The sequence below is a fragment of the Dioscorea cayenensis genome, chromosome 15 (assembly GCF_009730915.1).
Source record: "Dioscorea cayenensis subsp. rotundata cultivar TDr96_F1 chromosome 15, TDr96_F1_v2_PseudoChromosome.rev07_lg8_w22 25.fasta, whole genome shotgun sequence".
Lineage (NCBI taxonomy): Eukaryota > Viridiplantae > Streptophyta > Magnoliopsida > Dioscoreales > Dioscoreaceae > Dioscorea > Dioscorea cayenensis.
Genome location: NC_052485.1, coordinates 6741242 through 6885420, shown reverse-complemented (window position 1 = coordinate 6885420; position 144179 = coordinate 6741242). Strand labels below are relative to the sequence as shown.

The 144179-nt window shown below is 34.0% G+C and overlaps 8 protein-coding genes and 1 pseudogene across 9 annotated transcripts; 5 read left to right on the top strand and 4 right to left on the bottom strand.

The window, feature by feature from the left end:
* The first annotated feature begins 349 nt into the window (after positions 1–349).
* LOC120276971 lies at positions 350–7141 on the top strand. Its single transcript, XM_039283712.1, has 2 exons — positions 350–3225; positions 6987–7141. Exons 1-2 carry the CDS (start codon positions 2211–2213, stop codon positions 7094–7096), a joined length of 1125 nt encoding a protein of 374 aa, XP_039139646.1. The 5' UTR covers positions 350–2210; the 3' UTR covers positions 7097–7141.
* A 32611-nt stretch (positions 7142–39752) lies between these two features.
* LOC120277485 (VAN3-binding protein-like) lies at positions 39753–42776 on the top strand. The gene is made up of 6 exons (XM_039284347.1): positions 39753–40260; positions 40354–40494; positions 41165–41564; positions 41654–41932; positions 42019–42126; positions 42215–42776. Exons 1-6 carry the CDS (start codon positions 40018–40020, stop codon positions 42421–42423), a joined length of 1380 nt encoding a protein of 459 aa, XP_039140281.1. The 5' UTR covers positions 39753–40017; the 3' UTR covers positions 42424–42776.
* Positions 42777–42854: 78 nt separating this feature from the next.
* LOC120277486 (protein LIFEGUARD 4-like) lies at positions 42855–45688 on the bottom strand. The gene is made up of 4 exons (XM_039284348.1): positions 45307–45688; positions 45050–45163; positions 43233–43390; positions 42855–43152 (listed from the first exon to the last, which is right to left on the bottom strand). The coding sequence occupies exons 1-4, from the start codon at positions 45581–45583 to the stop codon at positions 42946–42948; spliced, it is 756 nt and encodes a 251-aa protein (XP_039140282.1). The 5' UTR covers positions 45584–45688; the 3' UTR covers positions 42855–42945.
* Positions 45689–48015: 2327 nt separating this feature from the next.
* On the bottom strand, positions 48016–51104 carry LOC120277963 (protein LIFEGUARD 2-like). The gene is made up of 4 exons (XM_039284842.1): positions 50742–51104; positions 50517–50630; positions 48589–48746; positions 48016–48481 (listed from the first exon to the last, which is right to left on the bottom strand). Exons 1-4 carry the CDS (start codon positions 50992–50994, stop codon positions 48275–48277), a joined length of 732 nt encoding a protein of 243 aa, XP_039140776.1. The 5' UTR covers positions 50995–51104; the 3' UTR covers positions 48016–48274.
* Positions 51105–80021: 28917 nt separating this feature from the next.
* Positions 80022–86875, top strand: LOC120276921 (ETO1-like protein 1). Of its 2 annotated transcripts, none has more exons than XM_039283661.1 (6): positions 80022–80503; positions 80590–80946; positions 81091–82784; positions 82909–83200; positions 85836–86145; positions 86333–86875. In XM_039283661.1, exons 2-6 carry the CDS (start codon positions 80887–80889, stop codon positions 86551–86553), a joined length of 2577 nt encoding a protein of 858 aa, XP_039139595.1. In that variant the 5' UTR covers positions 80022–80503; positions 80590–80886; the 3' UTR covers positions 86554–86875. The 2 variants fall into 2 exon arrangements, with proteins under 2 accessions (XP_039139595.1, XP_039139594.1); XM_039283660.1 differs by having other exon boundaries at positions 80024–80503; positions 81075–82784.
* Positions 86876–96979: 10104 nt separating this feature from the next.
* LOC120277649 lies at positions 96980–98578 on the bottom strand. The gene is made up of 3 exons (XM_039284506.1): positions 97659–98578; positions 97507–97572; positions 96980–97118 (listed from the first exon to the last, which is right to left on the bottom strand). Exons 1-3 carry the CDS (start codon positions 98576–98578, stop codon positions 96980–96982), a joined length of 1125 nt encoding a protein of 374 aa, XP_039140440.1.
* Positions 98579–101224: 2646 nt separating this feature from the next.
* LOC120278150 (early light-induced protein 1, chloroplastic-like) lies at positions 101225–102646 on the top strand. The gene is made up of 3 exons (XM_039285070.1): positions 101225–101470; positions 101568–101669; positions 102166–102646. Exons 1-3 carry the CDS (start codon positions 101324–101326, stop codon positions 102508–102510), a joined length of 594 nt encoding a protein of 197 aa, XP_039141004.1. The 5' UTR covers positions 101225–101323; the 3' UTR covers positions 102511–102646.
* A 3007-nt stretch (positions 102647–105653) lies between these two features.
* LOC120277648 lies at positions 105654–109764 on the top strand (annotated as a pseudogene).
* A 6795-nt stretch (positions 109765–116559) lies between these two features.
* On the bottom strand, positions 116560–142233 carry LOC120277647 (disease resistance protein RPS2-like). Its single transcript, XM_039284504.1, has 3 exons — positions 139645–142233; positions 116691–116870; positions 116560–116613 (listed from the first exon to the last, which is right to left on the bottom strand). Exons 1-3 carry the CDS (start codon positions 142231–142233, stop codon positions 116560–116562), a joined length of 2823 nt encoding a protein of 940 aa, XP_039140438.1.
* Positions 142234–144179: the final 1946 nt, after the last annotated feature.

Here is a 144179-nt window from a genome sequence, read left to right as displayed (position 1 = left end):
TGATGTAGTTAGTAAACTTGTGTCTACATCAACAAAAAGGCACTATTGGTTGCTCCACAAGTTTAATATTGTGACCACTGCTCGAACTATTTGTTTAAGGGTGTGCACATCAACAAAATGGCACTATTGGTTGCTCCACAAGTCTGATATTGTAACAAGTGCTCAAACTATTTGTTTAAGGGTGTGTGTTAACGCAAGTGAATTTCCTTCTATGCATTTGCAATTAAGTGATAATACTCGTTTAATAATTATTCTGATTCTTTCTTAATAAACAAATAGCCAAAGACAAAAAAGAAAGCAGCCTCATTTAACAACATTTCTAATATAAAAGATTTAATTTGCTCAAAATTTTGAGATATTAATCTGTCTTATTCCCCACGACAAGAGATGAGAGGGTTGTCCACTTAAGAAACCCAGCATAATTAAACAATATGTTTTCTTATTATACAAAGTGTAAAAATATATTATAACATGCATAATATAGAACCTTCACGGAGTGCTCTTGGGCGGAGGTATGGGCGGAGCTTACGGCGGTGTGCCCAGGGATGGCAAGGGTAGAGCCGGAGAAGGTCGGTAACGGCAGGGGGATAGTCGGTTACGGCCTAGAGAGGGGCGTCCTCGTCCTGGTGATGGTGACGAAAGCCTTAGAGTTGGTCGCTATCATCTGGAAGTGAAAACAATCAGACCTCAAGATAGACTGATGAGGTGGGTTCGTCGTCAAGAAGGTGCTAGGGAAGGAAGTGGAGGTTATGTTAGACCAAATGTCTCGTATGTTGAGGCAGCGAGCTCGGGCTCGTCCCCGGAGAATGGTGGTCGTTTGGATCAACCGGTGGTTTCTACCAAGCTTGTAGAGGAAACAGAGAAGTGGGAGACGTTGCCAATAAGGGGAAAGAAGGAAGCTCGTAAACCGGAAAACATCATGATGCCAAACCATCTTTCTCTGACTGGGAGAAAGAGATCCAGGGGCTCACCGGTGTTGGAGAAGAAATGCTTGAAGTGTCTCCGCCATACTCACCGAACTGAGGAGTGTCGTTATCTCCTTACTTGTAGGAGATGTGAAGGTGCGGGGCACTTGGCGGCTTCCTGTCCAATGCCACGACTTGAACTCCATCGTAGAAGAAAAACACGTTCAAGGACGACAGAGCAGCCAACCCAGGTGACGGAAGAAAGGCAAGGAAACCAAGATGGGGGGCAGATTCGACGTTCTGTCATCTCTGCCTCAATAACACCAGCGGTGCTGAAGCTAAGGGATGAGCTTGAAAAACTCCTGGTTGTCTCCATTAACAGAGGATACATCTCCCAAAGTGCCCGTGCCCTCCAAGAGGAATTGGAGATCATGTTCGGTGCAGATAAGGTGGGTTCTCTATCTTGTTTCAGAGGGGATGAATACGTAGTTACAATGGCATCAGAGATTGAGGTGGAGAAGGCTTGCAACATGAGAGAGGTTGAGATCTCATCAAGGTGTGGAAGTTGTTAGGTGGGTTTCACACAATGGTCTGGGGATTTTGGTTCCATTGGTGCAGCTAGAGATACAGGAAGGTGGGTGAATCTTTGGAACTTACCACTACATTGCTGGAGTTGGAGATTGTTGCCGATGTCCTCCGGCCCGTTGGAGAGTTGGTAGCTATCTCCAAAAGTGAGCAGACGAACAAAAGGTATCTTGGTGCTCTTGTTCGGCTAAGGATGAAAGTTGTGATGCCGCACGAGGTTGAACTCAACATAGGTATGAGAAGGTATGTTGTGTTGTTAACCGATGGTAAGGAGCCATAGCCAGTCTTTCGAAGAGATTTACAGAGTTTTGTGGTGACTAAACAAGGTCCGGCGATGAGCATGGTGGAGGCTAATAACTCCCGTGCTCGGAACTCGACCTTCACGCATGAGGTTCCCCCCTCCGTCAAAGGTAAGGAGGTGCAGGAAGAGCCATCCGATAGAGGGAAATCTCGAGGTGTGGTGATGTCTACATGCCATGCTGCGCAAGATCGCCGGGAAGTAAAGGCACCAGAAATCACTTTAGTGGTAGAGGCTAATAACTCCCACAAAACACCCCGAACAGCCGAGCAAGTCTCGCCGGCGATAGTTCCGGTTGTTTTACAAGGTAAGCTCACTAAAGTGGTAGAGGCTAATAACTTCCACAAAACACCGAGAACATCCGAGCAAGTCTCACCGGCGACAGTTCCGTTGTGTCACAAAGTAAGCTTACGGGTTGTCCAATGGTTGCTAGCCGACGGACCATTGGTTCATGCAATGACGAGACAAGAGTCCAAGACGAGGGTATGGCAGGTGTTGTCGATCAGGCATTGGAAGGACAGACTGCACAAACCATGCAGGCAAATCAAGAGGCGCCACATGTTACTACTATTAATTCTATAGGCAATGCTACAAACTCGTTGTTGCATGATTCTCTTCCCACTTTGGTTGAAGATACGGGGGCCCACTTGGATGGCATGAATGGAAAGTTGTCTCATTTGGTGGAGAATGAGAAACTAGTGGCCGTTTCTCTTGATAAGAAAGAAAATTTAAATGAAGTGGGCCCCACAGCCCAATCAATTAATGTGCTTTGTGAGATGGCTAAAGGAAGGGATGAGATGATTTCCATAGCCCAAATTTCAAAAGCCCATGATAGTGATCCAAGACTATTTTGTTCTAAGCCCAGTCACATGATTGATGGCCCAGTATTAATCTCACCAACTCATGTGTTGGATGAGGAAATTGTAATTTCACCGGAGGCTTGTTTTGATGCCACTAAACCTCCCTTGCCAGGACCTTTAATCTCAGGATACTCTTGGCATTTTTCATGTGGGGCATGGTGCTTGATTCCGAAAAATCATTCCTTGCATTCGGACAATAATCACCATATTGGAGATACATCGGATAATTGGGAAGACGAGGAGGTTGGCGACAAAAATTTAGAGGAAGTATTGGGAGGAGATGATTTTGTTCCAAACTCTCAATTAAACCTAGATTTTCCAAGCTCTGATAAAGATGGGTCAGATGATTCCAGTTCAGATTTCGAGGAAAAAATTAGGAGGATGTTCCTAGACTCTAATAGTGGGAAGACAACCACTGAACACACAAAACATGGAAAGACTCCAAGTGAAGGCAAGAGAAGAAGCGAAAGACAAAAGAAGCCGTCTTCAAGATGGACCGAGGAAGCAGGGTACCTAGCACAGCCTCCCAAATCAGCAAGGAAAAAAGGAACAGGGTCAAACACCCTTTCTCCTGAAGGTACGGCCAATGCCCCTCTTTACATTTCTGATTGGTCAAATGCTCAATTAGATAAATTCTGTAATGCATGTGGTGTTGAACTTGTTGACCAAAATGGGCATAAGGTGGCATGTTTTGAACATATTAAAAACTTGGAAAACAGTCGTGTGGCTCCATTTGTGAGCCCAGCTAAGACAACCTAGGTGGTTGTCTCTTTAGGTTTCTCTCTATTGTTATGAATTTGAACATCATTTCGTGGAACGTTAGGGGGCTCGGGAGACCGGCCAAGAAATTTTTAGTCAAGGATTTTTTTGATTTACACTTTGCGGATGTAGTTTGCATCCAAGAATCAAAACTCGAGGATATTAACCAAGCTTGTTGGAGAGCCATTGGCGGCATGAGGTTAGATCAATTTGCTTTTGTGCCTGCCATTGGCTCTTCGGGGGGGATTATAATAGGGTGGAATGGGACACTTAGAAAGGGGAAGGTGCTCTTCACTGGGTCTTTCTGCCTTTCTGTGGAATTAACCAATGTCTCCGATAATTCCCATTGGGTATGCACAACAGTGAACGGACCCAACTATAGACACCTGAAGGAAGTTTTTTGGGAAGAAATAAGATTATGCCAAACTGATTTACCTTGGGTTATTTGTGGCGACTTTAACGCTATTTTTTCAGTCAGTGACAAGAATGGGGGTGTCCCCAATCTAGTAGATATCAACTCCGCTCAGAACCTTCTAAATGACCTCAATCTATGTGAACCACCTTTGGTTGGGAGAAAATTCACCTGGACCAACGGTCAAATCGACCCAACTTGGGTTCGCCTTGATCGTTTTCTTGTTAATCCGGCTTGGATCTCTCTTTTTCCTAGAGTTCATCAAACAAGCCTCCCGAGATTAGGATCTGATCATGTTCCTTTAAGGTTGGAAGCTGGTGTTTTTCTTCCTAAGGTCAAGCGCTTCAGATTCGAGCAGGTGTGGTTCTTGGAAAATAATTTGGGGGAACTTATTCAAGAATGGTGGTTGGAGAATGCTCCGGAAGGTTGCGGGGCTTTCATCCTTGCAAAAAAACTCAAGAGACTCAAAGGAAAACTAAGGGAGTGGGCCAAAGTTAGCTTTGGGTCAATAAAATTGAAAAAGCTCGGAATTCTTAATGAACTGGATGGTTTTGATCTCACAAAGGAGATTAGGAGTCTAACTCTTGAGGAGAATCAAAGACAAAATGAGTTGCTTACTTCTCTTAACACCCTGCTCAAACAAGAGGAGATATACTAGCGTCAAAGATCTAGAGTCAAATGGATCAAAGAAGGAGATGAAAACACTAAATTCTTTCATGCTTTTGCGAATGGAAGGCGCAACAGGAATTACATCCCACGACTTCTAGTTAACAACAATTTGGTAGAAGGATCAAAGGAGTTAGGGCGAACCTTTGCTAATCATTTTCGATCTTATTTTGGATCAAATGATGGGTTCCGCTTCTTATTCTCTTGGAACACGCTCTTAAGAGGAAAACAGAGGGTAGATCTCACACCCCTAGAATTCCCATTCTCAAGAGAAGAGATTAAGCAAGCCACATTCGATCTAGGAGCAGACACAGCCCCGGGACCAGATGGTTTCCAGATTTCTTTCTTCCAAAAATATTGGTCCATCGTAGAAAGTGACATTCTCAATCTTTGTGCTGGATTTTACGATGGAACGGCTAACCTGGAAAGAATCTATTGGGTGAGCATTACGCTAATTCCTAAACTTGATAACCCGGAAAGCCCAAGTGATTTTCGGCCAATTAGTCTTATAAATTTTGTTCTTAAAATCCTCTCCAAAATTTTGGCAAATAGACTAAGCAAGATCATCGACTCCATCATTGATCATTCCCAATCCGCTTTCATCAAAGGAAGATGCATTCTTGACAACATCATGGCGGCGGAAGAGCTCATCTTTAGCCTACAAAAGTGACGCATCAAAGGACATATTGTTAAAGTTGACTTTGCTAAAGCTTTCGACATGGTAAATTGGGAATTTTTAGTGGAACTTATGCATGCTTATGGTTTTGGATCAAAGTGGATTGGGTGGGTCAAAGCAATTCTCCTGTCCTCAAAAGCTAACTTTATTATAAATGGCGAACAGAATGGATATGTTAGATACCTTCGTGGGTTGAGACAGGGAGATCCACTTTCACCCCTTCTCCTTGCCCTAGTTACTGACGTCCTAAGCCTTATGTTCAATCATGCTTTGAACTCATGAATTTTGTATGGAGTACCTATCGGGAATTGGGGCAAAATGTGCAATTTACAATATGCAGATGACCTGCTAATCGTGACAGCAGGCGGTGTTGAGGACTTGAGAATCATTAAACTCATTCTGTTGCTTTTTCAAGGCATGTCTGGGCTAGCGGTCAACTTCCATAAAACATGTTTATTTGAATCCTCCGGTATTCAATTACCCGATGACCATCTAGCAAGGACACTCAACTGTACAAGGGGTACTCTCCCGGTATTTTACCTCGGTGTGCCTATCTCTGGCAAAAGACCTCGTAGGCAAGACTGGGAGATTCTAATTGCAAAAATTCGTTCTAAATTAACTTCTTGGAAATCCAAGCTTTTATCTCTAGGTGGACGACTAACACTCGTCAACTCTGTTCTTTCTGCCGTCCCAACCTATTGGATGTCCATTTTTAGACTTCCCTCTTGGGTTATCAAAGCTATTGATAGGATTAGGAGGGATTTCCTTTGGTCAGGTGCAGATATTGATAAACCTAAGATGCGTTTAGTCAGTTGGAATCGTATCTGCAGACCCAGAGAACATGGGGGTTGGGGAATTCTAAATTTAGATTACTTCAATCTTGCGCTCTTAGGGAAATGGTGGTGGAAATTTACCACCGGAGTACCTTGGTGTGGAAGAGAGATAATTCTTTATAATTATTTCCAAAATTCCCCGCTTTGGAATCTCCATAATCGCCCCCCACAAAGGAGGTCGTTTATCTGGAATGGCCTCTTACAATGTCTTCCTGCCTTTAGAAATTGTATTTCTTCAATTGTACACAATGGGGACTCCACTCTTTTTTGGCTTGATAAATGGGTGGAGAATCGTGCGCCAATGTAACTTTGGCCAGAGCAGTTCATCCTCTCCAATCGCCCCTTTGATACAGTTCAAAATCTGGCTCATTTATTACAATCTCCTTGGTTCGTAGACGGGACTCACTCTACAATTGGGCTCTTAAGTAGCAGTGTCCCAAACACACATGGTTTGAGAGATAGCAAAAAGTGGAGTCTTACGGCAAATGGAAGATACACAGTGAAATCGTTCTACGGTTTTCTTAGACACGAGGGGGTCATGTGTAAGACCACCAATTTGATTTGGAAGAGTCCTTGTCCAAAAAAAATTTGTGTGTTTAGTTGGCTAGCTTGGGACAATAGTATCCTCACTCTAGATAAGCTGGCATCACGAGGATGTAACAGACTCCCCACTGCGACATGTGTTATGTGTAACGCAGGCATTGAAACTGTTGATCACTTATTCTTTTCCTGTCCATTTGCCACGTTTATCTAGAATTCTCTCATTCCAATTTTTCGATTACCATCACCTCCACAGTCGGTTCATGCTCTTTGGGGATCTTGGAGGCCCAAACTCTCTTCTCATGTGAGAGATACGGGGGACCTCATTATCCGTGCTTTAATGTGGAACATTTGGCTAGAAAGAAATGCTCGCATTTTTAGGGATACATACTCTGCATGTAAATCTGTATTATGTAAATGTATTCATATGTTTCTACTTTGGTTGAATGCAGTACCAGATAAAAAGAAGCCAAGATTGGAGGATTCAGCTGTGTCTGCTAAACGCAGCCTGGACTTCCTGAATGACCAGCCAGGATCCAGCGAAGAAGACAAACCTGAGTAGTCAGTGATTTTTTGACCCTAACCTTTGGGTGGGTTAGGGGTCTTGTTTTGTTATTTTGTTTCGACCTTTTTTCTTGTACTTTGTTCTTGCTCCACTTCTAGTGGATATTGTTTGGACTTATTTTCATTTAATGCATATGGTTTATCCACTTTTTTTAAAAAAAAAAAAAAACATGCATAATAAAATATATACGTGATATATAGATTCATTAACTGAGGTTTTTCTTTGTTGACCTCTCTAGCCTTGTTGTCGGGAAGTAATGTGCAAAACATTGCCATGATTAAAATCTCATGAAATATTGTCAATTTTTTTATATTTTATAAATTAGATAAGTTATGTCAAAACATACACATATACAGAACTATTACTTCAACGTGTATGTGTTTTAACCTTTGTAAGTTAAGGTTTGAACTTATTTCTTTAATAGAATATATAAATAGCCATATGCAAAAATCGTTGGTATAACAGCTGAATTATAAAAACAAATTAACACAAGAAATTTTCTTCCAATATAAGATTTTACTGCATTTCAAATTTGAAATTAAATCTAAATCCAAAAACAAAACCCATTAAAGTGACAACCAGTTGAGCCTCAAATATGGAGGCCCACAAAAAAATAAAGCTATTCATCACTAATGGAAGCTTTGCTCAATAAAAGCTAAAGTTCGGCTCTATATCTTGCACTTTCCAATCGGCTCTATATCTTGCACTTTCCAATCAAGATTGAGTTTGGTTTTCGAACTCAAAATTAATTTCGAGCTAAACTCAAACTTATTATAATTTTGTATACATTTATAATATATAATATTTTTATACAAAATATAATATAATTATTTATTTAAAAAAAAAATCAAACTATCAATTAGATTTTAGTTCAAACTAAGTCTACTTGGATTTGGATTTAAATTCTCAGAAATAAATTTGTAATATTCAATGTGGAATTAAATTTTATAAAATAAAAAGTATAGATTTTGGTTTATTTGTATAAGGCCCTTGATCCAATCGAGATTTAGCAAGCTTTTTCAAGCTATATGGGTTTGAGCGTTCCAACTCCAACAAAATCTAGTTAAGTTAGAGCTCTTGGAATTAAAATAAAGCCCAGTTTAAGCAAGCTTTTTCAAGCTAATTTCAAGCTTGAAAAAAAACAAGTAAATCTTTAGCTGAGCCCATTCCAATTAAACTAAACTATTTAATAGCGTTACTGTAGATATCATAAAATTAGGAGCATCATTTCAGGAAAACAAAATTCGTACGGTTTTTGTTTTCAATGAGAAAAGAAATCAATGACAATAACTATATTGTTTCAGCACTCATCCTTTCCTAACCTGAAGATTTGAATACAACAAGTGCTTCACCAACATTAAGGCAATGAAATGGCAAAATTTTTCATATCAAATAAATGCTTATTAATTCTTATCATTGATCTCATTCCATATCCTGGTGTACTACAAAGTGTGAGAAGTGGACGAAACAATGCCTTTAGATTACTTTTTTACCAACCCTTTGCCATGACATGCATATACTTTTATGCTTTTTGCTTTCTTGGATGCTGCAACAGCGCATTGTTCGGTCCTGAACGTAGTAACTATTGTTTGTTGGCTTGGAAGTCTACCTACAAAGACTTCACCTAGCAGAGGCTACAACACTACACTTGAGAAGGTTACCCACTTACCCGTACTCAAGTGTTTTTTTCTCATCTTTTCTAACTATCTCACACTAGCTCTCCTTTGTCTCCTCTCCTCTCCTCTCCTTGAAGATCCAAGATGCAATGGGAAATGTCCGGGAAAGTGTAGGAATGTGCCCTGTTTCTGATATAATTGAATTGATTGATCGAATTGATAGATTTCACTCAATTCGGTTCAATTCTTTTCTTTTTTTTTTTTTTTCATACTTTACTTTAATTTAGTTAGTTCTAAAACTTTTTTTGATTTTTCAATGGGTGTGAACATAAATGATTAGTAACTATACTTTCAAATGAAAAATTAATATGGTCTTATGTTTTTTTGGCAAATTTGAAGCCATATGTTCTACCATGTCATTTAATATTTCGCTACGTTTTTGGTTAAGTGTTCATTGCAAGAAATTGTTGGAGTTTATGGTGAACGCATGTCCATAATTATTTATTTATTTAAAAATTAATTTCAATTAAAATATAATATATTTAAATATAATCGTGTGCTCTAAATTTGAGTATGGTACATCTAGAGTATGGTACTTTAGTGCGTATAGCGTGAGGGTGTGATGGTGTATTTACAACTCATTATGATATCAAAAATTTATTATACATATTCCTTAATTAATATATTAAACTGGAAATGAACAAAAAATCCCTCCAAAGTTAAGGTATTCACAAAAAAACCCCATGACTTTGAGTATTCCCAAAAGATCCTTCCTTTTTCTGACAGGTTATTTTTCAGACCTTTCTGACATAAAGGTGATTGACGTTGACATAAAGGTAACAGATATTAACTGCACTGACTCTCGTTTTTAAGCAAAAATACCAAAATTTAAGCGGAACCCCATAATTTTAAGTGGAAAAGTCAAATTTTAAACGCAAATGTGTTATATGTTAAGTGAAAACTTATGTAGTTAAGCAAAAACACCAAATTTTAAGCGGAAACTAATAATTTTAAGCGGGAAGTACATGTTGTAAAATAGAATAAACTAACAGAGTAAGCTGCATTAATTGAAAAGTACACTGTCAGAATTGAAAAATAAGCTGTCAAAAAAAGGAGGGACTGTCTGGCAAATTCAAATGTCAGAGGATCTGTTTAGGATGTTTTGAAATTTTCAGGAACTAAAAAATAATTTTCCCCATTTAAAATATGATTAATAAAATTATTAGTTTTTCTACCCATTCTTATTGTTTTTTAACAGAATCTCTATGATATTCTATAATAAAGTCACATTTAAGTCATATGTTATAAATTCATTATTATGTATTACATGCCATTTGACACAATATGCACGATCTGGGAAGGTATAACATTTTTCCTTTTTTTTAGCTAGGTTTTAAAAACAAATGAATATAATGAAATGAAAATTTATAAACAATAAAAACTTTTTTTTTATTATTATAATGTGTATAAGGCATCTCACGCATATCCTAAATCATCAACTATTGTTTGAAAGAGAATCAAATTATCAATCTTTTACATAAGAGTTAATCGTACTATCATTCACCTAGATATATCAATGTTTACAAAAAATTTGGTTTCTAAATAAAACAAAGTTATTTTAGTTCATAAAATTAAATATTATATTATTTAAACATAATTAAAATAATCTCATAAAATTTATTAATTTTTCAAAGCCTATTTTGACATCATTATGTGATTTAAGAAACTTTTGATTGAAATTATTTCAATGGAACGAAAAGGAAACATTCAACATAATAAAATAAAATGTAAAAATTTAAAAACATTTACATTCACCATCATAAAAAAAAAAACATTTAATTCTAGTTCCTCATTTTTGTTTTGTATTTTTTTTTTATTTCAATGAACTTTCTCTTTTATATCTTCAAAATAGTTTGACAAAGAAAATCTATTGACCATAACACATTTTTTTTTAAGGAGAATGTAAAGAAATCATTTTTCCAAAAGGGCAAAAGAATTACTTCGTACTTCAATACATCAATTGTTAATTATTTCCCTAGACATTAAAGAAATTATTAAAATATTAATTATTTCTATCCTTAAAACGAAAGGGTGAGATTGATTGCAAGGAGCCCACTGCATTTATACAATGCACGTGCTTTTGCTTGTATTTGAGAAGGGTCCATGAAATGGGCATGAAAAAATTAATTAAAAGATTGCTATATTGTCTCATCTCCATCCTTCATCATTTTAAATTATTATAGATAGCATCTTTATTTTAATATTAATAAAATCCCAAGGAAATCCCAAGATGATTGCCACACTACGTTTAAACTAAGCTCCAAAAGGGTTCAAAAAGCTACCCCTTATTCATCTTTTTGACAACTAGCTTGGTTTTTAGGAGGCAAAAGGATTCACAAAAGCTCTTAGATTTTGATAGAAGTGACTAATAAATATTAAAAACATAATGATATAATAAACTTAGATTATAACATGAATATTTGTCACGGACATATTAAGATATGTTAGGAATGTTCTATGAATTCTTTGAATTTCTATAGTTCAAGAAATAAAAAGGATCAAGTTAAGATGATTTTGTACAAATGCAATCAACCCTGGTGAAGTAATCCCTTGCATTAGTTCTAGTTAAAATAACGATATAGTAACACTGAATTCTGCCAATTATCTCTTAGATGGCACTAATATCTCTTCCAAGCTTATTGGTTTGTGGCTAGAGAATCATGATATATCCAAATACCATTATTTTATTGTGTTTTCTCATCATTCATTTTGTTTTACTCTGTAGCTTCTTTTTATTTTCAAACGATGAAGTAGTTTATTTATTTATTATCATAAAAAATAATATTATTTAAATAATAAATGTTTAATGAACTCATTTGACATCATATAATTTTTCTTTCTTTAACATAATTGGCGTAAAATTGAACACCAGAATGCTAAACACTATTTGTGAAAAAACACATGATCACCATGAATGAGAAGGTAAATGGTCAAATCTCTCTGCCATTAATAATATTCACTGGGTCTCAAATGGGAAAAGTTATATTTTTCACCTCTCAAAAATTGTAAGGTAGAGAAAAATTCTCAGTGTATAAGATTATGAGTCCGTATATATCATAATGCTTGGGTGATGATAAAGTATCGTTCGTTCTCGAATATTATGGCTACATTATATGATAAAGTTTTTAGGGAAGTCGTTAAGCTATTATAATAGTCTTGCACTATATTTACGTACTATGGTCCTTTGCCAAAAATATATATATATATATATATATATATATATATATATATATATATATATATATATATATATATATAATAAATTGAGTGCCAGAATTAGAACAACATAGAGATCATTTTAGATTTGTTCAATTAACCCTTTCTCCACTTGTGACCAAACCTTTCTCGTGTTGACCTGCAAGATTGTGGTAACTAAGCAAAGCATATTTCTTTAAATGAGGATGCATATCTCAGTTTTTAAAAAGAGAGCAATCACTTATATCCCTCTTATCCCCAAGTAATGAAACACACACCACCAATCTTTATATTTAAAAAACATGAAATTAGATCATGTATTCATGTTGTAATAATTACTAGGCCGAAAAAATAAATAAATAAGTTATTAAAAATATATTAAAACAGATTGCTTATTATTTCCAAATATTCTTAATTAATGATTTTTGTCAAAATTTTAACTTGGTAGTTTTGTATGATAGCACCGTAGAAAACCAATGAGTTTTTTAAATAAAAAATTGACAGAAAATTTCATTTCAAATTATTTTAATTATTAAATAAATAAATAAATATTCAATATTAAAACTGTTTGTTAAAAACTTAAAATTAATGATAAATTCTACTTTTAATCAAATGGCTCATAGACTAATAATATTTTATCCCATTGTGAAAATCAAAGTTGAAGGTGAAACATTAAATATTTTGAATTCAAAATTTTAGAAACAGTGATGGTAACGTATATATCCATATTTGGTAAAAAAAAATTACTTATTGTATTATTTTTAAAAACAATTATTAAGTTTTTAATTTTACTTATGATTTTTTTCTCTCCATCTTGAGATAAACTTTCATGCAAGTAATAAAAGGCAGCATTAATGGAAGAGCAAATAGAAAAGCCCCATATGGCAGTGAGATGAAACAAGTCATTCATTCATATATATATCTATATATATATAATAAGTTCACTTGGTCCCATTTAATTTGGGCCATGAGAATGACTTGAGTTAATATTCCTACCTGCAATGCATTCCTCTCAATCCAAGCAAGCTTTCAAGAGCCACCCTAAAAGATCAAATGGAACATTTCTATTAATTACTTTACTATTTAAAAGCATCCTTTTGGTACATTTGTGGGTCATTTTTATTTGAGGAATATGTGTTGTAAATTGCGAGATAATATTATTATTAGTCTTTGTCAATCGTTTTGCATGGCAATTCACAATAAATGCATTTATCAACACACTATTATTATCTAAATTAAAACCTATCAGTATTGACCTACTCGATAAAGTTGTTGCATTTGCCATTTATTTCATAATTATTAAATAATGTGAGACTATTTGCTTATAAAGAATGCCATTTAATTAGTCATGTGACACATAAGGTAGTCAATTTTGAATGTCATTGTTCATAATAGATATTATATATATATATATGGGTAAACATCATCTGCGGACGTTCGTAGGTGAGCATAGTAACTTTAATTGCGCTACAGTGAGACGAAATTTTGGTTTAGGGGTGAGTTGATTGGTTTAGTTTGTATTTAGTTTTTGGGTTTGGGGTTTCTGTAAGTCTAGTAGAAACGGGGTTGGACTGTTAAGATTGTTTCAGTTACTGTGTGCTGAGATTGATTGGATGGTTTAGATTAAAATACTGTGTATCCCATTTTTTACTGTGCTTATAAATAATGCATAGAGATACTGTTGACATAATAGTGCTGAACCGTTCGATTAAAATCGAACGGTTGATACGAAAAAGGTTATAGGAGCAAATATTCATAATGCACAATTCCTCATCTCTCTTAAATTGCAAATATTTATAATTTAAGATATAATATTGGTAGTAGTCTATTATGCATAAAATAACATTTTAAATATGATTATTCAATTAAATTGTAAAATATGCGCAGGTAAAAGCTTATGTTGTTTTTTAATTAAAAAAAATAGACTTAGTTATGATATCATGTTAGATTACATCAATAAACGAAATTTAAAAGATTTAAGTAATAAAATAAAATTTAATTGTGATCTCCCAATGTGGGAGAGTCATGATGTTGGGCTTCTCTTTTGATTATTCTCATCTTACACAACCAATCAAAATTGAATTGGAGAAGTTCAAGATGATTGTTGTTGGGTTGAGCTCTTCTTCTCTCTCCCTCTCTTTATAATCAATATTTATATTTGAGAAACAAATGAAAATAAATAAAATGAGAAAAAGTTGCTAGACTTGAAGGACAAAGCAAATTGGAAGCAATGGCATCCAATCATTCAAGTTATCATGTTACAATGACCATAAACTGATAAAAAGAAATGTTAGGTGGCATGTAACAATATCTATCTTATTAACTCCATATATCCAACATGCATGTTCCTTTCTAGATCAGCTCTTCACTGCTATTTTGCTTCTCTTATACACAAAACCCATGTTTTATGTGTGTGCATTATTATTATTATTATTATTATTATTATTATTATTATTATTATTAGTGCAACCGTACTATTTATTGGCATGATTTGACACCAAGATAAGATGACGTGGCAACCATGGTGACAATGCATAATTGATGACATGGAAAGCATGGTGACATGGCATGGAGACTTGGCTTGCAAGGCAAATCATCTTAAATATGGTGGAGCTATTTTTAATAAGTCTACAACATGGGGCCAAATATCTTGAAAATCTTGGTGGTATTATTCTTGGTAACTTGTTCAACTTGAAGACAATATCATATCAAAACCATACTTAGAGAGATAGGATTGAAGACTAAATATAGTGGAGCTTATTTGAAGAAATATCTATTCATGATATGAATGAAGGAGATAGATTTGAAGAATCCTTGATGATTGAATTGATTGATTGAAGATCTATTATTGGGAAGATTTGAGTACCAAACTTTGGTGAATTGAATATCAAGTTTGGAGAATCTTTGAAGAGCAAAACTTGGAAGGTTGAAGACTAAGTTTGGCAAGTTACATGAAAGACGCACAAGGACGTGTGTCCCTTGCGATGGGACTGCGTGATGAGGAACTAAAGAGGTAGGCTAGTTGCCGGCAGTCGGGATCGGAAGATTTGGCTGCATCGACTCGGACTAAGCATGACCGGGAGGTTGATGGGTCTTGAGGTCATCCGCAACGTAACCAGAACTCAGTCAAGTCAGCAGTCAGGGTCATGTTGCAACTTATGTTATAACAGGAGTTGCAACAACTAATTTCGGAAGGTTCTTAAATTAGTAGCCGCGGAGATTATAAAAGAGATATATGTTATATTTTAGACGTTGAGGCGTCTATATAAGCTACCTTGCTCGTAGATTGTAAGTGTGACCGGAGCTAGAGAGTGTGGGTGCACAAGACAATCTAGAGAGGGTAGTGATCTTTGTTTGTGATAGTTGAGTGACAAGTGTTTGTACTCATGTATTTTCACCTCCTTTAATGGATTGTTTATCTCCGGGTTTAGCCCCCCAGACGTAGGAGAGTAAACGCCGAACTAGGTTACCAACGTCGTGTGTCTCTTTCTTGTTTGGTTTGTGTATGCTTGTATCAGTGTTTGAATGTTCCCTAAAATCCACAGACCACACCGGTGGAACTAACAATTATTATTACTGTTGTTGTTGTTGTTGTTGTTGTTGTTGTTGTTGTTGTTGCTGCTGCTGCTGCCGCCAGAATACAAGAGTGAATTTATTGGGAACTTTGAACTTGTAAAATTTCGAATTTGGAGGTCAAACAAAAGGAGTTGGAGTCTCTTCCTTCTTAAGATACAAAGATTTGTAACAGTGTGGGAAGAGTTCTCCACAAACACTCCAATGGCTAAGTCAATAGAGAATAAATGCTGGTCTTCCTTTTTTGTTTTCCCCCGAAAAGTCCCCCCTCGTTTTAATAAAGGAGACTATTTATAGATGTATGATTAACAGTTACATAAAACTTCACGTGTTCAAAATCGTAGGTGCAAAGGGAGATATTGGGTGTGATGTGAGATGGTGGGGTACTACGTGGTTAGAAGTTTGAATTAGACCACATCAGTTGCTCCCCACTTCTATCTTTAGGTTAGAACCTTAAAGATAGAAGTAGGTCCTTATCTGCTTCAAATTCAAACTTCTTTTAAACTTATCCTACTACTAATAATATTTGAATTTATCCCCAGATAAGATACAACTAATTTAAATTTATCTCTATCTAGATAATATGGTTGGATAAAACTCTAATATATATGAATTTATCTTTATCGTTGGATAAAGATTTATCTGTTGAGTTCAACTCAAATTTGAACTCTCTTCTTTCGACCTCTATATAAGGAAGTCCCCACCCCACTTTTAGAATTACACGGCCTCTATTGGATTAAAGATTTTTGGCATCTCAGCTGAATTAAAGTATTTTCCGGCATTCTTCCCATGATCATCAAAGATTTTTCCACGGCTTTATTTCTCTAAAGTTTGAAGGTATTTTTCCACAGCTTCTTGAGAATGAACATGGTCGTGCTTATCTCGAGTTAGTCTTTTCAAAGACTGGCTCCATTGATGAGCCTTTACCTTAGAGGAGTTTTGATCCCACTGAGGAGGATGTTACTATCTCTTAAAACTCCAGCCTTCACGATGACTTAGATGATCTTATTGGCCCTTGGGAGTTTTTTTGGGAAAAATGGTGTCTCCTCCGAAAGTCATGATGATGAGATCTCAGCTTTGCAAGGTTTGGATGAGCAAATTTTTGATGAGATGCTTTCCCCTGTATGTCATGAACCACCTGTACATCTTGCTCCATAATAATATTTTTTCTTTTGTAATGATTATTTATAGTTTAATTATTTAGGGCTTAGTGATGATGTGTAAACTTTCAATAAAAGTGATTATTTATAGTTTTCTTTTCATAATATTTTGTTGTTACTTCAACTGACTCTTAGCTCGGCATCATCTGTGTGGAAAATATTTGTTATCGACCTCCTTTTGCAGGAATATGTTGACTTTTCTTGCTTATGTGAGCTTTGGTGTTATCTCTTTTGATGTGTAGACCACATATCAGGCTTTTAATATGTGAACTTTCATTCCCCGTAAAATGAATGTTTAAGATATGAACTCTCTATAGAATATGATGTTCTCAAAATTTGTATTTTTATTCCTCCGTAGAATGAAAATCTAAAGTGCGAACCGTTCATCTCTTCCCTTATAGAAGACCAAGTTCTTAAGATGTGTACTTTCATTCCCTAGTAGAATGAAAGTTTAAGGTGCGAACTGTTCATCTCTTCCTTTATAGAAGACCAAGTTCTTAAGATGTGTACTTTCATTTCTTAGTAGAATGAAAGTTTAAGATGCGAACCGTTCATCTCTTCCTTTATAGAAGACCAAGTTCTTAAGATGTGTACTTTCATTCCATAGTAGAATAAAAGTTTAAGGTGCGAACCGTTCATCTCTTCCTTTATAGAAGATCAAGTTCTTAGGATGTGTACTTTCATTCCCTCGTAGAATAAAAGTTTCAGGTGTGAACTGTTCATCTCTTCCTTTATAGAAGATCAGGCTTTTAAGATGTGTACTTTCATTTTCTCATAGAATGAAAGTTTCAGATGTGAACCGTTCATCTCTTCCTTTATAGAAGATCAAGTTCTTAAGAGGTGTACTTTCATTTCCCTATAGAATGAAAGTTTAAGGTGCGAACCATTCATCTCTTCCTTTATAGAAGATCAAGTTCCTAAGAGGTGTGCTTTATTGCTAAGGATTTGAAGTGAGACTACATCATTCTTGTTCTTGAAAACCTGTTAGCATGAAAAATTGAAACACACGATAATTACATGGAAACCCCCAATAAAGGGGAAAAAAACCACGGGACCATAACAACGGTGCCATTTATTTCTATTGATTTATAACATACAATTTACAAAATGTACATGCTCTTAAAATAAAGCTTCAGATGATTGGTGTTCCAAGTCTTTTGAATCTTTTTTCCTTCCAAGGATTCTAGTTTGCATGTTGCTGGACCAATCATTCTTCTCACCCAATAAGGTCCTTCCCAATTTGGGCAAAGCTTCCCTTCTTCTATAAGAGTATTTGTGATTGGCGTTTTTCTCAGCACGAGATCACCTTCAACAATAGGTTGTTCTTTTACTTTTGAGTTGTAGTAACGAGTCATCCTTTGTTGATAAGATGCTAAACGTATACAGTTTTGATCTCTTTCTTCATCTACGAGGTCTAAATTATTTCTAAGTGCTTCCGAGTTGCCTTCTTCATGAAATTCGACCATTCTTGGAGAAGCTACCCCGATTTCTACTGGTATTAAAGCCTCCGTTCCGTAGGTAAGGTTGAAAGATGTTTCTCCTGTTGAAACCTTACTAGTTGTCCTATACGCCTAAAGAATTGACGAAAGCTTTTCAGCCCATGCTCCTTTCGCCTTGTCTAAAAGCATTTTTAGACCTTCCAAGATAGTTTGATAGCTTCTTTTTGCTTGTCCATTAGCTTGGGGGTATGCCACAGAAGCAAAGCTAAGCTAAATATGGATCCTTTCACAAAAGTCCTTAAATGAGTCACAATCATACTACTTTCCTCGATCTGCGATTAATATTCTGGGAAGTCCAAATCGACAGATGATGTCTTTCCACACCATACTTTCTATCTTTTTGCTCGTTATTGTTGCCAATGGTTCTCTTTCTACCCATTTGGTGAAATAATCAGTTGCCACCATTAAGAATTTTCTTCTTCCAGTTGCTTGGGGGAAAGATCCCAATAAATCTAATCCCCATTTAGCAAATGGGGTTGGTTCAATATCACTTCTGAACGTTGAGGTAGGAGCGCTTTCAATAGGTGTGAACCTTTGGCATTTATCACACTTCTTTACCTTCCTTGAAGCATCATCTCTCAGAGTAAGCCAATAAAATCCTGCACTCAAGACTTTGGCTATTAAGGTTCTCTTTCCCATATGTTGTCCACATATCCCTTCATGGACTTCAGCTAACGCATATTCTGCATCTTGTTTATGGAGGCACCTCAAAAACGACATGAAAACCCCTTTCTTGTAGAGCACATCATTTATTAGAGTGAAACAAGCTGCTCTCATCTTTAATTTTTTGGCTTCCAGTGTGTTTGAAGGCAGCTCTCCATCTTTTAAGAACTCCTTAAAGGGTATTCTCTAATCATTCACGTCGTCAATGTTTGCTACGTTCTTCTCTTTAATACTTGGCCTTTAAAGTTCTTGAAGATGTATAATCCTTCTCTTTGTTTTCATGATGAGGCCAATTTGGACAAAGCATATGCATGACTATTTGAATTCGTATTAACTTGTAACAATTGGAATTCTTCAAAATCCTGAGATAAGTTTTTAACCTTGTGAAGGTATTGGTGTGTGATTGGTTCTTTTGCTTCATATTCTCCATGAAACTGTTGAACCACCAGCTGTGAATCACTATGTGCCATCAATCTTTTTACCTATAATTGCTTGACTAAGCTCATTTCTGCAATGAGTGCTTCATATTTTGCAATGTTGTTTGAGCTTGAAAAGCCAAAGCGTAATGAATACTCCAGTATATCTTCTTTAGGAGAGATCAGAACTACCCCAGCTCCGCTCCCCAATGAACTTGATGCTCCATCCACAAACATCTTCCATATGTGTTCATCTGCTTTGTTTAGCTCCTCTTCTCCGGTGCATTCAACTATGAAATCAGCTAAAGCTTGACATTTTATTGCTTGTCTAGGTTCAAAGCAAATATCATACTCTCCTAGTTCAATCTCCCACTTTGTAAGTCTTCTAGAACATTCTAGTCTTTATAATATTTTATGTAAAGGTTGATCTGTTAAGACCACTATAGGATGAGCTTGGAAGTAGGGTCTTAATTTTTTAGAAGCCATCACAAGTGCTAATGCTACCCTTTCAGCAAAAGGGTATTGAGATTTTGCACCTTGAAGTACTTTGCTGATGTAGTACACTGGTTTATCCACTTTTCCTTCCTCCCTCAATAAGACTGCACTTAAAGCCATCTTGCTAACTCCTAAATATACAAATAATGGCTCTTTAGGCTCAGGCCTAGTCAAAAGAAGTATATGCTTCAAGCATTCTTTTAGCTCTTCAAAAGCCTTGTCACATTCTGAATTCCATTCAAAATTCTTCCCACCTCTTAAGGTCTTAAAGAAGGGAAGGCTCCTTTCAGCTGACATGGACAGGAACCTATTTAGGGTTGTGATTCTTGTAGTTAAGCGTTGATCCTCTTTCATAGATGAGAGAGATCTCATATCTGGTATGGCTTGAACCTTCTCTGGGTTAGCTTCAATCCCTCTTTTAGTTATCATGTAACCAAGGAATTTTCCAAATTGAACCCCAAATGTACATTTGTTGGGGGTTAAGCCTCATGTCATATTTCCTTAATACAACAAATACTTGGTTGAGTTTTTCTGTATGAGATTCACCTATCTTGCTCTTGAGGATCATATCATCGACGTAAGCTTCCATAGTGTCACCCAAAAGATGTTTGAATACCTTTTTCACCATTCTTTGATAGGTTGCTCTTGCATTTTTTTAGCCCAAAAGGGATTACTTTGTAACAATATGCCCATTTCTCAGTGATGAAAGCAGTCTTTTTATTGTCTGAGGGATTCATCCTTATCTGATGATATCCCGAGAAAGCGTCCATGAAGCTTAGCAACTCATAGCCTGAGGACTCATCCACTAACTTGTCGATTCTCGGTAAAGGATATGAATCTTTTGGGCATGCTTCATTAAGATTAGTGAAGTCTACGCATACTCTCCATCTCCTATTTGATTTCTTCACCATTACAACATTAGCAAGTCATTCTGGGTACTGCACTTCTTCAATGAAATCGGCTCGAATTAGTTTATCTATCTCTTCTTCTAGAGCACGTTGCTTTTCAGGTGCCATATTCCTTCTTTTCTGCTTTATTGGCTTTATACTCGGGTCCGCATGCAAGTGATGAGAAATCATCTCCAAACTAATGTCTGGCATATCAGCTGGTGTCCACGTGAATATGTCCACGTTCTTTTTTAGGCAAGCAACCACTTCTCTTTTTATTTCTTTGGTCATTCCACTCCTTAAGTAAGTGACCTTATCTAGATCGTCATCTTTTAACCTCACAGGTTCTACTTTTTTCATAGGCTTTGGCTTATCAGCTGAGTCTTCTAAGATTTCTAAGGTTTCATTCCTTAATAATTGTTTCCCTTTGATGGAAGATACATAACAGCTACGAGCTTTCTTTTGATCTCCTCTTACTTGCCCTATTCCTTCTAAGGTCAGAAGCTTCATTAACAAATAGCTTCAAAAGAGCACAGCTCTCATGTCATTAAGCAAAGGCCTTCCTAAGATTGCATTATAAGCTGGTGACACGGACGTAATTACCATAAAATTTGCCATTCTTGTAATGTGGCGCGGTTCCTCACCTAGCGTGATCGGCAATTGGATTAATCCCATGATAGAAACTAATTCTCCTGAGAAGCTAAATAGTGGGGATGATACCTTCTTCAATCTATCATACGATAAATTTATCTTCTCAAAGCAGTTCCAATAGATGAGGTTTACAGAGCTCCCATTATCAATGAGAATTCTCTCTACTGAGAACTTCTTAATAGTAGCGGAAATAACCATTGCATCATCATGGGGTATAACTACATCTCCTTGATCTTCGGCAGTAAAAGTAATAGGTTCTTCATTCTCTTGAGTTTTCATGATGTTGTTAACTTCATAAGCTTGCCTTGCATAAGCCTTCCTTGATGAAGAGGTCTCACCTGCTAAGGTTTCACCCCCAATGATAACATGTATTGCTGGGTGAGATGGCTTGTTGTCTAAAATGGGGGTTTCTCCATCGTCTTGGATTTTTTTTTATCATTCATCCTCTTGTTATCTTCATATCTTTCCTTTTTTGAGTAAGACGGTTTCTCATTTCTCCATACTTCTGAGCAGACAAATCTGTTAAGCTTTCCTTGCCGCACTAGAGATTCAATCTCATTTATCAGTTCTCTGCATCTATCAGTTGAGTGTCCATGGGTTTTGTGAAACTTACAGTATGCATCTGTAAACTTGTCCATTGTCTTGTTCGCCTTAGGAGGAAAGGTAAGGAGTCCAGAGCCTTCTATACTTGCCAGGATGGTAGAACATGGTTGGCTCAATGGTGTAAAGTTCCCAAATTTGTGGTTTGGAACTTGTCTGTATTCATTTCCCCTTCCAGTCATTCTCCCTTAAAAATTTGTTTCATCTCTATCTTTTCTTTTCTTATCTCTATTTCCAGCATTGATGTGCCTCATAACATCCTCTGAAAGGATAAACTTATTAGTCTGATTGAACAGATCTCCAAGAGTGTGGGGTTGATCTAGGGAAAGAGATTTTTGAAAATCTCTTAATCTTGTCCCTTGAAGCATTCCTGATACTGCCACTCTGGCTTGAAGATCCTCTACTTCCAAGGTAGCGGCACAGAATCTTTCAACAAAATCCTTCAGGCTTTCTTTCTCATCTTGTTTAATAGCCAGAAGGTATGAAGCGTCTTCTAGCATTAATGAGGAATGCATCTATAAATTCCTTCCTCAACTGATTGAAATTTGAAATTGATCCTTTCTTTAGATTATTAAACCATATACGTGCATGCTCAATTAAAGTAAGTAGAAATGCTCTGCACATGATTGCGTCCTCCCATCCATGGATTAGCATCACCGCCTCACCCTTTTCAGAATAAGTTGTTAGTTGTGGTATCTTGAATTTTTTGGGTAGGGGATTAACCATGATTTTCTTGACGAAAGGAACCTTGCTTCTTTGTGGTGTTTTCTCAGTAGGAACCAGTTTCTTCTGTTCCAAAACATGTTTAATCATATTTTTTAGATCAACTGTCTCCTTTATGCTGAAGGTAAATTCCTCTGCATCTCTCTCAAATGCTCTTGATTCTCCTTTGTAGGTGCTTTCCACCACCTCTTTGATTTTTCTCCATTTTTTCCGGCTAGTGAATGTTCAACCCTCTCTTAGTTATGAGGATGTGGATCACCTTGCTCTTGTTATTCCATAGCTTGCTTTACCCTAAGATGTAGGTTGAAGGGGAGTGTTTCTTGAGGTAGAGCTTGTTGGACAAAGAGCATTAAATCATCCAACTTTCTGTTGTTTTCATCGAACTTCTTTTTAAGCGCTTCATATTCTCTTAAATGAATCATTGGCATTGTAACTCTCAAGGGCTCAGGTGGAACCTCTAATTGTTCTTGAAGGTTTTCACTTTGAGGAATCATTTCATCTTGAGTCGTAGCCATCTGAGAGCGTGATGTCTGGAACTTCTTTGGTGGCATTAGCGTAGATTGAAGAGATTACACGAAGGTAACCTTATGTGATGGTCTTTTGATCGATTCCCTACAGAAGGCGCCAACTGTTGTTGCTAGAATACAACAATGGACCTTGAACTTGTAGAACTTCAAACTTGGAGGTCGAACAAAAGGAGTTGGAGTCTCTAACTTCTTCAGATGCCCCCAAGGGCGCTTTTAATGAGGGAAGCTATCCCTCCCCCTCGCTTTAATGAGGGAACCTATTTATAGATGTATGATTAACAGTTACGTAAAACTTCACGTGTTCGAGATTGTGGGTGCAAAGGGAGATAGTGGGTGTGATGTGAGATAGTGGGGTACTACGTGGTTAGAAGTTTGAATTAGGCCACATCAATTATTATTATTATTATTATTATTATTATTATTATTGTATTGTTTCATTTTGTTACTAAAAGTAAATAATGTTTTTCAAAATGAATTAAACACATTAATTAAACTTATTGATTAGTATTAAAAAGTTAGTTTCCATGGAGTAATATTATTAGCACAATTTTTAATTTACCGCAATTTCTCTCCTTAAATTACAAAAATACTCCATCTGTTTTTTTTTATTTGTCACAAACCCATGGTCTTTTTTATCTGTTATTTTTTAACATTAAAAAATATTTATTATTTTTTTTCAAAATTACCCTAACATTCTATTCAATTTTCTTCTTGAAATTTAATATGAGAGAGAAATATAAATATATAAATTATAGGTAATTTTGGAAAGATAATTAGTTTTTTATTAAATTATGTGAAATGACCAACTTTTTTTTATATGTGAAATTCAGTTATTCACGACTAATAAAAAGAAATTGAGGGAGTAATATCAAAAAATATGTGCCTTCCCAATAAAAGGATGGTAATTACTTTCTTCCTTCTTATCAAGAAACCAATGAATCAACTCTTTCTTACAATAGTTGAGATCAACTATTTATTTATTTTATAAAAAATAATAAAATAAAACAAAACATTGAATTGCATGTGTATTCAAATCTATAAAATAAAAGTATACATATATATATTAACTTTAAACTATCCATAAAGGAGGTGTTAATTAGGGTTAAGTAAGTAAATATTTATAAATAACTCTATAATAACAAGGAAAAAGCATTAAAAAAAAAAAATAAGGAACTGAGATAAAATAAATAAATAAATAAATAATCGTTGGTTTTCAGTTTGGGACACTGAGCTGAGGGTGAGAATGATGACGAACCAAGCACGCCCACCACGTGCCAAATCCCAACTAAAAACATGGTTTGCCAGGACCAAGGACTGAAACGTAATTAAAAGTACCAGTAGGGGCTTATTCATAAATAATTAAAAATTTTATATAATAATTTTTTGCCTCCGAGATTATTATTATGTATATTACCTTAATCTCTGTGATTGAAATAATAAGTAATAATAAAAAAATGGGACGCTGTGTCGGCTGGGGAAGACAAGAGTTGTGGGTCCCCGTGGTGATACTATTAATTACTGTGATCATTCTGTCATCCTACGTGGTATTAGTGGATCCCAACATCTTCCACCCATTATGCTGCTATATATATAGACTGTGATAGGCTTATTCTAAATTATTTATTTATTTATTTTGTATAGTCAAATATAAATTACAATACTTGTAGTTGGTTTTATTATAATATTCAGAGGCTTGAGCACCGAATGCAGCACATGTTACAGCCGATATTTTAATAGCAATTATTAAAAAAAAAACATTTTTCTATTGAAGTCACGAACTGCCAACCATTAGATAGCCCAATGGTATGACACTAAAATATAAAAAAAAAGGTCATAAGTTCAAATTTTTCCTCCAGCAGTACTGTTTTCTATACTGTTTATATATAGTTCACCCGAGATTCTTATATTATTTTTGAACTATACATATATTATATATCCGGGGCTCTAGTACTGTTTGATATTGTTTATATTCATAAAAAAATAGCACTTGTCACCTATTATTAAAAAAAATCACGAATTTAAATTTTAGTTTATATAAATGAAAAGCATAGATGTTTAAAATCTAACCCTTCAAATATGTCTATCTTGACACGTTAATTATCCATATTTATTAAAAATTATATATATATATATATATATATATATATATATATATATATATATATATATTTAACTTCCTCACTCACTACCGTCAAAGGTGATCAGAGCCCTAATGCAACTCTGGAGCAAAATTGGTTAATTTCTCAATCATTCCAAAACAAAGAGTTACCAATCATTCCAAAACAAAGAGTTCAATATCAGTCAAAACTGATGCTCTAATTCTAGCAATCATTCACTTACAACACTCTTTTATTTATTTATTTTAAAAATATTAATAATTTATCTTTTTTTAAAATATATGATGAAATATATATATATAAGAACACTTTATCTACAAATATTCATAGATTTTGAATCTACAATTTTTCTAGTTTATAAACAATTAAACACCCGCCCAGAATTTAATTTATGACTATTTTAATCACTGAAAATTTTACGAACGCCAACAATTAATGTATCCATTATGTATATACATAATATAGTAATCACGTTTTAAACTATTCGCACCGGATTAAAGCAGATCATATAATACAAAAGCCCCCCACATGTCTTTGACTTGTGTGTTGCACATGTATATATATATATATATATATATATATATATATATATATATATATATATATAATACTTATATATGCATAATACTTTTTTATTAATTGTTTTATATTTTCTTTAGAAAATTCAAAATAATGAGTTGAGATGTATGATGGAGAAGAATCTACCACCGTTCTCTTTTGTTATAATAAATAAGAGCTTTTTCGGTGAATACCCTATAAATTTTCTAAATTTTTAGAGGCGGTAATTGAAATTGAATCTAAAAAAATCTTGAAGAAAAGGTCCTCATGTATTAAAATGTCCCTAAGATGGATGAGATTGAGACCTCTATAGGATGCCAAAACCCATCAAAGCTCTCCCTCAAGACCCCACCAACTTAACAATTCATAAGAGTAGATCCTCAACCCAAAAGATTGCCAAAGCTTTCACCACAAAGGAAACAAGAACACAAACAAAATGATCAAATAGTCCAAAAAACACAACAGATCTCCAGAGTTCAATTCAAACTTGAAGCTAGAACAAAGTTAGGCACACACACCCCCCATGCCCTACCTACATTGAGTGATGCTTCCCTGTTTAACCAAGTCCTTGAGAGCAAGGATTGATATGACAGGGGCACCAACATCATCATGCATGTATATATATATATATATATATAGTTTAATAATAAGAGAAGTGAAAATGTTAATAATAATATAAAGGCAAAATCAAGTCATGAACATTAAAAAGAATAGAATAGAATAGGGATAGGTGTTGTGTTCTTTGAGAGGTGATGTGTGTGTGTGTGTGTGTGTGTGTGTGTGTGTGTGTGTGTGTGTGTGAGAGAGAGAGAGAGAGAGCTTTTCTTCTGAGCCTGTGGGTCTGATATAGTCTCACATGCTGAGTGTCTTGTCATACACTTGATCATTTCCTTTCATGTTTCCAATTCTCTGCCACACTTTGGATTTGGAAGAGCTTCTTGTCTCTCTATTTGTTTGTTTATTTATTTATTATTTTTGGGGGTTGGGGCATTGATCAGCAAAAAGAACCTCACCAGATCTCACTTGATTCCATTGCCAGTGAGTTAGTTTTGAGGGGTCTTTTTGATAAATATCCTGGAATCTTCCATTATTTTATAACGTTTGGATGATCATTTGTTTTCCCTCTTTTATATGATATTTTTTAACCCAAAAAAAAAAAAATACATCACAATTTTTTTAAAAAAATAACACAAAAACTTTACAAGTATGCAAATAATAAAAAAAGTATATAGATACACGGGATGCGAGAATAAAAATAGAAAAAAAATAAAAAACACACTAAAATACAAACAAACCCTGGAGTAAGATAGAATCTCATTCCAGGGAAAAATATAAGAAAACTTAAAAACTAGTCGATGGTGGGAGCTGGGGCTTGGGTCTTCCAATTGTGCTTGTTACCTGTAGATGGTCATGTGAACAGAATAGTTCTCTTAACTACCACAAAAGATGACTCCAGCTTCTGTCTCTTATCAGCTGGTGAAACTGAAACCAAAAGACAAAAGTGAGGCTTATATTCAAAATAATGGAACACAATTTAAGAGTTTTGTGATTGAAAATGCAATCGTTTTTTGACAAGCAAACATTCAAAGTAAGGGCTCTAACTAAAAGATTCCAAAAATCTTGGACTAAAGGCTACAGATGAAAACTCCACATTTCCCAAAGATCCCTTAGTGAGTGCAAGAGACACGGGATCCTAAAGACTTGATTAAAGTGAGGGCCATATAGATGAAGTGAAGTGACCGTGGATGAAAATGTGATCAATTGATTCAAGGTCCACATGACAAAAGACACATTTTCCAATGTGAGAATTTGATTGTCCCAGGTTAGTCAAATCATTTGTAGCTTTCTAATTTATAGGTAGACTATACATCGCTGCTCTCCATCAATTAGAAAACTATAAATGATTTAACCAAGGAAATCACATTCAGAGTTCTACTCCAAAATTTACAATCCTACATACCTCTTGGTAGTGAAAATAGTAAGAGATCAACTATGGCATGGGCCAATTAAGTATTGGAGGATCTGAAAGACTCTAGCAATTCATTAATTGTTCCCCAATGATGAATTAACAACGAGAATTCATAAGGGCAGAGGTATCTTGGTGCTTGTGAGTGTAATGAGATAGCGGAAACAATCAAATGCAAGCTAACTATCTAAGTCCTCATAGATATTTCATCACACACCTTGTGTGCATTTCTTGTAGCAACACCTTGTCATTGCACCTAAGTGTACAAGCTTCCAAATTACAAAATATAGCTTACCAAACAATCAATATCCTAAGAAGCAACCAATATATCAAAGAATGGAAAACCCTTGCGGAAAAAAACACTGGTGGCAGTAAGGCAATGAATCCACTATAGAGAAGAATCAATACAAGGTGGAAGCCAACAACAGTGGGGAGGCTCCAAATCCCCAATCTCTCTCACAAAAGGATAGATATGAGGCACTCAATTTAAATCCTTCTTTCTCTCCCAATCCCTAGCCCTATCCAGAAAACAAAACTCCAAAACTCTCAATTTTGGATTGAAAGATGGGGCTTAAAAATATATTGGGTAAATTACAAGATTAGTCACTAAACTATCCACCAGTTCCTATTTTGGTCACTAAACAAAAAAAAATTCTATTTTGGTCACTAACCTTTTAAATTGCTTCCAATTTGGTCACTGACGCCAACGCCGTTAACGGCGAGCTGACGTGGCTTAGCCATGTCAGCGAACTTAACCATGTCAGCACTGCTCTTTAAAAATGTGTCTTCTTTCTTCTTCCCCTTCCCCTTTCCCTTTTCTTTCTTCTTCTCCTTGCCCTTTTCTTTCTTCTTCTCCTTTCCCGTTTCTTTCTTCTTCCTTGCCCTCAGTCCTGTAATGGGAATTCCCGTGAGATCAACATGTGGTAGATTTGGGTTGCAGTTTCCAGTAATAGCCGAAAGCTATCAGATATTGATCATTGTCTCTTCCTTTATTGTGCAGAGAAAATGATGATTCATCAATGGGGAATCGATGGGCTTATGATAATCCATCTGAATGAAACCTGCAGTATGTAAACAACACCATCTATTTCTAAAAACAACAGAAACCAATGAATGCTTAATCCTTGTTTATTCTGCTTCACAAATTCAATGAACAACTTGCACCTCCTTGAGAACACACACACAAGTACTTAAAAATTAATTTTTGGCCAAACAAAAACAAGAAAAAAAACACAATACATGGAGAATGTCATTAGCAACACAGAATGTCATTATATTTTAATAATACACAGAATTCCAAGATGATACAGAATAACCAACACATAATTCTGCAGATGATACAGAATAACCAACACGGATCTGCATATAAACTGGTAATTTTGCAGATAATACAAAATAAGAAACATAGTCATCTGGTAATAACATAATGACATTCAGAATTCTGCAGATAATCTAATAATTCTGCAGATGATACAAAATAAGTAACATATTAATCTGGTAACAACATCATGACATAATAATATTCAGAATGGTAATACATAGAATTCCGCAAAAGACATTCATTTAAAAAGAACAATGTGCACAGCCTCCCCAGTAGCAATCCTTCTTTTCATGTGTACCCTTGGTTTTTTCTTTCTTGTTTGCTAGAAGAGCCTTGGTAGACAATTGATGCATTTTTCTTTTCTTTTGGGCAAGGAGAAGAAGAAAGAAACGGGAAAGGAGAAGAAGAAAGAAAAGGGAAAGGGGAAGGGGAAGAAGAAAGAAGACACGTTTTTAAATAGCAGTGCTGACGTGGTTAAGTTCGTTGACATGGTTAAGCCACATCAGCTCGCCATTAATGGTGTTGGCGTCAATGACCAAATTGGAAGCAATTTAAAAGGTTAGTGACCAAAATAGAATTTTTTTTTGTTTAGTGACCAAAATAGTAACTGGTGGATAGTTTAGTGACTAATCTTGTAATTTACCCAAAATTATTTTAAAAACCCCCGAAGTTGCTAAATATTACAAATAACTCCTTTTCCATTCTGCTACACATATAAAAAAAAAATAAAGTGAAAGAGGAGTCAGAACATCACAGTGCTTATCCTGATACCTAATTATTATACCAAAAGATTAAAGGTCACAAGAGCACTATGAATGCCTTGCCAAAAGAAAGATTTTCTTTGATCATTCTTATAGTGTAGATTCTATATTGGTAAATTCCTACAGTAGTTGAATTAAACAATTCGATATCCAAAGCAAGTTGGGTCGGTGAGGTTTTTCCATCATCATTGCCCAACAGAACTATATCAAACAACTCAATCTTAGTAATCCCCCAACCTCCTTGGTTGCAAGGTCTGCACATCTTTCTCCAACTTACCAAGCGGCTTGACGAAACATTTGCTTCTCATGAAATTTTATTAATTCGTTCATCTAGCTATTTTGACATCTTTTTGAATTACGACATGTCTAGGCGGAGGAAGGCGCTAAAATAATTAAATAAATTTTTATTTCCCATGGGTCAATTAAGCTTTTCTTTGATGACTTTAAGGTTAAGAAAAATAATATTCCGAATTTAAAGATTATTAGTAATCTTAATTTTTTTTATTAAATTATCATTTTATTGCATGATAAAAATATTTTTTTAAATGACACTGAAGTTCCTTTGTCAACGTTGAAATGGGTTAAATGGTTTTGAAATTCAGTTTTATGATACTTTGTAAATAATTTAAAAACCTAAAAAATTATTTTTCTATATATATATTATCTCGGCTTATCATTTTAGATATACAACCGAAAACATAATTAAATGGATACAAAAAATATTTTGAATAGAGAAACAATTAATTTTTAAGTAATTTTCTTGGTTGAATACTAACCTTTGGTTTTATTTCAATTTGAGCACCAATTTTCAATTTGTATCAAAATAGATACTAATTTTTAATTTGATTGTACCGATATGACATTTGGGGGCTTTTCAGCGAGGATGCAATGACGTGAACACTGAAATGCTTGTGTAGAAGACACCATGTCCGTGGAAGACACAATGTCAAAAAGTTAAGAGTTCGAATCTCTCACAACTCAAAGGTTAGGAGTTGGTGACTAGTATGTATTTATTGAAAAATACGTAACTATGTATTAGTAAGTTTTCATTATCAATTTTAATTTTAAGTTTAATTTATAAGATACAATGAACAATCACTCCAACTGTATTAAAATTCTCAAGTACGTTTTAGTCTCACATCAATGATTAATTAATTCTAGTGATTAATTGATAATATTGTCCAGTTGTTGCAGTCAACAAGAATAATAAGTTTGGTCTATCGAGCTATAAATATTCTTTCATGGGGCTACTGAAAATAACTAATTTTCGTAGAGCTACTTGTTCATTATGATCATTTATTAATGAAAATTGTACCCTTTCAACAATAATCACCAGCAGAGCATTTGATTCATTAACAATTATGATTAATAAATATATTTTAATAACCTATAAATTCATGATTATTAATGAATATGTTGATGAATGACACTATTAATCTGACATGTTTTGATCTGAAAATGTGCTTTCAAATTACTATTCTGAACATTTGAACGTTTGACATGTGATAGAGACAATTCACTATAATTTTCATATTCCTTGTATTATGACTTAACTCTTAAGGTTAAACTATAATAATTTCTTTATTGTATTCTTAAAAGTTTCAGTTGGATAATTAATTTAAGTAGATTCGATGGCCGAGATATGTAAATTTCTTATTTTGTTTGTTAGAGTTATTTTAGATGATGGGGAACAAAATTGGAACATTATTGGATTAATTGGATGCAAAATTAGATTGTAACCTATCTTGATTGTGAGCCAAATTGGGTTGATTAGAAGATTCCTAAATAAATTGATTTGTTTGAGTTTATCTTTAATTAATTAGAAACCTTTAGGGGTTTATTGAGAAAATGACAACATTCGGTGATTGAATGAAGAGAATGAAGATCATGCTTAGTTATGCTGGTGTTTTTAGTGAGTTATAGTTATTAACAATAGTAATTTATATTGTATTTTCATTATATACATTGTAGTGCGAGCATGGTCGTTAGCTAGTCAGCTACTTTCCAGCTCACAATCATAGTTGGTCTAATCTCAAGGATAGTTACCCCTTTTTATAGCTTTTATATTATACATAATGTACTCCACTCTATCTCTCAAAAATATAAGAGGCCACGCATTTAGTTAGACCGGGTATAGCAAATAACAACTACAAACAATTCTTTTATGGTTTCAGAGCTTGGTGATCAAATGGCCACATAAACCAACTCTAGTTCCTCCAATGTTTCAAGCCTCATCTCACCTGCTCCCCAATCTGCTTGCCTCCTACCCACACCCTTATTTAATCACCTTATCAATGTGAAACTCAATAGGGATAATTATCTCCTGTGGAAGGCATTGTCTTGCCTTATCTACGCAGTCAAGGTCTACTTGGCTACGTCGATGGATCTAAGCCCTCTCCAGCCAAGTTTGCTACACATACAAGCAATGATGGTGCAACACAAGTATTGAATCCTGACTACATCACATGGTACCAACAAGACCAATTTGTTTTTAGCGCTTTGCTCTCATATATTTCAGAGGAAACCCTTTCTCATGACATCATCCTATCAACTTCACAAGAGGTATGGAGCTTTCTAGAGAATATGTTTTCTTCCACCTCAAGAGCTCGTATCATGTAAATACGAGTTCAACTTTCCACCCTATAGAAGAAAGAGTTATCTATCACAAATTATTTTCGCAAGGTGAAAGGCCTTATAGATACTCTTGCTTCTATTGGGCATCCTCTGCAACAAGCGGAAATTGTGTCCTTAATGTTGGATGGCCTAGGATCGAAGTATGACCCACTGGTGACAGGTGTCATGACCACGCCCAATTCTATTTTCCTTGAGTGATTTGTATGCTTATCTTTTGAGTTTCGAGATGCGATTGAAGCACCATGACTTAGTGTTTCAAATCGAGGCCAACAACGGCAACAGAGTAGATGTGAGAAGGGACTCTATCAAATTTCAACTTCATCCTCTCCTTAAGCTTTGATTTCAGTTAGATCATTCGAAGAACTTTGGCGTAAGAGGTTAGGACACCCATCTTCCTCAGTTGTTCAAAACATTCTTCAGACAAATAAATTTGTTGTTTCTTCTCCAAATAATTCTAATATTTCTGTGCGTGATGCCTGTCAGCAAGAAAAATCACACCAGCTTTCTTTTTCTTTGTCTACTCGTATATCTTTGAAACCTCTTGAACTTGTTCATTCCGACGTGTGGGGTCCAACTACTCCATCTATCAATGGTTATAAATATTATTGTAGTTTCATAGATGACTATAGCAAGTTCAATTAGATTTATTTCTAAAAGCACAAATCTAAAGTTGAGCAAGTTTTTATTCAATTTCAAAAACAAGCTAAACGAACTCTTAATTCAAAAATCTCGACTGTTCAGACCGATTAGGGAGGGGAATATCAAAAATTGCATGAATTCTTTAACCAAATTGGGATCATGCATAGGGTTTCTTGTTCTGATGCTCATCAGCAAAATGGGTTGGTTGAACGAAAACACGGCCACATAGTAGAATCAAGACTATCCCTTCTAGCTCACTCTTCCATACATTTTAGGTTTTAGGATGAAGCCTTTCACATGCCTTGTTTTCAGACCAATCGCATGCCTAGGAGTACAAATCATAATCAAGTTCCCTTAACTAGACTCTTTCGCTCAACTCCTAACTACACCAACCCTAAACTCTACAAAACCCTAAAAAACCCCAAACCCCAAACCCCTAAACCCCTAACCCCTAAACCCTAAAACCCTAAACACTAACCCCCAAACCCTAAACCCCTAAACCCCATACCCCATACCCTAAAACCCTAAACCCTCAAACCCATAAAATCCAAACCCCAAACCCTAAACCCATAAACCCCAAACCCCAATCCCCAAACCCCAAACCCTAAACCCATAAACCCTAAACCCTAAACCTAAGGCCTTACAAAAACTGCAAGCTAGATTTCAGGAGTTCTCAATATGTGTTCATTGGCTACAGTGGCATATATGAGGGGTATAAGTGCCTTCATTGGGAAACTGGTAGAGTGCATTGGCTATAGTGGCATATATCCCATGACGTGGTTTTTGATGAGCATCGATTTCCTTTTGAAAAGGCCATTTCTAGTCCTGCTCATCCTGATCAAATTATACCCCCAATACACAATCCTTCTAGTTCTATCAAATAATTCCACTTCAATTTCTGAACTCAACATGGCAATGGATGATAATCAATAGTGCACTGACAAAACAATGTCTTTGAGCAATTCCTCCAGTACATGTCTTGAATTATCAACAACTTCTTAAGATCTTGTTGAGTTATTTGAGCAAATTACACCAAAGATTGCGCTAACTAAAAAAAATTCCTCCTCACTGACACTCCATGAGAACAAGACTGCAAGACAACACACTTTCGCCCAAAGAATTTCCTAATGGGACTCTTCGCTATTGGCCTGGTCGAAGAGCACTCTCTGTTGTCATTGAACAACCAAATCACCTGAAAGATTTGGCAAATCCAAACTAGCGAGCAACAATGGATGATGAATTTTGCACCACTTCAAAGGAATGGAACATGGAGATACAAGGCATGTTTCGTGGCAAAGGGCTTCAAACAATGGTATGGCATTAACTATTTTGATACATATAGTCCTGTTGTCAAACTGACAACAGTGAGACTCATTTTGTCAATTGCTATATCACGTGGTTGGAGTTTGTGTCAAATAGGTTTCCAAAATGCATTTCTTCATGGCACTCTTAATGAAGAAGTTTATATGAAGCATCCACCGTGATATGAAGATAAGAGATTTCCCCATCACATCTGCAAGCTTGACAAAGCGCTTTATAGGCTTAAACAAGATCCAAGAGGTTGGCACTCTAGCTTGAGCAACAAGTTGCAAGAGCTTGGCTTTATTCCTTCAAAGGCTGATACCTCTCTCTTTGTCTTCAACTATTCTGGAGTAACAATTTATATACTCGTCTATGTTGATGACATGATAGTTGTTAGTTCATCTGTCAAAGCTACTAAGTATCTGATCGAAAAACTCACTAGAGCTTTTGTTATCAAAGAGGCCACTACAACTAAGCATGGATTACTGCTTACACAGAAGAGATATACTTCTGATCTTCTAGCACGAGCCAAACTGGAGGGATGCAAAGAAATTTGTACACCAATAGCTACCAGTAATAAACTGTCCAAGACACTTGGCTCAATATTGCCTGAGGATGAAGCATTTCAATGTAGGAGCATTGTGGGAGGTCTCCAGTATCTAACCATCACAAGACCTAGTATTGTATTTTTAGTGAACAAAGTTTGTCAATTCCTCCATTATCCAACTAATGGTCTCCCCGTCCCACGGGGATCCCCCCCGCTCCCCGCGGGGAACCCCATTCCCCATGCCCTGCGGGGATTCCCATTCCCCGTGCCCCACGGGGATTCCCCAAAAATATATATTATATATTTTTAATATATTTATTAAAGATTATTTCAACATTAACATAATATTATATATATAATCAATAAATATTTATTTGTTAATATTTTTAGTTATTATTATGGAACTCACAATTATTTCATACAACTTATTAACTATTTAAATTTATATATTTCATTAAAACATATTTATTTAATAAAATCTTAAATTATTTTAATAAAATCATTATATAATATATTTACAAAATTAAAATTCAAACTTCTAATTTTTCAAATTTCTAATATTCATAAAAACTAATTATTTATCTTTAAAATAACCCCGATATTGTAACTCACATGTTATGTTTTTGGACAGTAGGGGGATCCCGAAGGGGGCGATTTTTTCCCCGTGGGGAATTTTAACCGGGAAATCCTCGGCCCGTGGAGAGCGGGGATGGGGACGGGGATCCCATTCCCCGCCCCGCCACGCCCCACTGACATTCCTAAAAAAAAACACTACAAATGATTTGGTCACAAATCCGAAACATCTTTATGGACTTCTAATATGATATATTTATTTTAATTATTTAAATATGTATATATATATATATATATGATCGGTAATCTAAGGACGTCTATAGTAGCCGTCGGATGATAATCGGACGGCTATGATCATAATAAACAGTGCAAAACACGTTCTACAATGTTGTACAGTAATCATGAACAATAAAAAGGTGTAAAATTTTTATATAAATAAACAACCATTGTATAGTGATCCAACGGCTGTAAAAGGGACGTCCTTAGAGAATAGTAATCTAGGGGTGTCCCTAGATTACCATTTCTCATATATATATATATTTTTTATAGTGTGTTAGTAAATAGGCAAGGGCGGAGCTACATATAGAATTGTGGAGTTAAACCACCCCACAAAAATTTTAAAAATGTTTATTATATATATATATATATATGTAAAAATTGTTAAATTGACCTTTTAAATGAAATAATTGGGTCAATATGCAATATTGAAAGAACTTTTTATAAAAAACATGTGAGTTATTATATAAATATTAAAAGATTAAAAGCACATGTATTTGAAGACCAATATTTTTGGTTTTATGTTTTGTTTTTATATAATAATTTTAGAAAATGTAAAACTAAAACCATCTTAGTGTTAGTTTTTTTTATTAAATTTAAAAATTAAATACTTAAGAAGGTAATGTTTTTTTCCTTTTGACCTTTCAAGTTATACTTAAAGAATTTGATTAAGCTATAAAGACCAGTTTCAAATTTCTATTATTTGAGATAATTTTTTAAATATTACTTTTTAAAGAAATTTCTTATGTTTTATTTTGTTATTTGTATTTTTTATATTTTTTAACCATAATTGTATATGTATATATGATATTTTTTTTTTTTTTTGCATTATAGGTAATAATATTATATCTATATGTTGGCCCCACTTAATAAATTGTCTGGCTCTATCACTGTAAATATGTATACTTATACTTATACCCATACAAATACAATTTTGTGGGCATTTATCCATATCCATATCCAAACCCCAACTCAAACCCAAACCCAAACCAGTCAATCATGTGTTTACTCTACCATCACGGGTACTTTTGGATGATACCCCATTAGTTATGAGTTCGATTACCATCCTTAGTAATTTGTAAGTTTAAAAAAAATTAAGAATTCACACCGTTGAACCGGACTAACACTAACAAATAAAATATATATTTTGGAGTAACTTGACTAATACAATTAATATGACACAATTAATTAAATTGATTAGGAACACAAAATCAAGTGCAAATATACAAATATATATAATTTTATTATTGTGTACAAAATTACAAGTATATATTTTTCCAATTTATTATTAAATTGAAAATTATAATGCATATCTAAAAAATCATGACAATTATACATCATTTTAATATCTATATATTTTAATAAATATCTTAAAATTCTATTGTCATATATCCAGATCATGTATTAAATAGGTTCGGGGGATCATGACATAAATTGGTAGATATAATTCGAGATGAATAATTACACTAAACACAAATTTTATTTAGTTTGTAATAAGTATTTGAATTATATCATAAATGACGATTTTTTTTTGACAAAATATTCTTCAAATATCTAATTTTGTGTATATTCCTCAGTAAAAACTAAAATATAAATATTCCATAGACACTATTAAAATATACGGTATTTGCTTGAATACCTTAAAAAAAATTACTTAGTTATGTGTATATTTTTCAATAAAATAAAATTCCATATATTCCTTTGTAACTTATATATAAATTTTGTTATGTTTTTTCCTTGAAAATAATTTATTTTAAAATTAATATTTATATGAAAAAATAAACAAGTTTAATTTCTTTTAATATAGTAAGTTAAAAAAAATTCCCAGAAAGCACAAGTTTTTTTTTTTTGAATAAGTCAGAAAATAAACATTTTTTTGTAAAAACATGAGAACATATATAACATATGTGCAAGTGTCTCGTCCTAAATAAAATAAGTGAATATTCATTAGTGACAAATGACAATGGGTTAAGTTGTTTTGGGGGTTAAAAAGGATGAGTTATGTTAAGTTAAGAATGTTCAAGTGTGACGTGACTGCAACCTAACCAAACTAGACCCATGGACCACGGTCCCCCTACTTCCCTCACTCGGTCAACATGTCCTTTTTACCATTATGTTCATGATACAACTATCAATCATAATTAACTATAAATCAATTTCTCCCTAATCAATATTGCCCTATAATAGTCACCCTCATTGTTTAAATGTACATTATCCATTACTTCATATATAATTATATATATATATATAATTAGGTTGACAGTCTTATTTGTTTTGGAGTAACAGAGATTCAATTTTGCTTATTTTACAGTAGTTTTATTTATTCGAAATCTTAAAGAAGCAACCATTTTGCAAGAGAAAGATTGTAATTTTTTCAATTTCCAGGTGAGAGGTTGAAGGATCACTTAACTCTTGCAATATTTGTTGAGAATGATTTATATATTATATTTATAAAAAAATTTAAAAATAAATTTATATATATTTTTTTTTTACAAAATATGGATAAGTCATTACAAACACACATAAACATAGAGTTAATATCTCAATTTATTTGTATTCTCATTTTTGTCACCTAAACATTTTACACAGTGAACTTGATGTTAATTGATCAAGAGATCATTGGCCTCTTAAAAAGTGAATGATAATTTTTATGAATTTTTATTTTATGCGATAGCCATTTTGGGTTTTCATCTTCAAATGTTTTATCATATAATTTTGTTACGTTGCGTTTTTACTTTTAATCAGGCTATCAATAATAAATACTAACAACATCTACATCAAATATATAACCAATAATTTAAAAACCGGATCAGATCAGTCAGTTCAATCGGAAAATTGGCCGGTCAACCGGTCCAATTAGGGATATTAACCACTAAAAAACCGGACCGATTAATTTATTAATTTAAATTATTTATTTAATTAATTTATTTTATAATTAAAAACTTAAATAAAATTAATATACTCATTAACTCAGTTCAAATTTTAAATAGGCAAAAAAGTCAAAAAAAATTAAAGCAAGATGCACAAAGATATTAATATATTATAATTTATTATTATTAATTTATTATAATTAACTTATAATTTTACACTAATCAATAATTAAATCATTAAATTTAAAGTGTTAAACTAAATATTTGAACGGTTTGGTTTTTATTTTTTAATCATTATTGTTGTTGTTATATACTTGTATACTTATATTTTATTTTATTTTTTATTTTTTAATATTTGTTGTATATTTGTATTTTGAAAATTTTAATTTTATGTAAAGTTGAAACTTTGTGATTTTATAAAGGTAATTTAACTTTGTAATATGTAATTTTGTACCTTTTTATTAATTTTTTTTATTTTTGAAATTATTATTTATTTATTTTTAATGTTTTTTAATTTTTAAATATTTATTTATTTAAAAAAATTAAATCCGGTTGAACCGAACCAGTTGCCTAACCGGTTCGACAACCGGTCCGATTATTAAAACATTGTATATAACCCAAATAAATAAAATAACATTCCATTTTATATAAAAAAATCCAAAAATTTAAAAACATATAAACTTTTTTGCTTCAAGGGATATACTGAATAAGAATTTTATTTTACTATTTTTAAAATATTTAAAATTTAATATTTCTTGCGAGAGTGCACGTGGCAAGACAAGCACCCTTGGCATCAACCTTGACAGGAAAAAAAAAACCCAACAAATATAAATAGTTGACAACCAACAACAAAATCAATTTAAGAATGAGTCCCTCAAAAATCACACCCTTTTCCTTAACTCCCACTTCTCCATCCTTTCATAACATCCCCCTTATAACCCTCCTTCCTCCATCCCCTACTCCAAAACTCCAAGGGCATTTCAGTACTTATCTACTCCAAACATTTATTATAGTGCTAGAGAAGAACATGATGAAAGAGTTATATGGTGTAGGTACAGTGACCAGAGACAGAGAGAGAGAAAGAGAGAGTGAGTCCCCAGAAGAACAGGTCTTATCATCACCACCTTCACCATCTCCAGCTCCAGGTCCAGGTCCTCTTCCCCTTCTGACATTCCAAACCTATCAATACTCATCTTGCAAACTTCTCCTTTCTATAAAAACCCCCACCCTTTTAACTTTTTTAAGCAAACTCCCACCACCACCAACACAACCTCTGTGTCCCCTCAGCCATGGATGACCAACCTACAGAACTCCCCAAAGATCCAATGGAGTTCCTCTCAAGATCATGGAGTGTCTCTGCTTTAGAAGTCTCTAAATCCCTCACTACTCCTCACCATCATAATCATCATCATCCTTGTCCCATCCCTGAAGACCCTTTCACTGAATCTGATGACCTTCTTTCCAACAACTCCTTCACTTTCGCCACCTCTTCTACTTCCCAACTTGTACTTGAGCGCATCATGTCTCAATCGGTATTATTCTGATTATTATCATTATCATTATTGTTATTATTATGCAAAAATTATATAATTTGGAAGCTTAATTCTTTACTGTTGATGTGGCAGGAGGTGTCACCGTTGGCTTCAGGGAGATTGTCACATAGCAGTGGACCACTGAACGGAGGTGGCGGTGGTGGTGGCGGACAGAACAGTGGGTCGCTCACTGATAGCCCGCCGGTGTCACCGTCGGACATGGACGATGTTAAGGTTTTAGTATTTTTCTATCTCTCTCTCTATTTTTTTTTTTTTGTTTTTCTTCAAAAAGACTAAGTTTGTTTTCTCTCAGTATTAATTACTGTTTGGTTTTGGAAGCTGGAGCGCTGAAGACAAAGCGACCAAGTTCTCAGCCTTTCCTGAAAGCTCCACCCACCTCTCAATCTCTCTTCTCTAGAGTGAGAGAGAGAGAGAGAGAGTGAAAAAGAATAAAATAAAGATTTAAAGAAATAAAGAAAGAGAGAGTCATGTCTTTCTCTTCTCCCTATACAAACTCTTCTTTTTTTTATTTTTTTCCAGAAATACCACTCTTTCTTTCTAAATTACACCTCTATGTTTTTTATTTTTGATGATTTTCCCAAAACACCCTCGTTGATGAGTCCAGGATGAGTCTCTCTTTTGTCTTTAGTGGTCCCAATTGAGTCAAAGTGAGAGGACATTCTAGGAACAAAAGTAAAAATATACTGAGTGTCTTTTGGGAAATGAAGTTTTCCTTTATTTTTTTGTCTGCTTCTTTCTCTGTTTAGTTACACTATTTTGGTTTTTCTTGCGAGATAATGAACTAAAAGAAACTTTGATTCTTAACCAAAAGCGGGGCTCTTGCCTGTCAAGGGTATTTTCGTCTTTTTGAAGCAGTTCTCACCCATGATATTCTTCTGCGCAGTACGGCAAAGGCAGTGTCGCCGGCTCCGGCGCCGGGCCGGCGAAGCCGGTGTACAGAGGAAAAACGGTGGGCCGCTGGCTAAAAGACCGGCGGGAGAAGAAGAAAGAGGAGACACGCGCGCACAACGCGCAGCTACACGCCGCCGTGTCGGTAGCCGGCGTGGCCGCGGCCGTAGCCGCAATTGCAGCCGCCACCGCCGCATCCGGGCCGGGGAAAGACGAGCGTGCGTCAAGGACCAACATGGCGGTAGCATCGGCGGCGACATTAGTGGCGGCTCAGTGCGTTGAGGCGGCTGAGTCATTGGGTGCTGAACGTGATCATCTCGCCGCCGTTGTTGGTTCCGCCGTCAATGTTCGTACGGCCGGCGATGTCGTCACTCTGACAGCAGCCGCTGCTACTGGTATTTATACATGTCTTTATGTATGTTAAAATTTGAGTCATTTGAGTTGTTTTGGTAGTGATGATGAAGTGTTTGGTTTTGAGTGTTAGCGTTGAGAGGGGCGGCGACGTTGAAGGCCAGGGCGTTGAAGGAGGTGTGGAACATAGCGGCGGTGATTCCGGTGGAGAGGGGAGGTGGTGGTGGTGTTGGTGTTAATGGTGCCTATGTTGAGGAGAAGAAGAAGAAGAAGAAGAATTCTAGTGATGCTGGTGTTGATGAGGATGATGAGAGTTTGAGTGGAGAGGTGTTTGCTGATGAGAATTTTCTTGGTCTTTGTAGCCAAGAGTTGCTTGCAAGAGGCACTGAACTTCTCAAAAGGACTCGCAAAGGTTTGATTTTTTTTTTAATTTGTTTTTTTTTTTTTAATTATTTAATTTAATTTTTATTTTTTGATGAATTGTTTGTGGAATTGCAGGGGATTTACACTGGAAGGTTGTGTCTGTTTACATTAATAGAATGGGGCAGGTGATGGTGAAGATGAAGAGTAAGCATGTTGCAGGGACTATTACAAAGAAGAAGAAGAGTGAGTAGTAGGGATTTGTTTTGTTTATGATGATCTTGCATTACGTGTGTGTTTGTTGTATAATTAAGGAATGTAATGTTTGGTGTAGGTGTGGTTGTGGATGTGTGCAAGAACATCCCAGCGTGGGCGGGACGGCATTTGCTGGAAGGTGGGGAGCAGCGGCGGTACTTTGGGTTAAGGACCGGAGAAGGGAGGGTGGTTGAATTTGAGTGTAGGAGCCAAAGGGAGTATGAGATGTGGACACAGGGTGTGTGTCGGTTGCTGAATATCGTCGGTGATAAGAAAAGCCTCGGTTGATGCTCGGCGAAGCTTCGCCTTCGCCGACATTGTGGGAACAATGGCTAGCTGGAGAGGATGAAGAGTTGAGAGGGATTGCTAGCTGGAGAATTAAAGAGGTGAGATGAAACATGTCCCTACTTGAATCAATACTGAATACTGGTAAGAGTTTGACAGGAATGTTGGTGGGGGATGTTTGTGTGAGATCTGTGCTAGTGTGGGGTTCCTATCCCTCTGTCTTTCTTTCTCTCTCTCTCTCACATTGTAAAGTAGAAAAAGATTAAAAAGATGATTGAAGAATCAAAAGCAGTTTCTGTGATGAATTTGTTTTGTGGCTTGTGAATGTATATCTTATCTGTATCCGGATTGATTCATGTCTCTTTCATTGGTCCTTCCTAGGAAAGAATCTTTGACTGAGGTTTGTGTGCAGAAATGAAATTGCAGAACTGATCTGATGATGTTAGAACTTAGAAGATGTTTTTAACCATCTATAAAATCTGATGATATACATTAGATTAACAGGTTAAACTTTTCTAAACATACTTATGAATCCATGCCGCTGAAGATGCTGAGGATGGATGTAAAGAGGTTGATGATGTCTAGATACAAAGCAATGGCAGCAGAGATATACTGGTCGTAGGTATATCGCTTGATCAAGTTATCCGTATCGTAGAGGATAAAGCCGGAAAATATGATTGAACCCAGGAATCCGTATATTGTCTGACCAATCTTTCCCAACGGGAAGAAAATCTGCAAGGTAAGAAGCATATCAAGAAGAGTGTTGGCAGTATAAAATTTGGAGCTAAAATTGTACTGTAGAGGTTAATTACCTGGATTGCCCAGTATATGAGTAGTATTAGTATTGCAGCAGTCAAGAATGGCCCAAGGAAGTTGAAATCATAACCTCTCTTTGCAGCCCAAAAAGTGTATAATGTGATTGCTACTACTACTGCTATTGTTAGCACTGCAGCTTCAAGAACCACTTTCCCTGTTGTGAAAAGAATCAGTTACAAATAACAGAGAAAATGGATTTTTTTTCAGTGTCCATCAAAAAGCATGAAAAATAACCTCAAATGATTTTACAGTAATGAAACATGGAAGTATCACATTCAAAAATGTTTACAAAGGAAAGCTGAGTTCAGGTCTTCAGCATAGACAAACATTGTGAATGCTGGTTCTTTTACTGAACTTTGTCGGGCTTATAAGCTGTGTTCAGTGAAGCTTCTGATCTTACCTCCTGGTTAACCAGAAATAAAAGGTTTCTGACTTCAATCTTATTCACATGATGAATCCAAAACTGCTGACATGCTCATGTGTCAATTCTGAATGATTGGCTATGAGAGATGTTTTCAATGGATAACTAACTAAAACATCAGTAATATAATCAAGATGTTGCTTACATAGAACCTAGCATGTTTACCCCCAGATGTGCTTTTTACCAGCATTTCAATATGGCCTATGATATCTAAATATAAAACCTTGTTCAGAAACATGCATGATAACAAGATATACATAATCCAATTAGGAAATGAAAGATGATTTCAATATGGTCAAGTGAAAATTTGATCCTGCAGTAACACACAATAGGACACAGGAAATTCTTAAACTTTTTATTGCCTATAACATGTGGAAACACAACCATGTGTCTCTGTTGCTTCATAAGCAATAGCAAGATCACCATTGTTTATTTGATGTTGCTTGTTGTTGCATATTGATTGTACCTAAAGTTAAGCAAAAAAAAACCAATCCGTATTGAATGACGTGATAGTAGTAAATTGCTGCGGTTTTAGCAGCATCATCTAGTTATTTAGTAAGACCAGCAAAGCATTTTGTGCATTTCCCTGCTATTAGAACATGAAATCGAGAACAATGTGTAAAATGAACCAAATTTAATATTAATAGTAGTGGTAGCAATTTCAGGATTGTGCTCAAAAGAGGTCATGTGACTCATGCCTTCTCCGGTTAAACATGTGTGCACCCATGAAATCCGGAAATAGCACATACGCTGCATAACAGCAAACATTTTGAGAGCTGCATTTGATATATATATATATATATATATATATATTTATACACTGGTCATTTCAAAATTGGTGACTCATATAATAATAAAATATAAATTCATAATTCTTCAATTTGGGTTAGTTCATGTAACATAAATTTGAATTGTTTAAGTAAAATGTTTTGAACCTGAATCCTTCTCTATACCACCAAAAAAAAAGATGGTATAGACCAATCTTTTATAATACTTCCAGTACCTTGATCCCAAACTTTTACTAATCTCAAAGCAATCTGTTTTATTGACATGCTCTCAATAGCCGTTAATATCTCCTCTCGTTATTTTTGTCCTTTATTATGAGGTGACTTTTATAATCTCAATAAAATATTAATTTTTAACTTATACTATTATATTGTTCTAAATATAAATTAATTTTATAAACATTGAAAATTTTTAAATATAAAAATCAAACAAAAAAAAATTAGCATTTAGAGGTGCATCTGTGAAATTATTAATCTCACATTTTTCCATTATTGGATATTAATAAAGAATAACAACTGTTAATAAGAATTCTTAATTTTAAAAAGATCCAAACGAAATGACAAAAAAAACTTTGAAAAAAAAAATTTGTATTGTTATAGTATTTACCGCTCTTGGTCGCGCATGCCAATCCAATGCTGCAAGCCATGAAAATGGTGAACAATCCAAGCAAAAAAACATTGATCGGATGACGCTCTTGGAAATAAAACATCGGAAACATAGCTGCAAAATAAATTTAAATATAAAAAATAAATAAAATTCAAATAAAATAAATCTAAAAAACAATCCTGAATCCAAATAAAAATTAGATAAAAAAAGGGAAAAAAAAGAAGAGGAAAACCATCAAAAAGGGATCAAGAACTCACTGATTAAAGGCGCGATGATGATGAGGATGAGAACAGCCCAGCTAACAGGGGTGCCGGCGAAGAGGAAGACAGAGATCGGGCGAACGAAAATGAAAGCGGAGGCAACGGCGACAGTGAGAAGGAGCTGGATCAAAATGATGGAGTAGACCTTACGGATAAAAGCCCAGCGAAAAGAGGGGTTTTCGGCCATGTTAGGGTACAATGCGGCAGCGGCGGGGGTATGGCCGGTCTCTATGTCTCCTTCCTTTCCTCCATTGCATTGATTTTGCTTCCCCATTTCGGATTTAGGGTTTCAAAGGGGGCAAAGAGAGGATTGAACGAGATGGAGGAGTTGTGGAGGAGAAGGGGATGGAGGTTGAGGAAAACAGAGAGAAAAAAGAACGCGGGGTTTCTATTTTGGTGATTCTGTTGGCCTGGGCTTTATTTATTGTGGAAATTTGTTCAACTGCCCCCTTATAAAAATAGATAATTTCATTAACGCTTCTGAAAAAAATCACACACACACATATATATATAGGTCCACCCTTTTGCCAATGTTCCTAGAGTTTGGTTCGACGGACTTCTGCTTTTCAGACATTAAATTTGAATCAAACGTTTACAAATTATCCATCCGTATAAACTGTAAAAATAATAGTAAATATACATATTACTATCTTACATTGTAATAAACAGTAAAAATAAAATAAACAATATTATGAATAATGATACATAAAAAATAAGATACATAATATTTTAATTTAGATTATACGATCGTCACTGAAATAATAACTGAGATTTACACCCTCGCACTAACCCGTTTAGATGTAAGATAAAGGTTTGGACATTGTTCCCTATGTTACTTGGATACCTGTGAATTAGTTTTATGTCTATCTCTCTAATTTTTTTTCTCTAATTTGGAGAGATTTGTGAAAGTCAGCACTTGATGAATCCCATATATATATATATATATATATTTATTTATTTATTTATTTGATGAATCCTATATATATGTATATATTTATACAAACTCAAAATTCTCGAAAATACTAGCGTGATATATACGTTGAGGTAAGTAGTATTGTATATATTTGTTGTTTTTACAAAAGCAACCTCATATATGAGGATATTTATAATCTATATATATATATATGCATATTTACCAAATTGGGTTGACTGGAGACATGGACAGACATTCCCGCCAAAATTGTGGATAGCCGTTAATAAATGTTATTTTTGGGTATATTAATTTTTTTAAAAAAAATTTGGGGAGTGTTTAAATTGAAGGATTAAAGGTAAATTAGACTAAAATATCAAGAAGACTTAATCCGCTCCTTTATTCCTTTTAGATAGAACGGAGGCGTTAGAAGGATTATAGAGTGGATTTGGATGAACTTAATTTGGTTTTTATTTTTTTATTTTTTCAAATTTAATATCTTTCATTCCACGTAACATTGAGTAAAAAAAATTTATAATTATGATTTATGATTACGATTATCATTATCATTATATTAATTTTAATATATTTAATTATATTATTAATATATTTATTATTGAATATTTTTTATTTACATATTATTGACTATATATATATATATATATATATATATATATATATATATATATATATATATATATATATATATAATGGGAAAATTTTTAAGGTACAAATCACCTCTTAATGCTCTTATCCAAACACCTCCTTGGAAAGTTTTTAACAAAATTTTTAGGATTAAAGAGAATCAAAAGCTCAAGCCACCCCTTGATCCTCTATCCAAACACCTCTTTATGGTTCGTTTGACATTTGAGATTTTAAGTGACAACCCAAAACAACTTATATTATTACTATTTATTTGATTTACAAATAAAGTGAAAATACAATGCAAATGATTGATTAAGTATAGTATAATTAGTTAATTTTTTTAAACCACTTAAAGCACGGTATAAAAGTCCACCCATATTACCTCTGTTTAAAATTAAAAATTATACGAAAGAGATTTAGTTTCACAATATTAAAACGAACTTTCTTTCTATTTTTAACATAATGATCACGAAAGCAGACCATGCCAATATTACACGGATATCCATCGGCTACAACATATACACACCAAAAAACTTATAAAGTATCCTTTAGTCCCTTAATTGATGCAATTAGATTTTTATTTTTTTAGATGAAGTTGAGATTTATTATTTAAGTTCTTTATTCTAGAGTAATCACATTATTTATTTATTTATCTATTTGTTTATTTTTTTTATCAGGATTTGTTTAATTTTTTTATAAAGATTTCAACAGAAGTCTGTTGATTGTGAATTAAAAGTCTTTTAAAATTGTATTTTGTTTGCATCGGTTTTCAAAAAATCACAAGATTTTCATAAAATATTGTGATGAACAGTCTTATATTGTAAAACAAAATATAGAATAGTAAAAAAAACTTACAGTAAATTTACCAATTCTTGTTTTATACTTTTATAAATTAAACACTTACAAAAATAATAATTATCCAATAAACATTAAACATTAAATAAACATTAAAAATTAAATATTACATAGACATTAAACATTAAACATTAAATATTAAATAGCACAAGCACTTAGTTATACCATACTTCAACCATTTATACCATGTTACTTGCAGTAGTACAAATTAAGAGATTGATACCATGATTTGTTTAGCATACACACTCCAAGGATATATAAGAATATAAGATTATACATTGATATACATTAAAATAGAAAACTAAAATTTGTGACCATGCAAGGTACATTGACGTGAAATTATATTGAATTCATCTAATGTAGACAACCAACTGCAAAGAATACCATATGCTTGAGAAAGATGCAAATGAAAAATGTTCACATTTCTTACCACTTCCATCTACCTTAATTTCTTCAATTTTTACAGTTCAATCAAGAGGAACAGATACATTTGATTTAACTATATGCATTAAAGTCCGAGATACTTATCACGATCTGAATATGGACTTTGTTTGCTTAATCATTAGCTGCTCTTAATAGGGTGAGCAGGGAGAGGAAGAGATTGATAACATCTAGATATAATGCAACTGCAGCCCAGATGTACTCATCATACGTGTAACGTTTGATCAAATTGTCAGTATCATAGACGATGTAACCACAGAAGATAATGGCGGCCAAACCTCCATAGATCATGACCGATATCTTGCCAAGTGGGAAGAAAATCTGCAAGATAAAAATTGAAATAATGAAAACAAAATTTACAAATGGACACATTAGTATAAAAGTGAAGAAAACAATGCGCAGCATACAAAGTAGAAATAGCTATTTACCTGAATAAGAGCAAAAACCATTAATACCAAGACGGAAGCAAAAAGGAAAGGACCCAAAAAGTTGAAGTCCTGCCCTCTCTTTACCGCCCAGAAAGTGTAAAGGGTGAGACCAATGACCACTACTGCTGTAAGAATAGCTGCTTCCAGGATCACCTTCCCTGTTTCCAATTAAAGATTATAAATTATATTGTTAATGTTGCACTGTGCCACTGTCCATGGATGACAGAAAAATAGATATCTTCATGCAGATTTATGCTGGGTGGCACTAAATCTACTGCAACATACATGGATGATAGAAAATGTAGATATGTTCATGAAATTGAAGCTTCATCAAGTTTTCTTATTAAAAACTATTGTTTTTCAAAAGAAAAAGCAGAAACTAAAACAATTAGTCTCCAGGTATGTTGCTAGTCCTAGCCACCAGAATAGTAGTTAGAACCTGCAGTGAAATGTAGTATTGCTGTGGCAAATTCAATTTTACACTGATTATCACAACTGATGAACGTTAATTTCACAACACAAGAAATCAGAAGAACCTCTTCAAGATGAATAGAATAAAATTCCTATTTACAATTTACAGATACCATTAAAAAAATTCAAAAAAAGGATAAACAAAAGAGAAGAATTTTGTACTAGTTGACAATTAGCATAATATTGCCAGGTTCCATGTATATAATGTCATAAATGGAATCATTTTTGTCAGTGTAGGCAAGGAAAAATTGAACATTATCAAGTGAAGTAAGAAACAGAGTTAACAATTGATTAAGGTTAAACTTTAAAATCAAGAATCAGGAGCAAATGATGGCTATCAATAAACAACCTTCACCAATCAGCAAGGCAGACTGGGATTAGTAATAATTCTCGTTAATATAAAAAGAACCAAAAAAGCATCCAGCATCTCAATTGAAAAGCAATTGGCTTAACAAATTTTATTTTCTGGTCACATTGTATACTGCCAACACATGTCCAAGTGACAATTAGAGTTCCAGTACAACACTGATTTAATAAATTTCTGACATAATACCACTATCTAACACAATACCTGAAGAAAAGAAAAGGACTTAATGATTTGCTACTCATCAGAGCCAGCAAATGGTGCCCAATTTGTGACAATCTATCTTACAATCGCAGCTTCAATCTGAAGGACTACAAGACCTCTAAACAATCAAAGAACTTCACAAAATTATAATGATCTGCCTGACAAAATCCACCCCGATTTCAAAGAGTTCTACTAAGCATTTCAATTCGCCTTCAAGTGCCAATACATTACTGATGAAGCAATTATAGCTACTAAGAGCATACTAAAATTTTCCTAACAACATGATTCTAGGCAAATACTATATGCCAAGCTGCTAAGTAACTTGTAAACAATATTATAATTACTTTTAGTCAACCTACCAAGCCCCAGGTTAGACTGCATCAACTGTTGATGCCTAATCACATTGAATAAAAAAAAAACCTTCTTTCCTGAATTCGTATTGCTTTTGTTAACCTTCTCCCTATGTTAATTAATTTCTAGTCAAGGCTGCATTCGTGTTTGGGACTTAAAAAAGTATTATTGGGGAGGTTCCCTTCTACACTAAGTTGAGAATAAATACAGTCAATCATCAAGACAGGCACAAAGATAAGAATCTTGACAAACTGTGAATGATGCATATACAACATTTCTTTATCGCTTTGTCCTTTCTTAAATTTATTTCCTTTTCCATCCACGCCAGCATCTGCAGACCAGCTTCCATTATTGACTTCAATTTCCAAATTGTCATGTTCACAGAACTTAACCAATAACAATTGGTTTCCCTAAATTCACAAATATTGAAAATATGGTCCTAAATATACTCATGAAAAGATCTCTCCCAATTTAATTGCAACATTTTGCAAAAATTAGTAAACAAAAACAAAGAATTTAATAGAACTTCAGAACTTACCACTAGTAAAAGCGCATGTCATCCCAACAGCAAAACTTATCGACACCGTGAACAATCCAAGAAGCAAGAAATTCACCGGATGCTTCTGATGATAGTAGTAAAGAGGACACAGCACTGGAAGAAGAAGAAGAAGAAGAGAGAAAAAAACACAAAAAAAATTTCTTAGTAAACATCAAAATCCCTAAAAAAGAAGCCAAGAATTGAAAGCAAATCGAAAAAACACACAGATAAATGGGAATATAATGAGGAAAATATAGAGCCCCAAGCCAGCGGTGGAAGAGACGAAGAAGTGGGAGATAGGGCGAACGGTGACGACGACGGCGGCCACGGCGACGGTGAGGAGCAATTGGGTTGCGAGGATGAAGTAAATCTTTCGGATGAAGGCCCATCGTAGATCCGGGCTCTCCAGCATCATCGGATACAGCGGCCGGGGGCCGGACTCCAGGTCCCCGTCCTTCCCGAATGATGGCCGCCACATCTTTGAGCCTGGTGATCAGCGCCGAAGGTATCTAGGGTTCGAGATCTCAGGGAGAAGCGAGAGGAAGACGACGGAGAAACTAGGGTTAGGGTTTGAGAACGATGGCGTTTGACGGGGGAAGGGTAGAAGAAACGACCATGTACACGTGTCAAAATAATGAATAGCCACGTGTTCCTTTAATCCCAAAGGGCGGATATCTTATCGGGTGTGAGTCAGCGAACATTTTGATGATGACACGTGTCAATGGAATACTCCGGTGGGCCCAATCGTTATGTCCAATAATGTGATGACACGTGTATTGGGAACGCGCTTTTTCATGGAAGTTGAGATGAATTTGGTGTTATGGGATACACAGTGGATCGGGACCAGCTTGGGACCGGGTATATACTTTGCCTCGAAGGAAAGCTAATAAATAATAATAGGAAGAATGTACGGGCGTATGTGAAAATTAAAAACGAATTCTTTATTAGTGATTTGAGATCCGAATCGAACAAGCACTTGGAATTATTATGAAGTAAAGCATTGGAGCCTTCAAAATGAATTATTAAAAGATATGGGACCCAAATTAACAAAAAAATAAAAAATAAAATCTTAGACGCTGAGTTATTCTTTAATCAAGGATACATTTTTCAGACGTGGATCGCCTTACACACACTACTCACAGCCCAACCAAAAAAAAAATCTTTATTCTGGGCTGGCCTCGTTCCCCTACTCCCAATCTTCCACACTTGTTCCTCCATGGCAAATTGACCATCAAAGATGGTGCCTCCACCTGGTTTGATCCTTGGGTAAATAGCCATGACCTTAAAAGATCGTTTGGTTCGTGGTAATGTAGAAAGATTATCATGTGTTACGTGATAATCTGAAAATATTATCACGTTTGACATTGCATTGGTGGTAATCTAGATGGCAATATCATATTACCAACTTATAAATATTATCAAAAAAATGATAATCCTATTACCACCATGGTAATTTTATAACTTTTTATATTTTAACAAATTGATTATTATAACAACCAAACACGGTAATAAGAGTTTACAACCATAGTTATATTAAATTACAGCAATATTCCCAACCATATAACATTCTCACTCATATTAGTAATCGCGTGGTAATATGTCATTACCACGAACCAAACGACTCCTAAAGATATTGAGCAACTCTTTTCAATGACTGCATGTGGAGACCACTTTTATTTAATTCTAGCCATTTATTTAAATTTATATATCCTTAGTTCTTATCCTTAACGGTTATCAAATTTCAGTCTCAACCTATCTCCACAGCCCACGGTCTCTTATCTTTAAAAAAAAACACCCAATCTTCCTTTTTTTTCCTCCATGGTAGTGCTGACGACAAGAACGAGTGTATCTTCTTATTGAGGGTTGTTCTATTTCTACATTTAATGTAGGACCTTAGAGTTTTGTGCAGAATCTTAATTATTATTATTGATGCTGGTTGGCTCCGTGAGATTTTTTTTTTCTTTTTAAAACCCTAAGGTCCGTTTGATACGCACGATTTCAAGAACAGGACAAGACAACTTCTATTGTTGTGTTTGATTTACAAATATGGTCGAAGTACAGTGCAAACTACCCAATCGGTACAAGCGAAGTACAGGACAACTAATGACAAAATTGTCCCTATTTAAAATTAAAATTTACACTACTCATTACAAAAGTGATAACATGATTTATTTAATTTAATTTATTTATTTATTTATCTATTTAAAAATTTATATATATTAATGAAAGTTTGTTTGTTTTGGATTAAATATTTTTAAAATTATATTAATTTTTAAATTTGTTGTTATGTTGTTAGGCATTGTAAAATTTGATAAGATTTTTATAAAATATTATTGTATATTTTTTATTATAAAACAAATATAGAATAGTAAAAATGTATTACTGTAATTTATTATTTTGTGTTCGTACTTATGCAAATCAAACATTAATTAGCACAAAAAAAATTTTGTACTGTTTGTACTCAACTGCTTGTGATGTTCTCCTTAATGAATCAAATGGACCCTAAAATTTATTTCTATTTGCGACATCTTTAAACCTTAGATTTAACCCTTGAGTTTTTAGGGTTTGTTTCCAATTTGTAATTTAAAAAAAAATTGTTTCACTTTTGATGTGTGCATCTAAGTATACTCTTAGGATTTTTAACAATGATTTTTTTTATACATTTAACTACATGTCAAGGATGATGTTTTTTTACATGATATATTTGATATAATGCGATGTATGGTTGATTGAGATGCAATCTTTCGCCATAAAAAAAGAATTGTTAGCTGATTTAATTTGATATATTTCAATTTTTTTATTTTTGATGATAGCAGAAACCAATGGTGGAACTAGAAATGAAATTTAGGGGTGCTGAATTCAAATTTAAAAAATTTAATAAAATTTTGGTTTAGGTATAAAGAACCTATCATATCTACATAATTAGCAAATAACTCAGCCAATAGTTAAACATTAAATCAATAAATATTACAATTAAAAAATAACTTAGCACAAATTCATAATCTAAATTCATTTATGTAACAATTATTTAATGAATAATCTACTAATAATCAATTTTTATAACAATTAATCATAACAAATATCTAACAATTTTCACAACAATTTTCATAACAAATAATCAAATAAATATTTAACAAATATCCAACAATTATTTCACAAATATCAAATATTTTTAGACAAAAGATAATAACACAAATAAAAAAAAAAAAACATAATAAGTCTCTCAGAGATAAAATATGCGATTATTTTTAAGAGATTTTGATATAGCAATTGAAATTTGTTTATTTGGATTTTATTTTTATTTATAATTAATTTTTTTACATTAATATTCTAAAAAATTGATAATTATATATGCATTGATAAATTCAAAAATATTTATCTAAATATAAAATTTTAAAACAAAAATATTTGAAGATCCATGTTTGGTTAGCCATATAATTTATTATTGTCACCCAATATCAATTTTATTTAATATAACAATTTTATTGCTTTTATTTAATTTATTTTAAATAAATATCACTTTCCATGTGAATTATAATTATTAATATTTTAATTATATATATATATATATATATATATGTACATGGGAAAGCGAGTGCTTGAGCACACCCTTGCCCTCCCTCTCTAGATCGGCCTATAACAGAAAACCCTCTCCAATTTTAGGAGTTTTAGAGGCAAAATTTGAAGGAGAGTAAAATATGAAAGTTGTAGATTTTGATGTTACTTAAGTACTTGCAAAATTTTAAATTTTATACATCTGTAATTTATGAGATACATCCCTATTAGTATAATTGTCTTGGATGATATTTTTATGCAGAATTTGGACGATTTATGGTCATTTCTGATGATCATGGAGATTTCATTGGGTAATATGAAAAATAGGAAAGTTGTTCATTTTTGAGTTATCTGATAGTCAGTAAAATTCCATTACTTTCAAAGTTGTAGGTTGAGAGATATGCATGTTTGAAAGGTATATGTCTGAATTATAAGTTTGTAAGAATAGCTCGAGAATCAAATGAATATAATTTGAGTAGTATTCCAAATAATGTGAATTTCGGATATCTCATAGTCTTAGGTGTCTACTTTTTTTAGAATGTTAAAATTTGTGATTTCAAATAGTATATGTAAAGTTATGAGGGGTTTAGTGCTTAATGGTCGTGATTTAATTGTTCATATGCTCTTTAGAGTGGATAATTGCTATTGTAGCCTCGCAAGAATCAATATTTGAGAGTCTAGATTAATAACTTGAACTTTTTTCCATCTGTACCCTTCTAAAAATCTCATTTTATAATACTATTGCTTATTAGCCTCTTAAGCTTTAAAGCATCATCAGATATTGTTTTGAAATTAATAAAATCTCTTCCCAACTATAGTGCATGCCTATAGCCTTGATTTCGTGTAAGTTTTGGGAGTATTTTTAGGCGTTAATCAGGTCAGTATACACATATAAATTACATTAAATATACATAACATGAAAATTTTGGATTTCCGGACTTTTGAAAGTTCGGAAAGAAAAGAAATTATGCAATTATTACAATTATAATTGATACCCTTGGATATTTGATATATAATTATTTAAACATTATTTATTTATTTATTTCATGTAAAAAAATTTACGCATAATGATGTAGCTTTTAATGGATTATTTTCTTTTTGATTTATTTAATTATGTATTATTTGAATACATTGTTAAATATTCTGTTTTGAAATAATTGAATATATTTTATTGAAAATGGGATCACTTGTCAAACATTTTGAACTAGAAAATATTTTGACACAGTACTCATAATCCTCATATTAACTTTGCAATAGCCTTGTCATTGAGGATAAACATTGACCATGTCAACGTGTATTGTGATCTAGAAATTATATAGATTCTCACCACTTTCCGTCAGTGAAGAATAACGGTTTCTGATAATTTTGGCTAGGGTCACCGACAATAAAATTATGATCTCTGATAATTTTAGCTCCGGTCACCAAGGATAAAAATATGACCTCTGATAATTTTGGCTCGGGTCATCAAGAGTAAATATATGAACTATGTCATTTTGTTTTGACAATAGTTGTTTGGGAACCTATATCCTCAGTATTTGACTCTGTATTTGTTTTGAAATAATTCTGATTTCTGATGTTTGATTTTGTTGTATTTTGATTTTTTTTCAATGATCCTTATATTTTTAGTGTGTGCTTACTGAGATGTCAAACTCATAATTGTTGTTGATATTTCTTTTCAGATCAAGAGTTGAGTTGAGTGATGAATAGTTTAGCAGGGATCGTTGAGCAATGGCTGAATAATTAGCATGTAATAAGTCCCGTTTATTATGGGCCTAGGTTTTACTTGAATAAGTTTGTATTGTTTTTACAAAACACTTAGTCTGATTCTATCGATGTTAAACTCTGTTCTTAGGTTCCTAAATTTTGCTTCCATGTTAAATATTGCGATTCTTGAGAACATGTTTGATGCCTTGCATGCTTATATGGTTTCAGCCTTGTAGGTGTGTGGCCATTTATCGGCGCTCCGGATCCAGTAAGCCGGGTTCGAGGTGTGACACTACACATCGCCTGGATCTCCATCAAATGCTTTTCTGAAAGCTTTCCCCCTCCTCTATATATTGGTCTTCTTTCGAAATGCTTCTCTTACCGGTCTCTCATGTCATCCTTACCGACTTTATCTAGCAACCAAATGATGTGAGATTTTAGTACCTTGAAAGTAGCATAACCTTCTCAGTGTGTTTATGTTACCACTTCCTCTTGGATAGTGGCCTTCTTTGTCCCCCGAGCCCTATTTTCTGGAAGTCCGAGTGTCAACGTAAGATAACCCACTTATGCTGGCTATCCTGGAATAACAAAATTCTCATAGTTGGTAACCTTGCAAAATGAGGTTGTAACCAATGTGCTACTAATACCTGTGTCCTCTGCCACCATACAATAGAGACCAAGGATAACATATTCCTCCACTGCAGCTTCTCAGAACATATTTGGTCATTCTTTCGACAAAATTGTGAACTGCATAAGTTCCCACAATCCATTACCAATATTTGGATTGTCTAGCTCTTTACCCTATAAGCTCGTCAGAGGACGTTATGGGATCTCTTATTAAAAGCAATGCTCTGAAATATTTGATTTGAGAGGAACATAAGAATCTTTCGACAGTGTGCTTGACCCTTTTCCTATTATTTTTAAGCCTACTCACATGCTTCTCTTTTGGATTTTTGCAGCTCACAGCCCTCAAGCTCTAGTATATCCCAAGTGACTTAGTCCACACACCAAGACGATCCTTAGACTTCCTCGCCAGTATAGTAGCAGATCCCATCCTTCCTGATCAATAAGCAACTTTTCTAACAGAGGAGTCGACCTTTGCTACCACATTAAAGACAATGTTGACTCTCATGAAGCATCGTGTTCTCTCATTGTTTTCTACTTTCTTTGTGCCTTCTTGTATTAGAGTTCTTCACCCTTGGTTATAAATTCTTTGTGTTTTTTTTTTTCATAATTTTGTTATCTGTTCATTATATTGTTTTTGTCCGTTTGTTTTCTTTTAGTTTTCAATAAACTACTGATTTATCATCTAATTAGAAGGATGCATGGATTATTCACATATGAAGGGCATATAATTGTTTTTACAAAAAAAATCATTTTTATTTTTTTAAAAGTTGTTTTAAAAATCATCCAAAAAGAATAAAATAATTACTTAAAAAGATAAACATCTAAGATGCAAAATTAAATGTAAAAATATTAACAATTTATATTATTAAAAAGAAGTTTAAAATTTGGCTTACTAATTATACCACAATGGATGGTTACAAGTGGGAATGACATTTATAAAATGAATTATTGAAATATATATTATTAATTCTGATTTTTTTTAAAAAAAAAATATTATACAGGTAGCTTTTATTTATCGAAATGAATAGATTGCACATTAATTGCGGATTGCGCAGGTGTGACAAAAAAATAGTAAACATATTACCATTTTTTTTTATTGAAAAGATAACATATTCATCGTTTTTAATTTAAAAATCTTAAAAATAATAAACATGTTACCGTTCTGCATTCACAAACTTTCAAATGGGTCAATATATTTACTTATAATATATGTATATTCTTTGGCATTCTAACATCATGTAAATTGATACATCATATTTTATACATAATACCAATCTAACTAAATTGATATAAATGATATATCAGTATATAAATTATAAATAAATGTCCGATCAATTTTATTGCGTAACACTACCATTTAGAAAATGTGTTGGGTTGATATAAATTCTTAAGTGAAAAAGAATGAAAAAAATAAAAGAATGGGAAGAAGAAGAATGAGGAAGAAAAACTTGGCAATGATCAGATAAAAATGACAAGTATTTTACAACTACCTACAAAAGAAACTTGTGTTGGTCAACACTTAGCAATAATCTGACATGTGACCCGTTTGAACATAGGAGGTTGGGTTGTATTGAAAAGCGTAAATATATTACTGTCTCAAATCATTTAGGGCAAAATGGTAGTATGCACAATGTTTTATCTTTATACATTTGTGAATAAAAGCTAAATATACATTTATATATATATATATATATATATATTATAACCTTAATGCTACCACGCAGAGAAGAGAAGAGCTCAGGAGCCGGACGGGTGAGCGGCGCATGAGTGTTGTGTAAAAGTAGATCTAGTTTATCGCATCCCAACTCTAGCCAAGTATGTGGCAACTGCTGGGACAACTAGGGGAGGGTTATACTTTTTTTTTTTTTGACAAAGTCGATAAGCGACAAAGCAAAGGATAAGCGAGTACGGAGGTGCACCAGTTACGGTGGCTTGAATGACCTCCTGAGGATAATCCCCCCGCCATACAACCCTGGAGGGGAGAACGAGAGGTAATCCTCACATAGAACTCCCACAGGGGACCCTAAATATGAATTATAAGCTGAGAGGTTCGAACTCGAGACCTCTCACTTACAACCATGGGTAGTTACCATTGGGCTAGTCCAAGGTTCCTGGTTATACTTCTCCCTACACCCGAGCCGCACAACAAGACTCAATATTCCTGATTTCACAATTTCACCAAGATGATCATAAACTCCACTAAATATAAATCAAGGTTCCCATACACTAGGGATATAAAATACAAAGAGCATCATAAAAATACAAAATTATGGTTTTCTATACACTGAAAATACATGGAGTACGAATACAATGATAAAACATAAGAATAAGGTCTAGTGGATTAATGTTTTCAACATGCTAAAATATAAACTGACCCGGACATAGGAGGAGAAAATCACTCTCGAATTGCCCAACACAACCAACTTCTACGTTGCAACTTGAGAGAGAGGTGAATAACAGGTGTTACCCAGTTAGTAGTAATAACATAGACTTAACATAATATTAAAGCATTCCATAATAATAACAAATTCCTTAAATGTAGTTAAGGACATAAAATAATAATCTCAGTGATTTATAAATACTATTGCTTTCAAAAATAGTCATTTTTAATAATAATTATTATAATACCCAAAAGCTCAAGAAATTAATAGTTTAACAATGAGTTATTAGTGAAACACACAAATAAAGTTTTTGACACACTAAAAGAAATCAACCAAATCATAGGTTGGCTCAAATTATTCCCAACATAATGGTAGCCGCGGTAAGATACATGGCCACCAAAGTGTTTTAAATTTTCAAAATTCAGAACATTACTTTTCTTAGTGTTGGCCACTGAGATCCCCATGTGGTTACCTCTAGTCTCTCACTTGAATGAAGGTATCACCCTCCTAAACCCTGTCAATGGTTACACACACCTCTTGACTAGGAGTAAAAGCATAGGGCCAACCATGCCATGCCGCCTTCTATTAGGTCGAACCATAGTCCCCCCACTATAGTATCAGACTGAATTCTGAGGTCAAGCCGTGGCCCATGGTCTCCATCAAAGTCAAACACATACATAAGCATCTCAATTTCAACTTACATCTCAAGAAACCATCATTTAACATTTTTTGACTCAAAAAACATACTCTCAAGATCAATACTATAAATCACCATATAATGGCTAAACAATGGAACATTAAACCACATTTACTTTTGAGTATAAACACATATTCATATTAACATGTCTCTTTCATTATAAACAAGAATAGATATTCAAGATTTTAATAAGATCTATCCATAGTTTTCAAGTGCTCAAAATATGTTCAAACATTCTAATAAATCCATCTTTGGTAATAATACAATTTGGTATGAGAAATAAAGTGTAAAACATGTAAAGAAATACTATACTATTACTAGAGCCATGCAAATACGTACAATTCAACAACTCACAGCAATGGGTAAAATTGTCTTGAAGATTCATAGGATCCATGAAGTGATGAATACGAGAATGAAAAGCTAAATGCATGAATGTGTGAAGTTTATATGCTCTACATTCTAACATTATGGTTATAAGGCAAAACGATACCATTTTAGACCCTAAAAGGCCTTAAACTCAAGTAAAACTAATCCCAATGAAGTTCAAACATGAAGAGTTTCATTTTGGACCAAAGAAGTAAAAGAAATTAGGGTAAAATTTTGGTGTTGCAGTAACCACCGAAGTGCTACAGTGAATCCGTCCAAAACAAAGGACATTCTTTTTTATGTACAAAAAATCAAGGCAAAACATTAACAAGAACAGGCGCTCCATTTTTAGCCCAAACTATTCACAATTTAAGGAGATTCGTGAAATTCTAACCCTAGGGTTTCAAAGGAGGAAAAACGACAAATTAAACTAGCATTCAAAGGAAAAGCTAAAGTTAGACCTTCTACCATATTCGGGAACAAATGAGAAGGAGTTGTTGGGTATCGATTTATCGAGCTCGGCAGTCGAAGAATTGAAGATGAAGAAGAAATAAAGAAAGTCACTGCTGAGAAAGAAAGAAAGAAAGGAAGGAAGGAAAGAGAAATAGCAGGTGAAATGGTTTTTTTTTTTAAAAAAATGATATGACAAAAATTACCATTTTGCCCCTCCACTTAAAAAAGAATATAGAATGGTCCAAATGATCAAATTGCTCCTGTTTTAGTTGAATTTTGCATGAAAAGCACTATACCAACATGCAAAAATGTCATTAATGCTAAATAATTGTTTTACCCTTAATGTGTGCACAAATGGCTAATTAACAAGGCCCGAAGTCCAAATTAAGATCAAGTACAACATAGTTTCTCTCAAAACAGTTTTGCACAATGAATAAGGCAAGAAATCAATATATGAATGGCAATGGGGTGAGGCAGGGGTTAGACGAGGCATATTTGGCATGACTTTCCTGCATGAATAGTACTTTTTTTGTTACCATAACAGCCCCACCCCACCCATACCACTTATCCTCAATACCATGTCATGGATTTTCCAATCCTCTCCTATATACATATACACACTACACTAATTACTACTATAACAATATATAATAACATCTACAACAATATATTAATGACTTAAATTAAATCTAAAGTACTAAACGAGGCAGGGCAAGGCGGATTCAGTTATTCACCATACCCGCCTCACCTTGCTTCCTCCAAACAAAATTCTTGCCCCGCCCCCGCTTTCCAAGGAAAAAAATGACCCAATCAAGGTAGATCGAGATGAAAACCACAAGGTAAGGTGGGTTTTGCCATCCCTAAATCTACATAAAGAGGTGAAAACTTTTCTCATTACCCAATTTGGGACTAAATCTTTCCTATACAACTCACAAGAACTAGGTTTGGTGTTCAAAAGATGGCTTAGGCTGGCCCATATCTAACATGACCCCAATGAAATAACACCCAATAATGGTACCTCTTACCCTTCTCACTCTAATGGAGGCTTAGATAAATAATTTATCCCTAGCAAGAGATGGAACCATAAAATATTTTTAGAGGGGTCAAAAAAATTTTGGTGGCTAAGTAAAAAAGTGAAGGAGATAAACAATAGATTTTTACCAATATTTTCCTAAATTTATTTTTTTGTACTGTATATATTAATTTATAAAAAAGCATTGTTAAGAACAATAAATTTTTACAAATTTTTTTCTTCTGAAAATATTATTTATTTTTTTTGGATTACATACATTAATTTGTAAAAATAATAATAATAATAATTAAAAAAAAAACCCATACAAAGAAAAAACCCATAATTGCCCCCCTTAGCTCCTTCCCTGCCCTTAGCAATTATTTCTGGGTATCACTAATAACTTGTATTTGCCTAATGTTATTGTCTGGCCCATCTTCACCCTCATGGAATTTGTTGTTGGAACTAAACCAACCTAGCAAAAGCTAAGTTAACCTAGTATCTAATGTACAACCAAACCTAAGGATTTTCTCTTCCTAGTGTTATGAATAGTCCTACATCACATATCATTTCTATCCTTTGCTTTTTAAATTATCAAGTATTATTTCTCTCCTATGAACAGTAACACTAACAGTAACCATTCAACATTGGAGTTAGTAGTTCTTAGAAAAGTATTATGAACCATGCAAAGTGGGATGAACAATATTATTAACGATTACAAAGTAGAAAGTGGGGTGTACAGTACTCTCATCTCAATCGTTTGATCATGATTTCACCAGTAAAACCAACCAACCACCCCACTAACCCATTTTCAACCCAGTACAATACTCGGGTACTGTTTCTCATCACTGTTGTTCAACCTCTCTCTTCTCCCTAGTCTCTATTTCTCTCTTCTCTTTTATCTTCCTTACTTTTTCCTTTTTGTGGGCGCCTTGTGAACGTTCGCAGAGAACATATCGCATATATATATATATATATATATATATATATATATACTAGGTTATATATCTCCTCTATCCATTATTTTCTTCTTCATTGAAACACTAAGTAGTTAGCCATATCCTTTATTTTATTTTCCCTATTCCTTCTTTTTTTTCTCCCATTCTTCTTGCACACTCATGGAACTTCATGTTAAGACATGCTAGACAGGAAAGCTACATCAGTTGGGTTAGTTGTACCCTAATCACCGGAGGGACACAGGAAAAACCTTACAGAATGGAGGTGAAATTGGTATTAGGGTAGTGTTTAACATGTTTAACATATCTAATTCCGCTTTAGAAATTCTAACTTGTTTAATTGTTTTAATTAATTTTAATTGCATGATGTTAGAGTTGAGGCTTCAAATTTGCCATCTTTGACACACATTGCCCAAGACGTGGCACTGATGACAAGACAAAGTAATGTGGCAACTTAAGATGACATGGTACTTGATGACAAGATATGATGACATTTCAATGGAGAAGTATCATCTTGAAGACCAAGAGCTATCTTTGGCAAGATTGAGAAGTCTAAACTTAGATGAGTCGAAGATCAAGTTTGATAAAATATTTGAAGATTATTTGAGGATCATTAAAGAACCGTCTTTGGTATGAAGATGGCCTGCCATGTGAGGTGTGACCCTTGAGAGAATACAGCAGATAGGATGTGATGAGGCGAGATAGTTATTGGCAGGTTAAGATCGGGGATTTGATTACATCGACTTAGATTAACATAGCTAGGGGTTGGAGGCATCTTGAGGTTGCGTTACAACGAAAGTTAGAACTTAGTCAAGGTTAGTAGTCAAGCCACGCTGCAAGCACTGTTACAAAAAGAGTTGCAACAACTAAATTTGGAAGGTGTCCAGGTTAATAACTACAGAGATTCTAAAAGAGAAATGTGTTATCTTTGGGACAAGGAGACGTTTATATAAGAGACCTTGCTCTAAAGATTTAGAATAAGCCATCGGAGAAAGACCCAAATGTGTGGATGAAAGCATGAGCATCGGTCTATATAGTGAGGGTTGTTGTATATTTTTGTGAGGATGAGTGTTAGTACTGCACTCATGTTTATTCCCCTTTTTTAGTGAATTTTTATCTCCGGGTGTAACCCTCTTTTACCCCATGTTTTGGTTTAAAAGGGGAATGAGAGGGGAGAGTGAGGGGCGTAAGGAGGAGACGAGAATGGATGGTTTGAAAAAAAAATTATATTTGGTTCAATGGAAGAGTGTGGAGGGATCATCCTTTTTTTTATCATTATTAGGAGTCAGGAAGAGTGAGGAGAGGTGTGACATAAATTTTATCAATTTTCTCTTTTATATAAAATTGATTATAATAATTTTTTTTATACATATCTAGAATTATTTTGTACAAATTTTTTAATATTAATATTAGTAATAATATTATGTGTATAATATTATTAATATTAATACTATAATCACTCTATTTTTATAATTTTTATATTATTATTAATCTTAAATTAAGACATTAAAAAAATTAAGAGTAAACAGGAATTATATGAGAGATGAAAATATATTTTAAAAGGATATTATGGTAATTTTTCAAATTGATGAAGGGCAATTTGGTCTTTTCATAGGGATATAAAGATTTTAAATTTTTGTTGAATAATCCCATCTCTCTAAAAGACCTAGAGGATTTGAAGGTGTAGGATGTGAGGGGCTTCACCCCTCCAACTCCTCTTTCTTATCCCCCAACCAAATAATTATCGCTCCCCTCACTCCTTGTTACCTTTCCGTAACCCCACAACCAAAAACACTTGACAGAACTAACTCATGCTATAAACAATTGTATTTGCTTAAATTTATAGTTTTCTCTTATATTTAATTCTTATATTTAATTCTAATATCTGTTGTATTTTTGCTTGTTAATTTGTTTGTAATTATTTTTCTAATTTAAAACAGTTGTGATTTATGCACTATTATACTGTGTGTCTATATATATTATGAATGGAAAATTGATATAATATATTAAAAGTAATCAATTTATTCTTAATTTGCCATTTGCAAAAACTACACAATATCTTAATATAAAAAAGATTAAATAATTTAGTTTTCATCATGTACATGGTCCAATTATGGAGTAAATAGTCATCATATGGGCTTAGGAATTAGGTTTAGAGGCTTTAGAGACTGGGCACACTAATACAAGTTAACATATTTATAATGGGCTTCCCTTGGGCTAAAACTCGTTCGATTAACCCAACTGAAATCAGTTATATTTTTATTGTGGGATTTAGTTTATTCCCCCCATCACGTTTCTAGAGAACATCAATTCTATTCACTAGGAATTAAAAAGGCAAACTAAATTTTTACCTGACTACTGATATTTATGGAAATTATATTTTCAAAGTAATAATTTTTTTAATGAAATGCGGATGAAGCAGTTCAGAGACGTGTATAAATGTGGAGTTAATCCATCAATACATCTGTACTCTCACTCTATGTGAGCTCAGAGATGTGTATAAATGTGGAATTAATCCATCAATACATTTGTACTTTCACTCTATGTGAGCTGATGTTTAAACTCGCATTTTCAGCAAAACATAAAAATTTTACACAAAAAACCCAATGCCAATAGACTAAGAGATAGTTGGCAACATAAACTTCTCAATTGGTTCCATTATTTTTTTTTTTTAAATCACCAAAGATAATATACCTCCATCATTAAGTTTGAAAACATGTTAATTAATTATATAAATAAAAAAATCAAAAACAGGTCTGATAAAAGTAGAAAATTTATATGTTAATGCAAATAATTTTTTTTATAATTTAAAATTATTTATATGTCTATTTGATTATGTAAAATAGCAGTACTAATTTGGTTATTCTTGCTTAAACTAATGGGTGAATCTTGATATTAGCTTAATCCACTCATTTGAGTATGATAATCTACAAATCAAAGACAAGTAATGATGTTACCAATTCCTTGTCGAAACCTTTTAGTATATTATAAACTAGAATTTTTTATTATTAATTTAAATTATAATTAACTATTTTAATTAATAAAACTAAGTCAAAATTATTAAGATAATTTGAAATAAAATTTCTTCAAGAACAAATTGAAATTTCAAAAACTCGACAATCAAACAATAATTGGGAAATGCTACAAAAAATAGTTGGGCTGTAGACAAAAATGGTTTGATTGGCCTCGGAAAATATATGTTTTTGTCTTGATATAATTCATTTCTTGGCTACACACTAGCTACCATTTCCAACCATACCATATCCATGGGCTTCATCTTCACATATGTATATATATATATATATATATATATATATATATATATATATATATATATACATATATGAAAATTATGCAAAATCATTTTTAAAAGGTTCACATGAATTTAAAAAATTAGAAAAATGCATCAAATTTGGTGTTTCGAGTATAAATTTTATCATATAATGTATAACTTGCTCTATCCCTCAATTTTTTTTTGGGTATAATATCATTTTTATTAGTAAAAAAAATCAACCATCTCATTCCACATAAGAGATTACTGATGTAGAATTAAAGTAATTTTTTTTTACAAACTATAAAGAGTGTCAAAGGGACAAATAAATACAGTAGTGCATCAATAACGGTAACTTAACGACCCCATAAAGATTTGTCATGTGGGGTGGGCTAACAACGGGGCAATTAGAGATTGCCACATGCGCTCAATATGATATATGTCATGGACCATAACCCCACAATGATGAATCCCCCTGTCTTACAACCCTAAAGGGGTGGAGAACATGGCTTCTCTTACAAGGGACTCGATGAACAGTGGGAGAATAGTACCGATACAATATTTCTACAATGTATATACTGTGAACATGCACAATATTATGACACGAGATTTGATTTTGCACAACTTACCCACCATTCAAAGTAACTTCTACTAGGCTAACTAATGATTGTCAGTGAAGCAATTTTTGAAAAAAGTTCTTTTTTATTTAATATTATCATTTTAACAAGCTAAATATTTTGTATGAACTCGATCAAGATACCAGAATTAGTATAAAATATGGTATTCATGTGACAAGGAGCAGTGGGTTATCTACTTTTAATTAAGAAGAAAGTTATGGTTACAAACCTAGACTAATCCTAAGACTAAATATTGTTGAAGGCTTGGTTTAGTTTGAAGTTGCACCAAAAGTAGTTATTTATTTACCAGCCATTTTGAACAACTAGAAGGGTCTTTTTTTTTCTTTTTGAGAAAATTGATCAACTAGAAGTTGGCAAAGCATCCAAATCCAAAGCCAGGCTGTTGCATATGAAGTGTTTTATAAAGTTTATATATATATATATATATATATATATATATATATATAAACAACCAACATATGATATGGCACCAAATCCACAAACCCTTCTACTTAGATTTTGATGCCTTACCAATTCATCAATCACTTGATCAAGTCACTAGTACCATTATCTTATTTCTATAATCATTAGTTCCGATTTTAACTTTATATGTACTATCAACAAAACTTTGTTTTTCAAATCAAAATATTCAACTACTTTCAACTCTCTTTTGTCTCTCTCAATATATAAAGAAATTTGGATCAACCATAATTATTATATTACTTAAATAATTTTCAAAAAAATAAATAATAAGTAAAACAAAGTTTGCACACCCTATGAAGTTGGGTGATTGCTAATATACTATCGTAAAAGTAATATTTGTTTATATATCTTAATAATTTAATATTGACTTATGAAATTTATACAAATATAGATGAACGTTTTATTTATTTATTTTGTATAATGGAGATAAATCACATATCATGGATGTGTACAAGTGCAGAGTTAATCGATCAATGCATATGTGCTTTCATTCTACTTGAGACCTGCTGCTGCAAATAAATCAAAATGTCATCACAATACTTTTACATACTTTCATTTTTTATTTTTTCGGGGTTTTCATAATGAATGGTAATTTATTATTATTTTTAAATTTCTAGTTAATTTTTGGTTAAAAGAGCAAATAAAAATGATTTATAAAAGTATACAAGTAATTTTTTATTTTGTTAGGTATGCAAGAAAAAGTCTCAAAAATATAAAGTGGATTAAATTAATATAAATTTTGCATTAAAACAGATAACTAACACAATTCAGTCATTGCAGTCCACGTTTTATTATTATTATTATTATTATTATTTGGGATATAAAATTTTAAGTTTTAAATAACTTAATTTTTTTAGCAAACCTATACCATGTGTTCTCCTAATTATAAAATAAATTATTTAATCATAATTTTAGTTTTCATTGTTCCCCCAAACCCTAATCGTTTCTAATCAACACTAACAACCCAATCACATCATTTAATTATATTAAATTGTCAAAAAAACTTAGGTGAGACATGGACCAAAAACTCTAACTAATCTACACTAATCATCCATTGAAACAATGCACCTACCTTACTAACTCACCATCCTTAAATCGAAGTGTGATTAATAGTGCCCATACTAACTACTTGTTTATTCATGTTCCTACATTCAAGATAATGACCAATAATGATATTCATGTTCATGTATTCAAGATAATGACTCATTAATGAGCTCTTAACCTCTCATTAGCCAAATTGAATTGATTTTTTTGGCTTCTTCAAGGTGGCCAACTCTTACCTAATTATTACCAACAGAGAGAGATATATATATTGCCATTCTAACTAATGTCAAAAAGATGTGATTTATATACCATTATTAGATTTTGAAGCACTTTGAATTTGAAGATATAAAGATATAAAGAAATGAGCATGCTTATATAAATCAATGATATGACAAAACCTTTTTTTGGTCAACTACTCCTTTGTTCGATTTAGATATCAACGGAGCTGCTTCATGAACTTGAAACCACATAGTTTAATAAGTGGTTTAAGATGAGTTATTAATTATTAAATTATGGATTTTATTGTTTAAATAAAAAATTCAGGTGTATCTAATTATTATTTTTATTATGGTGGTTTCTTATTTAGTTTTTGACTTAATCACAGCTATGTCTAGGGCTACAATTTTGGAGTTATTCAACTGGAGATGTACTTGATAAATTCTAATATGTGTATTTTATTTTACACTCAAGCACATGTATATATATATATATATATATATATATATATATATATATATAGATACTTATTATTATTATTATTATTATTATTATTATTATTATTATTATTATTATTATTATTATTTTATTTTAGTTTATTTTATTTTATTTTATTTTATTTTTTGCATGCCAATGATGAATTGCTTACGTATATAACTTCTACACCAAAAGTCAACTAAAAGAATTTATGAAAAAACTATGGTTTATTCTTTTCTTTATTCACTTTGGAAAACGAAAGAATTAAAAGAAAATAGAAAAATTTAATATATATTTACATAAAATTTATAAATTAATTTTATAGATGAATAAAAGAATTTTATAAAAGTATGTAAACAAATATAATTCTTATAAAAATATATTAGTAATTATCCAATTTTATTTTAGTTTCGGACATGCAAACAATTTTATCTTTCTCATTTTGTTAATTTCTTGTATTGAAATGTTGGTATCATTAAATCAAAGATATTAAAATTAAAGAGATTATGATATATATATATATATATATATATATATATATATATATATATATATATATATATATATATATATATATGAGAGTGAGCCTAGCTAAAAACATGTCTTTCATAATATAGATTTAGTTTTTTATTTATTGTAAATTCTGCTTACCTTAATATTTATTTATTATTCATTATTTTAAAATTTTCAATATGACATATAATTGGAAATATAAAATCATTTTTACATATTATTTCCAACCGACTGGGAAGCTTAGGTTGACATGACCTATCCATGATGCCACGATAATGCTACATCAATGTCTTTCGATATAACAAAAAAAAAAATATTCTTAGTATTCTTAGTTTCTCAACGTAATTTATGAGGTATGAATGATGTCAATATTAATTTAAATTTTATTTTTATTAATTTTGGATAAAATTTATTTAGATTTAAATTTGGATGAACTAATGGAGTTGATCCATTCATCAATGAAAATAAGGAGCTCTTGTTCTTGTGAGTATGATGTAGGTTAGAAATATTGTGGTGGTTTTTAGATATTGAGATTAATTTATTAAGATCTTTCCAAAAATGGGATATGTGTATATATATATATATATATATATTAGTTCTGCCGGTGTGGTTTGTGAGTTTTAAAAAACACTCAAGCACTCATAGAAATCTCACACAAACCAACAAAGAAAAAAACACACAATGTTGGTAACCTAGTTCGGCGTCCACTCTCCTACGTCTGGGGGCCAAGCCCGGAGATAAACAATCCACTAAAAGAGATGAAAATACATGAATACAAACACTTGTCACTCAACACTCAAAAACAAAGATCACTACTCTTACTAGATTGTCTTGTGCACCCACTCTCTCTAGCTCCGGTTGCACACCCAATCTCAGAGCAGGGTTCTTATATAGACGTCTCAACGTCCCAAATATAGCACATACCTCTTTTAGAATCTCCACGGCTACTAATTTAAAAACCTTCAGAAATTAGCTGTTGTAACTCCTGTTGTAACATTAGTTGCAACATAGCACTGACTGCTGACTTGACTGAGTTCTGGTTACATTGCAAACGACCTCAAGACCCATCAACCTCCTGGTCATGTTTAGTCCGAGTCGATGCAGCCAAATCTCCCGATCCCGACTGCCTGCAACTAGCCTTTCTCCTCAGTTTCTCATCACGCAGTCCACTCGCAAGGGGGCGCACGTCCTTGTGCGTCTTCATGGAACTTTCCAAACTTGATCTTCAATTCACTCAAGTTTGGTCTTCAAATATTCCCAAAAATAGATTTTCAATAAATCAACTCAATCATGCCAACAATAGGCATGTCTTCAAATCTTGTCCTTAATAATTCTCAATCATCCTCATTAAGGTCTCTTCAAATCATACCGTTAATAGTTCTTCAATCATACCATTGATAAGTATTATTTCAATTAAGCTCCATTTATATTTAGTTTTCAATTAAATCACCTAAATATGGTTTTGATATGATCTTGTCTTTAAGTTGTAACACATTACCAAAACTAGCTCCACCAAGATCTTCAAGATATTTTGCCTTGCAAGTCAAGACTTCTTGTCATGTCACTATGCCTTACCATGGCATCATTTATGCCACGTCACACATGTTACCACGTCATCTTGACTATGTGCCAAATCATGCCAATAATAGTGCGGATGCACTAACAATAGATATACATTTTGCATATTATTTACATAGTAAAAATGCCATGTGTCGATCTTGTATCATATTAAATTTTTCACTAGACTACACCATGAAATAATAACCAAAGTCATTCACAAATTAAAAAAAAACTGATATTCAATCCATTACATTAAACGTTTTAAATACTAGTTTTCAAATAATAATATTATCCATGATGTAAATTCTTTTAATAGTACTTTCATTAAAATTTGAGATTTTGAATATATTTTTAACAAATTTAAACAAGTCACATAGTAGAGGCACGCACATGCGAAAAACACGAACACAAGTTTTACAACATCTGTATGTGCCCATACTTTGCCCGAGATAAAGTTCGAATCCATTTTCTCAATGAAACACAAATATTCTATATATGCATAAACTTAATGTTAATAAATTAAACGTTCATCAACAATAGACTCTTTAATACTATAATAACTAGATTAACAAACGTATTTTAAAATAATAATAATAATAATAATAATGAATGAATGAATGAATGAATGAATAGAAAGATTGGTTGGGATGTGATAATGAAAAGAAAGGGTCTAAAGAGAGTGTATGAATGAGGTGGTAGACAAGATGGTACTGTAAAAGATCATGCGAGGGAGCATTACCTAATTCCAAGATATGACCTCCATTGATCAATGCACGCTTTGCCCCTCTCACCACATGTAGTCATGTATATACTCTTAACTCTATTCAAACAACTTGTTCTTTTCCTTCTTGTCGTTTAATGCTCTTTAAGTTTAACCCCACTATTTGTTTGTCTCATGGACATTTGTTATCCAATTAATTTCACTGTTTTTTTTATTAATGTAATTTCTATTTGAATGTTTTTAAATTAAAAATGGCAAGTATTTTTTTTATATGTAAAATTTGATTTCTTGAGTGTTTCATTGTGCTGGAAATAATAATCAAACATAAAATTATATTTCAAAATTTTTATGATGAATGTGAACAAACATGAGCAAAGATAAATAGACAATTATAGGTTAAATGACCTTACAAAATGTCCAGGTATATTTATAATATTATTATATAATGTGTATATATAGATATATTAGGAAAATTATTAAATTGATCCCATTAAATGAGAATACTAAACTTTTATGAGAAGCATGTGAGTCATTATGGAAGTAGTAAAAGTTTAAAATGGCCAATATTTTAAACGCATTTTTTTTTTTTGGCAGTGTTTTTATTTTTTTTATTAGCTTTAAAAAACCTAAAACTAGAACTACTTGTCTTCACTTTTAATATTTTCCATTTACTTTTCTAATACTTTGTCCAATTAAATAAAAGAGCCACCGTAGCAGCTCATGTTTTTTTAATTTAAAAATTAAACTCTTAAAGGACGAGAATTTTTCTCTTCACCTTCCAAGATATATTAAAGCATTTGATTAAGCTCTAAGAGCAGTTTTAATTTTTAGTCACACGCGATAATTTCTTAAATATAATTTTTTTTCAAATTTTTGTTATTTGTATTTTTTTCTATTGTTTAATCCATAATTGTTATATATATATATATATATATATATATATATATATATATATATATATATATATATAATGATATTATACTTATATGCCATTGTAAGGCGTGTGCACAAATACAAAGTTACCACTTTAATATATTTGTGCCTCTAATTTTGTAAGAGCTATAGTTTAAATTTACCTCATCAATAGTACATAAATACTTTACACAGAAGAGCTAGTGCTAATAGTCCAAAAATTCGTTAGCATATGTCAAAATTTTCCCTCGTAAAAATAGACATTTTATTTTTTTATCCATTTATTTAATAAAAACAAATATCTTTTTACCTGAATCTTGCTATTATTATTATTATTATTATTATTATTATTATTATTATTATTCGTACTGGGTCATGATTAATCTTTAATTTTTTAACAAATAAAACTTATACTTTTTAATTTACTGCAAAATATGCCTTTTGGTCCCATTACCATCAACTATTTTAACTTGTGGGTATAAGCTTTTGTCAAAAAATAATTTCTTTTAAATTTTATAAAAATGCTTGAATAAATTTAAGGGAAAATTATTTTTTACCCCCTAACAGTTTCAAAACTTTCCAGACAGCCCTTTTGAGTTTTGAATTTGCCATACAACCCTTCTTTTTATTTCACTTCAATTTTTTTATCACTACGGCTCATTTTATCTAGTTCATTTAATTAAATTCCATCTTTACCCTTGGCAATAGTGGGAAACAACGCATCATCTTTTTAAAAATTGTACTTTTAACCATCAAATCACCCAGTTTTTTTTTTTCTCTTCTTTTCAAATATTTTTTGAAAGATCTTGAGCCTCACCACGCATCTCTAGTGTGGGCTTCGACCATTTTCGTCGCCGCCTTCTGTTGCTATGGATTCTTCGGGTTCACCTTCTAGATTGACGGCGGAGTCGGGTGGGAAAAACTCGGCTTTAGCTTGGCCTTGAAGAGGAAGAGGTCGACAAGGATTGATATACTAATAGGGGATGTGCTGTGCTTTGGAGAACCGAACAAATCTGATTGGTGGAAGAAGGATGAGGAGGGTGAGAGGTATTAGGTGTTTTGTAAAAGAGGGAGGAAGAGGCTTGAGATGGAAGACCGATTTAGGGCTTATGTCGATCCCCTTGGAGATTCTGAATTGGTACATCATGTGTGTGTGTTTTTTTAATTCCTATTCATTCGATTTATGTCTATTTTTTGTATAGATAAACTTGAAATTGTTGGAATGTTTATCATGGGGCAGATTGTTGGGAGCGCGTTAGGTTAAACACAAACTTGAATAATTAAACGGAAACAAGGTAATTTAAACAAAAATAACTACTGTTAAACAGAAACCAAGGTTATTAAACCGAAACGTGTTAACTTAAACGGAAACCCAGATTGATAAACGGAAAGTAGACAACTTAAACAAAGAAACTATTGTTAGATGTAAAAAATGTATTCATAAATTGAAACCAAAACTATTAAACACAAACTAGTAAACTTAATCAGATACGCATTAACATATAATGTAAAACTATTGAAACCCAACAAATTAAAAGTAAAACATTTAACAATGTGCTTCAACATAATCAGATAAATATAAACAAGTAAACTTAAACTGTAACCGAGACTATTACACTGAAACGTGTTAACTTTAACGGTAACCAAGATTAATAAACAAAAACAAGATAACTTAAACAAAAACAACTATTGTTAAACGTAAAATGTTAAAATTTATCTTTATATGTAATGTACTTCTTCAACTTCTAATAACTCATATTCAAATTCACATTTTATTAAATCATATGTTAAATAAAGATTAATTGAGAATTAGAGAGGATTTGAGGGGCAATATGCAAATGAGCATTTAATCGTTCGCTTTGCAAAGCTCGGAGGCGAAAAGCTGCATCATTTCTGTTAGTTCCTCCGGTGTGGTTTGTGGGTATTAAGTAACACTTAAGCACTCATAGAAGTCTCACACAAACCAAAAAAAAAACACACAAACAAACACAAGGAGACACACAACGTTGGTAACCCGGCTCAGGCCCACTCGCCTACATCCGGGGGCCAAGCCCGGAGATAAACAATCCACTAAAAGAGGTAAAAAAATAGATGAGTACAAACACTTGTCACTCACACTCTCAACAATAAAGATCACTACCCTCTCTAGATTGTTTGGTGCTCACACACTCTCCTCAAAGAGTCACTCAAGAGTCACACCTTACAATCTACGAGCAAGGTAACTTATATAGACGCCTCAACGTCCCAAATATAGCACATACCTCTTTTTAGAATCTCCACGGCTACTAATTTAAAAACTCGCTGAAATTAGTCATTGCAACTCCCCTGTTGTAACATAAGTTGCAACATGGCCCTCGATCAGCGACTTGACCGAGTTACGCTTACGTTGCGGACGACCTCAAGACCCATCAACCTCCCGGTCATGCTTAGTCCGAGTCGATGCAGCCAAATCTCCCGATCCCGACTGCCGACAACTAGCCTACCTCCTCAGTTTCTCATCACGCAGTCCCCTCGCAAGGGGCGCACGTCCTTGTGCGTCTTTCATGAAACTTGCCAAACTTAGTCTTCAATCCACCTAAATTTGGTCTTCAAAGATTCTCCAAACTTGATCTTCAATTCACCCAAGTTTGGTCCTCAAATCTTGCCGTTAATAGACTTCAATGATTCTCATCAAGGATTCTTCAAATCATATCTTCATTCACACCATGAATAGATCTTTTTTTAATTAAGCTCCACCATATTTAGTCTTCAATCAAATCACCTAAATATGGTCTTGATATGATCTTGTCTTCAAGTTGTAATGCATTGCCACATATAACTTCACCAAGATCTTTAAGATAGCTTCACCATGATCTTCAAGATATTTTGGCTCCATGTTAGAGACTTACTAAAAATAGCTCCATCAAGATCTTCAAGATGTTTGCCTTGCACTCCAAGTCTCCTTGCCATGTCACCATGCTTGCCACATCATCAATTATGCTTTGTCACCTTGGTTGCCATGTCACTTGGTCTAGGTGTCAAATCATGCCAATAAATAGTGCGGTTGCACTAACAATTTCATTCGGCCGCCTATTCAACTCGGAGTCGGAGAGATTGATCCATATATCCATGAAAATGTGGCCCTTTTACGTTCCGATTCCCTAAAGTTCTTGTTCTTATTTTTTTCTATTTTGTTTAGTTGATTTGGTGATGGTTTTGGTATTTGACTTTGAAGATCGAATCTTTTTTTGATCATTTTATTGATTTGTTAGTAATTTTGGTTGTTTGATTTTGGCTAGAATCGATTTGAATGGGTGTTGTTGCTTGCCATGTAATTGTTTTTATGTGATCTATGTTGCAATGGATGAGTGCGTTAGCTTAAATACAAACCTGGATTGATAAATGGAAACAAGGTAATTTAAAAAAAAAAACTATTGTTAAACAGAAACCAAGACTATTAAACGGAAACGTGTTAGCTTAATTAGAAACCAGGATTGATAAGCGAAAACAAGATAACTTAAATAAAAATAACTATTGTTAAACGTAAAAAGCGTATAATCAGATACGCATTAACATATAATGTAAAACTATAACACAAATTCTCAATGATTTATTCTAAGCCCAGTGACCCATCAACATTGAACAAGGACTTGAAGTCAGAATCTATCGAAGGTGGTCTTTCTTCCATTCCCGTTGTTGGAGCCTGGACTTGAATAGGAAATCATAGTTTCTAAAGCAAGAAGGAAAATCGGAAACTAGAAAAAGAAAGAAGCTTACCAACATGAGAAGGAAGTTAAGTTGATAGCGGAGGTCCAAGGTCAGTATTGAAAGCCAAAGAATGCATCCAAGACTCGGTAAGAAGGAGAAAAGAAATGAGCGGAGAGTAAAGTTCAACTCTTTGTGTTCGAGGAATGACAACAAAGGTCCTAAGGAAGCTTGCTTCCAGTAACTATTTTCTTCATAATACAATATCCTTGGGGATTAAACTCTTGGCAAACAAGGGAAAGAAGTGCATGTCCTCTCTTGCAAGTAGATGAAAGACCGAAGGGGAGAAAAAAGTTTCGCCAATAAAGATGAATACCCAAAAAAAAAACTTGTTTATCTTCTAGTTTTTCCTTCTCAAGTGCCAAAGTGGTTACATAATGGGCATGATGGTCATTTCGTACCATATGGTAGTTTTCCACAACTTCCCATGCAAGGGTAATATCATCTATGAAAATTTTAATTGATTCTATTTCTATTCATTAGATGCAGGATGGGTTGAAAAATCAGTTGGGAAAAAAAGAGGGGTTTTTTGAGGATACTAAAAGTTGGGAGGGGTAATTGTCCATAAAAGAAGTTGTCAAGGGGTTTTTGGCAATTACCACTAAATTTAACTTATTTCATGTTTGGGTTAAGGAAAAAAAACCAAATATTTTTTTTTACAGAGGTTTGAACTTTGGAGTGCTTCCACCATGCTTTTGCTACTCTTTTTAGATATTTATATGAAAATATAAAAACAATTATTTTTTAATAAATAAATTATTTAAACAGCGTCTAAATTCAAAACCCAAAATAAAATCATAAATGAAAAATTAATTATTCTTAAAAAATATTAAACATAATACTATGTGTTATGTTATTTAACCACTTTCACATTAAAAAGATGATAACTTTTTTCTTTGTTAAATGAGAAGTTAAACAATAATTCTTATTTTTTCACAACATTAATTGAGGCTGATGGTTTATCCATTTTATTAAATTATATATATATATATATATATATATATATATATATATATATATATATATAATTTAACAATATATTATAAAATTATAGGCTTTAGATATAATGTTATTTTTTCCTTAAATAAAAAATATTAATTAAATAAATTATGTTACTTATTGTCTTATACTCATTAAATTTGTGACTATTTTCAAATCATCATCTCATTACAAGGAATCAACTACAGAAAATTTCTAGCAATTTAAATAATTCAACTTCCCAACTATATACATCATTAATTGGTTATCAGTTCCAATTAATTTATGATTTAGACACATCATAACATCATCTACCAACATAACAAAAAATCATTGAAGTTGATATTTCATCTTTATGAGACAAACATCACAGTTTCTACATATCTTTCATAAAGTTTCAATCCACTCTTTTATATTTACAATATTTCTCTAAATAACTAGAATTTTGATTCCACAAAAAAAAAAGAATTCTTTTTCATAGTCTTATTCCACCTCAATTTGCATCCATGCTCATATTTCTAGTAAACGAAGAAGAAAATTACCATTATATTTAATTATTATATTTTCCACAAATTTTAATTTTAATTAAATTTAATTATATATTTCTCCTTTTGCCTACTACAGTCTAATAGTCAAAAAAGATCTTGTTAGATGATACTATCACAACTACTAAATGTAGCCCTTTACATCTCAACCATTATATCCAATGGCCCATCCTCAATCTCAAAGTTGATTGAAGATTTTTGAGATTTGGTTTAATAGAGTGACTCTAAAAAGTTGATTGAATATTTATCACTTTTAGTTGTTCGTTCCTTTCATTGTACTTAAATTTGTTAATAAATTTGAGCGGTTTATCTATTTTTTAACTACCATAATGAATTGTTCCTATAAAAAAAATGTACATTTCTTTTACAATTGATCCCTACATGAATGGCTATGATAAGAGTAAAATCATTTTAAACTTATTTATGAAAGTTTAGGGTTAATTGTCGTTTGATATTTTGAAAAACTAAACATTGATTAAATAAAATTAAATACTTATGTCTGCCTTTTAATTGTTGATTTGCAAATCTTCTATTTTGAATAAACCCTTTTAATGGGTACTTGTACCATGTGCATACTTGAATCATTTATTGTGACATCTCAACTGTTTGATGATGAGATGTTTTTTCTTAAATGTTTTATTTATTTATTTTATGACTTTATATGTGTGATTATTATCTTGCAAATTCCTTCTATTTGATATCTAAAGTTAAAATGTTAATGAGTAAAATGTCCATTTAAAAAAAAATACATGCATAAATAGTTTTTATTTAAAAGCTTTTATGAATTACATAGCCTAACAAAATAATAATGATATTAAACTAATTGTTTTCTCAAATAATTAAAATATAGCATTATCCTTGCCTCACAAAACATTTTGAAGATGAGTACATGTGAAGTTTCTGAAAATATACTTTTTCCTTTATTTTCATTCTAAGTTGCTTTTTCTCATAGGTCAACATTAAAAATCAGTTACATTTCCAATTTAATCAATCCTATGTTTATATAATAATTAACTAATTCACATGAGATCAAAAATAAATAAATATAAATGTACACTTTTTTATTCAAACTTTTTTAATATAATAGTTTAATTAGGACTAATTTTAGGCATGATTATTCCTCCTTTTAAAATCTTTTTATTTGACTCACTAAATTTACATAAATTTTGACTATCCTAAACAAAATCACTATTAAATCTCAAATTTTTAGAGTTATATATCATTATCATAAACAAAATCTTGAAGTACACACATGAATATTCATTGTTTTAGTTCACTTTATAAATTAATAATTTCAATTTGATGCGTTTTATCTATTTTTATTGAAAATAATCCGTGTCTATTAACTTAATTAAAGAAAGGCTAAGTAAATATTACAAGGTTTTGGATTATTATCAAACATTTATTTTATTTATTTAACTAAAAAATATCATTGATTCTAATCTACACCAATTGGTTCAATAAATGTGATTACTTATTACTTTATTTAATAAACCATTATACTTTGTAATTTAATTAAAATGTCACACAAACATTAAACTAAATACTTTTCTATACTTTAGTAATAATCAAACCAAATATTATCTCATGTTAACATTATTTTAGGCTCAAAATTAAATTAATTTTTTTAAGCAAATAGTCGACAAATGCCTCCATTTAAAGGAAGTCAGTAGATATAGAACTGATTCAATGTCAATCAACCAACAGATACTTGGTAAAATAAAAATTCAAGAACATAATTATAGAATAATTTTAAAAAAAGAAAAATAGTAGAATTATTGAAATTTTGAAAAATTTGTTTGACTCTTTAGTAACCAAATTAACGGCGTACAAAAGGTCAGCCCAAGTGAGAAGCTTTGTTCATTTGGTGTATGTCGCCATCTCCATTGACACCTCTTACAACCCACTCTCTGTTTTTTTTTACTCAAATTAATTAATATGGGAACAAAAGCCCGAACTCCTTTTTACCTAATATTCCTAAAACATATCTATCCTACTCCTTAAAAAATAAACCGACCTTTTATATATATGATTTAAATAAGTTACCTTCAATTACGTAATTTACAATCAATTAGTTTTATAAATAATATATCAATTCCATCAATTTTAATGGGAAAAAGGTATTGAAAATTGTTTGAGTATTTATTAAATGGAAAGGGGTGAATAATTGAGATGCCATTTTAATTAGGCCAAGTTATTTACTAATATCTGCATATTTTTATTTTGATTAATTATTTATTAAAGATTTTTTTGGTAAGTCCCTCAACTGTATCAGAGCTTTTCACAAATGATTATTTATTTATTTATTTTTTTTATATTAAATGACAAACACCCCTATTTAAAATTTAAATTGGGTATAAATATAGAGTGCACTTACAACTCAACAATGTCTTACTTTTGTCTTTCTTAGGTTTTAATTTCAGAATTTTTTCGAAATAAAAATTTTATGCAAAGATCCAAATACCGATTGACAAAGCACAAATTAATTTCAATAAAAAAAACTTAAAAGTTAAAACTATATATATAGATATATTTATGTATATATTTATTTATTTAAAGTTAAAAAAAAGGAGCATGTGATGAAGAATAATGTTTCCCTTTTCAATATCTGCATATCGTTCCCGTTTTCTAAAAAAAAAAGTGTTTTTTTTTAAATTTTTTTTTAATCCAAAATTTTAATTCTAAATTTCCATAACTTCCCATCAGCTAAAAACCTGAGAGCCGCACCCAAGAGCAGAAGCAGCAGCTCTCCTTCTCTTTTTTTTTTCTTTCTCTGGGATTCTCTCTCCAAATCATTGAAGCAGAGAAAGAAAAAACGTTTCTTTACTTGATCGTCAGATCAGATCAGGGATTTAGTGAGGTTTTGATCTCTGTTGAGTGGTTCGTCGCTGTTTCTCTTCTGATCTCTTAAATGTGGGGCTGAAGAAAAGGGTGATGTGGGCTTGTGGGGTTGTGCCCTCTCTGTTTGCTTCTGGTCTTGAGATTTTCAGCTCTATCTCCCGGAAATCTCATCTGGTCTTTTGGATTGCACGCTGAAAAGGACCACTCTCTCATCAAACAGCCATCTTTGGTTTTCTTCCACGGTTGTTGTTGATTCTGCTGTTCCAGAGCCTTGGGTTGAGGAAAGGTGGCATCTTTGTTGTTCTCTTCTGTGAAAGGTCCTGCCTTTCCCTTTGTTTTTGAGCTTATTCCCTTTCTTTACGAAATTCTGAGTTTTGGTTGGTTTTCTTTTGAATTTCTTTAGTGTTTTGAGAGGAAGAGCTAGCGTGGTCATTCGCTGCTTTTAATCCTGGTCTGGGCTTTGGGAGGAAAAGCTATTTATTGGGTGTTGTGGTTTCCTGTCATAAAGGAGTCTCCTTTCTTTGCTTTTTTGGGTTAGGTTTTGTAGATCTTTGTATCTCTCCATTTGAGCTATAGGAGGGACACCCAAATTGGAGATTGTGGAGATTCGAGAGTTCTTGTCTTTGTTTAATTCTATGAGGAACATCTTTCAGTCTGATTCTTGCAAAGAGACCCAGCTCCATGCGCTTAATCCTCAGTCATGGCTACAGGTGGAAAGAGGAAAGCTCTCCAAGGTCGCTTCTCACGCCTCTTCATCCATGTAAGTTCTTCCTTTATTTTTTTCTTTTCTTTTTTTCTTTTTGGTCTTGTCAATCAAATCTAGTTCATATCATTCCTTCGAATGAATTCTGAGATGCATTGGCTTTGTTTTGAATGTCATTCACATAGTGAATCACTTATTAAGGTAGTGGAACCTGCGGTGCTTCCGCTGTATAAGCCTATTGATTATGTGGAGGTTTTAGCTCAGATCCATGAAGAGCTGGAGACAGGACTGCTCAGTGAAAGGTCCAATTTGTATTTGCTCCAGTTCCAGGTCTTTCGGGGTCTTGGGGAGTCCAAATTGTTGCAGAGGAGCCTTCATTCTGCTTGGCAGAGTGCGACCACTGTTTATGAGGAACTTGTTTTTGGAGCTTGGTTGAAATATGAGAAGCAAGGAGAGGAGCTTATATCGGATCTCCTTGCTTCTTGTGGCAAGTGCTCACAAGAATTCTGGCGGATAGATATTGCTTCCCGCTTTCCCATTCAGACTGTGGAAGTTGTAGGTACATATAATTCTAACTTATCAAATGGCTCAGCTACTGTCTTCTTCCAAATCGGAAGAGAAAAGATTTCTTGTGACAGGCAGAAGATTGCCTCTTTGTCAATTCCATTCCACACAATGCTCAATGGCTGCTTCACCGAGTCACTCCGTGAGGTTATTGATTTATCTGAGAATGGGATATCACCTAATAGTATGAGAGCAGTTAGTGATTTCAGTTATACAGGTCAATTATGTGATTTATCTTTGGATGTCTTATTGGAAATCTTGATATTTGCAAACAAATTTTGCTGTGAAAAGCTTAAAGATGCCTGTGACCGAAAGCTGGCATCTTTGGTTTCTTCAAGGCAAGATGCTATAGAGCTTATGGACTGTGCATTAGAAGAAAATTCACCTGTTCTGGCAGTCTCCTGTTTACAGGTGTTCTTAAGGGAACTTCCTGAATGTTTGAATGATGAACTAGTGGTTAAGATCTTTTCTAATGCTACTAAGCAGCAGAGGTTGATCATGGTTGGTCAAGCCTCATTCTCACTCTACTGTTTGCTAAGTGAAGTTGCCATGAGCATAGATCCTAGATCAGACGTGACAGCATGCTTTTTAGAGAAATTAGTAGAGTCAGCAATAACTGATAGGCAGAAGCAGATTGCTTATCATCAGCTGGGATGTGTGAGGCTTTTGAGAAAGGAATACAGTGAAGCTGAGTGCCATTTTAATGCTGCATTTACCACTGGCCATGTATATTCTGTTTCTGGATTGGCCAGAGTGGCTCGTTTCAAGGGCAATAAGCGTCAATCTTATGAAAAGCTCAGCTCAGTGATATTATCCTATCAACCCCTTGGGTGGATGTATCAGGAGAGATCATTGTATGCTGATGGAGATAGCAGGTGGGAAGATCTTGATAAGGCAACGGAATTGGACCCGACTCTGATTTACCCTTACATGTATAGAGCAGCATCACTCATGAGAAAGGATGATGTGAAACTTGCTCTAGCCGAGATAAACCGTGTTCTGGGTTTTAAGCTGGCTTTAGAATGTCTAGAACTCCGGTTTTGTTTTTACCTATTACTGGAAGATTATAAGTCCGCACTTTGTGATGTCCAAGCAATTCTTACCTTGTCTCCTGAGTATCGAATGTTTGAAGGGCGTGTAGCAGCTTCTCAATTGCGTACGCTTGTACGGGAGCATGTAGAACAGTGGACAACTGCTGACTGTTGGCTGCAATTGTATGATCGGTGGTCCTCAGTTGATGATATTGGTTCGCTTTCAGTTATTTATCAGATGCTCGAGTCTGATGCTGCCAAAGGGGTGCTGTACTTCAGACAATCTTTGCTTCTTCTCAGGTAATAGACATTTACTTGTCTGCTGCTGATGCAATTCCAGTTATTTTAACTTTCTGGTTTATTTATCATTTTTACATGTGAGAAGTACCAGATAAACAAGTCTTGGTTCCTTTTATGTAATCAGATTAAACTGCCCTGAAGCCGCAATGCGCAGTCTGCAACTCGCACGCCAACATGCAGGAAGTGAGAATGAACGTCTTGTATATGAGGGTTGGATTCTGTATGATACAGGTCACTGTGAGGAAGGTTTACGGAAAGCTGAGGAATCAATCACTCTTCAGAGGTCATTTGAGGCATTCTTTTTGAAAGCCTATGCCTTAGCAGATTCAGGGCCGGATCCCTCTTGCTCGGCGACTGTTGTTTCGCTTCTTCAGGAAGCATTACAGTGCCCTTCTGACAGGCTTCGAAAGGGTCAGGTATGATAATCAGTTCCCTATCCTTCCATTGTTCAGCATATGTGTGGTTTTGTTATGGGTAGGAAAGCACCAAGAATTGTCTTGTCATACTGAAATATTTTCTGTGAGGGTGTAAAACCACACCAGGAGGTCAAATATAATTATATATAAAATGATTGATGCAATGATATTATATTTGTGGGTGAGATTTCTGTGGTTTATCAGGATCAAGGTATTTGCCTAATGCAAAAGTTAAGCAGGTTGCAGGATAAAAGTAGAGATTATGTAAAATGCCAAATGACTAATTTATTAGGGTAAAATACCTAAATAGTCACTTAATTATTCGGATATTTCTATTTGAGTTACTAAATTATAAAAAGTTTCTATTCGGTCACCCAATGTAAGAATTGTAGTTATTTTAGTCTCTAACACCAATGCTGTTAACAATGGGTTGACGTGGTGGTTCATGCCACCCATTTCACCCATTTTGCGCCAAGCTGACATGGTCATGTTGAGTGACATGGCATTCCTTGTAACATCATTAGCTACATGGAAGTGTTGGTGGGAAAAATGATGATTTTGGTAGCCATGTGGCTGTGTTAATGTGGTAAAAAAAATAGGTGACATGTACCGCCATGTCAGCATGTTGTTAATGGTGTCATGCATTAGTGACCCAATTGACCATAATTCTAAAGTTAGGTGACCCCAATTGAAATTTTTTATAATTCGGTGACCCTAATAGTAATACCTCACTAATTGGGTTACTATCTAAATATTTTGCCCAATTTATTATGCACGCATGTGGGCAACCATTATGCTATTTCCTGATAATAAGTCATTGAAATATCTGGACCAAGTTATGTCTATTTACTTTGATGCTCTGAAATGAAACTCAGGGCAAAAGATGAAGTTTGGGTCTATAAACCAAATGAAGATACATCCTATATATCCTCAATAATATGCTAGCTTTGGTCAATTCCATTGCCCTTTGGATCACCACAATCTTTCATGAGACAATTCACAAATTTTTAATGTGTACCATGTGAAATTGAAGTTTGGTGCAAACTTCAATTTCAACCAAGAAGTTGACTATGACTTTATGATGCAAAACGCAAAAACCTTATAAAGGGCGTCATGGCTAATTCATGCTTTATTAGTTTTAAAGCTCAAGTTGGCATTTCTCCTGTATACTTTTATGGTGAAATGTAGATTTTCATTTTCCCCAGGATATTCCATTGCATTTGAGTGATCTTGCTCTTATGTTGTTAATTTTCTTTTATTACTTAGTGTCATATAGAGCCAAGAGAAGTAATTCTTGGAACATCAGATTAGCCGAGGATATTAGATTTGAGAGATAATGAAGGTATGCTAGAAGTTAATAATAAATCACCCATCATCTAAGCTGTTTTTAACAGGATATTGTAGTGATAGATGGAGCTTATCAATGACTTTAGTTCATGGTTGAATTTTTAATTATTAAATACAAAATACCTGTTTTAGATGTCATTGGAATTTGGAGTCTTTGGTTTTTGGTATTTTTAAAGGATTGCTTTATTTGATTAATAAGGTTTGTTGGTAGACATGTGACAGTTGCTTTTCCTTGTCTCATTATATTTATATAAGAGAAATACTACTAACCCCCACATGCTTGCTCTTTGTTTTCTTTTGTTTCTTCTTCATCCATTCCTTTTGGTGTTGGTTGCACTTTAATTGTTGTGTTAAATCACTTGACAACACAACCCAACCATAAAAAGAATAAGAATATCGGAATTTGTTTTATTGGATTCATATGGTTAGTGACATGCACTTTCACTGAAAGTGTCCTCTTATCTTACCTTTTAATCTGGATTTCGTCCACTCATTTGTCTCCAATCAAAGCATCTTTCTTTGCGGTTGGATTTCAACAATGAGCTCATTCATCACCCACCAGCTGCAACCTTTTTATCTTCTTCCACATTTGTTTCTCCCAACCACTATGTGGGCCATATCGATATGTTATCCGCCTATCTCATCTCAAATCCGATTGGTTTTTGGATGCATCTATAATCTCATTGTTAGCCATTCTTGTGTCTTTCCACAGGAGTACCTTTAGTGCCTCACAGTGAAACGATATCATCTGCAAGGAACTGGTTCAAGTATGTAGTTGAAAACAAAAGTATTCTCATTATTTAGTGCGCTGATTTCCTAGTTTTATTGGTACTCGTAGCAGCATATCTTTCTAAATAATTTCTTGGAGGGACTCACCAGACATGTTTATTTCTCAAGTTTGTTTTAGTAAAAGGCATATGGAATACAGTTTTTGGAGTAATAATCAGAAAATTACCTTGCAGAAAGGTTCGACCTTTATCAAAATTATCTTCTTGACCTTGTATATCATGAGACAGTTTATATGTTATTATTTAGTGTTGAAGATTCGGAAGTTATTTAAGGCACTCTATCAACTTGCAGTTATACGAGTTCATGGCTGTAGTTCTTTAACAGTGCATGATTTTTTTAATAAATTTTACAAGCAAGGCAAATGTTTGTGCCTTTTCATGTTAATCAAAAGTATTTAAGGACTCAATGAGCCACTCTTTCCTGATGAACACAAACATTTAATTTGCTAATCACAACTAACGAGCACTGATATTTTGTTTTGCTGAAACTCAAATTGCAGGCTCTAAACAACCTTGGTAGCGTATATGTTGACTGTGGGAAGCTGGAGTTGGCAGCTGACTGTTACATTAGTGCCCTCAAAATTCGGCATACTCGAGCTCATCAGGGGCTCGCCCGGGTCCATTTCCTAAAGAATGAGAGGAACGCAGCGTATGAGGAAATGACGAAATTAATAGAGAAAGCCAGGAACAACGCATCAGCATATGAGAAGAGATCTGAATATTGTGATCGTGACCTATCGAAAGAAGACTTGCAGATGGTGACCCAATTAGATCCTCTACGAGTCTACCCTTATCGTTACCGTGCTGCAGGTATGACTCTCCTTTGAGCTTTTGCTTTTTTCTGTACTCTGATGAGTCTTTTATTTTCCACCGGTTATTTAAACAAGGAAATCAAACAGATGAGTCGGTATGAATATTTATCTTTATTTCTCTTCGACAACAAGAATTATTTGAACGTTCTGGGATATATCTGACATCCGAGTGTGCTTGATTTCAGTGTTGATGGATAGCCACAAGGAGAAAGAGGCGATAGCCGAGTTAACCAGAGCCATTGCATTTAAAGCTGACTTACACCTCTTGCACCTTCGAGCCGCCTTCCATGAGCACATTGGAGATGTCTCAAGTGCTCTCAGAGACTGCCGGGCCGCCCTCTCCCTAGACCCGAACCACCAAGAGATGCTGGAGCTCCACCGGCGCGTCTACAGCCAAGAACCATGATTGGAAACCATGGTTTCATGTTGTATGCTACACAACCAGATCCATGCAGCTGCCTTCATTTAGACTGTCTTGGTTCTGTATTCTTTCATGTTTATCTCCCTTTTTTTTATTTTTACTTTTCTTCATTGTAATTTATGTCTTAAATTTACAGTCCAGTTCTTAGTGTATGGTTCAATCAATCATCAAAGTCATGTTTAGAAATTTTGATTGTGAAGAAAATGAAATTGGCAAGGTAAATTGCTTGATGGAAGTCATGGAACTTTGTTGAACAAGACTATTGATTGAGTCCATCCTTCCATGGAAAAGATTACCTATTTTGACATGTTCATGAGTGTGCTCAAATGGAATGTCATTAGAAAAAAGTATTGCTTGCTCATTTAAGTTGAATTTTACAATGTGTCTGTAACTTTAAACAATGAAATTATGTCACAAAAGAAAAAAAAAAAAAATCAAATAATACATGGTTTTTTTTAGATTTTTAATGCACTGGTTTTTCAAGAATTGCGGGCTCTAAATCAGGGAAATCAGGGGAAATCAGGGTTTATGATTAGATATTGAGAGTTTTATCAAAATAGAAACAATTTATTTTAGTGACTTAAATCTCGATCATTTAATCAGTACTAAGTTGTTTGTAGACAACAAGTTAACTGGCCCAAATAAAGTTAACTTCAAATTTGTTTTCAGTTAACCATTTGATGTTAAGTACAATATAGATTTTTTTTAGGGTAAAACTATTCACCGGATGGGTTAATAAAATGAAGCTGAAAAAGGTTTAGAATAAAATAAATTTAATTTCGAAATTTGAAAGACAAGGGCGTTATGGGAAGGTGAAGTGGAGACAATGTAATGATTACCCATGACTTTCTACCTAGGTAGTCCGGACCGGACCTTTGAACCGGAGGAGGCCAAGGTTCAAGGGTCAAGAGGTCCAACCACGGTCGAACCGGGTCGAACCGGATTTAATAAATAAAAATATAAAATAAAATATATTAAATATTATATTAATTTTTAAATCAAATACACAACCTATATTAATTTTTAAATACAACCTATCAAACAAAAGTTACAAAACAAGTCTTGATTCCAATCATTCCACATTCAAAACACAACATTTAACAACATTTAATTAAACTAAATCCATATAAAAAGTATAAAACACTAAATAAAAATTAATCTCATCAAGTTTTTTTCTCAAACACTAAAATCAAATCCATAAAATTAAATCCATAGCTCATAACTCTCAACAAAAGATACATTTAGATAATACTATGCAATAAGCATGGTAAGAAAATTCAAAAATCGATAGTTTACATACACAAAAAGTTTTTCACATTGAAATAAAAATCACATAGGGCCATGGCCATGGCCCATTGGCTTTTTTTAATTCATTGTTGAAACCGGATGAACCCGGTCCGGTTCATCCGGTTCAACAATGATTTCCTCCGCCTCGGGTTTTTATAGAGTCGAACCGAACCGCCTAATGCTCGGAGTCTGATTCAACCGGGTTGGACCGGTCGGTCCAACCCGGTTCTGACTACCTAGCTTTCTACTGAATGGAGTTTGAAATCATTTGCTTATTTATTTATTTATTTATTTATTAAATAGGTGACAGAAGCCCTCATTTACCTGTTTATGTTATTTGCACCGAATAATAATTGATTTTCTCATAATTTAATTATTATATAAAATGAATAGCATATATTTACACGATAAGGAGCACATATATGTTAATATTTAATTTCTAGTAATTTAATTACTTTTGATTAATGTAGATAATATTTTAAAATATTTAAAAGTTAAATATATAAATTATTGAATCAATGTGATAATTGATTATATATATATATATATATATATATATATATATATATTGCATAAAGCAGATAAACCACTGATTTATTAAACGAGGTAAAGAACAAACAGAGCAAAACCACAAGGAAACAACAATTGGAGGTGAGAAACAGTCACCATGGGAAAGACTGAAAAGCCAAAAATAGCAGAGATGAAGCATTTGAAGAAGCGAAGTCCATCCTCTGGTATGCGAGATCTCCAACAGCTAAACGACGGAGCCGGTCAGCGTTTGGAATCTCTGGCCGGTCCAGGTTGACAGAAGGAGAGAACTGCTCCAGGGATAAGGAATGATCTGGATTGCCGGCAGAGATCGAACTTCTTGCGCTCATGAAGTTGAGAGCGCTTGATCCTCTGGGTGGCTTCTGGGTTGGATGCAACTTCTCTTGGATCCTTAGGATTTTTTTTCTTTGTGGATTGGGGAGGTTGTTGAACAAACCCAGCATCTTCATTCCAACGGGCTGAAGGTTTCTTTGGTCTATCACTTTTTCTTATTTTCCTTGGAGCATTAGAGAGTGATAGAGGGTTTGGAGACTGAGTTTCCACGGGGAACAGGATAATATTATTTTTCTCAGAAGTTGCTTCTTCTGTTTCGCTGTCCTCTTTATGTGAACCTAAGAGGAGATTAGTTGACTGGTCAACATAGTGAGCAGCGGGAGGTTGTTCAGGCTCCTGAATAGCAAAATTCTCCTCACCAAGAAATTGTTCATCATCTACTAGCTCGCGTGCAAAGTAATCTTCCTCTTCTCCCCAGTCAACAAGCTCTTCATCAGATGGATCTTCCAAGGGAATATCCTGAGTGGATGGCTCTTGAGAATAGAATTTCTTAATGTTAATGCTTGGAATTAGAGTCCATCCTTCATGAATAAAGATCCATTTATAACCTTCGGGAATTGCAATTGTTAGAGGAATTAATTGCAATGATTTGGTAAAATCTCATTGTTTGTTGATATAGTTGAAGTAATTGCAATTGTCGGAGGAATTAATTGCAATGATTTGGTAAAATCTCATTGTTTGTTGAAATAGTTGAAGTAATATTTTAAAGATTCTCCATACAAGCGGGAAGAAGCATAGGGCCTGTAATAGAAAGAGCATGATTAGCTACCAGCTTAGAAGAATTTGGTTGCTCAAGATTTGAGGTAATTGAATCAATTTTAGTAGAAGCAATGTTGGGATGCTTATATCAAGTCAAGATCACTTTAAATGGAGACGAATTTGAGCTTTTAGTGGGATTCTCATCCCTAGGCGGGATCAAATATTTAACTGTTTGGATAGTGGGATATTGTATTCCATGGATGGGGGATATCTATGGATGAAATATCCATGTTTAACTGTTTGGTTGGAGGGATTTAATAGTAAGGATAAAAATTGTTTGGTGTTTAGTTATAGAGATAAAGATATGTCAAATGGATATCCATTTTTGAATGTTTGGTTGGATGGATATGGGAGTGGTATGATAACCCTATCTATAAGGAGGTGAAGTTACCCCTCTATTTAATTAATAATTTTTTAAAATATCTTCAAATTATTTATTTAAATTTAATTAGTGGATGATAAGAGAAATTTATTTTTTTAAATATTTTAGGTAAGTATTTGATTTAAATAACAGATATTAATAGATACATTTTTTTATTTATTTAGCATGAAATATTTTTAATGGATTATTAATGAATAACATAGCAATTTATTATTTAACTTGATTTTTCGAATTGAATTTAATTAGTTTAAAATATTTAGATAAACATTTCAACTGTAATAATTGATAAACAATTAAATCATAATGTAAATGTTCATAATGTACATGTTGTGTCATCACCATTTAACAAGCGGTCAAGATAATTCTCTCTATACAAGACTCTACGGGAATTGGTTGCACGGTATACGCTGCGCTTACTTATATGTGTCACTATAATTCCCATAATTGTGGTTGTAATTGCTGTGACCTCTCGTAATTTCCGTGAGGTTTTTCTTTTATTCCTTTCCATGAAAAATCACCTACTTGATAAAAAAACAATAAACAATTGAAGTGGAAAGGAAAATAATGTTCATAAAACCCATTCATGACTCCCATTCCTTCTAGTAGGAACCAAGCTGATGAACAAGATCCAATTACGGTTCAAAACAAAAACACATTCCTAAATACTAGCAATACTTACTCTATGTTTTTTGCTTGCCAAATTGGTTTCAGGAACTTCAATCATGTCAATATAACAAAGAAGATTATGCTGGGTTGCCATTTGATTTTTTTGGTGGATATATTGGTTTCATTGGGTAGGGAAATGATAGAAATTCTCATGATTATGTAAATGATCAAGTATGGCATGCCAAACTAGCTTTGGAATGCAAGAAGGGAAATGATAAAAATTCTCATGAAAATATTTTTGGCAAGAAAGTAATGATTTTCAGAAAAATTAGCTTAATTACTGTGAATGAAATAATGGATGTGATGAGGATCCAAAAAAATTATATATATATATATATATATATATATATATAAGATGCAGTAATTAAGACAATATCAAATCTCAAAGATCATCATCATGCCACTAATCCATGTTAAGATGATTTTGCTACTTCCATCTTCTGAAACATTTCTAAGAACATAGCAACACAAAAATAAGACGAGATTAGATCCATCAAGGCATCAACTGAAACATTTCTAAGAACATACTTCCATCTTCTGAAACATTTCTAAGAACATAGCAACATTTCTGAAACATTTCTAATAGAGAAACTGATAATGATCCATTAAAGCATCAACCAAAATTTGAATGCATAGCAATTAATAAGTGATCAGGATTAGATCCAATTAAAAAACGTTACATTATGGGTATCCACAGAACTAGTTGAAAAGATAAAATGTTTCCCAATTAAAAACAAACAAGATGAGATTTTATTATTTTATTATTATTATTTTTTGAATGAAAAAGAAGAAGAAGAAGAAGAAGAAGAAGAAGAAGAAGAAGAAGAAGGAGAAGACTTGTAAAGGAATTGATGGATTTTGGGATGGTTAGGACCAACGAGGCGCTGTTGGATCCTGAGAGAAGAACGACAGTTCATTCACTGCCGCCGCCGCTCGAGATTTTGGAGCTTTGAGAGTCAGTGAGTCGATGAGTTTATCACGATGTGGTATGGGATGGAGATGGATGGGAGAGGGATGAACAATGGATGGGAGAAGGATGAAAGAGGAATATATCACGGGATGAGCAGCGTCTTATCGATTTGGAGGGACACCACTCATCCAGTTTTCATGGATGGGGGCCATTGACACAACATGCATGGTGCCTAATGATTTTAAGATCTTAAATTTAAATATTGAAAGTAGTTTTATTTAGTATTTTGTAATTATCTTAGATTTATTAGTTAGTTTATTATCAAGTAATTTGTAACTATTTTAGTTTTATTTACTATTTTGTCTTTAGTTTAGGTCTCTATAAATATTGTTTTAGGGTTTTGTGGAAGGGGATCGATAAGTTGAAAATTGATTTTCTTCTTTACTCTTCTTTAAGTGTGAGTTCTTGGATTAGAACTGGGTATTCGTTGCGTCAGGTGGTCAGGAGGCTAGAGCCCCTATGGGGAATGAAGCGTTGAAACGATTGGAGTGACGTTTGGAGCAACGGATGGATCTCAGATTCTGGTGTTTTGATAAGCGCTTTGAAGAAATTGTAGATCGTCTGGATGCTCTACAAATTGATGCATACAAAAGACAGAATGACAATAGAAGAATAGGGGTGGAGTTGGCCTGTGGTGTTCCTATTAACAGACGTCGTCCTGCCCCTATTCATAGACAATATATGTATGATGAAGATTCAGAGGAAGAAAACAATTTTGGACCAAATTGGTTAGGATGTCATCGACCATATGAAGGCCATAGGGCGAGAAATAATTATTGGTGCGTTGAAAGGGATGTTGGAGATTTCAGATTAAGGGTGGATATCCTGTCTTTCAACGGAAGCTTGGCCGTGGAAGAATTTTTGGATTGGATTACAGGTGACTACATGGAGACCCTTCCAGAGAAACGAGTTCTATTGGTAGCATGCCGTTTGAAATGGGGAGCATTTGCATGGTGGGAACGAATTCAATCCAGGTGATAATGGGAAGGTAAAGGTCTTGTACAAACTTGGTACAGAATGAAATATTCATTGAAGAGGGAGTTTCTGCCCCCAGATTTTGAGCATATTTTGTTTCAGCAATACCATCTTTGTTAATAGGATAGTCGGTCTGTCCATGAATACACTATTGAATTCATGAGACTAGTTGAGAGAAACAACCTTCTTAAGTCAGAAGGGTAGCAGGTTGAAAGGTATTTGGAGGGGTTGAGGCCAGCACTCAGAGACAGAATCGGTGTACAAGTTATTTGAACCTTATCTGAGGCGAAGAATATAGCCCTAAAGGTAGAGTTAATGCAACAAGAGCTAGGTTAGAGGAACTGTGAAGATTACAAAGCCATAGAGTCCATAGAAGAGTTTGAAGATTGTAGCAATAAGAACAACAACCAATATAGACAAGTAGAGACGGTAGATAAAGAAGGGAAGGATAAAGAGGTAAGAAGAATAGAAAATCCATATGCTAAACCTACTATGGGGAAGTGTTTCAAATGTAATCAACCAGGACACAAATTAAATGAATGTCCCTTGAGGAAGACTGTGAATATTGTAGAGAAGAATAAAGAGATTATTTGTGAGCCAGATGGTGATGAAGAAGAAGAATTTGAAGCAGAAGAGAGGTAAGTTCATCTTTTAAGGCGCATAATGTCAACTACCAAAAGCCATCAATTGATTAAAAATAAGGTGTTTAATACTATTATTGATAATGGAAATTGTGAAAAAGTTGATTGGAAAAATGCTGATGAAATAAATAAGACCAATGAGAAGGATTTCTCGGAGCATCTCAAAGAATCCAAGCTAAGAATGTGGTTATTTTTGAAGAGGAAAAGGAAGAAAGCTACTAAATGGGAAGAATTCAAGAACAAGAAATTTAAATTTTGGAATGGGGATGGTTTGCTGAAATATTCAATTACAAGCTTAATTGCCCAGATTAAAACTCGAGGTCGAGTTTCTCGCGAGTGCGGTGAATGACGCAGCATGGTGCCTAATGATTTTAAGATTTTGAATTTAAATATTCAAAGTAGTTTTATTTAGTATTTTGTAAATATCTTAGATTTATTAGTTAGTTTATTATCCAGTAATTTGTAACTATTTTAGTTTTATTTACTATTTTGTCCTTAGTTTAGATCTGTATAAATATTGTTTTAGGGTTTTGTGGAAGGGGATCGATGAGTTGAAAATTGATTTTCTTGTTTACTCTTATTTGAGTGTGAGTTCTTGGATTAGAAGTAGGTATTCGTTGCGTCAGCCATCCCCATCCAGGTTCATCAGGGAAACTAATTAAACAACCAGATGGGCTTGTAGCCCTAGATATCCCATCCCCATCCCAGGATACCTAGGCTGCGAGCCTCATTGGTTTGGACCAATTTAGTGTTGAAATCTTAAATGTTTGAAATCAATAAAGAAGCATTAATTAATGATGATTCATCTCGATGAGCAATCAATGGATCAGATCTCCGGGTGGAGCCGATGTCTGCATGGCGCCAAATCCATAGTCAGAGACCTTATCTCGAGGCGCGAGAGTGGTTGTTGAGTGATCCACTACCATTTCATTGCTGTTGGTGAATAGTGCATCCCCTTCCTCGTATCTTCCGCCAGAAAGCTGAGGAATCTGGGGGACCACTTCCGTTCACTGATTGCTGAAGTTCCGATTTTTCTCAGTTAGTGGCCGACCTCCAAGCGAACCTGTTATCTCCGAAAAACTGTAATGAGAGCTCCGTCGATCCTCTATCTCTCACTCGGTTGGACAAGACCAGTGCCATGCTCCACGGTCTTGCCAAGAGGCTCGAAGGAAGGAGGTCCAATAATATAAGCTTTACCTTTAGCATCTTGAGGGATTTGATGAGTATTGCGAAGCTATGGATCTAAGAGAGGTTGCACCCGAGAAATATTAGAATCCTCAGTCGGAGAAGAAGAAGACCCAGCTTTGTTCTTCAGAGATTTTGCTTGCTGTTTCACGTCTTGCACAATCCTGGATCTTAGCACTGGAATACCATCATCTTCCATATGAAGTTTGAATCTTCCAACTCCCATGTCGATGATCATCTCCATGGAAAGACTGTTGAAGTTTTTAACCTCACAAGAGCTCGCAGATGCTCCAGTGATATATCCTCCTTCTTTTGTACGTAAATAAGTTCTCCGAGTGGCTGGAAAACTTCGATGAAGCTATCCCAATTCCAACAATGGAGTGGGAGGTTAGACATCCTCACCCAATTATAGTTCGTGGGAACCAAACTCCGGCGACAAATGGGTTAAACCAATCGTATAATGACCTAGGCTGGTGTTTAAAGTTAAAGGGCTCATCTTCACCACTGCAATTGCAACTCTCGCCCACACTATGGACAGGATGAAATCATTCTCATACGATGTTAGGTTTTTGCATTGATCTGAGTGGATTTGTTGAGGAATAACTGCAAGCAAAGATCTAACGCTTGCCTTTCCGGTGAGAACGCGAATGATGATCATTCATTTGAGATCCTCTTTAGATTGAATGATGGCTTCTGAAATTGGAAGATAGACTCTGAGGGAGGAGATTGAAGAACATGGTAGATGAGAAGAGACATGAAAAGAGGTTTGGGTTTTGATCTCTCCGAGGAAGAAAACTTTTTTGATCTTATTTTATTTTGTTTTTGAGTAGGTGGGAGAGATCGAAAAGGACATCACGTGGCAAATACCCTAAGCCGGAGCACTGTCGGCAGGTTAGCAGGTGCCGGCATTCGTCTGCTTTGTGACTGTGCCGTAAACATCTTTTGCAGACGTCGTTGATATCTGGTGACTGGCAACGTTTCAGCCAGCGGGTTAAACCCATCTACAGTAATCATCGCTTGAGAGGGTGGAGTGGGCTCTGAAGGTGGGCTGCGAGCCATCTTCGTGAGTTCTTGTTTAACCATGAAAAACTTGAGCTTTCCACAAATATTAAAGTTATTATCAAAATTTTTAAAATAAAAAATATTATTATAATAAAATATTTTTTTTACTGTTGTTAGAGTTATTTAATCTCATCAATACCTGCTTTTTTTTTTTTTTATAAATATCATACCTTTTATTTTTAATTACTTAAATAAGTAAATTTTAAAATATTTACGCAATTAGGCAAAACGGTAACAAAGTCACCGTTTTGCATAGTTGAGCTTAAAAAAGTTTAAATGTGTTACCATTGTTTGTGCAATACGGTAACACATTTACCCTTTTTTTATTTTTTATTTTTATATCTATTGTATATATATATATATATATATATATAATGGAAATGAACAAAAAGTTCCTCCAAAGTTCAGGTATTCACAGAAAGACCTTTCTAGTTTGAATATTCACAGATCATCCCTCCTTTTCCGTACATATGAATATTTGCTCCTTGCGGTTGCTAACTCCGTGATTTTTGAGGAGAAAAGACCGAAATGCCCCGCCAGTTACATCAATGATGTGTTCTCTCTCCACATTGGGAAGTTACAGGTTAAGCGGCCATGAATCCCGAGAGGGAAGTCTTGGTTCCTATGCGCGCCTTCTCTCAGTTGCCCCTTCACATTTTGAGACTTGCCCCTTCAGATGCTGAGACTTACACACATTAAAGCCCTATGTTCAACTGAAGGTATAGAGAAGAAGTTTGCTAGAGCTTTCCCGGGTCTTCATTGTTGTTTCCTTGACACCATCTCCATACTCTTGAATCAGAGAACATGAAGGTATTAATGGAAGGTTGTAGGGTTGTTTACATCACTGTTTTGGGTTTCTAGGGTTTTGTAATTGAAGGTTTTTAATTTTTGTTTGTTGTGTATGATCCAGGCTTAAATTTGGAAAGTTGTCGTTCTATCTCGAATGATAGATGATGTTTATAAACGTTTGGTTTTAGTTTTAGCTTTGTCTTTTTTTGCCCGTGTTGTTTACCCCTTAAATTAATAGGTTTTCATTTAAATAAATGTGTTTCCACTTATAATTTCTAGTTTCCGCTTAAAACTTATTGATAGTTCGTTAATCCTTTCGTCTTGGTGAAGGTATTGGACATATGGTAACCGACTTTGTAAACGGTAGGTGTTATTTGGTCTATATAGTGGAAACGATTGCTGAGTTAAGACAAAACATGAGTTCTAGAAATTTGTAAATCATCCGGAGTACTCCTTTCGCATCGTTAATGGAAATTGAGTCTGTACTACAAGAGAGGAGATTGCTCGATGCTCTGTTGCAGAGATACGATGATCGCTCCCAAAAATTTAAAATTGGTGAGAGCTTGTTGATGTTTAGGCCTGAAGATGTATCCATTATTCTTGGTCTCAGATGTGATGGGGACGCAGTGGTTATCAAAAAGAAAAAGCCACATTCAGAATTTGAAGAAAAATATTTCTCAAAAACCTATGAAAGACATAGGGAAGCTATAAAAAAAAACTCTTAGCACATTAGTCCGGAAGAGGGGAGAAGAAGAAAACTTTGTGAAGATATTGTTGGTATTCATCATGGGGACCATGCTTTTCCTAAACTCATCATGTTTTGTTCCCAATTGGCTTGTAGACTATGTAGACGATCTTCCCACAATGCAGCACTATGCATGGGCGCAAGCCACACATAAGTGGCTCATGAATGACGTCCCGCAAATGGCCACCAGAGTTCAAGCAAGATGCTCTGGTGAGAAGACAAACACTTAAACTTAAGCGAAATCATTGAAACTTAATCGGAAACATTATAATTTAATTGTAAACGATGTAACTTAAGCGGGAAAACTTAAAATTAAGCGGTAACAATTAAAATTAAGTGAAAACATTAAAACTTAATCGGGAAAATTATAATTTAATCGTAAACGATTGAAGTTAAGCGGAAACAATTAACATTAAGGGAAATCATTGAACTTAATCTGGAACAAATAAATTTTAAGCGGGAAAAAATAAATTTAAGCGAAATTGTGTGTACTTTATCTAGTCTATCATGTTTGTGACAGGGAGATGGCGTGCCTCTTTTATCCATGCATTAAACGACTCCACCACGTTTGAGTACATCTTCCCCCATCTCTCACCTTTGAACATGTAGTTCGGCCAGTGCGCCAGATCGGATTTCTGCATCAACCATTAATGTGCTTTCGCTGATGTGTTTAACAGATTGGCAATAGTGTCATCGAATTCTTTTTCAGCACATGAAAATGCAATTCTCGATAATATATACCAGTACCTTTCTTTCAATGACTTGCCAAGTCTGACATTTGCTTTCATGAAGTTTGCTTCCAAGTGGCGCAAACAATATGCATGCGGTGAGGAAGGGAATATCTTCGCGACAGCATTGATAAGGCCCTTGGACCTATCAGATATAAATGTAATAAGTTTCACATATTCGTCATCATTGTATATAGTATCTCCAAGCTTTGACAAGAACCACGTCCAGTTCTCATCCGTTTCATTATCTACGATTTCAAATGCCACATGAAAAAAATCATCGTTCCCATCTTTTCCCGTTGCACCTAACAAAGTTCCCCCGTATTTACCGAGCAAGTGAGTTCCATCCAGGTATAGCAATGGCCTACATCCTGTCTTGTAACCAATGATACATGCTTTGAAGGTAAAAAACGCACGTTTGAAACGGGGACCGTCATTCTCTACGATAGCAACGTTACCAGGGTTTGTCACTAACACTTTCTTCGCGTACCACATCAATAAATCATAGCTCGCCACCTCACTCCCATGGAGAACATCCTTGGCGACCTCTTTCCCTAGCCAAGCTTGTTTATGGGATAAATAGACACCATGGTCTCGCAACATATCACGCTGAATGTCAATAGCCCTATACAGGGGACGGTCCTTCAGCTTTTGTATGACATGTGCACTCACCCACTTTTTTGATGCCTTGGGATGTGAGGACGTGCCAATACCGCCACCACATGTGTGTGTGGGATACAACGTCTTGATCCTAAATGTCTGGTGATTACCTTCCATGAACGTGTGGATATGCCATTCACAACCTTCAGCAGCGCACTTCACAGTCACTCTCTGCTTGTCATTCTTGATGAATGTAAAGTTAAAATTGCGTTTGATAGAAAAATTCCTAAGTGCATCCTTAAAATGTTCACTGTCAGAAAACTGATCACCGACTTCCATTGAAACAATCTCATGATCTTCTGATGAAGGCCGGATGGATAGAACCCCCGCAGGTTGTTAATGGGGTGGAAATGTGCCCCTGTTGAGTGATATACTCTCCGAAAATGAATCATTGTAGTGTACAAATCGGATAAGTTCAAGTGAAATCATGGCACTTTTATGCGCAATCAAACAACTTTAAACGAAATCGGATAAATTTAAGTTAAATCGGACAAGTTTAAGCGAAATCAGAAAATTTTACGCGAATCAAAGAAGTTTAAGCGAACTCGAAAATTTTTAAGCGAAATCGGATAAGATTAAGCGAAAACATAAATTATTACTCGTAAACGGGGAAATTTAAGCGGAAATATATAATGTTCACAAAAAAGAAGGGTTTTGTTGAATTAAAAATTAAAAATAATAATAAAAAAAATTAAAATAATGGTTGGATATGAGCGGGACCGAACCCCGTGACTCTCGCATCTAAAGCGAGTGCTCTTCCATTTAAGTAGAGTTTAAGCGATATCGGTTAATGTTAAGCGAAAACAGAAATTTTTAAGTAGAAACAGACAAATATAAGTTGAAATAGATAATGGTAAATGATAACTCCATAAATTAACCGGAAAGTGCATACAATAAGTGACAACTCTATATACTATACGAGAAATATTATTTATGAATAAGGACATAATGCAGAAGAATGAAATAAAATGACTACACATCAAGCAAGGAAAGGATATTTACGATGGGAGTGAAGAACACAATGGCTTGTACGTGTACAACATTTGCATCTGCATCAACAATAAGGTCAACGGCAGCGCTGTTTAGTATTTGATATATTTGGCACATACACTTGAAGTCAATTTCAGAATCAATGGGACAAATAGTTCGGGTTGCATCGGATGTGACAAACTTCACTTTCACAATAGCAATGTCAAGCCCCCATCTTTGACATATCTCATCTAGAATTGACTCCCAAGGAGTTAACACTGAACTGGAGGACTCGACCCTCCCATCTATACCTAGCAACTGCGCAAAAGGTATCTATTGGCTGCTTGCATGAAGAAAGCATGGTCAACAATTGCATGACCACAAAAAATAAAACCAAAATGAGTGTGGAGAAGCTCACATGAATTGTCTTTCAAGTGAAGAAATATTCAAAGTACAAGAGTGCAAAATAAAACCAAAACAATGGGGAAGAGACAAATATATCTATCCTGCGTAGATGGAAACAAAAAAACCAACAAAAAGGATGATGGAAGAAGAAAGCAGCTTGGGTTAAAGAAGCATATAAAGTTAAAATTGACAACCGTACTATTTTCCAAAAAGTTGAATATTGCATGAAGTTAACTAACGGAGTTACACCAGGTGACCAAGCCGTCAGTAAAATAAAAAAAGAGGGACTGTCTGTCAAATTCAAATGTCAGAGGGACTTTCCGAAAAGTTTTGAAACTTTTAGGGACTAAAAAATAATTTTTCCTAAAATAATATATATTCTGAAAGGAAAAAGCCTCATAGATCCTCAATTGAACCTCCTCCTCCTTCAAAGAACCTCAATATGACCACCAAATAATACAAAATACTTGTATACACTATGATCTTAATCTCTAAATCAACTTCTCTTTGTTTCTTGAAATGTGCACCATTGTGATTCAATGTTTCTTCCCACCTGACTTGGTCTGCCATTGATCTCTAGCACTAAGCAGCAACATTCATGGAGACTAGTTCATAGAGAAGAGCTGGTAATTCTTCTAGTGTGTTTTTCAGGATTTCCTAGCTTTGCAAGCTGAGATCAATGGGAGTGTTTTCATTCACTGAAAGCAGGAAACCAACACATTAAGCCATTGGAAGAGACTTTGGGCGAGTTTGTGCTATTTTCTAAACTTTTCTCCAGTATTTTTGATTTGAAGTGTGCTTATATTGAACTTCAGCAAGCTCACATCTCTTATGAGCTTTGAAAACAATAAAGGCTGCTGATGAAGTTCTTGTGTCTCAGTTGGAGTTGGATTGCAGGAATGTAGAAATGATGAAGTTTGTTGAGAATGGTGTTTGTTGTGTTTATAAAGCATTAACGGCAGGTATTTTCTCTAATGTCTTTGGATTGTCATATAAATTTGTTCATGGTTTTGCAAAGCTTGTTATTATATATATATATATATGATGGATATAAATTTTTTTTTTTAAAAAAAAACGGTAAATGTGTTACTTTTTTTAGTTCAACTATGTAAAACGGTGACTGTCACTGTTTTGCCTAATTGTGTAAATATTTTAAAATTTATTTATTTAAGTAATTAAAAATAAAATGTATAATATTTATTTAAAAAAAAGCTACACATACTTATCTTTAAAAAAGCTTAAAGTATATTAAATATAAATACAGTAGCTACATGACAAAAGAACCCAGAGGTCACAAAGTCACGTGCATGCTCAATCATTCAAGTCCAAGGAAACAGTGACGAGGTTTCCCAAACGTTCTGGAACTCTCCACACATCCTCCGGTGAGCTCGATGTCCACGTTATGGCCCCAGCCCATGCGATTCCAACGCCATCCACGTCACAACAATCTTGTGTCCCTCTCTCGTCGCTGACGTGGCCTCTTCTTCTCCACCAATCACAACCCCATCTCACCTAACTCCTCTATAAATTCCAACCCCGGCCACATTAATTAATTCATACTCTCATTCTCATATTACAGAAAAGCTCAAACCCATCTATCTGTTCCCTGCTTTCTTGCTCTCTAGAGTTTGCTTCTTATCAAGTGTGAGAATGGCCACATCAGCAACAGTGCAGTCCTACATGGCCATTTTTAGGCCACAAGTTGGTGCAAAGAACCACTTGGCAACACTGTCTTCTCTTCACCTGCTTCCATGTCAGCGTGTTGCTGGTGCCACTCTTGTCCGATGCCAAGCAGAAGTGAGCAAAATATTAAATAAAAAAAAAAGCAAAATATCATTGCAGTAGTTATTTACGTTATTTTACTTATTTTATTTATTTATTATTTATTTTTTAGCCGGAGAAGCCTGCGGTGGAGACAGAAACCCCAACGCCACAAACTGTGCTTAAAACTGCAACGCCAACAGCAACATCACCTACACCAAAGCCAACGGCCAAGGTGAATCGTGTCCCACCACCTATTCAAGGATGATAAATTTGTTAATTTTCAAATAAGTCAACTTAAACTTTGTTAATTTTTATTTGGAATATATATATATATATATATATATATATATATACACGTTGGTTCTTGAAAACCACATATTTAAAATTAGTTCAAACAAAATACTAAAACTCTATTAATTTTTTTTTTTTTGATAATATTTTTATATATAAAAATTTAAATCAAAACCACGTATTTAACAATTTAAATTTCTATTAGTTGAACAAATTTTAACAATGAATTGTACGTTAGTTAATATTAAAATAATTTATAAAATTACCAAGAATACAATATTATCCAATATTAAATTTGGGGTAGGAGAAGTTTCTTTTTCCATCTTCCCCTTTAAACAACTTGAACGCTTCAAAAATTCCACAAAGAGAAAAAGGAACAGCTATCATAAACCAACTTTAATTTATATGAAAAGAAGTTAACAAGAAAAGAGTGGCAGGTGAGCACAAAATTCTCAGACGTGTTGGCATTCAGTGGGCCGGCGCCGGAGAGGATCAACGGACGGCTGGCAATGATCGGGTTTGTGTCGGCGTTGGCGGTGGAGGCAGCAAGAGGCCAAGACCTGGTAGAGCAGCTGATGAACGGAGGCTTACCATGGTTCCTTGGCACTGCTGTACTGTTCTCTGTTGCATCCTTGGTTCCACTCTTCAAGGGTGTCACCGTGCAGTCCAGGTCCGGCGATCTAATGTCCTCTGACGCCGAGCTCTGGAACGGCCGGTTGGCCATGCTCGGCCTGGTCGCACTGGCTTTCACTGAATATTTGAAAGGTGGTCCTCTTGTTTGAGTTCTTGCACTTGAGAGAGACTTTTATGTTTGTCTCTGTGTAATTGTGCGTGCTTTGTAAAATGTATTGTTTTGTTGCGTTATAATGTAATAGTTATTTTGGGGAATTTTCATCTGCATAAAAAGTTAATACTGTATTTTAAAGTTTTTTAAAATCTTTGAAATTTAAAACGGGGAAGTTCCTGATTTGTTTTTAATTATATGCTATTTTCATTTGTTTTTGTTTTTTTACTTTTAAAAAGTATTGTTTTATTTTTAAAAGGTATTTGGTCATAATTGATAGACAGATTATGACGTTCTCATTTTTATTGAAATTAATTATAAGTTAATTAATGATAAAAATCAAAAGAATGGTGGAAATTTAAAATGAGAAGATTTTTTTTTTTTTGATAAAGTGGATAAATCATAAATACATTAATAAAAAAATCAAGAGTTTACAAAACTAGTAAAAACAGATAAACTAGAAGCTTATAAAATCAATAAAAACAGACAAACAAAAACACAAAAGAAGAATTTGTTATTTACTTTTTTTATTTTGAATCGATGTATTTATACAAATTACATAAACAATTTTTATAAAAAATTAAATAGCAAATTTTATTCAAATTTAATTTAAGGGGATATACTTAAACTATATCTTATTTTAAACTTATACTTACTTTTATGATTATGCTATCTCATGTAATGATGGTAATTCATTATGTTTTCTAATGCTCCTCCATGATCTCTCCATTTGCCACCAAAAGTATAATTTGAAATTTTATTTTTTTAATATTTGTTAGTGTTTCTGATATGTATTTTGATAAATTGTATTATTTGTCACACATGATAAATTGTTCTGCTAGAAGAGTACTAGATTACAAATAGGTATAATACCCAAATTGGTTCCTTTATTTTTCTCTTTTTCCTTTCGGTCTTTCTACTCAGAAATGCTCCTGACTAATTCCTCTACTTTTGAAAATGTGCCCACTTAGAGAGAAATGCTCTCAACTGGTCTCTCTACTTTTGAAAATGGGACTAAGTGGAGGGACAAAGTGGACCTATTTTTAAAAGTGGAAGAACTACTTGGGAGCATTTCTCTCTAAATGGACACATTTTCACAAAAAGAGAGATTAGTCGGGAGCATTTTCGAGTAAAGGGACTAAAAGGGAAGAGAAAAAAAAATAGAGGGACCAATTAAGGTATTATACCTTAAAAATAAGGTAAATTTAAATCAAAGGCTAATTTAGGTAATTGTTGGGAAGAGCTAAACTTGGTAAATTGATGAACCCAAGGGTCGGATACACATCCCAAAAAACCGGCCTGATGGTGAGGGTTAGCCCAACCCGGAGAAGAATTCTAAATTAGCATAGGGTTATTGAACTAAACTTCGTAGATTGATGTACACGGGTCGGATCCACATCCCCATAAGACCGGTCTGATGGTGAGGGTCAGCCCAACTCTTATATACATATGAAAACTTCTTTTCCTAGCCGATGTGGGACTAATTTTGGATTGTCACTATTCATTCTTGAACCGATAACCATCTTTTGACTAACCTAGCCTTCTCTGTCCATTGTGACTAACAAGGGGTAGTACAGAAATATTCACTTGTCCCCAAGGTCTTCCATGAATTCTTGATATACGTACATTTTCTTTTTATTATCAATGGATAGATCTCTTTACAAAAATCACTATTTATATACCTGGTATTAGTCATAATTTACAAGAATATTATGTAGTATTAGTAAGAGGAGGAAAGGCCTCAAGGAACTTGACCACAGCCCATGGACAGCTCATTAGGCCATGCCTAGCAGGGGCCCATGTCCCCCTATCCACATCATACTAGCTCTGAAAAGCACCAATGATGCACACAAAGATCATTAGCCCAACCCTTATATACATATGATAACTCCATTTTCATGCTGATGTGGGGCTAATTTTGGGCTTCCCCTGTTATATCTTGCAACATACATTGCAATTAAATTTAAAAAATCATTGGTAATGCTATTCTTGGAAGGTGCTTTAGTTGGCAGATCAAGACCAAGTTTAGATGATTGAAGAATTTATTAAAGACCGGTGCAGTTAATTGAAGATTTGATTGAAAGCCATTTTTAAATGCATGATTGGAGATCGAATTTGGCTAATTGAAAATTGATTGATGAAGATTACATGAGAAGTCAAGTATGGAAAAGCCCCTAGTATGGGTGTGTGTGAAGACCCAAAAGGGTTCTTGTTGGCATGATGTGAAGTTCAACTAGTTGCTCATATTGGTCGAGATAAGGAGGATTGAACGGTATGCGACTCAAACTCAATTGGAAGAATTGGAGGTGCTCGAAGATCAAATTGTAACCAGGTTGTAATTGAGTGGGTGTTAGCAGGTGGTTCAAGTTGTAACTCAGTTGTAATAGAGTGCATATTTTTAATTAGATTTTTGGTTTGTTTCCTAAATTTAGTTTTTTTTTCATGTTAAATTGATTTTTGTTTTTAGTTTTTGGTAGGATTAGTATCATTGCCTCTTACTAAATGTGTTTATTGATTTTATGAATTAAGAATAAATTTGGTAGTGAAATTAATGTAAGTATATCCATGTGTAAATGTTTTAAATCTATTTACTTTTGATTCATTTATTTATTTTTTAAATTAATTTGTATTTTGTTTAGGAAATGAATCATGCAATTATTGTTGAGGTGTTTATAATTCGGAGATCTTCACTGTTGTACTATCCGTATATTTTGAAACATTTAAATTGTATAATTATATTAGGAGAAACATAACAACTTTAGTTATTTTGATATTTGATATCTGCCATTCAACACTATGAATTTTCATTTTTTTACACATAGAAATTTTATTTTTGATTATTTTACTTTCCAAAACATGAAGTATGTTAGGAAATTAATCTTCCGTATCTTCCATATTAAGAATAGAAGATTTGTATATACTATTGTAATCACTAATTTATAGTTAACAGCCTGATTTGTTGCTAATCAGTTACTGATTTGTAGGGATGCACAGATCTTTCTCTGTATATATATGTTCATCTTTATCAATGATAATATACAATTCATTCTTCTCTTTTTCATGGTATTAGAGAGAGACTAAGATCCTGACTCATCATCGCTGCACCTTAATCTTTCGTGTAGCATCTTTTTTTCAATCATCATGGCCGGTGAAGATTTGCCTCCACCATCTTCTCATCCTGCTTATCCTGTCAAGAAAAGTGGCACTTTTGAAATTTCTGCAGATTCCTTAAAGGCAGATTTCTCAAATCCTTATTTCACTCACCACTCAGACAATCCAGGTATGATTCTAGTCTCCAAATCCTTGAATGGGGACAATTACTCTGGTTGGAAACGGGCTATGACGCTGGCCTTAAACTCCAAAAACAAACTCGGGTTCATTAATGGTTATATCAAAGCTCCTTTAGAAGAAATTAATCCTGAAGGCTATGCTGTTTGGTCTCGGTGCAATGACCTGGTCTATTCTTGGATCATCAATACTCTTGATCCAGAAATTGTAGACAGTGTGATATATTATCCCACTGCTCATGAAGTTTGGGAGGATCTTCGTGAGCGATTCTCTCAAAGCAACGCACCTCGAATCTTTGAGATTCAACGAGATATAGCTTCTCTTCGACAAGAACAACTCTCTATCTCTGCTTACTATACCAAACTGAAGAGCTTATGGGATAAATTGGCCACATATTCAGATGCTTCATATGGAACACAAGCAGATCAACAAAAACTGATGCAATTCTTGATGGGTTTGAATGAAACTTATAATGCAATTAGAGGTCAAATCCTCTTGATGAATCCTTTGCCCTCAATCCGACAAGCTTACTCACTAGTCACCCAAGAAGAAAAAGGCAGCATCCCTCGCTCGGTGATCTCACTCGGCGATTCAAGTACTAGCACCGCAGCTATGGCAGCAATTCACAGCAAGACGACTCCTTCTACAACAATAAAAACTGAGCAACAATTACAAAGTTTTAATGGATCTCCTCCTCAAGCACGGGAATTCATAGGACGCCAAGATAAAGATCGACGTCATGGTTCCGGAAGAGGTCGCCCTATATGCAAATATTGTGGAGATTTGGGCCATTGGGCCCAAAAGTGTTTTAAGCTACATGGATATCCACCAGGCCACCCAAAATCAAAGAAGAATTTTAGCCAAAATTCAAATAGGGATATTCATTCGGCTAACCATGTTTCTGAGGCATCAAGCCAGCATGAAGGTAGGCCTGCAGTTGCTTTGTCTGAAGCCCAACTCAAACAGCTTTTGTCACTTCTCAATAATCAAGGTGAAGGCTCTAGTTCTAAAGTGAATGCAGTAACAAAGTCAGGTTTGTCCACTGTCACTTCCCACAATTGGATTATTGATAGTGGGGCGACAAACCACATTACTTCTTCATCTAAGTTATTGCACACATATACAAATTGCTCATTATCACCAGTATTATTGCCTAGCGGAGAAAGGGCAAATATTGTTGTGAAAGGATCTTTGCCTCTAAATTCTGTATATTATCTGCATGATGTGTTATCTGTGCCTACATTCAAAGTCAACTTGATGTCCGTGGGTCAGTTGACTAGAGGCTTGAATTGTTCCGTGACGTTCTTTCCTTATTGGTGTATTTTGCAGGATCTGGCTACGAGGAGGACGATTGGTTTGGGTAAACAATGTGACGGATTGTATTATTTGATGGCACTAGCAACAGATATCTCCTCATCCTCAAACCGATCAGTCTACAATCTCACCATCTCACCCACCGACCTCTGGCATAATCGGCTTGGCCATGTCTCACCATCTCGTCTGAGGTTCCTTGCCAAGAACTTTTTAAATTTTTCTGTTGAGTCAAATAATGCTTGTCCTATTTGTCCTTTGGCTAAGCAAAGTCGTCTACCTTTCAATACCAGTATTATTTCTTCTATAAAACCTTTTGAGCTTATTCATTGTGACATTTGGGGGTCGTTATCGCCACCCTTCTTTTCTCGGTGCTTATTACTTTCTTACCATTGTTGATGATTATACACGCTTTTACATGGATTTTTCTTGATGCGGCACAAAGATGAAGCACAATCTCTTTTAAAACGGTTTTTCAGTTATGTTCTCACTCAATTTGATTCTCGCATCAAAACTTTTCGAAGTGACAATGGTGGAGAATTTCTCTCACTTCGTTCTTTTTTTAATGATCACGGTGTCATCTTTCAACATTCTTGTGTTTACACACCTCAACAAAATGGGGTTGTAGAACGCAAACATCGTCACATATTACAAGTTGCTCGAGCTTTGAAATTCCAATCCCAACTCCCTACTCAATTCTGGGGAGAATGTGTTTTAACTGCTATCCATATCATCAATCGACTCCCTTCTCCTATTCTCTCTTTCAAAACTCCGTTTGAACTTCTTTACTCAAGGTCACCTTCTTTTTCTCATCTCCGTGTTTTTGGGTGTCTAGCCTATGCTACTAATGTCCATCCTTCCCATAAGTTTGACCATCGCTCTTTTCCTTCAATTTTCGTCGGCTATCCTGTCGGCCAAAAAGCTTACAAACTGTTTAATTTATCAACCAAAAAGTTTTTCATTAGCCGTGATGTCATATTCCATGAATCCATTTTTCCTTATAAGTTGACCAAGACCAATTCTACTATCACACCTTCCACTAATAATTCTGGCCCAATTCCTTTGGTGGCCGACGACACCATTGACCCAGCTTTCGAGTCCAATCCCTGCACATCATTCTTTTGTTGCTCAAATTAGTCAACAAACAGAACCCAGTGGTTATTATGAGGCTGTAGTTCATCCTGAGTGGCAGGTGGCCATGCAATCTGAATTGGAGGCTCTCCGAGTCAATGGCACCTGGACTTTGATGCCTCTTCCTTCCGGCAAGAAACCCATTGGCTGTCGTTGGGTCTACAAAATCAAGCACAAATCTGATGGTTCCATTGACAAATACAAAGCACGATTAGTGGCCAAGGGTTTTACACAATTGGAGGGTGTGGATTATCAAGACACTTTCTCTCCTACTGCGAAACTTGTTTCAGTCCGCTGCTTGCTTGCTCTCGCCGCTACTCATGGTTGGTCTCTTCACCAACTCGATGTCAATAATGCCTTCCTCCATGGTGATCTTCATGAAGAAATTTATGTCTCCACCGCCGGGGCTTCGAAGACAGGGGGAGGAACATTTATTTTGTCGGCTCCATAAATCTCTCTATGGTCTGAAACAGGCCTCACGCCAATGGTTCTCAAAATTCTCAGAGGCTATTCGATCATTTGGATATGTGCAATCCAAAGCCGACTATTCTTTGTTCACTAAAAGAGAAGGCAAGTCTTTCACTGCTATTCTAATTTATGTTGATGATATTCTGATTACTGGAAATGATCCAATTAGCATTGCTATAATTAAGAAATCTCTGCATGACCATTTCCGCGTCAAAGATCTTGGTGAATTAAAATACTTTCTTGGCATTGAAACTTCCTCATCTAGGAATGGAATCTTTGCTTCCCAACGCAAATATGCTCTAGAGATTATTAAGGATACAGGATTATTGGGTGCATCCCCTGTTGATACTCCTATGGAGCGAGGTCTGAAATTATCTGATAATAGTGACTTGCTTAAAGATCCAGGCCAATATAGAAGATTAGTTGGGAGGTTGATATACCTTACTGTCACAAGACCAGATATCATGTATTCTGTTCATATTCTTAGCAGATTTATGCATCAACCTAGGAATCTCCATATGGAGGCAGCCCTTCGAGTTGTTCGTTACTTAAAAGGCGCACCTGGTCAAGGCTTATTCTTCGCTTCAAAGAGTGATCTTAAACTTCGAGCTTATTGTGACTCGGATTGGGCAGGTTGCCTGATGACTAGGAGATCAACCACAGGATATTGTGTCTTTCTTGGCCCTTCATTGATTTCATGGAAATCAAAACGTCAGAAAACTGTCTCACTTTCTTGATGAAGCGAATCACCGTGCAATGGCGGGGAGCTTCTTTCGTGAGTTATCTTGGGTTCGGTATTTGCTCAGAGATTTGGGAATCCTACAACAAGAACTTCTTTGAATTGTATTGTGACAATAGAGCGACGATTACATATTGCAGTGAATCCGAGTATTTCATGAACGTACAAGGCACATTGAAATGGATTGTCATTATATAAGAGATAAAAATTCAAGATGGCTCCATAACAACAAAGTTTGTAAGATCGCGACATCAATTGGCGGATGTTCTAACCAAACCTACGGGAAAAAGAGATCTTTATTCCTATGGTTCGTAAGTTGGGAGTACAAGATATCCACCGTCCAACTTGAGGAGGGTGTTAGGAAATTAATCTTCCGTATCTTCCATATTAAGAATAGAAGATTTGTATATACTATTGTAATCACTAATTTATAGTTAACAGCCTGATTTGTTGCTAATCAGTTACTGATTTGTAGGGATGCACAGATCTTTCTCTGTATATATGTGTTCATCTTTATCAATGATAATATACAATACATTCTTCTCTTTTTCAAAGTATGCTCCAATGCCATTGTTGAAAGTTTAATATTGATCACATTGATATAAATATCTGAAAATAAAATTTGTTCTGTACCAAGCCGTTGATGAAACATCAGTAGATCTAACATTCTGAACAGAGCCATAAAGGTAAATGAAAATATTAATTTATTGTTTAGCAATAGTAATAATAAATTCGGGGATATATATATATATATATATATATATATATATAGAAAATTTGTCAAATGTGTTTGGATTTATCATGTTTGTGCACATTTTGTTTCCTATAAATTTTGATATTTGTTTATGAACTCATCACTTATGTCAAAAGAGACTTTGAGATATTTATTTGTTTGTGAACTTGTATTTGTTTAGATATTTTGAATATAGAATCACCCATGATTCAAGTTTTGGTAGTATTTACGGGGGTTATAAAATTTTATTCAAAATATTTTCAAATCAGGAGTGGCAATAATACCTAGCTAATTTGGGGGTTTAATATTAGCTTATGTGTAGTTTTCAAAATTTTATATTTTGTTTTAGAGTTCGAGTTTATTTTGAGTAGTGTTGGAGTATTGAGAGACATATAGCTCTTATTTGCTATTTTGATGAGTGGATCTTTAATTTGTTTGTCTGTTGAAGGAAATCAAAGCTTATTTGTTGTTGGGGTAAGAGGAATTGGGTCATGTGGATTATAAGCTCTGATATTACATGTCGTGTTTATGGAGGGGAAGAAAGTGGGGAGATAACAAGTAATTTTTTTTAACCACACAATAAGGAGATAGTTAATTGTTGACAGGACGAAAATCTGGCAGAATATTTGTTGACCGGAAGAAAATCAAGCAGAATATTTGTAGATAGTAGTTAGTTTTTAAATTTAGTTAGGAGTTTTTTTTTTAAATTTTATTGTATATTATTCTCTCCTAACTTAATGGAGAAAATCTATGGGTTGATTCCCTCATGACCACAAATGTTTGAGTTTTATAAAGCTATGGCCATAAAACTTTTTTTTGTAACACAAAAGCGACTTAACTTTCTCAGGTTGCACATGTTGGCATAATGGTCTGTTTTAAGGTGGTTTCTGATGAGTTAGCTAATGTGGTGCTAACATGGCACCGGAACTATCTTAAAATAGGCTATTATGGCCACATGTCCAACCGCAGAAAAGTTAAGTGGCTTTTGTGTTACAAGAAAAAGTTTTATGCCCACAGTGCTATAAAGTGAAAACATTTGTGGTCATGAGGGGAATGAGCTCGGAAATTTATATATCTTGCCCTATAAAAAGGGAACCTTGTAAACCTATGAAAATATAGAAAACCTTTATTCTCCTATCTTTCACACATGGTATGAGAGACTCCCTAAGAAACCCTGATAATTTATCCTCAAGCTCAGCTTGTGTTTTTAGTCTCTATTTTTTCCCCTTCCTTTGAGGGTTTTATAAACTCTCAAATCTACCATTTGTTTTTTGGGTTATTGATTGTTGTTGATCAGCCATGTCTAAAGTAAACTCTGATTCTTCACCATCCTTTATAACCTAGCAAAAAACCTCAATGCATTGACTCCCACACTATCCGTATTACTAACATTCATCTAAATGGCAGTAACTACTTTTGGTGCCCTTAATCAATAAAGATACACATCCGTGGTACATGTAAAATTGAGTTTTTGATTGGAGAAAAAAAGGATCTAGCACCTGAAGATCCTTCATATGCAACATGCGATGCTAAAAATCAATAGTAAAGACGTGGCTTGTGGATTCAATGGAAGAAGATATTAGTTCCAATTACATGTGCTATTCCATGGCCAAGGAATTATGGGACAACATAAGCTATATGTGGTGTCTTTGTGTGTGTGTGTGTGTGCGTAGACTCTAACTGTGGTTTAAGCTTGTTGGTTTGTGCTCAGGAGGTTAGAACAAGTTTGGTTGGTGTGTTCGAGTCATTGTGAGCTTAAGCGATTGAGTGTGCGGTTGCTCACCTTCTCGGCTTAAGCCATAGGCCGGGCCACGTGCCCATGGTTATTGGTGGCGGTGGGGCGGCCTGAGCTCTCAAGTTGGGCACATGGAGTTCTAGGGAAGCCCCTAGTGGGTTGCGCGCAGGTGTAGTGAGCTCACAGAGAGCGCCTAGGTGCTGCGCTGCGGGCTGCACGAGGGCACGTAGTGCCCACAAGGCATTCCTAAGAGCGGCCTTGTGAGAGGTGTGCATTATTGTAGGGTTGTATGTCTTTGTGACCTTGGGCTTTATTCTTGAGTTGCTTTGTTTAATTCTTTTTGTTGTTGTTGTTGTGTGTGGGTGTGTTGGTTGGTTAGGTGTTGAGAGCTTGGCAGAGGAGTAGCGCGCCCGAGGTTTTTAGGCCTAAGTTGTGAATGAGATTCATGATTGCACAATTCTTTTAGGATGTGACTTGATTATTCATATTGCCTGATTAAAAATGATTTGTGGATTTTATTGTATTAAATCGATGCTTCGATTTGTTTTAAAAAGGGATTTCTATATTATTAAATTATCTTTGAAACTCTTGAATTTGAGTTAAAATTATTTATAAGATTTTGGTTATGATTTAAAAGAAATCCTTCAGTTTGCCATATTAAACCGTTGATTTAATCAGTTTAGAAAGGTTTCCATGCCTTCCATTTTATATATGAGACTCTTGATGTTTGTTGAAAAGGCTTATGTTTACATTGGTATATTGGATTTGAATGACACTTGAAACTTGTGTATATGTTATTTTGTGACATTGAATTATGCTAAATTGATAATAATTCCTAATGTATGATTATTATCCCTATCAAGAACCATGTGTTATGGCTTATATGGATGGTATTGTAACCCACCTGTTGTAGCAGTGGGTCCCAATGGACCAGCCTTTAGAGGTGGCATGGAGGACTTGTTTCTTTTCTCTTCAGGTGGGTTGGAGAATCCCTACTTTTGATAATACACCAGGATTCTAGATTCACCATATGGAACCGGTGGGTTAACGTTAAGGACATGAGGACCTTGAAGGCTCTGAACTTAGCTGTAGCCACAACTATAGTTTAGAGGGTTTTCTAGACCATGAATCCAAGGATCGAGATGTAAAATTGTTATTAGAGAACTCATGCTTCTTATGTTGTACTTTCCTTTCATTGATTCCTTGTTTACTTTTCTGAAATGTTTCTTCATATTCTTGGAAAGAATAAATTTTATTACAAGTTCACAATTTGATGTTTTGTAAAGTTGTATTATTCTTAACGATGAGTTGAGAAGTGAAACCCTGCTTTGAGGCAAAGGTACCATTTATAATAGTTTTTGGATTTCATGCATAATTATATATATATATATATATATATATATATATATATATATATATATATATGTGTGTGTGTGTGTGTGTGTGTTATATGTGCTATACTAATTATTGTATCTTCAAAATTTATGTATTTATTTAAAAGCTTGATTGTTGATGTTCTCCAACTCGATTTGTTATTTTTTTTGGAGTTGTCCTAACCCAATCATTAGGTGATTTAGGTTACTCACCCTCTCTCTCCCTTCCAGGCTCTAGCAACTAGTAGCATGGCAATGAGATGGAGTACTGGATATTGTCTGATATCCTATTTTTATTTGTTTCTATTATCCCATATATTTCTTTGAATATGTTGCATTGTTTAAGAACATGTATCCACTAGGGTGTTTGAAACTCCTTATGCATGATTTCTTTGTTGTTTGTTTTTCTTTGAAACCTAGTACACTTGTGACTGGTATACTTCTTGAAGTCTATTATGAGGTTTTGATATTTGTTGCTTCCTCTATGTTAGTGTTGTACTACATTCCTTGTGTACTATATATTCTTGTAAATCGTGTTTAGAAATGTGTAATTCCAGGGATCTCGCTAGCCTTGCGGCAACTCAAGGGTCGATTGGTGTGAGTGTCACTTCTCGGATTGTCAGGTCCATGGGCCTGTAGGTCGAGGCGTGATACCAGATGTATTTAGATTTGGGGAACCAATCCTAAATTTATGAATTAACTCTAAAACCTGGTGAAATTCGACAAGGAGATGATCTTGTACTAGATATCTCAACTCATTGAAGAAGTTATGGGAAGATTTTGATTTGTTTAACAACTATAAGATGCAAACCACTATAAACATATGATGGAAGCATATCGTATTCACAAATTTCTTGTTGGATTAAACATGGAATTTGATGAAGTCCAAGGATGGATTATTGGCAGGACCCCTCTTCCTTCACTTAGTGAAGTATTTGCTGAAGTTTGTCATGAAGAAATCCTCAGGCATGTTATTTTATGGAATAAAACTTGAACAAGGTAGGTTAAAAGTCCAACACTTATTGTAGATGCTATTGCCAATAGAGCAACAAACTTCTTATGGAGATTAGCGAACAAGCAGCGGGTATGGTGCAATCATTGTAGCAAACCACGCCACACCTGAGAGACATGCTGGAAAATCAATAATAAGCCAACAAACTGGAAAAGTAGGTTTGGTGATTGAAACAACTGAGGAATTCCTTCTTAAAATGAAGCTAACATGAACCTCTTCATTAAGAAGTAGAAGATTACCTTTTGAAGCTATTGAAATCCAATCTGGAGCCTGGTATTTAAAGTGTCTCTATTGCTCAAATAGATAGTACCTGTATATTCACTCTCTTGTAGTTCAAATTTTGTTCCATGGGTAATAGATTCTGAAGCTTCCGATCATATGACGAGCTTATTTAATCTTTTCAACTCTTTTTCTCTATGTTCTAGTCTTGAAAATTAAGAGTTGCAGACGGTAGTTTCCACCAATTGCAGGGAAAGGTTCTATAAAATTATCAGATTTTTTTATTCTAAAATTTGTTCTTCATGTCCCTAAATTAACATGTAACCTTTTGTTCGTAAGTAAACTTACCTAAGAATCTATTTCTCATGCAATCTTTGTGATTCTCATAGTGAATTTCAGGACCAGAACTCGAGAAAGATGATTGGCAGTGCTAAGATGATAGATGGACCTTAGTAGTGTTTGTTTAAATTCTATTTATGAGTAAATAAGGCTTTGGCATTTTAGAATAGGACATTCTAGTTTTTTTTATATCTAAAACATTTGTTCCCTACTTTATTCAAAAGTTTGGTTTGCTCCTCATTTTATTGTTAGAGTTGTTGTCTATCCTAAAGCCATCACACTACTTACTCTCCTAAACCTTATACTTCTTCCAAATCATTCTTTTTAATACATAGTGATGTTTGGGGATGTTGGTGAAAATGGTGCTTTGTTACTTTCATAGATGACGATACTAGATTGTGTTGGGTGTATTTAATGAATAAAAAATATGAGGTTGGAAAACTATTTAAGGATTTTCACACAATGGTAGAAACTCAATTTCAAACTAAAATTAGCATTTCTCACACTGATAATGGAACTGAGTATTTTAAAGGGATTTTTGGACATTTTTTAAAGGAAAAAGGGATCCACTATCAATCCACTTGTGGGGTTAATTTTTCAGGAAGTCACCAAACTTTGATTTATTATCACTTTGGTCATCCAACTTCAAAATGTATCAAAGTGGTCACTCAAATTTTAATTCATATCACCGGGAAGTCACCCATGGCTTTCCAGCCCAAATTAGTCTACGTGGCCGCCGAAAAAACTGAGGTGGTTTTTTTTAATCCACATCATCATGCTCACATGGCCTATCCATGTCATTATATTAAGATTTCTTGAATTTCACTGGACACTTGATTGCCACATCAGCATCTTTCCCCTTTTTTCCTTCTTCTTCATCTTGTGGGTTCTTTTCTCCGTATTCTTCGACTCCTTCTTCTCGCCATTGTTTGCCTTCTTCTGCTAGACATTGTCTACAAGAGTTTCAGCGTGGACTATCTGTAACGGTGATTGGGAGGAAAGGAAACACCACGTGTTGAAGCTTCTTCTTTTTCTCCTCCAACAAAGAGACATGCCCTAGGACCCAGTGGAAGATAGTTTTGCTTTTTTGTTGACTGATGTCTTCAAAATTTGATTGTCAATATGGAGTTGATTTTATTTTTTTTCGGTTGATTATAATTAATGGTAGTAATTGTGAGTATACAGGATTGTGATATTCTGGGTTGATATATTTATTTGAGTTGATTGTAATATTTATTTTCGAATGCCGCAATTCATGTCATTTGAGCATCCAATACCGTGAGTACTACTTATCAATGGTAGTAAATTTAAAGTGATTGAAAGATAATGTAAATTTCTGCATAACATAGAACACTGATTGAAAAAATCCATAAAATAGATTAATTTTCATTCACATGTGTAGTTTACACTGTCAATGGTAGTAAATTTCATTCACATGTGTAGTTTAAATTTCTGCATAACCAACCCTGGAAACTCCTTAACTAACTACATAACTGCATTTACAATGTCTTCCATAATAAATTTCACATATTCTGGAGATCGGAAGATTACAACAATCAGAATGAAAAACCACAAAATAGATTAATTTCATTCATATAACTGCATAACTGCATTTACATTGTTTTCCATAATGATATTTGCATTTATAAAATATGTTTTCAGTTTTAGATGAGTGCATCACAAAACTTCATAACCGCATTTACAAAATTTCATAACTGCATTTAGATGAATGCATCTCATTGCTTACAAAGATCTGCAGCCAAACATGACAAAATACAAAATTTCTTAAAAACGAAATTCTGCATAGTTGTCACTTCCTTGTATGTTTACCAACTCCATTACTGGTACCACCTGGGGGAACCCATTTCCTCTTCCTATTAATGAGACCTCCTTCTTTGGATCTGTCTTCATTGTCTTTATGTCTTCCTTAATGAGATCTCCTTCTTTAAACCCTTTCTCTGCTTCCTTTCGATCACCGTTAAAGATAGTCCACTCCACGCTACGCTGAACCTGTCCAGAAAATGGGCGGCAAGCAGAATAAAGTGAACAATGGCAGCAAGAAGAAGAAGAACAACATGGAGAAGAAGAAAGAAGAAGAACAAGAAAGGGGAAAGGTGTTGATGTTCTCGCCACATGTCTTAATCCCATCTTTGGCGGCCAGGTAAGCGTGATGATGTGGATTAAAAAGCCACCTCAGTTTTTTCGGCTGCCACGTAGACTACTTTGGGCCGGAAAGGCACGGGTGACTTCCTAGTGATATAAATTAGAATTTGAGTGACCACTTTGATACATTTTGAAGTTGGATGACCGAAGTGATAATAAGTCAAAGTTTGGTGACTTCCTAAAAAATTAACCCCCACTTGTGTATATACTCCACAACAAAATAGAATTACTAAAAGAAAAAAATAGGCATTTACTTGAAGTTGCTTATGCTATGATTTTTTCAATGAACATTCCAAAATACTTTTGGGGATAGACAATTTTACTGCATCCTACTTAATCAAGAGAATGCCTACAAGAGTCTTACAGTATAACATACCATTAGTATATTTGAAAACCTTCTTTCCTTTATCAAGGATGTATTCAGATTTGCCTCCAAAGATTTTTAATTGTATTGTTTTTATCTTTTTTTCCTAACAATGCTCATTCTAAACTAGATCCACGAGCTAAAAAATGCATTTTCATAGGCCATGCACCTAATAAAAGGGAATACAAATGCTATAATCCCCAACTATAAATGTTTATGTGAGAATGGATGTCTTATTTTTTTAAATTAAACCTTACTTTCACAAAAATTTTCTTCAAGAGGAGACTAAGGAAATGGAAGGAATTTTTTGGAGCAACGCACCTACACCATTACCAAATATGATTTTATCCATTAATGAAAGGGAAAAATGTGGTGAAATTAATGGAAAGAAAGAAAATCTTGGTCATGAAATGGCAGACATTATTGTATCTAAAACAAGGGGAGAGTCACTACAACAAGGACAAAATGATCCCACTACTACGTTTCAATTTTTACTCCTAGAAGACTCCATCAAAAGGGTCGAAGTCAGTCTATCCACCTTGGAATTGATCAATCTCAGCCCTTGAATCAAGAACTTTAAATTTTATAGATAACCTTACTCCTAATCCCTCAATTGATCTTGATATTCCTATAGCAATTAGAAAAAGGAACCTAAGATTGCACAAAGAATCCAAAATACCTAATTGCTAAATACATGTCATATACAAAACTATCTCATACCCATAAGTCTTTTGTTTACCAAATTTTTGTGTGTCTATCTATGAGACATTCAGGAAGCCTTTGATGATCCGGATTGGAAAGCAGCAATGATAGAAGAGATGAATACTCTTTGGAGAAGTGGCACGTGGGGAGTTGTGAATTTACCAAAGGAGAAAAAGATAGTTGGTTGCAAGTGGATGTTTATAGTAAAATAAAAGGTAGATGGGAGCATAGGAAGGTATAAGGCAAGGCTTGTAGCAAAAGGGTTCACCCAAATATATGGGACTGATTACCAAGAGGCCTTTGCACCTGTAGCCAAGATTAACTCAATCAAGGATTTTGTTATCCTTTGTGGTAAATCATAACAAACCATTATACCAATTGGATGTAAAAATGCATTCCTTAATAGAGACATAGATGAGGAAGTTTTATGAATCTACCACCCAATTTTTAGGAAGAAATGGGGGCAAACAAAATATGTAGATTAAGAAAGTCACTATACGGTCTCAAATTGTTATAACCCAGTTTTTTGGCCCATTACTATAGCAGCCAGTTCATGTAGCAAATGTTACTATAGAAGCATGTTACTGTAGTAGCCCAAGAATTTGTTTAAGACTTCAACCTTTTGTCTCCTCCAACTCCATCTCACATCCATAAGTTGCAAACCCTAGCTCTATGATCTTTCTCTACCCTTGGCTGTTGATGGTTATATGTAAGTGAATCTTAGGTCTTTTTTAAATTTTTTTTATGCAATTGTTGATTTTAACCCTAGATTTGGTCTCCATTTTTTTTTTCCTCTTTTGGTTTCTTCCTATATCCTTTGAAGGAGGAGGAAGGAAGAGATTTTAGGTGAGTGGACTAACCGAATCTTTTTTGATTTATTTTGATTCTTGTATATTATATTTGCATGATTTGGTGTTGATTTGGCATGTTATTGTTGGAAACTTGGCATTGTTTTGTCATATATATCATACTTAATGCTAACTTGGTTCATAAAAATTTAAGACCTTGGGAGTTATATGTATTGTGAATTTTGCAAGTGAAGGATAATGTGTGAAAGAGTCATATTCATGAGTTATGTTAGAGTCCATGAGATGGAATTTGGGTTGATGCACACAAGATGTTTGATAAATTGACTCTAAGTGTTGAATGCAAGTATTTATGACATAATTGTGAGAATTGTTTGATTTAATTTCATTATTATTTTGCTTCAATGGTGTTGATGAACCTACTATTTAGTTTGCATGTGTACACTTTGTATGAAGGAATGATAAGTTTGAATTTCTTGCTTATCGCTATAAATTGAATTGAATTTTCTAAGTATGTTTGATTGATCTCATGTGTGGGGTATAATATGCATATATTATGGAATTGGCTTGAAATCAAGAGGTAAGAAAATGTGTTTATATCCATGTCATGGATTGTGTTAAATTATTAGAATGGAAGAATTTTGGGAAGATGAGATTTTATATTGTATATGTTGTATGTGGGCATAGGATTGGGTATGTTGATTGAGAGGTTTGTTGGATGCCCACAAAGCGCTCAGTGAAATGCCATTGTGGTTTTAGTACAAGTATTTGATAAGATTTTTGTAGAGATTGATCGAAGTTAGAGATGGTGGAGATTTCTTTTATATGTCGATAACGATGCTAATGATCGCATGTGAGGAGTGTGTGTATGCTTATTTATGGATGTAAACTATAAGTATTTGTGCATATTGGCAAGTGAAATTTGATTATGTGAGGGATTTATGTTTATGTAATTCTTTGGTTTGGAAATGGGAGAGATTGTGAATGTTTTTATGATATGTTGGGCTTATGTGAAGGAGATAGAGAGAGGGGGGAGAGATGTATGCTCATAATAAAATGTAAGGCATTAATATAAACTTATGTGAAGAAATGCAAGAGCATAAATGTTCAAGAATGAAAATGGTAATATGAGTTGATATTGAATCTAGAGAATGGAGTGTTATGAATCTAGAATTGAAGAAATTTTAGCGATGAGGTGACATGATAATTATGTTTGGCAAAGAATTGAAAAGATGGTGATTTTGCCTTAGTGTTATTGCATCTTTGATATTGGAGGTAATTTTGATTAATGTTAAATTAGAATTGTGTTAAATGTATTATATAGCTTACAATGGTTGATGTTGCATGGTGTTTCAAAGTTAATTTAATAATGGAGGGGGAAACTAGGTTTATGTCTTTGAATTGAGAACTTATCTTAAATTGACAATATTGATAAGATGCAATGTTGCAAAAATTGAAGTGGTGGAAAAACCATGGGTGTGGGTTGGATATGTAATTATAGCCATTGCCAATGTAATACCCTCAATACAGAATTGGTGAGCATGCTAGTGTATGGAAATATGAGAGAGGCATGATTGATGGTATATGTATGTTTGTGAGAAATTAAGGGTTAATGTATTGTGACTATCACTATAGCACACATGGCCGATTTAATTATGTGTTGGTGTTTATGGTCTTGGTATTGAGGTTAAATGTGAGCTGCTTTTTATGATTGGAGTTGATGGAAGGACTTTGATGTTCTAGCCTTAATATGCTTATGTTGTTATGGAATGATGGAATTACTCCCATTAGTCTTTTTGTTTGCTTAATGTGGCTATCATGTTCTTTAAATGTAATAACTTATTATCATAAATTATATACTCAGCATTTTATTTTATTCTTTACCCAGATTACTGCATTATCATTATTGGTTATACTTAAAATTGTTGGTTTTTCTCCACTAAAGTGGGATTCTGAAATTTTGAAATTCTGTTTATTTGAATATTTGAGAAAAATTTGTGAAGATTCTAAATTTTCAACAAGAAGGTTTGTTTGAATGTTTTAGTCTCCAAATGAACTGTATTCAACCCTGTCAGTAAGGGTTAAATACTAACCTTATTGATAAGAATTACTAGAAAATTGAGATTGTAGTTTCGTACCATATCCATTCAGTGGTAAATGACCATTTGATACCATGTCTGTTTGGTAATAATAAACAACCATCTATTATCTATAGTAAATTTGGGACATTTCTATTTGAAATCTTGTCCAGAAGTTTCTATATTTCGAAGATTGGTATTTTTGGATATCATATTTGGTTAATGGCGATATTGAGAAGTGTTTGCAAAGTTGTGCATTGGAAACTTATGTTTATGTATTCATACTTGTACATGGTTTCTTGCGTTATGTTTACTTGTGGTTTTTACCGATGTTTTGGAAAGGTTTGATTAAGATTCTTCTATATCTGAAAGTGTTCGAAAGTTTTCCACCTATTTTCACCCCACTCACTGAGTAATTGAATTACTTAGCCTCTCTTCTTCTATCTTTTCAGAAACTGGACTCTAAAGTTATTGTGCTCAAGTCTAGTGATGTTCACCCAGTGCTAGGATGGATCCCCTAGGGTTGTTGCTTTATTGGATTTTTTTGAAAATACTCATTCTTTTATATTATTGTATAATATTAAGTTGTAAAATACTTTTGTAACTTCATTGGTTTATTTTTTATCTTCTTTGAATCAAATTCTGATGCCTTGCAGGCTTATGGGATTCATGCCCTGCAGGTCTGTGGCCATTTGTCAGCCACTAGGTCTGACAGGGTTGGGTTCGGGCATGACACAAATGATCCTCTAAAGGTTGGTTTAAAAGATTTTGAAAAGCTGTGAACATTTGCGGTTATTATTCAAGCCAAGCAGACCACACTATGTTTTACAAATATTGTAATGAAGGGAAAGTTGCTATCTAATTATTTATATGGATGATATAGTTTTGACTGGTGATCACAAAAAGGAGCTGGAAAAACTTAAAGGAAGGTTGGCAACAAATTTTAAGACCAAGGACTTGGGAAAGTTAAAGTACTTTAGGTATATTTGTGAATCGACGTAAGTATACCCTCAATCTACTTGATAAAACATGACTTCTTGGTTGTAAACCCACTGAGACATCAATTGAACCCAATCTTAAACTACAACCATCAAAAGCCAAGGAAGTTGTTGATAAAGAACAATACCAAAGACCAATGTTTTAAAAACTGGACTGGACTAGACCAATCAGTTCAACAGGTTGAACCATGAACCAGCTGTCAGTCCTGTCTAATCACTCACTTAAAACCAGCTTTTTGTTGAACCACAATTGAACTGTGACTAAATCGAGAACCGGTGAACCAATTGGACTTGACCAGGGTAATAGTGGTAGGTTTAAAAAAAAATTGAATATCCAATCATGAATCATCCAGGCATCCACTTCTTCTTTTGTTGTTGGTTGCCCTCTTCCAAATGGGAGTTGAACCTTTCAAATCAAAATCCTAAGGGTCATGTAAATCTTCTTTATTAAAAAAAATATTGGTGAGTTCAAGTATTTGAAGCTTCATATCTTGAGGTATTCCATGATTTCCATATATAGCACTTTATCTTTAATTCTTCTCTAGAATATTTTTTTTCAATTTTATTTGGTTCATCCATTCATGTTGTGTCTTGAACTTCATATACCTCTCAAATTTGTTGTAGAGGGCCTAGAGGTTGAAAATCAGTGCCACAATCTCACTCCATTTCCTCATAACAATCAATTGTTAAACCAAGGTTGAGGTGTAAATTTTATTTTAGACCAACTTTTATTACAGAAATGTTCTGTATCTAGATCTTTGTCCTTGAAAAATTGAGGTCTAAGTGTGTTAAGCATTTTTTTTACATACAACTCCTTTGGGCTGGACTCTATTCGATGCAAGCATTTGCTCGTTGGTCATTTATACTTTATAGTAATTCTAGGGTATAATACCCGAATTGGTCCCTCTACTTTTCTCTCTCTTTTTTTTTGGCCCATTTACTCAGAAATGCTCCCAACTAGTCCCTCTACTCTTGAAAATGGACACACTTAGCCCCTTTACTCTTAGTCTCTTCCCAACTAGCCCCTCTATTCTTGAAAATATAGGGACTAGTTGGGTCATTTTTAAGCGTAGAGGGACTAAGTAGGGCCATTTTCAAGAGTAGAGGGACTAGTTGGAAGCATTTTTGAGCAGAGGGACCAAAAGAAAAGAGAGATAAAAGTAGAGGGAAGAATTCTGGTATTGCACCTAATCCTAGTGATCTTTTTATTTTCTTATTTCTAATGTCATAGATTGACAGCATAAACAAGTATGTTTTTCATTTTCAAGCATGTAATTACTTGAAGATCTCATTTTTGTTTGTTTTTCTATTTTAACGTTTATTTTTAAATGTTTTTTATTTGTCTTGTTTAATTTAACTAAATTAGATTTTGGAAGCTAAAATTTTGGAATGGAGGAAACTCATGGCAGCACAACACCATCATTAATTTCAACATCACCTAGTCAAAATCTGATCTAGCATGTTCGTATATTAGTGAAACATAAAGTAATGATGGAGAAAAAAAATGTTCATTTGTAATTTTTGTGCTAAAATACTGAAAGATGGAGGCATTCATAGAATGAAAATACATCTTACGGCCAAAAGGGTGAAGTAGGGCCATGTAAGAAAGTTTCTTCAGATGTCTGTTACAGATTGCAAGAAAGTTTAAGGGAATTTCAAGAACAAAAAATGGCTAATGAACGAGAAACAATAAATCTATTTGGAGATAATGTGCAATCATTTGAAGGTGACATGGCTAGAGGCCAAATTACTAAAATTCTTCAAGATAGTGAACCTAGTGATCTATCAAGTAAAAAGAGAAAAACTGGAATTGCATATTTTTTCCTTAGAGGTAGCAAACTTGGATCACAACCCACTATTAAGGTAGCATTGCAAAGCAAAGAATGGCGGCACGAAGTGGATTTGACTACTGGTTGGTTTTTCTATGATGCTTATATCTTGATAAATGTTACAAATTCATTTTATTTCCAACCAATGATAGATGCTATAACTTGTATAGGATTGGGATACAAAGGTCCTACCTATCATTCTTTGAGAGCGAACTTGCTACAAGTGTCAAAAAAAGAACTACAATTGCTTGTTGATACTTATCGGAGTAGTTGGGAAGATTGTGGATGCACAATAATGGAGATGGTTGGAAAGATATTCATTAAACATCTTTGATTAATTTTCTTGTATATTCTCCAAAAGGAATACCTTTCATCAAATCAGTTGATGCATTAGACATGATTTCTGATGCTCCAACCCTTGTAGTTTATTTGCTGAGATTGTTGGTTGGAAAAATGTGGTTCATGTTGTCACCAATAACGTAGATAATTACAACGGGTTGGAAAGATTGCTTAACGAAAATATTCTAGTATTTTGTGGTCACCATGTGCAACTCATTGTTTAAATTTGATGTTGAAGGATATTGCTAAATGCCACACATAGAAAGTTTAGCTCAGCGTGCTTCTTCTATTACAGGTTTTGTGTATAACCACAAATGGACATTGAGTTGGTTAAGAAACATAGAAGGTTGGACAGAGATTCTTCGACCTGGTGACACTCGTTTTGCCACGACTTTCCATTGCTTTGCAAAGTCTTCAAGATCATAAGTGCAATTTGAAAGCTATGGTTACTTCTAGAGATTTTGGTAGTTGGAGTGGATCTAAGACAAAAAAAAACAAAAGAAGTTCAAAATATTATTTTAGATAATCAATTTTGGAATGATTGCTTGATAATGGTCAAAATTGTGTCTCCACTTGTATGATTACTATGCATTGTGGATTCTGATGAAAGAAGTTCTTTGGGTTATGTTCATGAGGGAATGATGAGAGCAAATAAGGCTATAAAAGATATATTCAAATATCTAAGGAGATTGCACTAGCCTTATATCTTAATTTTGGAAGAAAGATGGGAGTGTCAATTACGTCAAGATATTCATCCTGCTGCATTTTGGTTAAATCCAACTTTTTAGTATGATAAAGACAAGGTTTGCCACTCATCAAATGTTATGGATGGGTTTATTACTATAATCAATAACTCTCACATATCTCCAAGCCATAACAAAATGATAGCTGAATCTTCTACTTTTGGAAGCAATTAGGTAGCTTTGGAAATACTTTAACCCAATATTCTAACAACCAAGACCAGGTACAATAATAAGTTAATAAATTGTATTTTTTAATTATTTAATTTGATATTTTCATAATTTTATTAATAACATGATTTTTTTTAACTTAGATGAATGGTGGAGGTTCTTCGGGCATAATGCTCCTAACTTCTATTAGAATTCTTAGTCAAACGGCTTCCTTTTCCTGTTGTGAAAGAAATTGGAGTGTGTTCAAAAGAATACACACAAAATGTAGGAATAGGTTGGAGCATGAAAGGTTAAGCTATCTTGTTTATATGCATTATAATCTTCTTTTGAAAAATAGGAATGCAACTAACTTGTATCCATTTATTTAATTAATGTGATACCTTAATATGAATATTGATTAAATCTTTTTATTTGTAGAAAATTCAATAGGAGCAAATCTCTAGATCCTATAGATTATGAGTGTATTGATAAAATTGATTCTTGGGTTGTCGAGAGTGAGCCTCCACGGGAACCCAAACTTAATCTTGACGAGTTGGAAAGTATGGTCACTCAAGAAGAAGAAGAAAGACAAGAACAAAGAGGAGGATAACAAAATGAAGGTGGCCATAATAATATTGATGGTAAGTAGTAAATAATTACTATGATTATAAGTAAAAGTTTATATAGTTCTTCGAATATTAATTACTTACAAATAATATGTCTTTTGATAGATTCACCAAATTATCACGGTGAGGATGCTCTAGTAGTTGAAGATGGAATTAATTTTTCATCCTTTGATATCAACCAAGGAAAAAAGGAAGATTAAAAATTTAAGTCTCAACAGTGATAAATTTTTGCCAAAACATCTAAAAAAGAAATACTATATTTTAAAGTTCCAACTTTCAAGATTTTTTTGAATTTATGAATTTGTGGCAATGTGGCATGGTCCCATTGATTTAGGTATTGAAATTTAAATGAGTTTATTCACATTTTCTACTTAGTCAATTACCTCATTTTTTGATTTTTAATTCTTTGTTGAAACTAATAACTCTTATTACCTTTCAAGTGGGTAATGAACATCATCTTTGTAACATAAAAAGCTAAGTTTAGTATTAAAAACTAATATTCATATGTTGATCTTATATTTCTTGTGAATGTGAATTTATATAGCTAATGTAGGATATTATGTTTATTTCAGACTGAAATGCAGCTATAGTCGAGATAAGCAAAAGCCTTTATCAAGGACTTGCTATTGTCATCCATTAGCAAATATCTAATTAACTACATGGTGTCAAATGAATGTTATTATGTAGTAAAATTACTATATGGTTATTCATTTTTAATGTTGAGTTGTTGATCTTTCTACTTTTGATGGTAATAATGTGTGCTTGAATGTGAATCACCATCTTTGTTATGACTTACTTTTGTTGGATCGGATTAAGTTGAAATTTTGATTGATGAATGTTTGCCAATTAATTTTTATGTAGGAGTTGTGAATCTTGTGATGTGTGAGCTAATATTGTTTGTATTTGTAAAATTACTTTTTTTATATTTATTAGCAATTTTTTGATGTTGTATATAATTTTTTGATATTCTGATTTTTTTTCCTTTTTTTCTAATTGTTTAAATTTTTTTAATATTTTTTAGAAAATTTATTTTTTTAAAATATCAAATTCAATTGAACCGGATGGTCCAACCAATTGAATCAGTCAGTCCAACCAATTGAACCTGTGTAACTGCGGACCGACCACCTAACTAGTTTTTGGAAAGATTCAATTTTTAAAACGTTGCCAAAGACTCGTAGGAAGACTAAGTTTTTTATCTTCTTTGTAGTCACTATGGTAAGCTAGTTCATGTATCTTCTAATCAAGGGCTCTTCAATGCAGTTTATAGAATTCTTAGATATTTGAAGGGAACTTCTGGAAAGGTTTGTTGTTAAAAAATCAGGGGCACCAAGAAGTTTATACTGATGCACCAAAAATTGGGTTGGAAGTATTCTTGATAGAAGATTCACATTTGTATACAACATCTTTATTGGAGCAACCTAGTTACTTGGAGGAGTAAAAAATAGAATGTGGTAGCAAGGAGTAGTGCTGAAGCTAAATTTAGATCATTTTTTCTTGGGATTTATGAGGAATTTTGGATTAAGAAATTGTTGTATGATCTAAAAAATTCCAAGTCCTTTACCTATGAAGTTGTATATCAATAGCTCATAACTCTGTGCTTCATGATAGGACAAACCATGTGGAAATTGACAAACACTTCATTAAAGAAAAACTTGAAAGTGGGATGATATGCATGCCATACTTTCCTTCAAGAGAAAAAGTTGATAATAATTAAATTTTTATACTTAGTTAGGAAGATTTTATTATGATTTTATTATACATTATTCTCTCCTAACTTAATGGAGAAAATTTATGTATCTTGCCCAATAAAAGGGAGCCTTGTTAACCTATGAAAATACAGAAAACTTTTATTCATAAACTTCCCACACTCTACTGACACACCCTTTGCGTATGTATCGCAAGTGCACGGGTTTGTCGAAGTAATAATACTCTGGTGAGTGGGTAGTTGTATCCACAGGGAATAGGGATCAGAAACACAAAGATTGCTATTTAACTAAAGTGAATATGGATCGATAGTGGTGTGAATAATATCAATATGAAAAGAAATAAAAAGAACAAGAAAGAGAGAGATGCTATATAAAAAATGAGAGAAAAGGCAATCGATAGAAAATGAGGCACCTGGACATTACTCCCCCAAGGACTATTGCTTCATGTGCAAAACCAACTATTATGTTTCCTAACTGATGCTTAATGAGTCATGGAAAACCTAAAATACACAGTCCCAAACTTAAGATCAACCGTGACTAACCTTACACTATGCCCGGTGGAGAAATCACTCAGTCTTGACGCCTCACACTGTGCAAGATTACAATAAGCTCTAGGGATTCCATGTGATAAACCCTATTCTCTAATATAGGTCTAACCCTTTGGTCCAGGCGAAAGACCCCTAGTCACAATTAAGCTACAACACTAAGGATTACTTCAACGCTTCACTCTGTTGCTTGTGCAACTAAGCCCCGGTGGAGTTTCTCTCTTACCATTTCACTCTATTGTGACCGTAAAGAACTCTTGAAACACGGAGGTAGGATAAATCACATCGAAAGGGAAAGGGGACGCTTCGCTACCTCTCGACTCACCCTCTCGACTCACCTTCTCGATCCTCTCTAATCTTGCTTTGTCTAACCCTCATGGTGTGTCACCCACTCACAAGGATTACCAATGTAGACTCTCAACCCTAGTGTCACTCTAAGAAAAAATCCATTCAACAAGCATTCAAGATTGGAACTCAATTAAAGACGTCAATTAAAGAAACATAATGAAAGGTCAATGAAACAAAAACATCCTAGGGTTTACAAGTCCAAGCACCCACTAGGGGTTTAGTCTCTCCATGGAGCAAGATACAATTAATAATGAAATAGAAGGTAAAAACATGCAATCCATAAGTAAAACCCCCTCGTATTCCTTGTCGATGGTCTTGTGGAGTAGCCTCGTCTGTTTCAAGGGTTCCCCCATCAAGCCTAAGGCACACCTCACCGAATTGATGCCGATGAAAGCTCCCCAATAACTCTTTTCCGAAGGAACCCGGTGTTGAAGGCCGTAGAACCACTCCAAAAGCCTTGACAAAGCCTCTCCGAACCCTAGCAGTGAGCGCCTCCAAGGATGGGAAAAAGATGGAAAGAAGGATCCTCAAAACGGAACAAGTTGCGGCTTTAAATAGGCTGGAATCGGACATCCACACAGGTGTGTGGAAATTCCACATGCCCGTGTGAATCTCCAGTAAACTGATTTTCTGCGGCTTATGAACAGTAACTATGACAGTATTTTTGCTACAGTAAACTACTACATTACTCAGCCAAAATGCTCCTGAATCCACGCTCTTCATTGAGGCCACATGAATGGGCACACATCCATGCGGTAGATCGCGTTGCGTCTTCAATAAATGTCACATTGACGAAGATCTTGCTCGCCTTGCACAAGTCAGAACATGCGAATGTGATTGTCTTTGTGCCCCTCTAAGCTACGTATTTGCTTGAACACAATTGAAATTGGCACACAATCACGTGCATTTGAGCACAACTTGTGTCTTTGCACTTGCTCACTCCAGGATTTCATCAACAAAGTGCATCCACGATTTACTTTTGGTTTCTTTCTTTCATTCTTGTCTCCACAACCCTACATGCACAAAAGAACACAAATACACATGTATTAGCGATAAAATCTGAGACAAGTAATGCTCTATGTAAGAAAAAAATACTTCATATTACTAGTACATAAGTACTTATCACCTACTTGGTTGGTGAATAAGCCACCATATCCACCCACACTGTAACATCCTAACTTTTGATGGATTTAACATAATTTTATTTTGCGGTTATTTTGAATTTTTTTTAGATTTTCATGGCAATGATTTTGATGAATAAAGTATTGTTTTGGCATATTTAAATGGAAAGCCTGAATGGCTTTTCAAAACCATCCATAGTGCCTTCTAGAGAAGAAAGGAGACCAGGGAGGAAAGAAGAGGATGAATGCTGATGAGATGTCTTGATTTTACTAGGGTTTCATTTGAACCTAACTAGTCGTTAGTGGTGGTGCTATTGTATATGTACAAGTGTATATTTATATCTAGTAGTGGTGATGGAAGAAAGTTTATGTTTGGGGTTGGTTGATAGTTGTAGGTGTATGTATAGAGGAGATGTACATGGATGCTACTAGTGTTAGGATTATGCCCTCGAATGCCAACGAGGATACTTGTATTAGAGTTTTCATTTATATTATACATTCTTATTATTATTAATAGGCATTTATTTTGATGTTCATATAAATCTTGTGATGGCATTTTAATTAGTTTTGAACATTATAGTCCATGTGTATTAAGTTAAACCTTCTACTCTTTGTGGGATAAAGAGGAGAATACTAGAAGGGTTTGGGACTTATACACTTAAATAGTTCATAAATTCGAAAATATTTAATTGGGCATTAAAGGTTCAGAAGGATTTGTATGACATATACTTTGACAAAGATTGCAAGTTAAACACTATGGAATAGTGTGAGCATATGTCATAAATACATCATGGGATTAGTGTATTCGAACATGACTCACAAAAATCCAATCACATGAGTTTTACTCTTAGATAGTCAATATTGTGATTATTGGTTATGATCATATGAGTGGACTTTATACCTGAGATATCATGATCACAATGTACTTGTGACATCTAGTCTGTTACTAGAGCTGTTAGGCTCAATTTACCTTTTGGTACGACCGACCTCGAAGTGTGACTATGTTGGGCAAGTAGCAGTTGTGTCTAATCACCAAGAATGAATTCGTTCTCTGGGAAGTAAATGAGTTATTATCTTATGCGATTATATATATGTGAGATTAGAAGACCTTGGCCAAGGCAGTCAAACTAATCGTGTGGGACATAAAGGGTAGTTTGGTAATCTTACTCTACTATAATTATTATTATACGATCGAGTACAGTGAGTTTGACAATTACCATGGCTCTCACTCTGTTGGGATACAAGAACGAAGGGTTTATACACATATGGCTATTATAATCAGAAAGGTTCGTAATGATCTATTCATTCGTGTTCAATTGAGTTATGATGTGGGACCATGAGACTGGCTAGGTGTCATCCACATTCTTTGGTATCCTTCCATTGCTAATTGGAATGAACCTTGAGAGTCACACTTAAAGGGATAAAGAATCAGTCTCATTTTGAGTGCAAGGGTAAAATTCTCAATTTATAATTTTACTTCATGGGATGAGTGAAATTGTAAATTAGTCTAGGGTTTTTATCTTAAGTTTAAATTTTGATTTAAATTCAATGTCAAATAGTTCATCAAAATTATAAGGACTTGAAGACAAAAGTGATTTTAATTACATTAGGACTCATATTTCTAATACAACTTCTATGATAATGTTAATATTATGAAGGTTCATATTTTAAACAGGACTTTATAATTGAATAGTGTTTATCATGTTTTATGAAGCCTCTATAAATATGACTTCTCTCTAACCGTAGAAACAATCAATCAATCAATTCTCTAGTGAGAAAAATCCCCAAGCTCTTTTTTCCTCTCTAACCCTAGCCGTTATTTGAAGAAGAAGAGGAAATTGTTTCTTAATTCCGGCTTGTGATCTAGACTTTTGTTCGGCGCTAGGAGATCTATGACAATCCGAGGGACAAATTCGGCATATCAAAGGAAAGGTTTTCAAATATCAAGAGATAATTTTCTAGGTCTTTCAATTAAAATAGAGTGTTCATTAAAACAATTAGATCATATCGCAATTTTATTCTTGCTTTCACATGTGTCTGATAGTATTATATAATTTTGTATATTCACTAACAAGTAAGAGAGATGATGTTGAAGATAAATTATATTGGCGAGAAGATAAAATGAAGGTGGTAGTGGTTTAAGCAGTCGCATGGTATGCTTATATTGGCACACAAGTAATTGCATGCAAGGTCACATGCAGGGGCGAGCTACAAATTACTATTTACTATCCAACTATCAACAAAAATTCTTGGATTTTCCATCAAATAATGATGAAAGAGATGAGATGTCCTCCGGATAAAAAAAAGCATGGTATGATAATTTAACAATAAATAAAAAATTACAGTTTCAAGTAGAAAATAAAAATCATACTTCACATACCATATGAACAAGTAGCCAAAAATAAAACAAAATAAAATAAAGGCAACAGATGATAACAAGAACCTAAAAAAAATATAAAACATTAAGAAAAAAGAGAGAATTACCCGAGAGAGATTGAGAGAAGGTTTGCTTGCTTTGGACTTCAAAGACTTCACTCTCCATAGGCACACTCACACACACAAAAGAATTCATTATATATATATATATATTCAGTTTTTTCGTGATTTGCAATTGAGAAGTAAGATCAAAATAATAAGTGGTGGATTGCTTTTGCCTTTATATTGTTTGATGGGATGTTTCTTTACCTTTTTGCATTTTATTTACTATTTTATATTAAGTGTATTGGACTGATTCTTGGAATTCATATGTAAAGCTTGGAAATTGGAATGGACTATGGATGGATGCATCACGAATGTTGGGGGAGGGAAGTCATATGTAAGACTACAAAATTGGAATGGATTATGGATGCATCATGCATGGCAGAGAGAACGGGAAGGGGAGAGTTTTACCTCCACAGTCTTCACTAAATCACTACATAGGCACATGGCTTTAATGGAAACTTTGGTAACCCCCTGTCGCTCCTCCCTTGGTCACATGCATATCTTGAGTTGAAGGGACTGAGTGTCCAAGAGGATGAGGTGATGGTGGCATGTAGGTTAGAAGTTGAAGAGAGAAACCATGGAGATGAAGGAGGACATAATGAGGAGATATTATAATTATACTTGGGAAGTCATGCATGGCTAGAAAGGAGGAGTTTGATAGTTAGAGAGAGAGAGAGAGAGAGAGAGAGATAGTTTAATGATTATAGAGGAGGAGTGTGATAGTTGGAGAGATACAGGTGAAGATGAAGATAGTGGTGGGGTGAAAGAAAATGGAGTTGTTAATGATGATTAATATGGTTTAATCATAGTCTAAAATGGAGATGATGGACATTTAGAGAGTGAAGGTGTTGTTAAGTGGTTGAGTTTGAGCTTGGATTGTATAGTTGAGTCAAATGATGATAAGTTGATTCAATCAAGTTGAGTAAAGTTGGTTGAATGGAGTTATATAACAAGTTTGGAGTCATATTGGATCTATTTGATTTAGGATGGACTTGGTTTAGGTCTTAGTTCAGTGAAATTGAGTTGGTTCATTGAGATGTGGGTTTAATTGAACCAACCTAGTTCATGGGAATTTTATAATAAATAAGCTTAATTTAATTAGAGTTGGTTCAAACCTGTTTAAGGTTTAACTTGAATTGAGTTGGTTTAAGCTCAATTAGTTGGTTTTTGATGAGTGTACAACATTCATATATTTTATATCACTTTGTACACTTATTCGGCGTGTATTAGAATTATATTATGCAAATCGATGCTAAATCTAGTGTGTTTTGCATTCTTAGGCTTAGGATAGCACATCAAGGGGTGAGAGAGAGAGAGAGAGAGAGAGAGAGAGAGAGAGAGTGAGAGCAAAAAGTAGTATTCTAGATTTTAAACGAAAAAGTTGGAGCTCTCTTAGCATTATTTGAATAAGGATAAGACAAATTAGGTGCCTTATGGGTTGCTTACAGCCGTGAGTCAATTCCAGAGGACCTTGTTTATATGCTTATACCCGTAAGGGGGATTCAGAGCCAAATCAAAGGACCTTATGGGTAAGACTTCCACTCATAAGGATCATTTAGAACAGTTTACGGCCACAGTATATGCCTGTAAGGGCAGTCGCAATAAGCAACATAGTGAAGTTTATGGTTCAACATTTACAGCCGTAAGCTGGATAATAACACAAACTGAAGATGTTACGGATGTAACTTATGAGCGTAAGTGTTCCCTTACGTCTCGTGACTATCTTTTCCAGCTCCCTTATGGCCGTATTGATGAGAATTTTACTCCATGAGAAATTGAACAAAAAGCTACTGAATTGGCCTATTTCTTGTGTGTACCGATTGAAGGAAAAAAGAAACTGAAAAATAATTGTATTTCTCAGTATGAGGGAAAAACTTTATAACCCCCTTTTATTTACTACAACTGAAGTTTCTTTAAAATGCTCATTTGTGTAAATTAAATTTTACATCTCGTGGTAACAAAAATGTATTCTTCTGGGGTATATCAAGATTCAGTCTCTGATTCGTGAGAATTTTACTCCACGAGAAGTTGAACAAAAAGCAACTGAATAGGCCTATTTCTTGTGTGTACTAATTGAAGGAAAAAAGAAACTAAAAAATAATTGTATTTCTCAGTATGAGGGAAAAACTTTCTAACCCCCTTTTATTTACTATAACTGAAGTTTCTTCAAAATGCTCAATCGTGTAAATTAAATTCTATATCTCATGGTAACAAAAATGTATTCATCTGGGGTATATCAAGATTCAGTCTTTGATTCGTATTTCATCGACCAATCCTTAATAATTCACATCTTAGTTGAAAAAATTTCGTCCTTATGCCCGTAAGTATCTCATAAGCAGTCAGGTATAAATGGATATGATGAGGATTTTTAGGGCATACTCTTTACTTTTCTTTTGGGCGATTCTTGGAGGTGAAGTTAGGAAAGATAGGAGACAAATCTCCAGCACTCAAGAGGCTATTTCAAGGGAGATTTGAATCTACATTCTAGGGGATTAGAGATTATAGTTGTTAAGCTCATCTTGGCGGCGTTCGTGGAAGCTTTCCTAAGGTTTATCTAGTGATCCTCCATCAGCACGATTGAGAAGAAGGTTTTTACGGCTTTCATGTTTCCTCCTATTATTTTTATCTTGAATGCTTGCCCTCCATTAATGGAGGCCAAATTTGTTAGATGTTTGGACATAGTTAAACTCTAGTGTTTATTTTTTTGACACTGGTTGTTGGATCTTTAATGCTTTATTTGTTTTCTTAATTGCAATCATTTCTATTTGAATCTAATTGCGTATTTGAATGCTTGTTTGCTGACGAGGCAAAAGCCCTAGTCATCATTTTTTATGTGCTACGTGATGAGTAGAAATACCCACCTAGCATAGACATCTCATGATTAGAGGAAATTATGAGTAAGCTTAGGCATAGGGTACTTTGGAGACTCTATCTCCCTTGATTCTCCAAAGTGAGTTAATGATAATCTCTGTACTCTTTGCAATCACGTAAAGTAGATTTTAGGAGAAATCGCATTTCTGCTGTGTATTCGGATTAGGGGTAATCTCTCTCTTTTGGAAAGTTTATCTACTTAAGAGATTGTCATTAGCTCATAGTAAGTTTTTATAGAATGTTAATATGATTTTGTGGATGTCTGTATCATCTCTACACCTATTCAATTACTCTCACCTAAGAAGTTAAAGTTTAGTATAATTCTAGAAACTTTTCAGTTTAAATAGGATTACATGTATAAACAACCTTTGTCTTGCACTTTATAACCCTAGAGGGATGCTATGCCTCGACATCACTTTCTTCCTTGACTTCCCTCCTGCTTTTTGCCGTATTTTCTTATCTTTGCTTGCTTTTGTTCACACACACACATCACTCGATCACTTAGGCTATTTTTCGTATCTAGGGTTACTACTAGTATTCATTTCTTCCATGTGGACCGATATTCTACTTCTAGCACACTATTATTGTGCGATTGTCATGTACACTTGTCTCCCTATTAGTTTTATGTGGGTTTTGAGCCTATTCAAATAATTTAGACATTGGTTTTATGTTTTAAACCGATAAGTCGAGAGGGTTCATTTAGATGAGTCTTTGATTATTTTATTTAGACATTAGTGTGTGTAAATAGGAATTAGCTATTAGTTATCAGTTCTTAGTTGTTATTAGTATTTATTGTTTTATGACTATCTACAGGCCAAAGTCCAGAAGAAAATAGGAAATATATCCAATAAGGAACCTAGTCGAGCTAGAAATCCTCCAAAACTAGGTGAGTTGGTAGTGGATGTTTTCAAAAGAAATGTTTGAAATGGTTATTTTTAAATATTTTATAAAACTCTATCTAGTGTGATATCTTGCTTTCGTATGTTACCATAATTGAGTAAGAATGCTACAGTTTGTTTTTAATTAAGGTTCATGATATTATCTGAAGCTATGGTTTTGGCTATGCATCAAATGGTATGCTTTTATTTCGTCATTGTGTGATTTATGACATATGTATACTAAATTTTTATTTTTATTTTTTAGCAAAGAAGAAATCATAGCAAAAGATTTGGATACTGTATAAGATCCGCTTATGAATATGTTTGAAGTTGCTTTAATAGTGACATCTGTGTGATGGCTAGCAACGGGTGTGAGGTTCCTTGCGGTCTTACCTGTAAAGGCGACATAGGTGAATTTTGTCCCTAGTCAAGAGGCGCAGAGAGAACTTGATAGGGAGCTAGAGAGTTAGAGGGATGCCTCTATGTGACTTGAGTCATCATGGGCCACCACGCAAGTGGACTCGTTGGCCAATGCCAAGATGGGCTTAAGTATTACTTTGTGTATATGTACATCTAATTTGGTCTTGGCTGACCCAAACTTAGCTGCGGCAACGGTTAAGACTAGGATGATTTTTTAGCGAGCCCTGTGTTGGTTTTATGCTTTATTGACTATGAATTTTATTTGCTCGACTTTAAGTTTATCATTTGATTACACTTTATATTAGAAAATTGGATATTCTACAAATTCTTCAGCTATATTTGTTTATGCAAAAATATTATTTCATATTGATTTATGTTACAATTACCTACCATCTAAAATGTGCCACAATTGTATAAGCAAATAACTCTATTATATTGCTAGTGCGGGTTTAGAGCCAGTCAAGGTTAGCCCTGGGATTGCTATGGGTTCCTTTTCATTTATTCTTGTAGTGTTGTCATGTAACTGTTATACCCATGTAATTGTAGTATTTTATATTATTGTATTTGTATTCGAATGTGTATCAGTGGATAGTGTTGCTTTTGTGTATACGCTAGTGTTAGTTCTCAGTTAAATGAGTTGTAACTTTTGGTTGCCACATGTGTCTCAGTAATAGAGACGGGTATGACGCACACTACACACACCAGTTACTACTTTGTTACCTTAGATAGTTACCACATTGGCACATTACTAGACACAAATAGTAAAACAACCATGTCTATTTATATGCTTATAATCATATTGAAATATTTTAATTGGATAAAGATTTAATTTTAACTATGACTTAAATCTAACTTATTCACATTGGATAACCACTACTTTAACTAATTTATTTAAACCAAGAGTTATAATAAAATTATAATCCTAGTTTACCTAGAATTAATTTAGAATCATCTAGATTCATGTTTAGATGCATAAGTGGATGTTGCTAATTATTACTCCAACTAAGACCCTACTTTTCTTTGAATCATTACTCCTCTAAGTATTCTTACTTGTGTGCATACCTCTTCAAATTTTATTGCACTAAGTTCCTTTGTGAAGATGTTGGTGTCTCGTTCTTCTGTTAGTGATATCTCTATATAAATCTTCTCCTTAGGATATTCTCTCTTTTGAAGTGAGAGTACACCTCAATATGCTTAGTCTTAGTGTGGAATATTGAATTCTCTGCTAAGCATACCACTAACCTATTGTTACAATGAAGAGTTATTTTCTTAACAGGTAGATAATGAAAGATATTTTATTAGGCTTATCGACCATGTGCTCTCTTGTCTTACTATATCTGCGGCTCTATATTTTGCTTCTGTTATTAAGAGAAATATGGAAGGATGTTTTTTGTTGCACCAAGATATTGCTCCTGATCCTAAGTTGAAGACTTAGCTTGTTATCAATAGCCTTATATCATAATCTCCAGGCTAGTTGGTGTCACAATAACCCATCACTTGGTATTCTACACTTTTGTATAGTTTAAAGTGTCTTTCACATATTTAAGTATCCACTGAATTGCTTGCAAATGTGGCTTATTTGGATTTTTCATGCGACACCTTGCTACTCCAATTGCATAGGCTAAGTCTAGTTAGGTAAGAGTCAGATAAATAAGGCTACCTTCCAATTGTTTATACATCCAGGTGTCTTTTAGGTCATTTTCTTCTCTTGAAGTTTATTGTTTGTCTATATTTGTGTAGACAATGGCTTGCATTTTAATATTTTGTACATCTCCGGAAGATCTTTTGTGTACTTTTATTAATAGAGGAATAGGCCTTCCTTCATTTTCTTTATTTCAAGTCCCAAAAGATATTTCAATTCTTTGAGTTCCTTTATCTGAAAATAGACTGATAGGTTGTCTTTTGTTTGCTGGATCTCCGTTGTAGAGTCTTCTATTAAAATAAGATAATGTATAGGCTTGAGTTTGATGTAGCTAATTTGTAGCCACTTTGTAGAAGAAACTCAGTAATCTTTCCATACCATACCTTTGGAGCTTACTCCAGACCATATAATGCCTTCGTAAGTTTGCACGCATTTTCTTGATGAGCCTTACTCTAGAATTCTTATGATCTACATATATACAGATGTATCAATCAAGCTCACCATGCAGAAAGGCATTCTTCACATCCTTTTGCCAGACTTCTACCCTTCACTCGCCACAAGTGCTTGTAGGACCCGTAGTTCTATTGTCTTCATCTTTGGACTAAACATCTCATCATAGTCCAGCCTGTAGTGTTTTGAGAACCCTTGTGCTATAGCTGAGTCTTATATCTTTAATTTTGATTGATCAATCTACTCAGGTCTTGACCTTGTATATGTACATGCACAAGATTGGCTTCACTACTGCTAGCTTAAGCACTAAGTGCTATCATGTTTGGTTTTGCATGAGGGCCATCATCTCATTCTTCATTGCTTTCCTCAATATGTTAGTTTTAATTACTTTTTGGTAGGTTGCAGGCTCTTCAACCAAACTCTTCATGATTAGTGTGCCATTTGTATATGTTAAATTTGGATGCTTGGTCCGGAGGACCTCTATAAGGATGGAGACATTTCTTCTTATAGATGTGGAGGTTCTTCTTTGGTTTCTTAATTCGTAAACTCTTATGTTCTATAGGCTCTTGATTTTACAAATAGGATTCTATGTAGGCTTTCCAATTTATATAATTATGATCATTTAATTTCTTTAGACCTTTGGTCATACTTACAAAATCCATGGCTGTAATTTGCCTCTAATAAAACTTGTTGAGATAAGGAACCTGGGTCCTGTGGGTTATAAGCATTGATAGCACTTGTTGGGTTTATGTAGGGAAGAAAGTGAGGAGGGCCACGAGGCAACAAATAATTTAATTATTCATTCAATAAAGGAGACCATCAATCAGAGGGATAAATATCCTACATTATGATAGGCTGGTGAATACACCACTACACCCATAAACTAGACACACCCGTTACTACTCTGCTATCCTAGATTGCCAAATTGCCACATGCAAATGCTATAGTAACCAGATTTATTTATAGGTTTAAAATCATATTCAAATGTCTTAATAGGAAAAAGATTTGACTTTATTTAAGATTTGAATTTAACTTACCCAAATATATTAGCCAGTACTTTAACTAATTTATCTAAATAAAGAATTAAACTCAAAACTATAATCGTGATTTGATTCAAATTAATTTAGAATTATTAAAAAGCATGTCCATATGTATAAGTCAATGCTGTTAGTTGACTTCATCATTTATATTTTTATTATATTTCACGTAAACCTCCTTAATATGTTTTGAGGTATTGCATGCTTATGTGAATATGCAATCGTTTGTCGTATCTAGGTTGGGCCTTTGATTGTAGTTCAGGGATGATTTATTTATATATATATATATATATATAAAGAAAAAGAAGAAAATGCAATTTATTCAAGCTACAATTATTACATGATAGAAGACATTACATTATGTAGGCCGATCAACAAGAACGGCATTTCTCATGGAAAGCTAAAAAAACTAATTACATACAGAGCTATCTTGAATACAGAAGAGTACAATCTTATTCACTTAACCATAACATGCACTCTACACACGCACAACAAAACGAGAGAAACGACACTTGAATGCCCAATTCATGTCATCCCACAAGTATCCTGGTTTCACACTTATGTACGTCATATTCTTAGCACTGTCATATCCAAGTGGGAGGCTTCCCAATTTCCAACATTTACTCAATATAATTGCTTCAATGGAAGGGAAGGATAGTTTTCCCTCATAGATGGAATCCAAATCTGGTAAATTATCAAGAATCAAGGTCTTGAGGCTTTGGAAAGGAGTTCCATCCTCGATCATTTTGTGATGATCATCAGCTATAATACTCATCAGTTTACAACATTTGCGTATCTTGAGAATTTGCAGAGATGGTAGCTGAGCAACCCAAGACAAGCTAGTCAAGCTATCACATTTATAGATAGATAAGTAAGCAAGCTTGGGGAGAAAATGTCTTGCTTCCAAATCTTCCCAAATGATATTTCTCAGCTTAGGATGAAACTTTAAACGTAAGCTTTTCAGATGAGAAAGACACCAAGAATCTTCATGCTCTGTTTTCATGACCAACTCCTTTAATGGTGAAATGCCCAAAATTTGGAGTTCTTGAAGGCTTGTCTTGCTGTTGATTCCAAGTAGGGATGGGGATATGCTGACTGAAGTTAGATATTCATAGAATCCCTCTGTCAACTGCACTTTCTGCTTAGGAACACATGAGAGTCGTTTTAATGCAGAAACGCCTTCTATGTTGATCCCCACTCCTTTTAATTTGCATAAAAAATTTTCCATGTCATCAAGATATGCTCCTTTGAAGAAATATACGCCAGTTGAATATAAATCCAATACATTCAACTTTGTCAACCTTGGTATGAGATCTTGAGGAATATCCTTCAGGTTTGATGCTTTACCACAATATAGATACTTCAACTGATTCAAATCACCCAAAGTTGAAGGCAAAGAAATGATAGATGAGAATGATAAATTGAGATATTGCAACTCCTGCAACATGCGTATCTCTTCTGGCAAAGTAGTAATACTGGTTTTGGATAGATCCAAATACTTGAGGAAATGCATTGTCATAAAGAAGCCTGGAGAAATGAGGTCGAGATTTTCATTTCCTTGGAGCATAAATGTTCTGAGCTTGTTGAATTTAGCAGATTGATCCAATGATCTTAATTTGTTATTTGCCAAAGAAATCACTTCCCTGCCACTGAGATCTTTGGGCAATCTTTTTAAGTTTCTCTGTCGTTTCACTAACCATCCTCGCTTATTTTCGTGACAATCGGAAGCTATCCACAGTGCAAGATCTCGGACCATACCATGAAGCTTCACATTGCTTGTTAAATCACTAGATTTTAAAACCGGTTGTTTCAAGACTCCTGATTCTAGTAAGCATGCTTCTTTAAGAAGTCCAATAATAGTCTCACCCTTAATGTAAGCTTCATTAAGTTCATCAAAATCACCTAATAAGCCATGCCCCATCCAACACTCTATGAGTTCATCTGTAGGTATTTGCTCATCCTCACCCCATAAAGAACAATACAAGAAGCATTGCCTTAAAGAATCACCCTCCAAACTGTCGTAACTGATCTTTAGAAAAGGAAATAAGCTTGGTTCTTTCATCCCTGGAAATTTTCCCATCATGGTGGCAACACCCTCCCAGTCTTGTGGGCTCTTCTTGGTCGACATCACTTTGCCAACAGTGACAAGAACAAGTGGAAGTCCAGCACATTTCTCTGTGATATCCTTAGCGTGATATTCAATTTTTTCGTCAGATGCAATGAGCTCTTTACCTGCTTTCTCATTGAACAAACTCCATGCTGCATCATCATCCAAGGGCTCCATTCTGATCTTCGTATCAGCTTCCATACTACGGCAAATTGCCTTGGACTGTGTTGTGAAAACCACCATCCTCTTGTTCTCATCTTGAGCATCATGTTGAATCTCAGGTACTCCAATCGTCTCGAGATCAAGTGAGCTCCAGAGATCATCTAACAGTAACAGAAAACTTTTTCTGCTCAAGAAATCACAAATTGCACTAGCATCAGCAGATGATAATCCCAAATACTTAGCGATATCAGATTGAACCTTTTCAATATTATTTTGAGAAACTGCAACCCAAATGACATGATCAAACATGCCATCTTTGTTGTGAATGAATTCATTGTTGATGCTTCTTAGAAGTATGGTTTTGCCAACGCCTCTCATGCCCCATATCCCAACTATCCCCGCAGTGTTTTCTTTAAGATAGCGACATATCACCTCAAACTTAGAACTTTTGTTCAGTAATTGCATTAGCTCCTCTTTCGTCTTAAAAGCTCGTTTGCCGATCTTGTAGTTAGAAACAAGATTGAGTGAAGAGATTCCTATGCACTTTTTTCTTAGATAATATTCTTGTTTTATGGCAGCCACATCACGTTCAATGTTTTCAACCTTTTCAAGCCAGAACTCCATTTCTGGGGAGCAATCTTCGCCTTCTCGCTTTGCATTTTGGATGTCCTTCTTGGCTCTTAGTACATCCATGGCATCAACAACGGCTTTGACATTGTTGTTGGGTAAGAACAAGTACTTGAATTGGCGCATAATAGGATTCAACACGTAGGGAACAACAGAACTCACAACAGGGTTGATGAGATTCATATCAACACTGATAAATATCAAATGAGAGGATTAGGTTTTATTTGAAAGAAAAAAAAAAACTTAAACAAAGTGTTGATAGTCTTACTTCAATTTATTTGATTTCAAGGATTAGAATGATTTGATTATAAACATCATATTTATTGCTTTCAAAAAACGTTGGAAAAAAAAAAATTACACTATGTAACTTAAGTTGGAAATTTATACCATATCATCAATGTATAAGATATAATAAAAAAAAATTCAATATATATATAGCAATAGACGTATCAACGGTTGGATTTCAATCTAACGATTATTTACTATTTATTCAATGGTATAATTATGCTTATAAATAATAACAAAGTAAAAAATGAGATATATAATATTTTATTTTTTATTTGTTTCTCTATGTTTTTAAAATCTGGGATATTTCAATGAACACTCTAGATGATATTTTGGCATATATATATATATATATATATATATATATATATATATATATATATATATATTCCGTATCAGTTCCAACATAACAGTCAAATTCCCAACAAAGCCATCATCTTGATGTCAATAACAAGACAATAATAAAGGTTAATAAAAACTTTATGTAATCATATCATCATGCTCCATTCTCTTTTGACTACCATATATCAATCATATGTTACGCTGACTATAGGGACTGTAATATATATTATTTGTTAATACATGGTATTAAACATTTCTAAAATCCAAAGACAAAAATAATCTGTGCATATTAATATAAAGATGAAAAATAATTTTAATTGATGAATTTTTATATAATCACTGATAATATCCCGGATAGTAGTGAGCTTATTTCTTTAAGTGGTGATAGATAGTTTATCCATATATATATATATATATAATATTATTAATATGTAGATGATTGAATAATTTTCGCACTTCATTTATGGAAAGTAAGGATCCTCTGTGCTTGCTACATATTCAATATATGTGATGCACATAAATAAGTTAAAAACTACTTAAAATATATGTTTAAAATCACAGTGACATCGGCATCATATCTAATGTGGTCATCACATCAACAAGATAAAAGATTTAAAAATTAATATATCTGGGTCTTAGCGCATAAGTTTTGTGTCAACACTGAAAATGCAAATAAATATATAATTTATAACATATAAATTATTTTGTTATTTTCTTAAATATAATGATAGAAAAAATTGTAATAATGTATAGTGACAAAAAATCAACTGTAATCCATTATATCATTTTTTTGCAGAATAAGCTAAAATTGCGTACATTTACTTGAATCAGTATGTATCTCTCAAAAGAAATAAAGTTCTACCTAGGGTTCCTTGACATTAAATATCGCATATATATACATATATATATTTGCAAGCAATCATAAACATGATTTCTTGTTAGGTATGATATTGTTGCAAATATGATTCAAGTATATGAATGCTTTCATATCCAAAATTTATTCAATTTCAATAAATGCATGCTTTTCAAATATGTATATATGGTTTCATAATATGAAAAAAATTTCAACAAAAGACCTTAATAATATTACAAATCAAAGGAAAAAAGGCACACTCTAATTTTGAAGTTAGATTTGCAGTTAATATTTATTTAGCTAATTAATATTTGATTATGATCTCATATAGGAAATTCAAATTCAAAAGCTGATTTTTAATCATATTTAAATACCAATTAAACATATTTAATTATGTTGATTTGATTCAACTAAAAAATTTAAGCTAAAAATTAATGAAAATCGAAATTATTTTGCATTATTTCACCTTATTTGAAATATCGATTGAGCTCCAATTATTACTTAAACATAAAATATATTTGCCAAATAAATAAATAACTTATGCAAAATCACTAATATAGCATGTGTTTGAAATGCTTTAATAATTGAAGTGAAAAACAAATCCTATGAGGAAATGGTGAAGTTCGCTAAATAAATAAAACATAATAAA

Coding starts and splice junctions, on each gene's coding strand:
- LOC120276971 (XM_039283712.1), top strand. CDS start 2,211: ATGGTTGCTAGCCGACGGACCATTGGTTCATGCAATGACGAGACAAGA. Junction 3,226..6,986: donor AAACACCCTTTCTCCTGAAG/GTACGGCCAATG, acceptor GGTTGAATGCAG/TACCAGATAAAAAGAAGCCA.
- LOC120277485 (XM_039284347.1), top strand. CDS start 40,018: ATGGATGACCAACCTACAGAACTCCCCAAAGATCCAATGGAGTTCCTC. Junction 41,565..41,653: donor GACAGCAGCCGCTGCTACTG/GTATTTATACAT, acceptor TTTGAGTGTTAG/CGTTGAGAGGGGCGGCGACG. Junction 41,933..42,018: donor TCTCAAAAGGACTCGCAAAG/GTTTGATTTTTT, acceptor GTGGAATTGCAG/GGGATTTACACTGGAAGGTT.
- LOC120277486 (XM_039284348.1), bottom strand. CDS start 45,583: ATGGGGAAGCAAAATCAATGCAATGGAGGAAAGGAAGGAGACATAGAG. Junction 43,391..45,049: donor GGCATGCGCGACCAAGAGCG/GTAAATACTATA, acceptor TTTTCACAACAG/GGAAAGTGGTTCTTGAAGCT. Junction 43,153..43,232: donor TCATATACTGGGCAATCCAG/GTAATTAACCTC, acceptor CTTACCTTGCAG/ATTTTCTTCCCGTTGGGAAA.
- LOC120277963 (XM_039284842.1), bottom strand. CDS start 50,994: ATGTGGCGGCCATCATTCGGGAAGGACGGGGACCTGGAGTCCGGCCCC. Junction 48,747..50,516: donor GACATGCGCTTTTACTAGTG/GTAAGTTCTGAA, acceptor AATTGGAAACAG/GGAAGGTGATCCTGGAAGCA. Junction 48,482..48,588: donor TGGTTTTTGCTCTTATTCAG/GTAAATAGCTAT, acceptor TTTATCTTGCAG/ATTTTCTTCCCACTTGGCAA.
- LOC120276921 (XM_039283660.1), top strand. CDS start 80,822: ATGAGGAACATCTTTCAGTCTGATTCTTGCAAAGAGACCCAGCTCCAT. Junction 80,947..81,074: donor TCTCACGCCTCTTCATCCAT/GTAAGTTCTTCC, acceptor TCATTCACATAG/TGAATCACTTATTAAGGTAG. Junction 83,201..85,835: donor ACAGGCTTCGAAAGGGTCAG/GTATGATAATCA, acceptor CTCAAATTGCAG/GCTCTAAACAACCTTGGTAG.
- LOC120277649 (XM_039284506.1), bottom strand. CDS start 98,578: ATGGAAGTCGGTGATCAGTTTTCTGACAGTGAACATTTTAAGGATGCA. Junction 97,573..97,658: donor GGCAAGTCATTGAAAGAAAG/GTACTGGTATAT, acceptor TAAACACATCAG/CGAAAGCACATTAATGGTTG. Junction 97,119..97,506: donor GCCGAACTACATGTTCAAAG/GTGAGAGATGGG, acceptor TCTTCTCACCAG/AGCATCTTGCTTGAACTCTG.
- LOC120278150 (XM_039285070.1), top strand. CDS start 101,324: ATGGCCACATCAGCAACAGTGCAGTCCTACATGGCCATTTTTAGGCCA. Junction 101,471..101,567: donor TTGTCCGATGCCAAGCAGAA/GTGAGCAAAATA, acceptor TTTATTTTTTAG/CCGGAGAAGCCTGCGGTGGA. Junction 101,670..102,165: donor CACCAAAGCCAACGGCCAAG/GTGAATCGTGTC, acceptor AAAGAGTGGCAG/GTGAGCACAAAATTCTCAGA.
- LOC120277647 (XM_039284504.1), bottom strand. CDS start 142,233: ATGAATCTCATCAACCCTGTTGTGAGTTCTGTTGTTCCCTACGTGTTG. Junction 116,871..139,644: donor GTCGTTTCTCTCGTTTTGTT/GTGCGTGTGTAG, acceptor TTTTCTGGACAG/GTTCAGCGTAGCGTGGAGTG. Junction 116,614..116,690: donor TGGTACCAGTAATGGAGTTG/GTAAACATACAA, acceptor GTTTGGCTGCAG/ATCTTTGTAAGCAATGAGAT.